General features: G+C 43.5%; 1 protein-coding gene and 1 long non-coding RNA gene across 3 annotated transcripts; one reads left to right on the top strand and one right to left on the bottom strand.

The window, feature by feature from the left end:
* Window positions 1-26,947: 26,947 nt before the first annotated feature.
* Window positions 26,948-103,442, bottom strand: LOC110537826 (sarcoplasmic/endoplasmic reticulum calcium ATPase 1). 2 transcript variants are annotated; one of them, XM_036937855.1, is made up of 24 exons: window positions 103,005-103,122; window positions 89,419-89,436; window positions 88,958-89,040; window positions 81,217-81,321; window positions 78,766-78,904; window positions 68,133-68,213; window positions 67,663-67,748; window positions 67,164-67,319; window positions 66,856-66,997; window positions 61,820-61,986; window positions 52,988-53,076; window positions 46,931-47,033; window positions 43,851-43,982; window positions 38,950-39,069; window positions 38,507-38,725; window positions 37,806-38,141; window positions 37,276-37,496; window positions 36,958-37,160; window positions 36,635-36,720; window positions 35,533-35,666; window positions 32,740-32,857; window positions 32,518-32,635; window positions 30,695-30,728; window positions 26,948-30,474 (listed from the first exon to the last, which is right to left on the bottom strand). In XM_036937855.1, the coding sequence occupies exons 1-23, from the start codon at window positions 103,120-103,122 to the stop codon at window positions 30,724-30,726; spliced, it is 2,979 nt and encodes a 992-aa protein (XP_036793750.1). In that variant the 3' UTR covers window positions 26,948-30,474; window positions 30,695-30,723. The 2 variants fall into 2 exon arrangements, with proteins under 2 accessions (XP_036793750.1, XP_036793749.1); XM_036937854.1 differs by lacking the exon at window positions 30,695-30,728 and having other exon boundaries at window positions 103,005-103,442.
* A 14,670-nt stretch (window positions 103,443-118,112) lies between these two features.
* Window positions 118,113-121,481, top strand: LOC118937889. Its single transcript, XR_005035300.1, has 2 exons — window positions 118,113-118,417; window positions 119,558-121,481. It is a non-coding gene; the product is annotated as an uncharacterized LOC118937889 (long non-coding RNA).
* Window positions 121,482-144,179: the final 22,698 nt, after the last annotated feature.

Genomic DNA, 144,179 nt, shown 5'->3' with positions numbered 1-144,179 from the left:
CCAGGCTCTGTCATAGCCGGCCGCGGCCGGGAGGTCCGTGGGGCGACGCACAATTGGCCTAGCGTCGTCCGGGTTAGGGAGGGTTTGGCCGGTAGGGATATCCTTGTCTCATCGCACACTAGCGACTCCTGTGGCGGGCCGGGCGCAGTGCGCGCTAACCAGGTCGCCAGGTGCACAGTGTTTCCTCCGACACATTGGTGCGGCTGGTTTCTGGGTTGGATGCGCGCTGTGTTAAGAAGCAGTGCGGCTTGGTTGGGTTGTGTTTCGGAGGACGCATGGCTTTCGACCTTCGTCTCTCCCGAGCCCGTACGGGAGTTGTAGCAATGAGACAAGATAGTAACTACTAACAATTGGATACCACGAAATTGGTGAGAAAAAGGGGGTAAAATTCAAACAATTTGGCTGAATGATGACATGGATAATATATACAGTTGGCTGGGTTTTCCATGCATCGGCAAGACAGAACAGCTGCCTCCGGTAAGAAAAGGGGTGGAGTCTATTTGTCAATAATAGCTGGCGCGCAAAATCTAAAATTAAATACGTCTCAAGGTTTTGCTCGGCTGAGGTAGAGTATCTCAAGATAAGCTGGAAAACCACAAAGAGTTTTCACCTATATTTTACATGGCTGTCTATTTAACACCATAAACTGGTGCTGGCACTAAAATTGCCCTCAACGCACTGTATAGGGCTATAAATAAGCAAACAAGAAAATGCTCATCCAGAGGTGGCGGTTCTAGTGGCTGGGGACTTAAATGCAGGAAAACTTACATCTGTTTTACCTAATTTCTACAATTGTATATAGTTGTTTAATTGTCTTATGTGCCCTGAATGCAATTACAAAAGTTTCAGTTCACGTTACACAGTGAAATGTAAGCTTTTGACCATGGAATGAATTCCTGACTCTGACGCTGTCACTGACAGTTTTAGGTTCAGGGGCAATTACTGTACTTTCCCTTTCCATCTTCATTCCCCGTTTATTCAGAGCACGGGGAAGAAAAGCCATCATGAAAAAGACATGAAACAAAGCACAGTCAATTAACAGCAGCGTGCCCCTCCCCACGTGTGTATATGCTCTTAAAAAACATGAGGAGATGGGTGTGGCAGGACTTGCAGCATATCAAGCGTCAAAGTTCTAATTTCTATTTTAGGGTCTGGCTACACAGACGCTCGTTCACGTGCACGAGCAGTTTGGATGAAATTATTAAATAACAAGCGATACAAGAGAATGCACATTCAGGAGCAGCGCTCTGAGTGTCTGGTGATTGTAATGCAGGGAAACTGAAATCCGTCTCACCTCATTTTTTACCAGCATGTCACCTGTGCAACTAGAGGCGATGAAGCTCTAAATCACCTTTACTCCACACACAGAAACACATACAAAGCTTTCCCTCGCCCTCCATTTGGTAAATATGGCCAGAATTCTATCCTCCCGATTCCTGCATACAAGCAAAAACTCAAACAGGAAGTACTAGTGACACGCTCAATATGGAAGTCGTCCGATGAAGTGGAGGCTAAGCTAAAGGACTGTTTCAATAGTACAGACTGGAATATGTTCCGGGATTCAACCAATAACATTCAGGACTTTATCACCAGCCACTGGCTTCATTAATAAGTGCATCGACAATGTCGTCACCACAGTGACCGCACGTACAGATCCCAACCAGAAGCCATGAATTACAGGCAACAACCGCACTGAGCTACTGGCTAGAGCTGTCACTTTCAAGGAGCGGGACACTAATCCAGACGCTTGTAAGAAATCCAGCTACGAACTCCGACGAGCCATGCAAACTATCACGGAATATAAATGGAAACCCAGTCACGAGTTGCCCAGTGACGCGAGCCTACCAAATGAGCTAAATGCCTTCTATGCTAGCTTTGAGACATGCAACACTGAACCATGCATGAGAGCACCAGCTGTTCCATCGGATGACTGTGTGATATTCCATTTAAAAAAATCTGCCGTTTCCAGCTACAATAGTCATTTACAACATTAACAATGTCTACACTGTATTTCTGATCAATTTAATGTTATTTTAACGTACAAAAAAAACAACTTTAAAAAACAAGGACATTTCTAAGTGACCCCAAATGTTTAACGGTAGTGTACATACAGTATCTACCTCAATTACCTCTGCACATCGACTCGGTACTTACCCTGTGTATATAGCCAAGTTGTCATTACTCATTGTGTATTTATTCCTTGTACCATTATTTTTCTATTTCTCAATATTTCTCACTGCATTCATTTCACTCTTAGTCTTCACCTGTTGTTTACGAAGCATGTGACAAATAAAATGTAATTTAATTGATTTGAAGAAGAAGAAAAACATTACGTCTGAGTGGAGTCCCCACATCCGCTTTTCAGGGGAAACAAAAGTTGTTGAAAATACTGTTTTCCTGACAACAGGAAACATCAGCTTTTTACCGTCTCCACGGAGAGTACTGTGGACTTGTAAACTGGCCTCCACATACAGGCCCAAGCCCTGCACAGTGGGCCTAGAAATGGCTTGTTAATTCATATCAGTCATCATATGAATCATTTACTTCAAAGCTTCCACTGTGCTGCCCAAAGAAGTAAGGGCCTCTGCAAGAGACTGGCATAATCAACTGTAGCCAACGCTACACCTTACTTTTTACATTTTTTTAAGAGTCAGGTTGAGAGAGGAGAGACCGATTTTGAAAGCAGTGGGAAAATGCCTGAGGGTACATAGTGATATGACTAGGGAAAATACCTCAATCTTGGCAGCCCCGCATGAGGCTGCTATCAACCTGGCACTAGACTAGTGCTGCACCATCCTAAAAATCTGCAATGCAGATAGGGGCAGAACACAGGACAGAATACATTTTGATCAGAATGAGTGTGTAAGTCCTTTGCATCTAAAAAAACCCAGGACAGCATCTAAAAAAAACAGGACAGCAAGGAAAAAGAGGGAGAGAGAGAGAAAATGAAGGAGAGAGTCTAGAGGGAGAGAGACAGAAAAACAGAGAGATTGTAAGAAACAGAGAAATAGAGAAAGAAAAGGCAATTATTTACGAGTGACTCAGAAGTTTTATGCTGCTATCCAGGGCTTCTGTTCTGTGTGAGCCCCAGACCCAGGAGGACAAACAGGCTGTTGTCTCTCTCATGCAGGCCTGGGGCAGTCTGGAGTCCACTGGAGCCCTGGAGTGGAACAAACTACCTCACACTGATCCTAACAAGGATGGTACCCACATCCTCCCTCCTCTAACTCCCCAGGACCAGTGATGCCGGCTGGGCTCTGGGATGGAATAGTAATACCCTTGGGTGTTGGTGTGTGTGTCGCATGCAAGCGAGCACGCAAGCACACACAAACAGTAATTTTCCACCAAAACATGATAGCACAGAGCAGGGACATCGCTAGGCCTATTTTAGGGGGGCTTTAGCCCCCCTAAAATATTCATTAGCCCCCCTAAATAAATCAATATATCAGTCAACATATTTTCTCTGTGATTTCTTTTTTTTCTTCCGTCAACTTTTCCATCGCATCTTAAACTTCTTACTGAGCGGGCACTAGGACCTGGGGGAGGCTGCTGCTGCACGTTCTAGTGACTGTTAGGCCTACCTGTAGCTAACATTTTGGTTTACGTTAGCTACTTCTGTGGCTTGAGACTGCTAGCTAACAGTAAACGGACAGGACGATGTGAATTTGTGGTAAGTTAGAACAGAGAGAGAGAGAGAGAGAATTCACTACTATAGACTTTGATCATAATCAAAGCTTTGTTAACCAACATGTTTTTATGTGAGGCTGTCTTTATGTGAGGCTGCCTCTTTTAAATTCGACATAAGTTATGTGGTGATGATATCTAGTTAACTTGCATTTAATGTAGTTTTGCCAGGCTATAAATGAGACGGATGATGCAACACCATGCACATATTTTCAATAGTTTTAATTGTTTTCTTTGCTAAAGTAGAGGTTTATTATTATTGCTAAAGGTACTGCAAAGGTGTAAACATACATTTTTTTGCAAGAGATAGTAGAAAGTAGCAGAAATGTGCAGAAAGTAGTTTTGAATGCATTTTATTGAAGGGAAACTAACAGTCTAACTTTTTTGGCAACATAGTGATATATTCTTATATACTGTGCAATGAGGAATTCAACTACAAAATACTAGTCTTCTCCCATTTGTTTAACCATTGCCCCACCCACAAGGTGTATAAACAACAATAAATACAAATAAATGAAGATAGATACAAAACAAAAAATGTGATGAACATAAATCAATCAACTCTAATTACCACATGTAAGGCAGTATGCAAGTGTGTGTGCATGGACTTTGCAGATGTATTTCTCACATGTGCAGCACATAGCATTTGTTTTACAGTCCTTCTTTTGGAGGCAGAATAGGCATCTCCTCCTCTTGCCTGCCCCAGCTGCAGCCTCAGGTGGATCAGGACAAGCCCCCTGAACAGCTTTCACATGCGCTGCAGAGGCTACTGTGCGGGGTAGGCTCTCCCTTCTTGAATATGTGGGGTTACCAGTTCCTTTCCCAGCTGCTCCAGGAACACTCCCCTCTTGTTCTGCTTATCAGGCATCCAGGTAGGGCTGATATTGTTCCATATCACAAAGGCATTGTATGAGGACACATCAATTATGTTATGGAAGATGACCAGGGGCAGGGGGCAGTCATCCTCCTGCAGCTCTAAGTTCCAATCACCTTGTCCAGGTTGTCCACGCCTCCTTTGTCGTGGTTGTAGTCCAGGATGATGGCTGGCTTCCTGTCCTCACGATCAATGATCTCAGCCATTTTGTGCAGTGTGCTTAGGAGGACCACATTCTTGTTCTTCTTTGGGAGGTAAGAAACTAGAGTGGTGGTGGGGGTGAAGGCAAACTTTTATGAGAAGGCCCAGGCTTGTAACTTTGCCAACCATGGTGATCTTCCCCTTCAGGAGCTGCTGGCTGAGTTCAGTCAGTAGTACACAATCTCAATTTCTCATTGTGTGTGTGTGTCTGTCTGTCTTTGTGGTGTGTAAATTATTTTATAACTGCCAGGTCAAAGCTGACCCTAAGACAATCTTTGTACCCTGGTTGTGTACAGCTTTCATGGAAATATGAACAAAGTCAATGTTTCACTTTTATAATGTTGGGGCCACTCTAGGAAAAGTCATCAAATTTTATGTTGAAAAAATATAATTTAGGGGGTTTTCTCTGCTGTTAAACATAGTGGTGGGTTTTACCTTTAAGACAACACAAGGATTAACTGAGTTTGCCAAGCACTATGGTATTGATGTTAAGACAGAAGTGATGTTGGTGGCCAGAAACTTTCTTGCCCAGAAAAGAGAGTCCAGATGTCCTCCCAAAAATATACTTGCTGTACATAACCTCCTGGATAATGATATGTTAACTTCTCTGAAGGAAATCATTCAGGTTGCCCTCACAATTCCTGTGAGCAACTGCTCCTGTGAAAGGTCCTTTAGTGCACTACGCTGGCTGCACTCCTGGTTGCGTATGACAATGGGTCTGAAAAGGCTTGTAAGTCTTGCAGCTATGTCCATTGAGGGTGATGTGCTAGGGCCAATAAGCCCTAGCTAATATTTGTTTGGGATCTTACTTTATCAGATTTTATTCCTAATTATTTTCCAGTGTTTTAAAATGGATTTAACTCATTAGTTGAATATAGTTTTGCCCCATTGTTGATGATACTGTTTAAGATGTTCCATGTGCCTGAATTATTGGGTTAATTTTGAGCAACAATTATCAAAAGGGTGAAACTTAAATAAATAAAAAATTCTAATGGAATGACCTGCTTGTCTTCTCATTTCTCATACTCCTGGGGGAGTATGCCCAAACCCCCCCCCCCCCCCCCAAAAAAAAGAGGCTTAGCCCCCGTATCCATGAATCTCTAGTGACGTCCCTAGCACAGAGTAAACATAAAAGACAATTGAAACCATAAGCATAAATGTACAGCATCAAAACCCTCCTTTTAATTAAGCAGCATTTAAAGTCTTGGGAACTGCAGCAGGCATGGTGTAGATGGAAAAACAAATATCTATATACAAAAATCCATCAGTCCTTGAACTTGGGAGTGTTTGTAACACTGAGGGGAAGACATGTTGCCATGGGGAGGGAGTCTCAAACATATTACATGCGAATAATTGGATCAAGAGAGTAGAGTTCACTAACAGTGATGAGAGAGGATTCACAACAATAAAATACCTGGCCACCAATAACCTACAGAGAAACAGCTCCATCTTCTTCTATACAATATCAAGCCTCAGATGGATTTTCAGTTGAAGTGTGTGTGACTGAAAAGAGGGCTAGAGCAAAAAACTAAATGTGCACACAGGGGGTGCCCCAGGACTGAGTTTGGAAAACCCTGATCTAAGGGTTGGTCCAACTCAAGGTGTCATATGGAAAAATGCACCCCCCCCTCCCCTTGTACTGTAAAATTAATTGCACACCCTCCCCCTAATAGAATGAACTCAAAATAATGTTTCCAACCACAAATAACAATTATCTGTTTTCTTAAACATGAATATCGACTTTGCCACTTCAGCATGCTTTTCTGACACATTCGATGACACGCAGGGTTACATCCCTCACTACCTTGTAGGCTTACCTAGTATCGAAGGTTTGGCTTGACAATCTCCATGTGTCATTCAACTTTTTGGTGTTTTGTAACACATTTCTCTTTCCATTCATCAAATGGCCGCTGCACAGTTTGGATTGATTGATTTTATTTGTCAGTAAAAAATATATACATATACATACATACATACATACATATATATATATATATATATACACACACACAGTACAAAGATTTTTTTAAGTGACCGGGATTGCACAATAAAGGTGGGGACGTATTTCCATTTTGGTCCCTATGTTTTACACACACACACACAGTGCCTTGCGAAAGTATTCGGCCCCCTTGAACTTTGCGACCTTTTGCCACATTTCAGGCTTCAAACATAAAGATATAAAACTGTATTTTTTTGTGAAGAATCAACAAGTGGGACACAATCATGAAGTGGAACAACATTTATTGGATATTTAAAACTTTTTTAACAAATCAAAAACTGAAAAATTGGGCGTGCAAAATTATTCAGCCCCTTTACTTTCAGTGCAGCAAACTCTCTCCAGAAGTTCAGTGAGGATCTCTGAATGATCCAATGTTGACCTAAATGACTAATGATGATAAATACAATCCACCTGTGTGTAATCAAGTCTCCGTATAAATGCACCTGCACTGTGATAGTCTCAGAGGTCCGTTAAAAGCGCAGAGAGCATCATGAAGAACAAGGAACACACCAGGCAGGTCCGAGATACTGTTGTGAAGAAGTTTAAAGCCGGATTTGGATACAAAATATTTCCCAAGCTTTAAACATCCCAAGGAGCACTGTGCAAGCGATACTATTGAAATGGAAGGAGTATCAGACCACTGCAAATCTACCAAGACCTGGCCGTCCCTCTAAACTTTCAGCTCATACAAGGAGAAGACTGATCAGAGATGCAGCCAAGAGGCCCATGATCACTCTGGATGAACTGCAGAGATCTACAGCTGAGGTGGGAGACTCTGTCCATAGGACAACAATCAGTCGTATATTGCACAAATCTGGCCTTTATGGAAGAGTGGCAAGAAGAAAGCCATTTCTTAAAGATATCCATAAAAAGTGTTGTTTAAAGTTTGCCACAAGCCACCTGGGAGACACACCAAACATGTGGAAGAAGGTGCTCTGGTCAGATGAAACCAAAATTGAACTTTTTGGCAACAATGCAAAACGTTATGTTTGGCGTAAAAGCAACACAGCTCATCACCCTGAACACACCATCCCCACTGTCAAACATGGTGGTGGCAGCATCATGGTTTGGGCCTGCTTTTCTTCAGCAGGGACAGGGAAGATGGTTAAAATTGATGGGAAGATGGATGGAGCCAAATACAGGACCATTCTGGAAGAAAACCTGATGGAGTCTGCAAAAGACCTGAGACTGGGACGGAGATTTGTCTTCCAACAAGACAATGATCCAAAACATAAAGCAAAATCTACAATGGAATGGTTCAAAAATAAACATATCCAGGTGTTAGAATGGCCAAGTCAAAGTCCAGACCTGAATCCAATCGAGAATCTGTGGAAAGAACTGAAAACTGCTGTTCACAAATGCTCTCCATCCAACCTCACTGAGCTCGAGCTGTTTTGCAAGGAGGAATGGGAAAAAAATTCAGTCTCTCGATGTGCAAAACTGATAGACATACCCCAAGCGACTTACAGCTGTAATCGCAGCAAAAGGTGGCGCTACAAAGTATTAACTTAAGGGGGCTGAATAATTTTGCACGCCCAATTTTTCAGTTTTTGATTTGTTAAAAAATTTGAAATATCCAATAAATGTCGTTCCACTTCATGATTGTGTCCCACTTGTTGTTGATTCTTCACAAAAAAATACAGTTTTATATCTTTATGCTTGAAGCCTGAAATGTGGCAAAAGGTCGCAAAGTTCAAGGGGGCCGAATACTTTCGCAAGGCACTGTACATACACAATTACAGTGATATAGACACATTACATAGATACATATGGGCGGCAGCGTAGCCTAGAGGTTAGAGCGTTGGACTAGTAACCGAAAGGTTGCAAGATCGAATCCCTGAGCTGACAAGGTACAAATCTGTCGTTCTGCCCCTGAACAAAGCAGTTAACCCACTGTTCCTAGGCTGTCATTGAAAATAAGAATTTGTTCTTAACTGACTTGCCTAAATAAAGGTAAATAAATAGATGCAGACACATTACAGAGATGCAGACACAGAGAGAGAGATACAGACAAACATTTTTTTGAGCTCCAGGTGAGTATGAGGGGGGAGTTTAAGTAATTCTTACAAGCTTGTTTTGGCTGGTCTGTAGCTTATTCTTTAGACGTTTGGGGCCATGATGTGTAGGCATAATCGAAGTGACACTGGACTAACACACTTGCCAGAGTCTTTAGGGTGTCTGTAGCTAGGTTTTAATCCAATTGGCTTCATATTTTCATGCAAATATTCTAAAATATGCATAATATGCACATTTTCCCATCAGACTTGTTTCCATCAAATTGACAACCCCCGATATCTGATCGTTTTTCTCAGCATTACATACCCACCAGTGTAATTGGCTGTAATATTTGCTTATTGATTTGTCCTGCCGAATGCGAAAGATGTTTTGACTTTGTGGCTGTGTTATTTAGTGGAAATCGGGTCAAGCAGCAAATGTACAGTAAAGGTCTCTCTGTCAAAACTGAATAATGTAGGGAACCATTGTACAATCTAAATTGCTGTGAAACATATTTTCAATAACAGAAAATATTGTTTTTACAGCTGTTTGAATCTGGTGGACCAAAACCGAAAGTAAAAGGCTCAATCTTGATTCTCCGCCATGTTACTCGGAAATGGCACGTGGGGAGAGGGATTTTATTTTGAATGCAGCCCAGTGCTGTTGCAATTCACATTGCTTTCACAAATGGGAGAAATTCTGAGAAATTATAGGTGTAGCACCTGTAAAACAATCCACAGGTAAAATATTTTTTAAAGAAGCTAATGATCCTCTGTGGCCAAATAATGCTTCTGGTGTAGTAGCCTATTTTAAATCATTCAATTTATCTGTTCACAGGAGTAGGCTAATTAAGCTATATAATTTTTAAAATTGTATTCAATTTTCTTTAGGGGAAGCTTAGTTTATGGGCTCTGTAGTGCACTTGTGATGGAGTTCAAAACAAATGGCCACTGGATTGATGCAAATAATCATGATTCTTCCAGGCTACTTTGTAGTTACCTTCTAATTACATTTTCATCTACCCAAAGACGGCTATCATTAGCATCGCTAACGGCTGCACAAAGTGGTAGACATATAGACGCTCTACGCACTGCACCCACACAGACAGGGGCATTCCTGTGCGGTTGTTTTCTCTTCAGAAAGTTGGTTGATTTTTGGCCACTCACACATTACTGTTTGAATAAATTAAGATACTATTTTTTTTTAAAAAGCAAAGTCAAGTCAAACGGTCGCAAATGCGACAGTTTTGGTCATAGTATCAAACTCTGCTCGCTTTAACAAACTGCACTAGGATTCTCTCTCACTGAGTTCAACTTGCAGTTTGAGTGCAGAGGACGTTGCTATGGCAACAATGGTCCTTTCCCAGGTTTCCCACAGACACACAGGGCGCATTGTGAGTTGGTACCTGAAGGATATACTGAGTTGAATCATTTAGTACACTGTTTAGATTGAGCAAATTTTTTGCAAAATATATACAATACTAAAAAAAATAAAGCGAACACTTAAACAACACAATGTAACTCCAAGTCAATCACACTTCTGTGAAATCAAACTGTCCACTTAGGAAGCAACACTGATTGACAATAAATTTCACATGCTGTTGTGCAAATGGAATAGACAACAGGTGGAAATTATAGGCAATTAGCAAGACACCCCCAATAAAGGAGTGGTTCTGCAGGTGGTGACCACAGACCACTTCTCAGTTCCTATGCTTCCTGGCTGATGTTTTGGTCACTTTTGAATGCTGGCGGTGCTTTCACTCTAGTAGCATGAGACGGAGTCTACAACCCACACAAGTGGCTCAGGTAGTGCAGCTCATCCAGGATGGCACATCAATGCGAGCTGTGGCAAGAAGGTTTGCTCTGTCTGTCAGCGTAGTGTCCAGAGCATGGAGGCGCTACCAGGAGACAGGCCAGTACATCAGGAGACGTGGAGGAGGCCGTAGGAGGGCAACAACCCAGCAGCAGGACCGCTACCTCCGCCTTTGTGCAAGGAGGAGCAGGAGGAGCACTGCCAGAACCCTGCAAAATGACCTCCAGCAGGCCACAAATGTGCATGTGTCTGCTCAAACGGTCAGAAACAGACTCCATGAGGGTGGTATGAGGGCCCGACGTCCACAGGTGGGGGTTGTGCTTACAGCCCAACACCATGCAGGATGTTTGGGATTTGCCAGAGAACACCAAGATTGGCAAATTCGCCACTGGTGCCCTGTGCTCTTCACAGATGAAAGCAGGTTCACACTGAGCACGTGACAGAGTCTGGAGACGCCGTGGAGAACGTTCTGCTGCCTGCAACATCCTCCAGCATGACCGGTTTGACAGTGGGTCAGTCATGGTGTGGGGTGGAATTTCTTTGGGGGGCCCTCCATGTGCTCGCCTCTCCCACCAGGAGGCTCTCAGTTTCCGTCAATACCCGGCCTTCAGTCTCTGGCACTAGTTGCAGGTTGACTTAGGTTCCTTTCCTAGAATCCTGACTTAGTAGTAGGCCCCCAGTCCTCTGCCATTCTAGGTCCACTGTTCTCTGCACTAGTAGTCCCTAGGTTTGATGCTCTGCCAGTCCCCAAGTATCCTACCCAGCTAGGATCCACATTTGCTTTACTGGCAGGTCTGCAGTCTCCTGCCCTGCTCGGATCGCAGCCCCTTGGCTTTTGGGGTATGCAGCTCCCTATCCTGCCAGGCTTAGAACCCCATGCAATGCTAAGCCCTACGTTAGCTGCCCTTCTTCCAGGTCTGCAGTTTCCTGCCGTGCACAGATCCAAGGCAGAGGGCTGAGTTGGTAGGCACTAAGCTCACTGTCCAGACAATCAGCCCACAGCTCCCTAGCCCACCAGGCCTCCTTGGCTTTTGGGATATGCAGCTCCCTATCCTGCCAGGCTTAGAACCCCATGCAATGCTAAGCCCTAAGTTAGCTGCCCTTCTTCCAGGTCTGCAGTTTCCTGCCGTGCACAGATCCAAGGCAGAGGGCTGAGTTGGTAGGCACTAAGCTCACTGTCCAGACAATCAGCCCATAGCTCCCTAGCCCACCAGGCCTTCAGCCTCCTACCCCACAAGTTACCTGTGCTAGGTTCTCAGTCCTCAGTCTCTAGCACTAGGTCCTGGGTCTGCTGTCTCTAGCCCTAGTCTGCCCTCTATACCTAGCCACAGTGGGTCATCAGCCAGTCTCTCCAGGAGGCCCAGAGCTTTCAGGCCCAGAGTCAGTTTCTCTATCAGGCCCAGAGTTAGTATTCCTGTCCGGCCCAGAGTCAGAGTCAACCTCTCCCTGACCCCGTCTGTAATACCTACATCTTTCAAGCAGACCACCATAGTCCCTGTGCACAAGAACACCAAGGTAATGTGTCTAAATGACTATCGCCCTGTAGCATTAACATCTGTAGCCATGAAATGCTTTGACAGGCCGGTCATGGTTCACATCAACATCCCAGACACCTTGGACCCACACCAAATTGCATACAGCCCCCAAAAGTTACAAATATGTCTCTCGTTCTTTTTAGAAACAATTTTAGATTTGTTTTACTTTGCTATTGTTGAGCTGTCTGTAGTTTAAGGGCAAAAAAAAATTGAATTAAAATAAATTGCCTGAACCTTCTCATTTAACTGGGCCGGACAGAATTGACAGGGTAGAAACTATGTTCAAATTAGTTCAAATTGGAAGAGTTGTGAAGGGTGATTGACAGGTGTTTGGTGTGAGAGAGAAACTAGCGTCACGTTAGGTTGAGCCTTTTTAACAATGGTTGACAAAATCCAAAATGTTTCTGAAGTTATACAGTATATGCCACTGGGATGATCAAATGAACGTAATTAATTGATCTTTGTTTTAGTAGCAGTTTGGGCCAAGTGTTTGGAGACAGTGTTGTGTTGGGAGGTCCAAGCATCTGAGTGAAACCAGCCTCCATCCAGTTGTGTATTTACGTTGTTGCTTTATCTGAACCCACAACCTTGGTGTTGCTAATGCCACACTCTTACCAACTGATCCATACAAGACCCGTATCATTTTTCTAAAATGTCAAATAGTCAGACCATCACCTGTCATTAATGTTATGGGTTTTATAAATGTAAATTGTCATAATTGTCGTGTGTCTTTGTAGGTTTCTGACATTTCTTAATACTGTTTGTAAATTGTTCAGTCTAATATTGTTGATATAGTACCATTTTTGCCTAATATATATAGATAGATCTCCATTTGTCTAGCAGAGAGAATGTTGTCGGTCCCAATCAAACTCTCTATCCTCGAGGAGGATCTAACCTTCCCCATCTGCCATGACATCTTCAGGGACTCTGTTGTGCTCTACTGCAGATCCTGCCTGGAGGAGACCTGGAGGCCAGGAGGGTCCTGGGGTTACCCCATCTGCAGACAGAGGTCCTCCTGGGCCCAGCCCCCTGCCAACCTGGCTCTGAGGAATGCAGCTGAGACAATGCTGAGGGAGAGTGCAGTATGAGTGCAGCTGTTGTACCCCTGGAAGGGGAGTTATCACATTCAGATAAATGATTGCCATATTGCTTGCTGATACACATGATGCTGTACTATTGTATTTCTTCATGATACTAAGGCACATTTAATTGTATCACACAGGGAGACCCACGGGCCAGTAGAGGGCACCAGAGAGCAGCAGACTACAGAGGGGCCGGGCTCTTGATGCACCAACGCACTGATGCCGGTTCCATGGCTCCAAGGCCACATGGTCAGGGTGTGTAGCCTCCACTCTCAGAGTATGGGGAACTTCTGCCTGGAGGCCCAGACTATACCTTCTGCTCTCTGGCAAAAGTTGCAGGTTAGAGGAGAAAGGAGCTCATAGGAACCTCACTAGAGGAGCTACGAAATCAGATGGTGTCCTTCAACAGAGGCAAAGTGAGCTGTGAATGTGAACCAACACTGACTTACCAGGGCACCGGCCCAGACAACAGGGGGACAGGTCAGAGGTGTTTGAGGAGCTGTACCGTTTCCTCCGAGAGGAGGCCAGGCTGGTTGCGCTGTTGTAGGAAGAAAGGGAGAAGATGACGAGGATGGAGGAGAGCGTGATGGAGATGAGTAAAGTGAAGTGGTTATATGTCAGACCAGATCAGAGAGTTAGAGGAGAAGCTAGCAATGGTGATGATTTGGCGTTTGTACAGGACTGCGAAGGAGAACCCCAAACTACCTCCCTTACTGGATTCAGAGCTGACCTTGGGACCAGGAGCACTGATCGATGTGGTCAAACACATGAGCAACAGTTCAATGTTTTGGGAGAAGGTGCTAAAATGACCTGTGATTCTGGACCCAAACACCACTGCTCCCACTTCATCGTGCTCCTCCCCTACAACCTACAGGCTTGGTAAATGTTTATTTATTTATTTTTATTTCACCTTTAGTTAACCAGGTAGGCAAGTTGAGAACAAGTTCTCATTTACAATTGCGACCTGGCCAAGATAAAGCAAAGCAGTTCGACAGATACAACGACACAGAGTTACACATGGAGTAAAACAAACATACAGTCAATAATACAGTATAAACAAGTCTATATACGATGTGAGCAAATGAGGTGAGAAGGGAGGTAAAGGCAAAAAAAAGGCCATGGTGGCAAAGTAAACACAATATAGCAAGTAAAACACTGGAATGGTAGATTTGCAATGGAAGAATGTGCAAAGTAGAAATAAAAATAATGGGGTGCAAAGGAGCAAAATAAATAAATAAATTAAATACAGTAGGGAAAGAGGTAGTTGTAGTAATCTGTGAGCTGCTCTGACAATTGGTGCTTAAAGTTAGTGAGGGAGATAAGTGTTTCCAGTTTCAGAGATTTTTGTAGTTCGTTCCAGTCATTGGCAGCAGAGAACTGGAAGGAGAGGCGGCCAAAGAAAGAATTGGTTTTGGGGGTGACTAGAGAGATATACCTGCTGGAGCGTGTGCTACAGGTGGGAGATGCTATGGTGACCAGCGAGCTGAGATAAGGGGGGACTTTACTGTCCTGGATCCACTGGGTTTCTACTCAGGGAATCACTACTGGGAGGTGGAGGTGGGAAAAGTGAGGACTGGAGGGTAAGGGTGACCAAAGAATCTTTGCCAAGAAAATGAGAGAAATTAGAAACTGTGGTTTGATGGTCCACAGACAGTCAAGCCAAAATTCAAGCAAGTGGACCAAAGACAGTCGAGCCAAAACCCAAGCGAGTGGACCACAGACAGTCGAGCCAAAAGCCAAGCGAGTGGACCACAGACAGTCGAGCCAAAACCCAAGCGAGTGGACCACAGACAGTCGAGCCAAAACCCAAGCGAGTTAGGGTGCTGTCCTTCTTCAATCATACTCCAGGCGCTTTCCACCATATCCGCACCTTTTGATCACATCACGTTTACAGAGAAGTTGTATCCATTTTTCTCTTGGTCCAAGCCTCAACCACTGCAGATCCTACCAAGACTGTTTTTTGTTCAAGTGGTGTGATCAATGGGTTAATTCATAAAGTTACAGTTGATGCCGACTTTAGCACAGGCTATTCAACAAGTGCGACAGTCTGAGGATGTTGCTATGCAGATTAGCTTGCAGACAGGGGAACCGCAGCACGAACTAATACAGTATGTAGCTAGCCGCAGCTCCTCTAAGACCAGTGACCTACTGGGAGAAAAAGGGTGAGAGTCAAGGTAATGGTGGTGCTAAAACAAGCCACATTGCAAGGACAAGTGTAAGTTCGAACAAAGCCAGCTTCGCTTCCTGGGGCACATCATTGCCGGAAACGGTGTCAGGCCAGACCCTGAAAAATTAACTGGGATAAGCAACTCCTCCAGCTCCAGAATGTCAGCGAGCTAAAGTGTTTTCTCAGGATGGTACAGTATCTGGGGAAATACATTCTGGAGCTCTCCACTGTCGTGCATCCGCTCTACAAGCTCCTCAAAACAAAAGGTAGAGTGGGTCTAGGAACACACACAGGATGCAGCATTCCAGAGACTTAAACATTCACTAACTACTGCTCCAGTGTTAACGTATTATAATTCCAGGAAGCCTACAACAGTGTCAGCTGATGCCAGCAGCTACGGAGTAGGATGCGTCCTACTTCAACAGCATGGTGAGGACTGGAAACCAGTCTCCTACTTCACCAGGCATCCGAGTGATGCAGAGACAAGGTATGCTCAGATTGAAAAAGAGTGTTTAGCGAGTGTGTGGACTTGTGAATGCTTTGAGAAGTACCTCTACGGATTAGACAGCTTTGGGCTGGTCACCGACCACAAACCCCTTGTGCCCCTCATTAACAGCAAGGACTTGGACAATGTTCCTATCAGGTGTCAAAGACTGTTGAGATTTATGCGTTACAGTGGAATTGCAGAGTACGTACCAGGAAAGATATTCGCCATAGCTGAGCTCTGTCCAGGGATCCACTGAGAAACCACGAGGGTGCAACGGACTCCCACAGCGACGTGACCTCGTATGTCGCATCAGTTGTAAGTAATCTACCTGCTTCCCCACAGAGAATGGAGGACATCAGACTGAACACAGAATCCGACCCACAGCTGTAGTCGGTGCTGTGGTTCATCAGAAATGGGTGGCCTGAGTACATAGAGAAAATCCATGAATCGATAAGAGACTTTTATCAGATGAAAGGGGAACTATCAGTGACATGGACTACTGATCAGGGGAAACCCCATAGTCATTCCCACATGCATGAGGAAATAAATCTTACATAGGATTCATGATGGACACCAATGTCAGATTAAGTGCAGGGAGAGCGCTTGACCAGTCAGTGTGGTGGCTTACATCTCCCAGGAGATAATCACAGAGGTGCAAATGTGTACATTTTGCTGTGAAACTAGGAGCACACAGAGAAAAGAGCCATTCATGTCTAGTGAGCTTCCCTCCAGACAATGGCAGAAAATAGCAATAGATCTGTGTGAGTACAAAAAGCAAAACTATTTAGTAGTGTCAGAGATTCCTAGAAATCCTCCACCTTCCAAACACAATCAGTAGCCAGGTCATAGCCAAGCACAAATCAACCTTTACTAGGTTTGGAATCCCTGAGATCCTAGTTAGCGATAATGGCCCCCAGTTGGTAAGTACAGAGCTAAAATAACTCAGTAAGAGTATGACTTCATACATGTGACAAGCAGCAAAGTGGATACTCAAGCAGACAGACCCTCTGCTAACTCTGATGACGTACAGAACCACTTCCTCAACATCCGCAGGTTTCAGCCCGGCTGAGCTACTGATGGCGAGAAGGTTCAGGACAACCCTTCCTTCCTTAGAAGAGAATCTGAAACCAAACTGGACCGACCAGAAGAAGGTCAGACAGGCAGACGCTGCTGAAACACTGAAGCAGGCGTTTTACTACAACCACAGTGTCATGTCTTGCAGAGTCATGACAACAGGAATGGAGTCAGAAACTTGATGGACAAAAACACTGGACGACACCAGCTGTTGTTCTAAACCCCAGGTCCACCCCACGGTCATACCGGGTCGAAACTGTCCAAGGGGGGCAGTTCAAAAGGAACAGGAATCATCTACATCTAGTGCCAAGCACAATAACACCAGACCAGGGGCCTCATTTATAAACGTTGCAGAGGCACAAAAGAAGACGCCACTTTCTAAGAAAACTTTGGGATTTTTTTTTATTTAAAACTTGACGTGAGAATGTGCGGTCCTCCATGGACACTTTGACCCATATGTACGCACATAAACTGAAAAATGAGAAACTGCGACTCCGATGGCAGAAGGTTGAAACTGATACCATTTGTATTTGTATTCGTTTTTATTATGGATCCCAATTAGCTGCTGCCAAAGCAGCATCTACTCTTCCTGGGGTCCAGCAAAAATTAAGGCAGTTTATACAATTTTAAAACATTACAATACATTCCCAGATTTCACAACACACTGTGTGCCCTCAGGCCCCTACTCCACCACTACCACATATCTACAGTACTAAATCCATGTGTCTGTGTCAATGTTTGTGTTGCTTCACAGTCCCCGCTGTTCCATAAGGTGTTTTTTTTTTATCTGTTTTTTAAAATCTAATTGTACTGCTTGTGTCAGTTACTTGATGTGGAATGGAGTTCCATGTAGTCATGGCTCTATGTAGTACTGTGTGCCTCCCATAGTCTGTTCTGAACTTGGGGACTGTGAAGAGATCTCTTGTGGCATGTCTTGTGGGGTATGCATGGGTGTCCGAACTGTGTGCCAGTCGTTTAGACAGCTCGGTGCATTCAACATGTTAATACCTCTGATAAATAAAAGTAGTGATGAAGTCAATCTCTCCTGGCTGAAAGTGGACATCCATATTATTAATATTAGCTCTCTGCGTACATCCAAGGGCCAGCCATGCTGCCCTGTTCAATTGCAATTTTCCTAAGTCCTTTTTTGTGGCACTTGACCACACGACTGAACAGTAGTCAAGGTGTGACAAAACTAGGGCCTGTAGGACCTGCCTTGTTGATAGTGTCGTTAAGAAGGCGTAGCATCGCTTTATTATAGACAGATTTCTCCCCATCTTAGCTACTACTGCATCAATATGTTTTGACAATCTAGGGTTACTCCAAGAAGTTTAATCATCTCAACTTGCTCAATTTCCACATTATTTATTACAATGTTTAGTTGAGGTTTAAGTTAGTTTTAGAAATATTTATGGCTAACTTAATCCTTGCCACCCACTCTGAAACTAACTGCAGCTCTTTGTTGAGTGTTGCAGTCATTTCAGTCGCTGTAGTAGCTGACGTGTATAGTGTTGAGTCATCCGCATACATAGACACTCTGGCTTTACTCAATCAGTGGCATGTCGTTAGTAAAAATTGAAAAAAGCAAGGGTTCTAAACAGCTACCCTGGGGAATTCCTGATTCTAACTGGATTATATTTGAAAAGCTTCCATTAAAGAACACTGTGTTCTGTTAGAAAAGTAACTCTTCATCCACATTATAGCAGGGGGTGTAAAGCCATAACAAACGTTTTACCATCAGCAGACTATCATTAATAATATCAAAAGCTGCACTGTAGTCTAACAAGACAGCCCCCACAATAATTGTATCATCAATTTCTCTCAGCCAATCATCAGTCTTTTGTGTAAGCGCTGTGCTTGTTGAGTGTCCTTCCCTATAAGCATGCTGAAATTCTGTTGTCAATTTGTTTACTGTGAAATAGCATTGTATCTGGTCAAACACATTTTTTTCCAGAAGTTTACTAAGAGTTGGTAACAGGCTGATTGGTCGGCTATTTGAGCCAGTAACGGGGGCTTTACTATTCTTGGGTAGGGGAATGACTAGCTTCCCTCCAGGCCTGAGGGCACACGCTCTCTAGTAGGCTTAAATTGAAGATGTGGCAAATAGGAGTGGCAATATCATCTGCTATTATCCTCAGTAAATTTCCAACCAGATTGTCAGACCCCGGTAGCTTGTCATTATTAACTAAAAAGCAGCATTCCCCAAGAGAGGATGGCTTTCAATTCAGCAGTGATGAATTCATGAACTTCTTTGAGGAAAAGATCATGATCATTAAAAAGCAAATTGCGGACTCTTTAAATCTGCCTATTCCTCCAGAGCTCAGTTGTCCCGAATCTGCACAACTCTGCCAGGACCTAGGATCAAGGGAGAGACTCAAGTTTTTTAATACTGTATCTCTTGACACATTGATGAAAATAATCATGGCCTCTAAACCTTCAAGCTGCATACTGGACCCTATTCCAACTAAACTTCTGAAAGAGCTGGTTCCTGTGCTTGGCCCTCCTATGTTTAACATAATAAACAGCACTCTTTCCACCGGATGTTTACCAAACTCACTAAAAGTGGCAGTAATAAAGCCTTTCTTGAAAAAGCCAAACCTTGAACAAGAAAATATATATTTTTAAATGAATCGGCCTATATCGAGTCACCCATTCCTCTCAAAAATGTTAGAAAAAGCTGTTGCGCAGCATCTCACTGCCTTCCTGAAGACAGACAATGTATACGAAATGCTTCAGTCTGGTTTTAGACCCAATCATAGCACTGAGACTGCACTTGTGAAAGTGGTAAATTACCTTTTAATGGCGTCAGACCGAGGCTCTGCATCTGTTCTCGTGCTCCTAGACTTTAGTGCTGCTTTTGATACCATCGATCATCACATTCTTTTGGAGAGATTGGAAACCAAATTGGTCCACACGGACATGTTCTGGCCTGGTTTCGATCTTATCTGTTGGAAAGAAATCAGTTTGTGTCTGTTGATGGTTTGTCCTCTGACAAATCAACTGTACATTTTGGTGCTCCGTTTTAGGACCACTATATATTTTACCTCTTGGTGATGTAATTTGGAAACATAATGTTAACTTTCACTGCTATGCGGATGACACACAGCTGTACATTTCGAGGAAACACGGTGAAGCCCCAAAATTAAGGAAGTGGATGGAAGACAGAACAGAGATGCTAGTTCTAGGTCCCAAGAAACAAAAATATCTTCTGTTTAATCTGACAATCTTGATGGTTGTACAGTCGTTTCATATAAAACTGAAGGATCTCGTTACTCTGGACCCTGATCTCTCTTTTGACTAATATATTAAGACTGTACAAGGACAGCTTTTTTACGTAACAAAAATCAGAAACTTTCTGTCCAAAAATTATGCAGAAAAATGTATCCATGCTTTTGTCACTTCTAGGTTAGACTACTGCAATGCTCTACTTTCCGGGTACCCGGATAAAGCACAAAATAAACTTCAGTTAGTGCTAAACACGGCTTCTAGAATCTTGACTAGAACCAAAAAATGTGGTCATATTACTCCAGTGCTAGCCTCTACACTGGCTTACTGTTAAGGCAAGGGCTGATTTCAAGGTTTTACTGCTAACCTACAAAGCATTACATGGGCTTGCTCCTACCTATCTTTCCGATATGGTCCTGCCGTACATACCTACACATACGCTACGGTCACCAGACGCAGGCCTCCTTACTGTCCCTAGAATTTCTAAGCAAACAGCTGGAGGCAGGGCTTTCTCCTAAAGAGCTCCAATTTTATGGAATGGTCTGCCTATCCATGTGAGAGACGCAGACTCGGTCTCAACATTTAAGTCTTTACTGAAGACTCATCTCTTCAGTGGGTCATATGATTAAGTGTAGTCTGGCCCAGGAGTGTGAAGGTAAACGGAAAGGCACTGGAGCAACGAACCACCCTTGCTGTCTCTGCCTGGCCGGATCGCCTCTCTCCACTGGGATTCTCTGCCTCAAACCCTATTACATGGGCGGAGTCACTGGCTTATTGGTGCTATTCCATGCGATCAATAGGAGGGGTGCGTCACTTGAGTCACTGACGTGATCTTCCTGTCCGGGTTGGCACCCCCCCTTAGGTTCGTGCCGTGGGCTATACTCGGCCTTGTCTCAGGATGGTAAGTTGGTGGTTGAAGATATCCCTCTAGGGTTGTGGGGGCTGTGCTTTGGAAAAGTGGGTGGGGTTGTATCCTGCCTGTTTGGCCCTGTGCGGGGGTATCGCTGGACGGGGCCACAGTGTCTCCCGACCCCTCCTGTCTCAACCTCCAGTATTTATGCTGCAATAGTTTGTGTCCGGGGGCTAGGGTCAGTCTGTTATATCTGGAGTATTTCTCCTGTCCTGCTGGTCATCTATGAACATTTGAACATCTTGGCCATGTTCTGTTATTATCTCCACCCGGCACAGCCAGAAGAGGACTGGCCACCCCTCAGAGCCTGGTTCCTCTCTGGGTTTCTTCCTAGGTTTGGACCTTTCTAGGGAGTTTTTCCTAGCCACCGTGTCTCTACACCTGCTTTGCTTGGTTTTGGGGTCTTAGGCTGGGTTTCTGTACAGCACTTTGTAACATCAGCTGATGTAAGAAGGGCTTTATAAATACTTTTGATTGATTGTTGATAGACAACAATCATTTTTCACTTCTTCCACACTGACTTTACAGAATTCAAAAGTACAATTCTTGTCTTTCCTAATTTGGTCTGATCTACTTGGATCTTGGATCTGACTGCACCAGATTTGCCAGTTTTTGCTGTGAGATGTTACCACACTCTTCCACCAAGGCAACTGCGAATCCGACCATCACCCATGGTGAGACAAAACCGCGACTCGTCAGTGAAGAGCACTTTTTGCCAGTCCTGTCTAGTCCAGCGATGGTGGGTTTGTGCCCATAGGCGACATTGTTGCCGGTGACGTCTGGTGAGGACGTACAACCGGCCTACAAGCCCTCAGTCCAGCCTCTCTCAGCCTGTCTGAGCACTGATGGAGGGATTGTGAGTCCTGGTGTAACTCGGGCAGTTGTTGCCATCTTGTACCTGTCCCTCAGGTGTGATGTTCGGACGTACCAATCCTGTGCAGGTGTTACACGTGGTCTGCCACTGCGAGGACGATCAGCTGTACATCCTGTCTCCCTGTAGATCTGTCTTAGGTGTCTCACAGTACGGACATTGCAATTTAATGCCCTGGCCACATCTGCAGTCCTCAGGCCTCCTTGCAGCATGCCTAAGGCATGTTCACACAGATGAGCAGGGACCCTGGGCATCTTTCTTTTGGTGTTTGTCAAAGTCAGTAGAAAGGACTCTTTAGTGTGCTAAGTTTTCATAACTGTAACCTTAATTGCCTACCGTCTGTAAGCTGTTAGTGTCTTAACGACCGTTCCACAGGTGCATGTTCATTAATGGTTTATGGTTCATTGAACAAGCATGGGCAACAGTGTTTAAACCCTTTACAATTAAGCTCTGAAGTTATTTGGATTTTTACGAATTATCTTTGAAAAACAGGATCCTGAAAAAGGGGCGTTTCTTTTTTTGCTGAGTTTATATAAAGAGTTCCCTGGAGTGCACAAAAAAAACATGATTTAGGATAATAAATACACATTTTCAAAAGAATCCCTCAAATATGTTGTACAGTTTAATCGGGAATCATATTTAATTGGATCTGTAATTATTAAACAATACTTGCACAATATGAAATATATTCTCATAAATAATAATATAAACAGTAGGACAAATAATGTTTAAACTGATGCCGTTTTCGATGCCTCAGCTGGGCAGATACGAGTGCACAGTTTCATATATTGTTATCACGTTCGTTGCGCAGCACTGTTAATGTGATAATGTCCCTGTCACTTTCATTCAAGGCAGAGGTGTGGACTCGAGTCACATGACTTGGACTCGAGTCAGACTCAAGTCACAAATATGATGACTTGCAACTCGTCTTTAACACCAATGACTTGTGACTTAACTTGGACTTGAGCCCTTTGACTCGAACTGACTTGATACCCTCCCTACGCCCAAATATGAAACATTATGCTATTAAAAAAGTGTGCAGCGCATCAACTCTTCATTTAACAGATTATTGTTTGAATCGGACAGCAGCCAATCAAATTGTGCCAGCTGAGGAAAAAGTCGCACGTGGCTATGCAGAAGAATGTCGGTGGGTGAATTCAGTCGTAGCCCTCGGAAAGATGATACCCAAAATTATTATTTTCGGATATGAAGACTACGCTGTAGTCAACAAAAAACGGATTGCAACTTGCAAAACATGCGGGATGAAAATTACACGGAGGCGCAACAACTTCCAACTTGGTTCGACATTTGAAGCTGCACAAAGAACTGCATGTCGTGGCTAATATAGCCGACAGCTATATATAACTTTGCTTGTGTAACCGGTGCTGTACTGCACCACTGTAACTCTGTGTTGTGTGTGTTTGATTGAGACTATAGATGTGGACTTTGGCGATCAGGTTGTTTTAATTAAGAATAATTCACTCTGCATCTGCATCCAAAAGAAAATATAACATTTGTAGAGCACATATGTTCTGCGAATCATCACTTCTTTCTACAACAGATGCACAATAAAAGGGACTGGGATCATTCAAGGAGCCATCATTCACACATACAATAGCCTGCTAATACCTTAGCTAGCTATTAACCACATTGTCACGCCCTGACCTTAGAGATCCTTTATTCTCTATTTTGGTTAGGTCGGGGTGTGACTAGGGTGGGCATTCTAGTTTCTTTATTTCTAGGTTAGCCTGGTATGGTTCCCAATCAGAGGCAGCTGTCTATCGTTGTCTCTGATTGGGGATCATACTTAGGCAGCCTTTCCCCCACCTGTTTGTTGTTGGATCTTGTTTGTGTATAGTGGCCTTGAGCACGGCATAGCTTCACGTTCGTTTGGTTCTTTGTTTTTTTGCCGGTTCACGTAATAAAGAAGATTAACCCAAACCACGCTGCATTTTGGTCCAATTCTTACAACGTTCAACATGTTGAATTCAGAATGTTAATATCATCCTAAAAAGTACAGTTACAAGTGCATCTTAACACCATCCACTTATGAGTAACCTCTAAATATCCAACGTTATTCATGAACAAAACACTGTGTATGACTTTGTGCTTAAAATAATCAAACTTTTCGGAAGACGACAGAAAAAGCGTGCCTACCTCATAGTGCATCAAAATGATTTGAGCACTGGCACGCAGGGCAAAAAGTACACACTCCCAGGATGCAGGCATGCATAATAACAAGTCAACATGCCATATTAATATATGAACCTGGTGAAATTCACACAGTACTTTAACAGCATTTACATTTGTATAGCATGTAGGCTAACGTAACATTAAGTCAATGAGTCTCCACAGTCAGTCAGTGCGGGAACGTGATCATTGCACCCAAGATTGAGCTACAACTGGCTAAGCAGTTTGTAGCCTAAATCCTGCCTGGTGTTACTGCTGTTCCTAAAACCATTGACATACGTTAGCCTACTGTAACCACACACACACACAGAGGTTGTGTGTTAAGGTTAAGCGATTGTGTACAAGCCTACATCGCTCGATTGCGGCCCATAGCGATAGTCGATCGCTATTGGAGGGAGGGGGGGGGGGCTACCCATGTATTTCCATGGAAATATGTTTATTTGGAAAGTAATAAATATATTTTTTAAAGCTTTCATGATTTGCGTAAATGTAGTATACAAACTATTACTCTTGTTAAAAATATGAAATGGTATTACACTTGGTGAAGAGCACAATATGACTTGTTTAGGACTCGAAACTCAAAGTTTAGGACTTGACTTACCTGCCTTGACTTCGAACTTGAGTGCTAAGACTTGAGACTTACGGGTGACTTGTAAAACAATGACTTGGTCCCACCTCTGAATCAGGGTAATTACAGCACCTAAAGGTGTTACCCAATTGGGTAGCTTTGACAATCAAATGGGTGGGTATATAAAGGCATTGAAATTACAATGCGTAATGATGCACAATGGCTGCTTTGGCACTGTTGGAAGATTTGGAGAATGGAAGAATTCGGAGAGAGCGAATTTTCGGAGACCAACAAGATTTACTGGCCATTGATGATGAGTGGCTTATGAGCCGGTTCCGATTACCAAGAGCTGTTCTCTTGGATTTCTGTGCTATAGTGGTTCCAGCTTTACAGAGAAGCACACGCAGCAGATGTTATTGCGGGTGTAGCTAAATGCTTGTTCCTAGCTCCAACAGTGCAGTAGTATCTAACAATTCACAACCATGGCTATTTAACAGTCTGATGACCTTGAGATAGAAGTTTTTCAGTCTCTCGGTCCCAGCTTTGATGCACCTGTACTGACCTCACCTTCTGGATGATAGCGGTGTGACCGGGCCGTGGCGGTTGTTGTCCTTGATAATCTTTTTGGCCTTCCTGCGACATTGGGTGCTGTAGGTGTCCTGGAGGGCAGGCAGTGTGCCCCGGTGATGCGTTGGGCAGACTGCCCCACCGTCTGGAGAGCCCTGCGGTTGCAGGCGGTGCATTTGCCGTACCAGGCGGTGATACAGTCCAATAGGATGCTTTCAGTTGCACACCTGTAAAAGTTTGTGAGGGTCTTAGGGGCCAGGCCAAATTTCTTCAGCCTCCTGAGGTTGAAGAGGCACTGTTGCACCTTCTTCACCACACTGTCTGTGTGGGTGGACCATTTCAGATTGTCAGTGATGTGTACGCCGAGAAACTTGAAGCTTTTCACCTTCTTCACTGCGGTCCCGTCGATGTGAATAGGGGCATGCTCTCTCTGTTTCCTGAAGTCCATGATCAGCTCCTTTGTTTTGTTGACATTAAGGGAGAGGTTATTTTCCTGGCACCACTCCGCCAGGACCCTCATCTCCTCCCTGTAGCGGTGCCATCATTGTTAGTAATCAAGCCTACTACTGTTGTGTCGTCTGCACATTTGATGATTTGATGATGTGCGTGGCCACGGAGTCATGGGTGAACAGGGAGTACAGGAGGGGGCTGAGCACGCACCCTTGTGGGGCCTCTGTTGAGGAGCAGCGTAGTTGAGGTGTTGTTTCCTACCTTCGCCACCTGTGGGCGGCCAATCAGGAAGTCCAGGACGCACGCAGTTGCAAAGGCCGGGGTTCAGACCCAGCTCCCTGAGCTTAATGATAAGCTTTGAGGGTACTATGGTGGAGGCTTAACTGTAGTCAATGAACAGCATTCTTGCATAGGTATTCCTCTTGTCCAGATGGGATAGGGCAGTGTGCAGTGCGATGGCGATTGCATCATCTGTGGATCTATTGGGGTGGTATGTAAATTGAAGTTCCCATTATATGACATGTTTTTGAGTCCATCTGTGTCCCTGAGTCTTCCACAGGCTTAATTTCACACACTTCAGTCGTGCTCACTGTAGGATAGGTGTGTTGCTACCATCTAATCTGGACCTCAGGAAGGGCTCAGGTAGTGACTCATCAACTTTATCCTCCATGTAACCCATTGAAGGTCAGAGGGGAGGGACCTCTGGCTTTCTCACCCAATGGCTTTTGAGGAGAGGACACGAGTATTCAATTTAGATTTTCCCTCATTCTCAGTCAGCATTATAACCACCTGATATGATCTGACAGTGTCCTGTCATCACTACCCATTATAATGGTTATTTTGTTTTTGTGTAGCCTACTGATGTTTTGGCCTGGCCATCGAAGGTAAATTGATAATGGTAGTCAGTCTTCAGATGGGAAAAAAAATCATACAATATTGCCCTCTGCTGGTAGGCTTCAATTTAGGCACATGCAAACATAATAGCCTAAACTTCTACCCTCCAAGATATTGTATTAATAAATAATGATATACTATTAAGTAGATGCTTTTGTCCAAAGCGACTTAGACATGTGTGCAAACAGTTATGTCAAAGGTGGCCCCAGCAGTAATCGACCCCATATTGCTTGGCATTGCAAGCACGATGCTCTACTGATTTGAGAAAGTGTACAGATCTTGTTTGTCCTTCCAGCAAATTTAACAAGCAAACCCAACTCATCTGATCCAACAATTTTAAAAAAAGAAAGCAAACCTCTGAATAAATAACAAGATAAATAATATTTATTTCCATGTCTTTGTCATATATAAAATTGTGTCCACAATTAATATTAACAACGCAATAACGAGAATCCTTTATTTCTGTGTTGCGAGATTCAGGCTCCAGCAACCTGTGAATGTTTACTATTGGTTGACAGGGAGAAAGGTCCAACAGGAGCAGAGCCACCTCTAGATTGGTGACTACCTCACTGATAATACACACATGGGTGCTTATGTTTCTACAGCACACGATGCCAAACATTAGCCTGACAGAAACAGATCTGGGACTGCGGTTTGCCAACTCCTATGGCCGTGGTCAATTGGCAAGATGGCACAAACAGATCTGGGACCAGGCTATCCAAGCGTACCATGGTTAGGACTACCTTCCTAATGGTCTGACCCAAATGGCTAACATGCGGTCTCTGGAGCCTGCAGTCACACCAAGCCCTTCAATGTACACACAACTTCATTACCCAGGATTCATCGCACTGTCTAAACCAAACAATTAATTTTGAAATTCTCAACAATAATTCTCAAAACCATATTACCATTAGTGAAATAAATTATTTCATCATTATCATAATTATTTCTCATCATAACCATGATTCTTGTTTATTTTACACATTGTAATTTCTTTCCCTAAAGTATGACACAAAACCCCAGCAACCGTGAAAACAAACAGTAACGATGAATAAACAACCTTTTTCTAGCCTACAAAACAATGTAGATCATTAGATGCCAAGATGTGCTCAAAGAAAATATGTAATGGTTTCTCGCAGTTGGTTCTCTTGCTGTTAAGTAGGTTTCATTGATGCCATGTAAGTTATCAAAAGGTCTAATATACTGTATAGAATATTAATTACAGTAACAAGGTATCCATGCAATCTTTTTTCCTTTACAGAGTTCAAGGATTCAGTAGTAAATAACAAGGTACTGTACAAACCCACATCACTGCTGGACAGCCTGAGTGCCAGCATGTTATAGGTCGCCATCATGATCTGAGGCTGAGGACCAGCTAGGAAGCACACCGGGGGTCCTGAAGCCTTCTGCCACTGTTAGGCTATAGAACAGGTATTGGCCTGGTAGTAATCTCAGAATCAAAAGTTGTGCTGGTTAGCTAACAAGAGTACCATGGTAGATATTCATTAAAGAGCAATAGAAAGACCAAGATCTCTCCTTTCTGTCAAGGTGTTAGGTCAGTGGTTCGAGATAGCTGGTCGTCCAACGTTTACCTTAAGTGCCAGTCACAACTGTTTGCATATCACAACTACAGTGTATGCAGTTCCTTGATGAAAATCAAAGTGGACTTTGGTCATACTGCTTTGGTGCTCTCACCCAAGCAGACTTAGAAAGTGGCAGAAGGCTTAACAAGCACATAACACTACTAGACCCAATCCCAAAATCGACCCCTATGCCCTACACATTTGTGGAGATCTGACTGGATGACAGGTGTAAGCAATATGGTAATAGCTCCACCTTGCCCTCTGATAGGCTAGGTGGAAGTTTCCCCACATTCCCCACATCCAATCCCTCAGATCTGTGCTTAGGGGTCCATTTGTGATTGAGCCCTAGTGTTTCTGCTTCCCTCCAGCTAATCCACTGTCCCCAGCCCGCAGAGCACAATGGCTCCACAGCAAACCCCAAAACAAGAGCTAAAGCAACAATCCAAAATTCATTCAGTCAGTCAAATACATTATTATTACTTGTTTTAAAAACAATAGCCAATAGTTAACCTGTAATGCAAAGAGCACTGGCAGTAGCGTGGAGAGCCCAGGGAGCAGCACAACAATAAGGGGAAAGAGTTTGTATTAAGCTTGTCTAACTGGACATGCACTATTGATAGTGATGGTGTGTTATTATTATTATTCAATAAGATCAAAACTAAGTAACAAGGGATGAAATGATCTTACTGCACAGAACTAAAAGGGCTAGAGAGGGTTCACGTGGTAAACCAGGGTTTGTGGGAGTGGCCTGGGAGTAGAGTGGGAAGGTATGGGAAATAGGCTGGCACAAAAATACATTCATTATTTGACCCTACTAGGTCCAAGTCGACATACAGCATGTTGGGAGTGTTAACATCTTGATTTGATTGATATGTGCGCATGTTCTTATGTGTGGGAGAGACAAAATGTCTCCGACTGATGAAGTCTGGCCAATTTAGCTGCCTTGCTTGCTAATTTTCCTCCTCACCCTCCTAAGCATCCTTTCCAAAGTATAAGTATATTTTGTGCATCTACTCTGTGGTAGTAGTACTCCGCAACTACAGTTGTGATTTAGGAACAGAGTTCTTGTGTAATGGAGATGGGTGGAGGGGAGGGATGCCCAACACTGAAGGTTGATTGTGAGGCTGGATGGGTTTATCAGAATAGTCTGGGCAAAGTGGGTGTAGTCATCATTTCACATTTAATCTTGGTTGCCATGTCTCTGGACTGACTCCGGCTCCCCAGTAAGAACTAAAGAAAGCGGCCAAGCAGCAAAAAGCTATTCACACATTCAGGACAGAGAGGCACACGCCTCTGCACACCACACTGCACCGCCCAAGCCCGGATGAGTCAGAACCCAGGGCCAACGCTGCCTACCTGCTTCCTAAACAGAGAATGAAAGAGCGAGAGAGCAAGAAGAGAAAGGCTGATGGGAGAGAGGGAAATCAGCTCAATATACAGCAAACAGAGGTCCATGTGGAGAGAAAGGGAAGGAGAGGAACGTGGTGGTATACTGTAGCCAGAGGCGCATGTAGTTGTGATGTGATGGTCTGATGGCCACTACCATGAGCCTGACAGTGGTCCAGACAACTTCCCCAACATTGTGGATCTGGATGACAGAAGCCTTGGCAAGACAGAGGGGTTCCTAAGGGGTGGGATGGACACATGGGTACTGGGCAGCACCTCAGGCCAAGCAATGTGGTTCCTCTAGCTGCCTGTTGCTAGTATCTTCACCTCCAGTTAGCATGCCAGGCTCTTTGTCTGTTGTTGGTACCATCAAGACTATGTAGTCTCTGCCAGGGTATGCCCCTCTCTCTCTATGCTGCACCAGCTCCCTCTCCCTGCAGAAACACTACAATCCCCCAGCTGATTGACCCCTCTCCTCCTAAACCTCTCCCTCTCTCCCCCCACGGTCCACCTATTGCATGTTACTGTACAGAGTCAAAAGCGATGAGCTGAAAGTTTTAAAAAGCAACAGGAGTCCTGGATGTGTTTTGCAGTTTGTCGTCACGCTTTCCTGGGCCTACGTGAACATGGGCATGCATTCGTTCATTGGTTCATATACAAACACACACTAACTCGTTCATTCACTCTCACACATGTACACCATCGCATACAAACACATGCGCACACACTCGCACAGATGTACTCTCGGTCTCATGCATGCCCTGCTCATTTTCTAGTGGAAGTTGAGCATGCAGGACTGGGGGGAATGAGGGAATGGAGGAGAGGGGCATTTCTTTAAAAAGGAAAGGTGTGTGTGTGGGGTGGGGGGGGGGGGTCTTAATATTTCAGCTGCCTCTTCCTGTACTTCTTGTCCTCGTTGTCTATTGGGGAGAAAAACAAAACGTTTTATCATTAAAGTCTACATGCATAGAGCTTAACCATGAGGCATAAAAAGTCATTCATGAGAAGGGTAAACTGAAAAGTCAAAATCTAGCACGTTTTAGCTACAATATGCAGGTTTCAAAGAGGTGCAAGGAGGAGGCAGAGGAGAGATGGGAGAAAAGGAATGAAACAATGAGAAAAACCCAAATTATAAAGTACCTTTTACAGAAGGCGAGAGGAGACAAAGTTTAGGCTGAATAAGGAATGCAGAAAAAGAGAGGAACGTCACTTTTGGGGGGTTTCCAAAGCAAGCTCTAGAAGAAATGCTATCCCTAACCCATTTTCTTACCAAAGTCAATCAGAAATCTCTAGGGAAAACCAAACAGACTCACATGTAGCGCATTTAGAAAGAATTCAGACCCCTTGACTTTTTCCACATTTTGATACGTTACAGGCTTATTCTAAAATGTATTAAAATCTTTTTTTTTTCTCCTCATCAATTTACACACAATACCCCATCGTGACAAAGCAAGAACCAGTATTTATACATTTTAGCAAATTTAAACAAAATACAAAAAACTGAAATATCACATAAGTATTCAAACCCTTTACTCAGAACTTTGTTTGAAGCACATTTGGCAGCGATTACAGCCTTGAGTCTTCTTGGGTATAACGCTTGGCACACCTGTATTTGGGGAGTTTCTCCCATTCTTCTCTGCAGATCCTCTCAAGCGCTGTTAGGTTGGGTGGGGAGCATCACTGCACAGCTATTTTCAGGTCTCTCCAGAGATGTTTGATCGGGTTCAAGTCCAGTGATCGGGTTCAAGTCCAGTGATCGGGTCCAGAGATGTTTGATCGGGTTCAAGGACATTCAGTGACTTGTCCCGAAGCCACTCCTGCGTTGCCTTGGCTATGTGCGTAGGGTCATTGTCCTGTTAGAAGGTGAAGCTTCGCCCCAGTCTGAGGTTCTGAGCGCTCTGAAGCAGGTTTTTTCATCAAGGATCTCTGTACTTTGCTCCGTTCCGCTTTCCCTTGATCCTGACCAGTCTCCCAGTCCCTGCCACTGAAAAACATCCCCACAACAGGATGCTGCCACCACCATGCTTCACCGTAGGGATGGTGCCAGGTTTCCTCCAGACGTGACACTTGGCATTCAGGCCAAAGAGTTCAATCTTGGTTTCATCTGACCAGAGAATCTTGTTTTTTCATGGTCTGAGAGTCTTTAAGTGCCTTTTGGCAAACTCCAAGCGTACTGTCAGGTGCCTTTTACTGAGGAGTGGCTTCCATCTGGCCACAATACCATAAAAGGCCTGATTGGTGGAGTGCTGCAGAGATGGGAGAACCTTCCGGAAGGACAATCATCTCCACAGAAGAACTCTGTCGGAGTGACCATCGGGTTCTTGGTCACCTCCCTGACCAAGGCTCTTCTCCCTCGATTGCTCAGCTTGGCCGGGCGGCCAGCTCTAGGAAATGTCTTGGTGGTTCCAAACTTCTTCTATTTAAGAGTGATGGAGGCCACTGTGTTCTTGGACCTTCAACACTGCAAATAAATGTTGGTACCTTTCCCCAGATCTGTGCCTCGACACAATCCCATCTCAGGCTTCTATGGACAATTCCTTCGACCTCATGGCTTGATTTTTGCTCTGACATGCACTGTCAACTGTGGAAGCTTATATAGACAGGTGTGTGCCTTTCTAAATCAAGTCCAATCAATTTACCACAGGTGGACTCCAATCAAGTTGTAGAAACATCAAGGATTATAAATGAAAACAGGATGCATCTGAGCTCAATTTCAAGTCTCGTTGCAAAGGGTCTGAATATTTTTGTAAATAATGTTTTTTATTTGCTAAAATTTATAAAAACCTGTTTTCGCTTTATCATTATAGGGTAATGTGTGTAGATTGAGGAATTTATTTGATCCATTTTAGAATAAGGCTGTAACGTAACACAATGTGGAAAAAGTCAAGGGATCGGAAAACTTTCCGAATGCACTGTATTTCCTGTTTTTGAACAGGAAGCTACTTTTAGAAACTGAGTCATACCGTCTAAGTGATTACGGGAGATGTACTTGAGGGCCTCATCCAATAGGATGACGGGGATGGAGATCTTTAGGACCACAATCCACTGGCACCAGGACAGAGGGGTCACTTGGAAGATCAGCTGGAGAGCAGAGAAAAGAGGTGGACCAGGTCAGAGAGAGGGATACACTAGAAAGCAAACTATTGCTGACGGACAGACAGAACCTATGTATATGCTGTACTCACAGGCAGGGGCTCGACGTAGAGGATGAGGAAGTGGAGGGACAGGGAGAGGACTATGGCCCCCAGCAGCCAGAAGTTCACCCAGGGAGGCATCCTGATCAGGGACTGGTTCTCAGACAGACTAGAGGCAGGAGGAGAAGCCACATTAGAAAAAAATATTAATAGACAAGACAACTACTGGACCCAAAACATGGTCTACAGGGCAATTATTATGGTGCAGATGTATGAGGTCTGGGCCCGTATCCACAAAGCATCTCAGAGTAGGTGTGCTGATTTAGGATATATTATCGTATTCATTATGATCTGAAAGGTGAAACTGATCCTAGATCAACACTCCAACTCAGAGTCTTTGTGGGTAAAGTCCCTGATTTACAGTAGTCTATACTCAAATGACTGGCCTAATAAAACTAATACAACTCTCAGAATCAGGGTGAAATAGCAGAAGGCCAAAACATGAATGGAAAGTATTCAGACCAGACTGGACTTAATCCAACATTTTGTTACGTTACAGCCTTATTCTAAGTTGTATTTTTTCTCTTAAATCTACACACAATACCCAATAATGACAAAGCGAAAACAGGTTTTTAGAATGTTTTGCACATTTATTAAAAATAACCTGACTTACATAAGTACTCAGAGACCCTTTGCTATGAGACTCGAAATTGAGCTCAGGTGCATTATGTTTCCATTGACTATCCTTGAGATGGTTCTACAACGTGATAGGAGTCCACCTGTGGTAAATTCAAATGATTGGACATGATTTGGAAAGGCGCACACACCTGTCAACACAAGGTCCCACAGTTGACAGTGCATGTCAGAGAAATAAATCAAGTCATGAAGTTGAAGGAATTGTCCGTAGTGCTACGAGACAGGATTGTGTCCAGGGCACAGATCTGGGGAAGGGTACCAAAATATTTCTGCAGCATTGAAGGTCCAAGAACACAGTGGCCTCCATCACTCTTAAATGGAAGTTTGGAACCACCAAAACATTTCCTAAAGCTGGCCGCCCGGCCAAACTGAGCAATCGAGGGAGAAGGGCCTTGGTCAGGGAAGTGACCAAGAATCCGATGTTCACTCTGACAGAGCTCTGGAGTTCCTTTGTGGAGATGGGAGAAACTTCCAGAAGGACAATCATCTCCGCAGCACTCCACCAATCAGGCCTTTATGGTAGAGTGGCCAGACGGTAGTCACTCCTCAGTAAAAGGCACATGACAGCGTGCTTGGAGTTTGCCAAAAGGTACCTAAAGGACTCTCAGACCATGGGAAACAAGATTCTCTGGTCTGACTGCCAAGCGTCACGTCTGGAGGAAACCTGCCACCATCCCTACGGTGAAGCATGGTGGTGGCAGCATCATGCTGTGGAGATGTTTTTCAGCGGCAGGGACTGGGAGACTAGTCAGGGTCGAGGGAAAGATGAACGGACTAAAGTACAGAGAGATCCTTGATGAAAACCTGCTCCAGAGCGCTCAGGACCTCAGACTGGCGTGAAGGTTCACCTTCCAACAGGACGACGACCCTAAGCACACAGCCAAAACAACGCAGGAATGGCTTCGGGACAAGTCTCTGAACATCCTTGTGTGGCCCAGCCAGAGCTCGGACTTGAACCCGATCAAACGTCTCTGCAGAGACCTGAAAATAGCTGTGCAGCGACACTCCCCATCCAACCTGACACAGATGAGAGGATCTACAGAGAAGAATGGGAGAAGCTCCCCAAATAGAGGTGTGGCAAGCTTGCAGCGTCATACCCAAGAAGTCGAGGCTGTAATCGCTGCCAAAGGTACTAAAACAAAATACTGAGTAAAAGGTCTGAATACTTTCTGAAAATCCCCAAAATGTGTTTTTGCTTTGTCATTATGTCATTATGGGGTATGGTGTATAGATTGATGAGGGGGAAAAATGTAATCCATTTTAGAATAAGGCTGTAACGTAACAAAACGTAACATTTTCTAGATTGACTGACATTCATGTCTTAAAGTAATGATGGACTGTCATTTCTCTTTGCTTATTTGCGCTGTTCTTGCCATAATATGGACTCTTTTACCAAATAGGGCTATCTTCTGTATACTACCCTTACCCTAACACAACTGATTGGCTCCAATGCATTAAGGAAAGCAATTCCACAAATTAACTTTTAACAAGGCACACCTGTTAATTGAAATGCATTCCAGGTGACTACCTCATGAAGCTGGTTGAGAGAATGCCAAGAGTGTGCAAAGCAGTCATCAAGGCAAAGGGTGAGTACTTTGAAGAATCTCAAATATAACATATATTTAGATTTTTTAAATACTTTTTTGGTTACTACATGATTCCATATGTGTTATTTCATAGTTTTGATGTCTTCACTATTACTCTACAATGTAGAAAATAGTAAAAATAAAGAAAAACCCTTGAATTAGCAAGTGTCCAAACGTTTAACTAGTACTGTATATGTAAGAGGACGATATGCTTCTTTTGAGCCTAAAATTTAGAAAATCTGCCCAACATTTTAGGCGTGGACCCATATATATATATATATATATATATATTTATTGTGTATGTGTATGTGTACATACATACATACATACATACATACATACATATCATTTAGCAGATGCTTTTATCCAAAGAGACTTACCGTCATGCGTACATACATTTAACGTACGTGTAGCCCCGGGAATTGAACCAACTATCCTGGCGCTGCAAGTGCCATGCTCTAACAACTGTGCTACAGAGGACCACCAGATATGGACCAAAATATATTCATGTATAATCATATAGTTCTGTTGCCCTCCCAAGTACAACATGCTGCTGACTGACCTGTTGAGGGAGTTGAACATCTCTATGGTGACCAGCACAGAGAGGGCCATGGTGGTAGGGTAGCGGGACTCAAACACCTCGCAGTTGATGCCCTGGAACATGGGGTTGTCCTCCGAGCACTGCATAAAGTGTCTCTGTGAAGAGAGGACAGAAGTTAGGTAAAGCAGGCTTCACAGCATATAACCAACATGGGGTTGACCTGCTGATTGACCATACACTGATTGGGTCTCTGTGGAGAGGTAGAGGAGAGTGGTGAGGTAGGCTTTACAACAGACAAAATAGCACCATGGAATGGGCTTTGTGTTGCACTATTCAACTTAAGTTGAATCTTCCATTCCATCTAGATACAGTCATTGCACATTGGAGTATTATTCCAAAGTTTCTTACACGGCATTAGATGAACAAGACTGACTTCAAGCAAGTCAACGACCAGAACACTCGAAGCACTGTGCGCACAGGAAGTGACCTAACCTTGCGACCTGCTGTGTTGGGTCCCAGATTTGATCTGATACTGCAGCAGCTGCAGGAAACCCTTGACTCAGCTCCTCCTCTGTTCCCCCTTTCCTTCTCTGACATTTTCCCTTCTGGGGACCCTTGGACTCAGTTCACTCCTCTGTTCCCGCTCTTTCTCTAACATTCCTATTTCCCTCAGACCACATGTGTCTTATTCTCCACCAGTGAACTTTCTATTTTCTCTGAATTCTATTTCTGTCTCTTTGTATGATCCCAGAGATTGTTGTCATGGCAAATAGCTGATGGGGGTAACGGGGGTTAACCATAAGAACAACCAAATATAGCCCAGAACTGTACTAAGTGATTAAGCACCATCCTCTGGGGATGGATGCTATTGAAAACACATATAAACAAGAGGTGTTTGAAAAGTTACTGGTTTTCCTGAGAAGAATATCCATTTCTAGAGGCAGCAGAGAAAAGGGGTTGACCTAGGTCCTATTTATTAGGACACACTGTAGCAAAAATGGTTTTTAACTAGCTGGACATATTCAAGCAGTCCCTCCTTGTTTCAGTCGGTTTTCTTCCACCCGGTGGCTAATGAATAGGACCCTAATGAAGTCATTGTAATGGTGTGTTTGTTTCCACTCACCAGCTGGTAGAAGGTCACATTTGGGCCTTCCTCATCAAACAGGTACCACCAGGTGGCAGCACCCACCGTGCCCAGACCAACATACCCTGCAGGAACACACAGAGACAGTCAGGCAGGAAGTCAGAATCCAAGCAACCGTGAGAGCCAGGTCGATCACGCTTTAACCCCCCATGTTAGGAATGAAAGTCACATTAGGGTAGTCTCCAACTAGCTAGCATGACACTTTGATTATGACTTGCGAGACTACATGAGAGATAAAAAGAATGAATGAGCAACTCTTGTTGTATTATAACCAGTGTCCAGTAGACCAGACAGTGTCTCACCTCCAATGGCCAGGTATCTGAAGAACAGCCATCCAGAGATGAGGGGCTCCTTGGGGTTGCGGGGTGGTTTGTCCATGATGTCCAGGTCTGGGGGGTTGAAACCCAGGGCAGTCGCAGGGAGACCATCTGTCACCAAGTTGACCCAGAGCAACTGTACCGGGATCAGAGCCTCAGGCAGACCCAAGATGGCCGTCAGGAAGATGCTTCAGACAGAGAGAGTAAACACGCATCAGAAATACAAAGAAAACAACGACAGTCAGCATTCTTGACATAGGAAAATGTGTGATTTTGTGTGCAAGTGCATGCATCCCTGCTTACCAGACGACCTCGCCGACGTTTGAGGAGATGAGGTATCGTATGAACTGTTTCATGTTGTTGTAGATGGCCCTGCCCTCCTCCACAGCCGCCACGATGGTAGAGAAGTTATCATCAGACAGAACCATCTCAGAGGCTGACTTAGCCACAGCCGTGCCCGAGCCCATGGCAATGCCAATCTCTGCCTTCTTCAGGGCTGGCGCATCATTCACCCCATCACCAGTCTGTGGAGGAAAGCAAAAGTATTTCATTATTTAATAGGGTGTTATACAGACATGCGATGATGGGAAAACTTGATAGTTCGCAGAACTCTTCATTGTCAAGCCAAGTCAGAATAGATTGGCACATAAGTGAGTAATTCAAAGAATTAGATTAGACATTTGATCTATGTATTCATTGATTTATTTGTACACAAATGAAGTAAAGTCAACATCAATCAAGATCTAGTCAAAATTATACTGAAATGAGGCACTGAGCTCCCAGGCAGTTGAATGAGACAAATGGGTGGAGCTGTGCATTATCCCTCTCCTCACCATGGCAGTGATCTCATCAAACGACTGCAGGAAGCCCACGATCTTAGACTTGTGGGCTGGCTCCACACGGGCAAAGCACCGTGCCCGCTTTACAGCTTCTCTCTGGGACTCTATGGGTAGGTCGTCAAACTCCCTGCCGGTGTAGGCCTTGCCCACCACATCCTCATCCTCGCCGAAGATACCGATGCGTCGGCAGATGGCCACAGCCGTGCCCTTGTTGTCCCCGGTGATCATGATGACACGGATGCCCGCCTCGGCGCAGAGCTGGATGGCGCCAATCACCTCCTTCCTGGGCGGGTCCAGCATGCCCACGCAGCCAACGAATGTTAGGCCCGTCTGGAGAGAGCGAGGAGAGGATGCAGAGAAAAGAGGAGAAGAGGGGTAGGAGGCAGGTAGAGGAAGAGGATGAGGGAATGTCGAGGACAGAATGTGAGCACCAGATAGATGAGCAGCACCCAGTCAGGCATCAGAATACAACCTGGATGTAGCTCAAGCTAAAAGGATAAAGGGTGTCAGAGTAGGGGGAGCGCACCACATAAATACAATGATAATAATTTGTAAGGTGGATGATCTCTCCTTACATAGGACATGTCTATAAAAACAAAACAAATAACTCTCCCTGCCCAGTTCTGTCCATGCCCGTCTCTGACATAGCACACAGAAACCTACAAACACTAAGGTTTTCCATCTCTCTCTTGTACCTCATACTCAGCGAACTTAGTGGCATTCTCCAGATCCATGTCTTCCCGTTTTGGTGGTAAATCCCGTGTGGCCATTCCCAGGCATCTCAGTGTGTCCCTGCCGGTGCCCCAGTCCCTGATCAGGGAGGTCAGCTGCTCTCTCAGGGGCATGGTCAGCGCCACCTTCCCTGTGCCAACACGCAGGTACTGGCAACGCTCCATCACGCTCTCTGGGGCACCCTGTGAGATTGGAGTGGAGAGGTGTGAGTGTGTGTGTGTGTGTGTGTGTGTGTAGGGAGAGGGGGGGGGGGGGGGGTACAGGGGTCAAAAGGACACACAAGGTTAAAAAAAATGACAGCAAAACAACTTGGACATCCAAGCTCCTAATCACTCTGGCTTACAGAGAAAATGTATTATTAAAGCATGTGAGAGATCTGTTGACTGAGGGGTGTTTGTGTGTGTACCTTGATGAACATCTTGCTCCCAGAGCCTGGTTTGCTAGTGGGGGTACAGTACACAGACATGGACTTGCGGTCGCGAGAGAACTCCAGAGTAAACTCTTTCTTCATCAGCTGCCTGATGACCTGGTGAGAGAGAGAGAGAGAGAGAGAGAGAGACACACCAAGAGAGAGAGAGAAGAAAGCAAAAGAGAAAGAGAATGAGAGAGACCGGGTGTTTATTCCAGACAGGCGTGTTTGTGGGCATCGGTCATCCTCTCAGTACCAGGTGAGGGACCGGGAGGCTTGACTCTGCCTTGGCTGTGTTGTTTTGATGGAGGGGGCTCTAATGGGCCAGGTGTGGGACTGAGACTGGGAGGCTTCTCTTTGGCTGTGATGCTAACATGATGGATGAGACACTCCAGCATCCTATCTACTCTGGACTGGGAGGCTGTGTTGTGTTTGTGATGGAAGGGGCTTTATCAGACTAAGGCCCGTATCCACACAGCCTTTCAGAGTAGACCCGCTGATCTATGATCAGTTTAGCCTTTTAGATCATAATGAATAAGATTATATGGACAGATCCTAGATTTTTGTATTTAACCTTTATTTAGATCAGCACTCCTGATTTGTGGATCTGGGCCCAGATGGGTGACAGAGGTTTGGCTGTGTTTTTGACACTGGATGGATGGTACTCTAACATCCTGTTTGGGCTCAGAGTCAGCCAAAGGCACCAGACACAACTGAGCAAGTCTGTACAGTGCCTTGCGAAAGTATTCGGCCCCCTTGAACTTTGCGACCTTTTGCCACATTTCAGGCTTCAAACATAAAGATATAAAACTGTATATTTTTGTGAAGAATCAACAACAAGTGGGACACAATCATGAAGTGGAACGACATTTATTGGATATTTCAAACTTTTTTAACAAATCAAAAACTGAAAAATTGGGAGTGCAAAATTATTCAGCCCCCTTAAGTTAATACTTTGTAGCGCCACCTTTTGCTGCGATTACAGCTGTAAGTCGCTTGGGGTATGTCTCTATCAGTTTTGCACATCGAGAGACTGACATTTTTTCCCATTCCTCCTTGCAAAACAGCTCGAGCTCAGTGAGGTTGGATGGAGAGCATTTGTGAACAGCAGTTTTCAGTTCTTTCCACAGATTCTCGATTGGATTCAGGTCTGGACTTTGACTTGGCCATTCTAACACCTGGATATGTTTATTTTTGAACCATTCCATTGTAGATTTTGCTTTATGTTTTGGATCATTGTCTTGTTGGAAGACAAATCTCCATCCCAGTCTCAGGTTTTTTGCAGCCTCCATCAGGTTTTCTTCCAGAATGGTCCTGTATTTGGCTCCATCCATCTTCCCATCAATTTTAACCATCTTCCCTGTCCCTGCTGAAGAAAAGCAGGCCCAAACCATGATGCTGCCACCACCATGTTTGACAGTGGGGATGGTGTGTTCAGCTGTGTTGCTTTTACGCCAAACATAACGTTTTGCATTGTTGCCAAAAAGTTCAATTTTGGTTTCATCTGACCAGAGGACTTTCTTCTACATGTTTGGTGTGTCTCCCAGGTGGCTTGTGGCAAACTTTAAACAACACTTTTATGGATATCTTTAAGAAATGGCTTTCTTCTTGCCACTCTTCCATAAAGGCCAGATTTGTGCAATATACGACTGATTGTTGTCCTATGGACAGAGTCTCCCACCTCAGCTGTAGATCTCTGCAGTTCATCCAGAGTGATCATGGGCCTCTTGGCTGCATCTCTGATCAGTCTTCTCCTTGTATGAGCTGAAAGTTTAGAGGGACGGCCAGGTCTTGGTAGATTTGCAGTGGTCTGATACTCCTTCCATTTCAATATTATCGCTTGCACAGTGCTCCTTGGGATGTTTAAAGCTTGGGAAATCTTTTTGTATCCAAATCCGGCTTTAAACTTCTTCACAACAGTATCTCGGACCTGCCTGGTGTGTTCCTTGTTCTTCATGATGCTCTCTGCGCTTTTAACGGACCTCTGAGACTATCACAGTGCAGGTGCATTTATACGGAGACTTGATTACACACAGGTGGATTGTATTTATCATGATTAGTCATTTAGGTCAACATTGGATCATTCAGAGATCCTCACTGAACTTCTGGAGAGCGTTTGCTGCACTGAAAGTAAAGGGGCTGAATAATTTTGCACGCCCAATTTTCCAGTTTTTGATTTGTTAAAAAAGTTTGAAATATCCAATAAATGTCGTTCCACTTCATGATTGTGTCTCACTTGTTGTTGATTCTTCACAAAAAAATACAGTTATGTTTGAAGCCTGAAATGTGGCAAAAGGTCGCAAAGTTCAAGGGGGCCGAATACTTTCGCAAGGCACTGTATATGAAAGGCCAGGATCAATCAGGGCCAGACAGGACCCTCTGTCTATGTGAGTTCTAGTGCCAAACAGGTGGTCCATGTTGATTTTACAAGGGACACAGACCATTTAGTGGGTGCAACTCAACTTGGCCTTAAGGCATAAACTTGTAATGAAGTGCAAGGTTAACATAGAACGTATACAGCCCTGCGTTCACATCCTTAAAAATCAGCAAAATGTCTGACTAACATGCATCATACTGATCAAGCTGTAAATAATCAGAAATGGTTGGTTAGATTTGCATTGTCATTCATTTGTGGATACTGAGACCCATTTCCCTCGCTTTCCATTTCCTAGTGTCTAGTTACGAAGTACCACTAGGAGTCACCCTCGTTCCAGTTCCCATGAGCTCTCGCCCTCTCTCCCCCTCCCAGCTCAGACATCTCTGACGTGGAGACATGATGCCAGGGGCCTCCATAGACACTTCACAGATGTCCTCACAGACAGAGAGCCGCTGAGCCAAAAGACCCCTCTTCCCATCATTAAGCCACTGAGACACTGAGCCCATATTAAGCCAAAATCCCTCTCTTCCTCCCGTCGTAAAACAAAAGACGAGGAACGTGAGCCGAGTCGGTCTAGTGACGGCAGAGGAGGAAGCTAAACATCGTCTTACACACTTCACCGACAACTAGTGCATTAGTAGGAAACGACATCCTATTTATTTTCTGTTCAAAGCCCTAACAGAGGGCTGGAAAGTTTAGCTAACCTCTTCATAAACTCCCTGGCTTGTCTAAATATTATCATCTCTAGCCTCTGAGGACGACTTGTGTCAGTGACAGGGTTTTTTCTTGTCGTGGGACCGTTGGGAATTTTAAAATTGAACTTTATCTGGGGTTCAGTGGAAAAACTTGGAACCGCTGGTCATTGACAAGAGCACAGGGAGTTAGACTCTCTCTCACGCCTACCTGTCACTGGTCATTCACAAAGACAGAGAGAAGAGTCAGACGAGGAAAGGCGTCATTCGCACAGATGGAAGCTCAGAGCCCATCACTGGGAATTCACCACAGGGCAGTTAGGTCAGTTCGTAGCACTTTACAATAACTCCACATAATAAAGAATTTATAGTGGATTAGTTCATTTATTAAACAATACAATTTACTAATCATTAGTTAAGACTGCATCGTCTCAAGTGTGGGCTATTTATACTTGTTACTTATACATGTTTTAAGTGACCACTATTTTCTGTGTGCGTGCGCATCTTTGTTATCATTCATGCATTCGGGACATAATGTAAAACCTAGTTTGTATACCTAGCTAAGTCTAAGAAGAAATTTGCAAGCCTGTCTTAATCACACAGCTAAATTTAAATCACGCAACCTTTAAGTTATGGGTTAACCAAGATTATAAACTGGGTGGTTTGAGCCCTGAATGCTGATTGGCTGAATGCCGTGGTATAGGACGAAACATTTATTTTTACTGTTCGAATTACATTTGTAACCAGTTTATAATAGCAATAAGGCACCTCAGCGGTTTGTGGTATATGGCCAATATACCACAGTAAGTGCTGTGTCCAGGCACTCAGTTGTGGTGTGTATAAGAACAGCCCATAGCACACCCCCTCGTGCCTTATTGCTTAATTAGACAGTCCTAAGGAGTGACTGCAATCCACACTGGTTTTTGCAGGAAATTCCTTGCCAAGAAATGCTTGTGTTCACAATATTTTCCTAAACATCCTCTGTAGTGTGTGCTTATTGTTTAACCATTGATATGTTCTAGGGGCCATTTTGAGACCTTAAGGAACATCAGGTACTGCTGGAATGTCTACTAATGGCATGTCCATCTTTTTGTGAGAAATCACACTGTTCGCTCAAAACATTTATACAGTATAAATAAAGTATAAATATCCCACACTTTAGAAGAGACCACGCAAAAATACTCAACTAATGATTAGTAAATGGTTTTAAATAACCTATTAAACATCTTATGAATGATTTTATGAAATCATAATTCAATACGTTAAAAGTGATTGATAAATGTGTGAATAACTAGGTTACTAAATGTACAAATGTGATAGTAATTATTAATTTATGAATATGCTATTCACTTAGCCATTATAAATGCTTTTTTACTTGGTGTTATTATAAAGTGCTACCCGAGAATCTGTATTCTCACACATTCTCTCTCAGGGTTTACGAATACCCTAAGTGCGGGCCAGCCAGTTACCAATGCAATTCGGACTACTGATGGAGCAATCACTGGTTTCATTAAATAATCAATTTTATGCGAGAAACCCATTTAAGTGCTAAACTAGGAGCTGAGGTGATCTTAGTGGAGATCATTGTCCCATGCGTTGAAAGCCAATAGGTACCTGCTCCCATTACCATACTTTGTTCAAACTTGTCCAAGTTCAGTTGTTTAATCACTGTGTTCATGACAATGTTAGATACATAATTAAATATGTATATGAATATGCGAGCAGTATGAAGATTGCCTAATACACACGACATGCATGGATAGAAGTGTTGTACACATTCCATCCACAATCCCTCCCCACTTCCCCCAGTGTTTTCCCTAGCTGCTTACTGCGTTGCACGCTCCGGCGCGCTCCACCTTGCTGAGGCCTGACATGTCAGTCTTGAACACATTCATCTTCTCCACCAGGGTAGTGAGGGCAGTCTCTGTCGCCTCACCCACCTTCTCATACACTCCTTTGGCCTAGGAGGGGAGAGGGGAAAGGATTGGTTAGTCAAAAGCACGGAGAAACTCTGTCCGTGTTCAAATACCCTCATTTGCGTTCTAAATTGTAGGCATTTCGGGTATGCGAAAATAGAGATTTGGGCTTTTCATCTAGTAGAATTGGCTGCACCCTATTAAGGAGGAGAATCTTTGAGACCCACATGTGCCTGACAACAGCTGATAAAATCACAAGGCGATGTGCCATACAAAAATGAATGAATGGCTGGAATCAACGCAATTGTGCATTAAAGGACACATTCTCAGTATGGATGAGTCTAGTATGTTGATATTTGTTGCTTATTGCATTAGGTGTGACTACTCTGTGCGTACTAAATAGTATACTGTATGTGGTACAATTAGTACAAAGTATGTAAGACATCTAGGCAAGACAGATTTCGGACACAGCCACTTGTCACATGTGCCGAATACAACGTGTAGACCTTACAGTGAAATGCTTCAAGAAAGAGTTAATAAAATATTTAGTAAATAAACAAGTTTTTAAAAATCAAATCATATCAAAGTAACAAGAACTGTACATAACAATAACGGTGGTATATACAGGGGGTACCGGTACCGAGTCAATGTATGGGAGTACAGGTTAATTGAGGTAATTTGTAAAGTGACTACGCATAGACAATAAACAGCGAGTAGCAGCAGTGTAAAAACAAAAAGCGGGGGTTCGTAAATAGTCTGGGTCATCATTTGATTAGTTTAGTTGTTCAGCAGTCTTATTATGGCTTGAGGGTAGAAGCTGTTAAGGAGCTTTATGGTCCTATACTTGGTGCTCCGGTACCGCTTGCCATGCGGCAGCTGAGGTAACAATCTATGACTAGGGTGACTGGAGTCGGGACAATTTTTGGGGCCTTCCTCTGACACTCATGGATGTCAGGAAGCTAGGCCCCAGTGAAGTACTGAGCCGTACGCACTACCCTCTGTAGCGCCTTCCGGTCAGATGCTGAGTAGTTGCCATACCAGGCTGTAATGCAACCAGGATGCTCTCGATGGTGCAGCTGTAGAACTTTTTGAGGATCTGGGGACCCATATCAAATCTTTTCAGCCTCCTGAGGGGGGAAAGGTGCTGTCTTGATGTGTTTGGACCATGATAGTTTGTTGGTGATGTGGACACGAAGGAACTTGAAGCTCTCGACCCGCTCCACTTCAGTCCCGTCGATGTTAATGGGGGCCTGTTCGTCCCTCCTTTTCCTATAGTCCACAATCATCTCCTTTGTCTTGCTCACATTGTTGTCCTGTCACCACACTGCCAGGTCTCTGACCTCCTCCCTATAGGCTGTCTTATCGTTGTCGGTGATCAGGCCTACCACTGTTGGGTCATCAGCAAACCCTCCAAGCCCAAATATAAAAAAATGATGCTATAAAAATAAAAAAAAAGTGTGTGTTTATTTTGAAAGTAATAAATATAGATATTTTTAAAAGCATTCATGATTTGCGTAAATGTAATATACTAACTATTACTCTTGTTTAAAATATGAAATGTTATTACACTTGGTGAAGAGCACATTATGACTTGTTTAGGACTCGAAACCTAAAGTTTAGGACTTGAGACTTGACGGTCTTGACTTGGGACTTGAGTGCTAAGACTTGACTTACTTGTGACTTACTTGTGACTTACTTGTGACTTACTTGTGACTTACTTGTGACTTACTTGTGACTTACTTGTGACTTACTTGTGACTTACTTGTGACTTACTTGTGACTTGTAAAATAATGACTTGGTCCCACCTCTGATAAGCACTGATGTGACGTCTAAAAGTCTGACTAACCAAGGTGTGTGTGTGTATGTGTGTGTGTGTGTGTGTGTGTGTGTGTGCGCACGTCAATTAGTGAGTGCATTCTCTCAGTAATTCACATCAACCTTCTCTAGTCCTCATTAGATGACTTGAGTCATAGTGAGTGGTGTGGTTTCATAGCTGGCTGACCTGACCTGCCAGGTAATGAATGTCCTCTGTAGCTCAGTTGGTAGAGCATGGCGCTTGCAATGCCAAGATAGTCGGTTTGATTCCTGTGACCAACCATACGTAAAATGTATGCAATAGCTTTCATTATTATGACGTGAGTAGGTGGAGCCCACCGTGTTTTAATAGGACACAGCCCTGCCCACACTGTACCTGTCTGCCCCACTGAACACCACATGGTCAATAAACCCCCACTGCCCTCCACCGCCATCAGGGTGCACTAATCTCACACCACTCTGTCCACACAGCTGCTCTACCTTTATAGTCCCTTCCCTCCTCCCTCCATCCATTATATCTAGTTGGGAAAGACACACTTCTACAAAATAGCATGCTAAATCAGTTCTACAACGAGTCTTTTTGGGAAACAATCACAATTTCCTCTGTTTGAATAGCTTGTAATTAAACTGCTGTGTCCTTGGCTTCATTTACACACAGCATGGTTACCATGACACCGTGGTGATGACAGAGGTGAGAAAAGCAATCAGAGAACTAGAGAAACAGAATCACACATCAGAGTAAAATTAGATCAGCTACTGTAGGAGGCTTGGATATGTGTGTGTGTGTGTGTGTGTCTTCGTTATCATTCATGCATTTGGCATAATGTAATACCTAATCTGTATACTTAGCTAAGTCTATGAAGAAATTTGCAAGCCTGTCTTATTTTCACAAAACCTTTCTCTTAGAGTGGAGTCTGCTTTGCATGGCAAACACACTCATTTGTGTATCACGGAGGTTAGTCCAACTCAACATTAATAATGACATCAGTCAAACCTAGGAGAAGGCAGCAACAGATGTGCAGCCATGTCTACGGCTCAGTGTGTGTGCCACAGCTGCTCAGAGCGAAGGCTTCTTACCACTGAGGAAAACAGGGTGAAAGGACAGGAACAGAGAGGGTCAGGCTGCAGAAGAGTGTCTTAATGACTCACAAAAACAGTGTGTGTGTGTCAGCACTGACCTCATTGTAGTCCAGTGAGGAGTCGTTGCACATGGAACACACAGTGGCCAGCTCCAGTAGTCCATCATAGTCTCCGCACTGGACCACCTTGTCCCCTTTCAACCTGGAAAAGAACGCACATATATATTTTTTTTCTATCCTTGTGGGACCAGACAATTTATTCCCATTCAAAATTATATTTACCTTAACCTCTAACCATTAAACTAACCTTAACCCTAAAATAGCCTTTTTCCTTGTGGGAACTGGCAAAAAAAGTCACAATCATATCATTATTTGTTTTTTTTAAACTATCCTTCTGGGGGACTTCTAGTCCCCACAAGGATAGTAACCCCCACCCCCCCGACATTTGTTAGATACTAGCACACCTTAATTCACTCTCATAACTAATAATTGAGTAAATGTACAATGTGATTTCTGTACACACAAGCTGTATCTAACCCATTCAGTTGTGTAACTGCCAGTGTCTTAAGATCAAGATTTCAAATACACTGAGTGTACAAAACATTAGGAACACCTTCCCAATATTGAGTTGCACCTCTCAGAACAGGCTCAATTTGTCAGGGCATAGACTGTACGAAGTGTGGAAAGCGTTCCACAGGGATGCTGGCCCATGTTGACTCCAATGCTTCCCATAGGTGTGTCAAGTTGGCGGGATGTCCCTTGGGTGGTGGAGCACTCTTGATACACATGGGGAAACTGTTGAGTGTGAAAAACCCAGGAGAATTGCAGTTCTTGACACACAAACCGGTGCGCCTGGCAGCCACTACCATACCCTTTTCAAAAAGGTGCATACATTTGTCTTGCCCATTCATTCTTTGAATGTCACACATACACAATCCATGTCCACATTTATCTCCCCTTCATCTACACTGATTGAAGTGGATAGGGTGACCACATTTAAAAACACCCAAATGTGGGGCATGATGATTTTGCAGGACATTAACGGGGCAGTGTAGCCTACATTACTTATTTTTTGTTGTTTTTGTGGGGGGTGGCTGGGCTATTGAATCTCATTATATAATATGCATTAAATGCATCCTCCAATTGCAACATCTACCTATGCCCACACATATTGTCTCAATAATATTTTCTATGTTTAATACCCTCAAATACCAAGGTGGGCATTCCTAATTTCAAAATAGGCCACCATCACTGTCAATCGTGAATTATACATCTGTATCACGTTTTACCGGTGAAACGTCCAAACTGCATCTACATGCCAGCCATTTGATCTCAATCAGTTTCATAGGAATATGCATTTAGAGCTTGAATTACTGTTCCATGAACAAATTAGAACAGGTGGTGTTATAACTATAGCCTAGCCTTGCTGTATTTTGTTTCAATCCCAGCACATTCTGCCTAGTGGCACGCAAGGTTGAGTTTGGGCCACAGGAAAAAAAGTGCGACTTCAGTTAACCATCCTAAAATGGAATGAGAAATTAGGTGGTGTTTTTCAATGCAACAGTGAAATTACTATATTTCTTACTGTTATGTAGAATACTAATTAATCATTGTGTGGTCTTCTAAGAAATTGATTCAGCTGCTTTGATCTAACTTCACTAAACAAGCACCATTGTGAGAAGTGGTTGAGCGACACTCCGGTGCACGCCAGCAGCACTAAGCCCCTGCTCCCGCTGCACCAAACGAGCTAATTGAAGCACACCTAGCCTACTCTTTTGCCAAATGCAAAATTTGGTGATGCAGAAACGAAATTTATGAAAATCTGAGAATATTTGACCAAGGAAACATTTTTGGCTGGTCTAAAACAGTTACGAAGGGAGAGTTAAAACAGGATCGAGTGAAGTAGCAGCAAATATGTTGAATGAGCAACTAATGAGCATGGAGAGCCTCAAGTTTGACGAAATTACCGTAGTTCTTTCAGTCTACTTCTGTAGCGCATCAGAAGCATGCTTTTTGTAAATAATTAGGACTAACTGTTCTCTCCAATTTTTTGCTGTAATTTAACCAGAAAGGATTTGAGAAATCTGATTGGTTGACGATAAGGCTTATGAAATTGGCCTACCTCACGTCTTGCATTGAGCAGAATATCACCAGTGCCACATCGTTATGATATACATCTTCTCATAAGTGCAACATGACCCCAAGAGATAGGTTGGAATGTCTGACTCTTTTTCTAAATTAGTGGTATTTGAATTTGTTGTTCAAATACAGTACATAATTGTTTGATTGCGGAACAAATGGCCAAAATGGGGGAATGCCCACAATCTGAGACAGGTAGTCATCCTATTAATAGGTGACATCAATAAGGGATCATTGCATTCACCTGGTCAGTCTTTGTCAAGGAAAGAGCAGGTGTTCTTAATGTTTTGTATACTCAGTGTACGTCTGCAACGACAGTAATATAAATGACACCCATAACATAGAGCTCCTAGTCAGTTTTAGAATGGGTAACTAGCAATAGGCTGGTGCTAACGCTTTATCATGGACGAAGTGTGCAAAGTGTTGAAGGTACCAAACTGTCTGTTCAAGCAGTTGGCACACAACTCGGACACTCATTGGCATAGCACAAGACATGCAACCAGAGGTCTCTTCACAGTTCCCAGGTCAAGAACAGATGCTGGGAAGCACACATAATTAAATAGAACCAAAGACTAAATGTAACTCTGCCACCCCAGGTAACTCAAGCTAGCAATAAAACCAGAAACGAAAACAAGATTAATAAAAATAAAAAAATAAATGGAAACACCTTACGGCACAACGGGGACTGTGGAGAGACATTTTTATATATTTTGTACTGTATCATTTCTTGTATTTCGTAGGTGGGTGGCCTTGTACGGGCAGGAGCTCTCTCGTTTATGAAGAGTGAGGCAGAAGCAGGAAATGATGTAGTAGTGTAGTGTTTTGTATATCATGTTATTATTTAATTTATGTATTTTTGTTTCCTGTTCGGACCCCAGGAAGAGTGCAACGACTAATTGAGATCATAATAAATAGTGCGAAATACTACAACACACTTAATTTTCATCATGAGCCAAATCTTTTGGTTTTCTACACAAAGTTTCAAAGGAAATGCTGTGATCTATTCAATAAACAAAATAGACTAGAAAAAAATGGATAAGAGTGTGGCAGTATAGCAGGAACAGTGGCATCTAGTGGGCAAAACCTAGAGAATATTGCTATTCTCTGAAAAGTGGGAGGGAAAAAACATCCCCAGGTTCACAGGGAATACAATACATAGTATGGAGAAGCAATACTCCAAGCCACAGCTTCATTCTACTTGTCAAACATTGAGAACTGATACTGTATACTGGTTGTTGGAGTAGGATTGGCATTGGGTGTTGAGGGTACGTAGGTGGCTTTTGACAATTTTTCATGTCGTACTCATTGGTAGGAAGAAGTTTGGTCCAAATCAGATGTTGGGTACTATATTTATTGAATATTATGCTATAAATAAAATTAACAAAATACTGTTTTAGGAATGCCAATCCTGTTTCAGATCAATCTGTAATGACATGGAACAACTCGTTAATGTGAGTGTTAATGTGAGTGTGTTTGTGCGTTGGGAGCAGCAGCAGTTGCTGGTTGGTTGCATGACCACATGGCCCACAGCCCACTAGAGGCAGCAACAGTTGCTAGTAGAGCAACAGCCCACACAACAACCCACGCTGTATGGCACTGCACCGCAAGGCATGCCAGCCTGAGATTTCATAACATCTCAGTAGAGAACAAGTTTCACACCCACAAACCAACCAGAACAGTGATTAGGACTTCATACATCTTTCTAAAACACAGTATCATCATGTTGCATTATATTGGATATAATCATGAGGTTTTAATCAACTTCAGTAGAGAAATTGTAACAAGGGAACAGTCTGAAGGGGAACATTTGGCATGGTAAGACATCATGAGAGCATAGTACTTAACCCTTCCCAAAATGTAAATGTTTGAACCAGAAGAACTACAAAAAGCATATGCATAACCATGGTAGCAATTGAAAAGAGAACACTGGTCTGATAATTTCCCCATAATCTCCAAAGGTGAGGAAACCAGTTCCCCTAACAAGACTGAATCCAAACATTACACGGTTGATTTTCTATTTACTGTACTTCTCAGAGCATTTGTCAATAATGAAATCTGAAAACACTCTGGATACTGTACATTCAGTAACATACGACTGACTATTCACTGAAATGTGCACAATACGAAAAAACTATTACAAGGGTTTGAGTGAGAGGTCTAAGTGTGTGTCTCAGTGGCCACACACCTCTCCAAACTGTGCGCAGTTCCCAAGTAATTTCAATACACTTTTATGACTCAAGGAAAGAGCTGTCAACTATAAAGGTGCTTTTATACTCTCTCCTAGCTTTGCCATTGAGGAACATAAGCAAGCACACTAGATTTTTGTTTGGAGCACAGCCCTGAGTCCCCAGCATCACACAATAACTGTTGTTGTTTACGCAATCCAAAAAACGTTCCATTATAAAATCGCAATCGTTGCCAGGTGGGCATCATTTGAAAGCTTATTCTATTGCCAACATGGCTGACTAAGACACTTCAGACAAACAATTGGAATTTTAGCGAATGGAGTCATGGGTGCATTCAAGTGCGTATTCCGCAGCCAATTTCCTTCACAATACAACTAACATAAGCTCATTTTGTTCAGGGTCGACCCAGGATATAAGGCACATCCTCTTTGTAACTGTGGATCAAACATGGCGATCATAAAACGTTGATACTGTAAATTACATGAGTTTTCAAATATGGACATGTGAGGTACACATTTGGACTTCCAGGTATGTGGTTTGCTTGTATGACATCAAAACTGTATTTATTATAACTCCGTCTCATCTTTCAGAACACAAACCGTTCCCGATGTACAGCATTTCCCTCACACAAACCCTTCCCGATGTACAGCATTTCCCTCACCGAGACTTCAAAAAATGTGCAAAAGAATCCCAATTAGTGGGAGGGATGGGGGCATCTTGTCGAGTGAGCTGCGAAGTGGAGAACCTGAGCTCTGACATGTATAGCATGTTACCGTACAGCCACTGTGTTCCAATTTAGCTGCTTATCAATGACAAAACTGCCATTTTCAAACCGTATACAGGATGACAGGGGCTGTGAGTGGAAAGTGTTACCAATAAATACCTCAGCATTTCAAAACCATAACAGAGGTTGATATTGAAGTCGTTATTGTAAAAGAGAATGTGCTCTCAACTTGTGACTTTCTGTATTTAATTTTCTAATGAAAAGCAGAAGGGATGAACACTGAAGAAGATCTAGTTCTGGGCCTTTGCAGGTAGTCATTTGGGGAATTAGACTAGAGTGGGCACTCCAGATAGCGAGAGAGGAGGTCGTCAATCGGGCTATACTGACATTATACAGGAAGGGAAGGACTGAGATCAAGTCTGGAACACTATGACTTTGGCCCAGCTACACCCCAATCTCGCTAGTCAGAGCTATTTGTCATCTATTCCTCTAGGTTTTCTCCACAGTGAGACCATTTTAATAGTTGTCACAGGTCGGTGTCCTTTCCTCTCTGCGCTATCTGTTCCATCATGGAAAAAGTTCACATGCTTCAGGAAAACATCATTTGCATTCTCCCTAAATTTCCCCAGAGCTGTTTGCGACAGAGGAAAACAGAGTAAACCTGGGGGTGGGAATGGGAGTTGGTATGGGGAAGGAAGGAGACTTCAAAAGAAACCCCTTTATATTAAATGGAAAAAAGGAGGTTAGGGGGCCTTTAACAGCAGGCCGGCCAGATGAAAGTGGTCGTGGTGGGACCAAGGCTTTTCCACTACCGCCTGTAAAAATAGGTGTTTGTCTGTCCAAGGACAGGGAAGGTTAACAATGGCCAGCCTTAACTTTCCTCTGGGGCTCAGTGCTTTCAGACTCTGGACCACACTCAACACACAATTTGCTGGGAAGTGTAGGAGATAAACCTCATAGTGTGTGTGTGTTTGTTAGTTTGTGTACGCATGGGTGCGTGTTTCCCACTTTGATGCCACAGTCACCACGAGTTGTAACCTGAAATCACACTTACAGTCATTTGCACTCTGTACACTAATACAAAGAAAGGTAGGAGGGGACACTCACACTTGCCCTTCAGGGGCATAGGTGGAGCCAGTTATAGAGAACTCATGGACAGCACAGCTGGAATCCTCCACCTTGTCCACCACAAACATCTGGAGAGAGAAGAGAGTTGGGATAGATAAAGCAGGTTAATGTAGGCTAGGATATCGTCAAAGAGTATACAGAAACTCTGTGCCAGGGATTCCCAGAGTTCTGTACAGGGCCATGGGAGAGGTGAAGGACATTCCCGCCCCAGGCTGCTGACGCGGAGGGAAACACACTCACACACGCTCCCACACTCCCATTCAGTTGTAGCGCCACTCAACTAAGGGCTTTCCCACCACATAATGTCACACAGCAGTTTTTGTTCTTTCCTTCTCTATTTTTCCCAGCAGGCATTGGTTCCTGTGTTTACTGATCTTGGGACCAAACTATACCCTAAGCTACCAGTCTGTAATCCTGGCATACATAGCATGGATTTCTAACCACACTGTTAGTGGAAGGCTAAGACTTGGGGGGGGGGGGGGGGACGACAGCGAGCGAGAATGAGAGAGCAAGTTGTTTCCCAGGTCAAATGTTGTTTTGATGTCTTGTCCGTCCTTCCCTGTGATCAGACTACTGTGTTGCCCAGAGCTCTGCTTTGTCTGCACTCATGTATTGATTTCCTGTGTAGAGAGCCCAGCCAAGAACAATTAGGGTTTGGCTATGCTGACAGGTCTTTTAGGCTGGCAGCCCAGTGGTGAGGGTGGGGGTTCTACTGTAGCCTTGGATCCTTGGCCTGTAGCCCCTTGGCCTGTAGCCCCTTCTCTCCTGTGTGTGTGTGTTACATGCATGCATTCGATCTGGCCCTCTCCTTTCTCTCTTGTTCTGGCTGCAGCGGTGATAACAGGTGGAATGGATCTGATGAGGTTCATTTATGGGAGTGCATCGATTGGCTTGTCACAGGGGTCTGTTGTTCCATTCACACTGGCTGGGACCCCTGAGGAGGTTACAAAACAGACACGCAGCCTTTGACTTTCCTCACATCAATATTCTCTCTCTGTAATCACAGACTTGCCATCTGGACCAGACACAACCATAGTAACCATGGAGAGAAGGGAGGAGATTGACTAGGGCGGTCAGGTCGTGCACACACACTAAGGAAAATACTCCCTCCTGTCCGGGATTTACTCAACTTTAAAGTCAATTAAATCTGGACGATTAAAGAATGAATGAAGAAAAAAAAAACGTATTTTCCCTTCACTACATCCGCTGCTACTGCTTCTAGAGGGTGTGTGTCTTCTGTTTATACCGAGAGTAGTTTACAAAACACGTGTGTGAAATCTACTCCAGATGAGAAGGTCTTTAACATTACACAGATCAGAGTCATCATGTCTGGAACTGCTCATTTAGACAATGGGAAGTCGTACTCAGGGGGTTTCAAATTAACAGTGACTATCTAATAACACTGGCTATCTATCAATTTAAAGACACTGCAAACAATGTGACCATTAGTCAGTCTAGGGTCTAACCTGACTATGATGGCTAGTTCTATGCGACGCTGGATGCTCAGGTGACATAACAGGTTCTCTAGGATAGATCGAGCATCAAGAACAACAACCCTCCTCTGCCACAGAAGCTTTATCTACTGACAATCTACCTACCGTGGGCCTCCTCAAACAGTAACTGAGTAACAAACTGAATAATGTGAATGAGAAAAATTATTAGACTGACAAATAACCGCTGTGATTGGTGCCCCAGTGTGTCTGTGGCCCAGATCATACACTGTTCTTTAGGAGATGAGATAGGAGCTGGATTCTGTGTCTTAAATCTTTTTTTCACTGATCCTGGATATGTCACCTTGGAGCCCAGGAGACGACTGCAGTAATTATTGGAAAGGGGATACCTAGCCAGTTGCACAACTAAATGCATACCCACTCAAAATGTGTCTTCCACATTTAACCCAACCCCCTCTGAATCTTAGAGGTGCAGGGGGCTGTCTTAATCGACGTCCACGTCATTGGTGCCCAGGGAGCAGTTGTTGTTGGGGTGTAACTTCCTTGCTCAAGGCCATAACGGCAGATTTTTTCCACTTTGCCGGCTCAGCAATTCAATCCAGCAACCTTTCGTTTACTGGCCCAACGCTCTTCACCGCTAGGCTACCTGCTGCCCCTTATTGTGCATAGTCCCTGATAAGTAAGCTAACAACATAAAATACATGTCAAATCAAACTGTCATATGCGCCGAAGACCACAAGTGTAGACCTTACCATGAAATGCTTACTTACAAACCCTTAACCAACAGTGCAGTTCAAGAAGAGTTAAGAAAATAGTCAATGTGCTGGGGTACAGGTTACTGATACAATGTTTTACCACATGGCCTATCAGGACTGCTATTAGCATATTTGTAATAACTGCTATTTCAGTGTTTTGGTCATGTTTGTCACTGCATATTTCTCTCACTATCAGAGATGTGGTTTCCATGGAAACAAGGCTTCATATAAGGATTCATATGAACCAATGGTGCCTGTCTGTAGAAGTTGAAACTCTCCTCAATACAATTTGACTTGCCCTATATTGTGTGTATTGTGCTGTGTTGGCAGCAGTACCAAAGTGAGAGTGTCCCTGCTCTGTGTACTGGAAATTAAATGGTATGTCGTCATAGAGGGTATTCACTCCTGTGTGTGACCGTGCCCTGGGATATCCCCTCGGCTGGGAAAGCAGGATATGACAGGGCTACGGGACACAGACGTTCTTATCAGAACCATATGGCACAGCTAGACCCAGCTTAAGGTCAAGGACACGCTTGCACACACACGGACAGACAGGCAAGCACGCAGACAAGCACGCAGGCAAGCACGCAGGCAAGCACGCAGACGCACATGCAGGCAGACACACGCAGGCAGAGGCAAGCCCGCAGACACACGCACACAGGCAGGCATAGGCATGCACACAGACACACGCACGCAGGATAAAGGCACGCAAGCAGATGCACGAAGACAGGCAGACGCAGGCAGGCTCACGCGCACGCAGGCAGGCAGACGCGCACGCAGGCTCACGCTCGCACGGACACGCAGGCAGACGCACGCTCTCAGACGCAGGCAGGCAGACGCACGCTCTCAGACGCAGGCAGGCAGGCAGACGCACGCTCGCAGACGCACGCAGGCAGGCAGGCAGGAAGACGCAGGCAGACGCACGCTCGCAGACGCACGCAGGCTCACAGGCAGACGCACGCTGGCAGACGCACGCTCTCTCGCAGGCAGGGTGACGCACGCAGACGCAGGCAGGCAGACACTCAGTCAGATGCACGCAGGAGCACGCTCGCACTCTCTCGCGGGCAGACGCTCGCTCTCTCGCGGGCAGACGCTCGCTCTCTCACGGGCAGACGCTCGCTAACTCGCGCAGGCAGACGCAGGTTCACTCGCGCAGGCAGACGCTGGTTCTCTTGCGCAGGCAGATGCTGGTTCTCTTGCGCAGGCAGACGCAGGTTCACTCGCGCAGGCAGAGGCGGGCACGCTCGCACGCAGGCACACGCAGGCGCACACGCGCAGGCACGCAGGGCACACGCGCGCGCAGGCACGCACGCGCACGCACGCACGCAGGCACGCACGCACGCACGCAGGCACGCAGGCACGCACGCACGCACGCACGCACGCACGCACGCAGGCACGCACGCACGCAGGCACGCAGGCACGCAGGCACGCACACACGCAGGCAGGCACACACGCAGGCAGGCACACACGCAGGCAGGCACACACGCAGGCAGGCACACACGCAGGCAGGCACACACGCAGGCAGGCACACACGCAGGCAGGCACACACGCAGGCAGGCACACACGCAGGCAGGCACACACGCAGGCAGGCACACACGCAGGCAGGCACACACGCAGGCAGGCACACACGCAGGCAGGCACACACGCAGGCAGGCACACACGCAGGCAGGCACACACGCAGGCAGGCACACACGCAGGCAGGCACACACGCAGGCAGGCACACACGCAGGCAGGCACACACGCAGGCAGGCACACACGCAGGCAGGCAGGCACACACGCAGGCACACACGCAGGCACACACGCAGGCACACACGCAGGCACACACGCAGGCACACACGCAGGCACACACGCAGGCACACACGCAGGCACACACGCAGGCACACACACGCAGGCACACACACGCAGGCACACACACGCAGGCACACACACGCAGGCACACACACGCAGGCACACACACGCAGGCACACACACGCAGGCACACACACGCAGGCACACACACGCAGGCACACACACGCAGGCACACACACGCAGGCACACACACGCAGGCACACACACGCAGGCACACACACGCAGGCACACACACGCAGGCACACACACGCAGGCACACACACGCAGGCACACACACGCAGGCACACACACGCAGGCACACACACGCAGGCACACACACGCAGGCACACACACGCAGGCACACACACGCAGGCACACACACGCAGGCGCACACACAGGCGCACACACAGGCGCACACACAGGCACACACACAGGCACACACACAGGCACACACGCAGGCACACACACAACTCACAAGCGAGGAAAATGTAGAGTAGGATTTTTTTTTTTTTTAAGTCAAATATATTGCAAATTAAAGCTTTACAAATCCATATCTGATCCTTGCTCCTGGACTGGCATCCTGGAAACCCTGAAATGCCCTTAAGGTTCCATCATCACTCTAAAACAAAATGGAAAAACACCACTGACCCAATGTTAGGACTGAGGAGAGAGTTGCTTTCATTTATTTTTGTTAACCTTGATTTATAGAGGTTAGTCTCAGAGACAAAATCTATAATACAAGAGAGACATGGGTTCAAAATGACAGCAGATAAGTCAGGGACCATTTCCCCTGGCGTTTCCTATCAGGTAAATTCTATCACTCAAAACTGATGGAAAAACAACGCTGCACCACGGGGAGGGAGAGCAGGTCTGTGTTTCCCTTAATCTCTCAGCTACATTAAGCTAATATACCCTGGGAACGGAGGGTAAATATTTACCAGAGAGAGCAGAGCAGTTGAGTCCCAAATGGCACCCTTTTCCCTTTATAGAGCACTACTTTTGACTAGAGACCATAGGTTTGGGAGTCAACCCAGGTCTCTTTCCAGCAGCCAGGTTCCTAGGTAGGCAAAGAGTGACCAGGGATAGCGGTTAGCTCAGCTCAGCTCAGGGAGATTACCCAGTTCTGTTATACTTCCACAGGACAGTAGGGAACTCCCGCTCTCCCTCTCTCGCGAATGCTGCCGATGGTTGGAACAATGTATACACATTTACTGACTGGGGCAAGCGGTCAGTTTCTACTAGCCACGTCATCGCAGAGAGGGTAAGGGAGAGAGAGCAAGAGATAGAGAGAAAGAGCGAAAGAGGGGCAAGAGAGAGCAGCATCCTCTCAAGCAGGAAACAACAGTTGTGCAACCCTCTAGAGCTTCTTATACACACAGATGCACTGCATGCTGAAACAAAACATACAGGAAAGGCAGCAGAGCAGCACGGAAGAGATAGCTCAAACCTCCTGAGAATATCATACAAACACAGTGAAACAGCAGGGACAAACAAATATAAAATGCAATCACAAACACAGAAAAGTTTGGGGTCACTTAGAAATGCCCTTGTTTTTTTGGAAAGAAAAGCACATTTTGTTCCATTTTAAAATAGCATAAAAAATTGATCAGAAATACAGTGTAGACATTGTTAATGTTGTAAATGACTATTGTAGCTTGAAAACAGACATTTTGAGCCTGTAATCAAACCCACAAATGCTGACGCTCCAGATACTCAACTAGTCTAACGAAGGGCAGTTTTATTGCTTCTTTAAATCAGAACAGTTTTCAGCTGTGCTAGCATCATTGCAAAAGGGTTTTCTAATGATCAATTAGCCTTTTAAAATGATAAACTTGGATTAGCTAACACAACGTGCCATGGGAACACAGGAGTGATGGTTGCTGATAATGGGCCTCTTTGCGCCTATGTAGATACTCAAATATCAGCCGTTTCCAGCTACAATAGTCATTTATAAACATTAACAATGTCTACACTGTATTTTGGACAAAAAATTAGCTTTTCTTTAAAAAAAACAAGGACATTTATATGTGACCCCAAACCTTTGAACGGTAGTCTATGTGTGAAGGGATCAGGCTACATCTCAGTCATCAAATGTTATATACACATACACACAGCCCTTTGAACCCTCAGGTCTACACATAAAACACCAACTGGTGACCTGGGTTGAGCTCTTAGTTTTCACATCAATAAGCAAATACAAATACATGGACTCCATGACAGACAGACAGAGCGAGCGAGGGTAGAGAGAGCGAGAGAGCCCAGGAAGCAACACGTCAAGTCCAGATACAACTACACTGCAGTTAAAACAAACACACACCAGACTTTTTTATAGACCATGTTCTGGATGGCCTGTATGTAAAAGCACTGCCTGGCACACTGGCTGTACAGTACTGTAACTGAACAAACAGTGTGGCAAACACCCTTTAAGGCAGGCACAGGTGGATGCTAGTTCTCCACTATCGTTTAGTCTTCATGTGCTCAGCTGGTAATACACTTGTGTCCTCCGGCAACCTCTTCCAACATAAATCATCATCCATTCAGGTTGCAAAGGCATCGGTTCCTCCTTAACTAGCTTTAATGGCGTGCCCCCCCCCCCCCAAAAAAAAACGGAATATATGCTATGCATGCAGTCTTAAAATACCACTATTTTGGAATTTTATGACAACTTCAGGATGTTGCACACCGCATTTAGCCAATCAGGTTGCAAGTGTTGTTTACCCCTGGCTGAACGCGGGGCACAACATCAGGAAGTAGCATCTAGCATGGCGGTGGGAAATTGTTTTATTATGACAGTATGCATCTTTTCCCTGTGTTTTCTGCAGCGGCTAGTTAACCCTATCAGTCCCAAGACCCCAGCAAAAATCAGCTTTCCATGTGTCGGACTTTCCTTTATCTGCATGTCCAGCCCTTATTTTTAGCCTCAATGAAGTATTTTACCATTTCCTTTTCAGGACAACCAGGGCTACAAGTACAACACAAAACAACTTGACAAATAGTTGCATTCGTGAATTATTGACAAATGGCAATAAAAGAAAAATGGTCCACCAAAGCAAAAACCTGATAAAAAATGATTTTATACGAATGATAACCGTTGTTTGCTCAGTGGGAAATGAATATCCAACTAGTCCGTGACAACTGTGTGGAGTGTGTGTCAGCAACTGTGTGAGCTTATTACAGTATTAGACACTATGTCCTGGGATATCCTATGATCTTCTAACGACTTGTAGCTTGTGAGTGTCATAGAGCAAAACAGGTGCATGTTCGTTATCCATGATAAGTCTCAGCTTTTCATGGATAGCTTTTAAATCGTTTGTAGTTCAAAACATTCGGACTCAGTTTTTTTTGTAAAAAGACGCGGCCCCGGGCCCCTTCGGGATCCGCCCTTGTCTCACAAACACCGCTCGAGCTCAGCCCCCGTTAATCATGTTTTATGTATGAACCAATCACTGCGGGACACGAGTGTATTACCAGCTGAGCATATTAAGCCTTGAAGATCGTGGAGCTCTAGCACCCACTAGCAGCTGCCTAGGCTACCTTAATGGGAACAGGCTTCATCTCAGTCATCAAATTTGATAAAAATATTGACTTATAGGCAACTTTCATATTCCAAATTGGCAAATAACATGACCACTGGCCAGCATGTACAATTTAGAGGTACAACAAATTTGAAATGCAGTTTGATCTTTCTCATAGGTGAGAGGTCAGGTGAGGGTAAGAGGAGTTAACTGTGGTTAGGCGGTGTGTGTGTGTGTGCGTGCGTGCACGCTGGGTGGGGTGAGCCAGATCCTGCTCCAGAGGCTAAATGGAAGCCAAGACAAACAGTGGCCCTGGCATTTCCTCTGTGGTAGAGCAGAGCAGGCACACACCCACCCACCCACCCGACCAAGGTGTGGAGAGGAATGGGATGGGCTGTGGGATTCCACAAGAGTGACAATATGGGTGTGTGTTTCTGACTCCTGTGCTTGCACTGTGCATGTAGCCTATTTTTCTGTACATGAAGGTCTCTAATGGTTATTTAGCAGCTGCAGGTTTGACATTTGAAAACATATCTGTGCTCTGAGCTTCCTGCCTGCTGGCTGTCTGTGCCAGCCTCTCTCAGGGTCAGTGAGAGGGCCATGTAGTACTGTGGCCTACAGTACAGTGTGCCGTTTGGTCCTGCCAGCCTGCATGCCTGCCCTGTCTAGGCTAGCTACACCAGCTCTCAAATGGCTGGCTGACGGTAAACATTACAACATCGCAGGGATTTTCCATCACTACTAACCTCACCTGTCCCCCATCCAAAACACACACACACACACACACACACACACACACACACGCCTGCGTGTCCAAACCCATTACTAACAGTATTGGAAAGAACACAGATGTGCTTTGAGATTAGGTTGTTTATGAGTTTGGCTAATCTTAACACAGAATATAATCTGATTGACTGAAGGCTTCTCAGCATGAAGGAAGTGTCAATCATTTATAAAGATGAAAGTGGATTACAATGCTTTGGTTTTTCTCTGAACTCTGAAACTAAATATCCTGGGCCGGTACAATGACAAAACATCCTCTACAACTGCAGGTAGCCTAGTGATTAGATAAGTGGGCCTGCAACCAAAAGGTTGTCAGGTAGTATCCCAAGACCAAAAAAGCACTTAACACTTTAAAAACGTGTTTTTCTTCACGTCAAAGCGTTATCACAGCGCATGTGAACAGCTGTCAATCGCACTAATATTACAGTCGCACATCAAACCATTCACACTAATATCACTTGAAAGTGTTCCCAGACTCACCCTGCAGACAGACATCTGGTTAGTGGTGAGGGTGCCAGTCTTGTCAGAGCAGATGACAGAAGTGCAGCCCAGGGTCTCCACAGAGGGCAGGCTGCGGACGATGGCGTTCTTTTTGGCCATGCGTCGGGTCCCCAGCGCCAGGCAGGTGGTGATAACAGCAGGTAGACCTGAGGGGGTAAGAGAGGCAGGATTGGATAGAGTGGAATGGACCGATACAGTACAGTAACATGGACAGTAGTGGTGCACGGGTCAGATGTTTGTTCACCAGCAGTCGCCCGCAATTTTCTAATTACCTCCCAACTATGTGACATAGTACAAATCTGAGACCTGCACCCGACTCGAACCTGCAAATATAGAAATTGCACTATAGGCTAGTCAGAGATGGCGATTTGTTTGACAGGAGGTTCGGGGTTTTTTGGTGCCTAATTTAGATATGTTTCTGCTTATCATTTCTGACATTTTGGTAGGATATTAGTTATTCAACTTAATTAGATAGGGGAAGCTTCTCTTCTGCCATTTTATGTTGCCCTAGAAGACTAAATAAACCCTTGCTCACCAGAATAATAGCATAAATGATCGAATGAATGCTCCAATCTAGACATCATCTCTGCTTCTGTTTAGGGACCTGGGAGAAAATTCTATAAAATGTCCAAAACGACATCAATTTGACCGGTAGTAAAGGAAATAGAAAGCTGTGAAAACGACCCAACGTGTTTCTGATAATATTTCAGTTTAACCTGGATGCATATTTTATGTGCTTGAAAAGATAGAGTCTGCAGAGGTCCTAACTGTGCATTCGCATTCTCCCAAGACGCTGAAAGAAATCATATTTCTCCACTCCTGTTCCTGAATCAAAATGTACATTCGGTGTATAATTTTACTGCAAGAAATGCTTAATTCTACAGGAGTTATTATTAAGGCAATGTGAGAGGTTATAGACCTGCAGTCAGTGTCCAGATTTCAGTTTCCATTTAAACCTAACAGTAGGCTACAGTTCCCTTGACATGCCATAGGCCTAGTCCCCGTCTTGTGACTGTCGAATTTGTATAGCACCTCACAATCCCACATAACATAGACACTGCAATCATCCTCTGAGCACTTCAAATCTTTCCCAAACATGACTTTTTTGGCCCTCCCTTCTCTCTTTTTTTCTCCCCAACTCTCCATTTCGCAGTTTTTTTACTGAATTAAACTTCAACATTGTCCTTTTTGCCTCCGTCGATCTACACTACATTACCAAAAGTATGGGGACATCCGCTCTAACATCTTATTCCAAAATCATGGGCATAAATATGGAGTTGGTCCCCCCTTTGCTGATATAATAGCCTCCACTCTACTGGGAAGGTGTTCCACTAGATGTGGAAACATTGCTGCGGGGACTTGTTCCATTCAGCCACAAAAGCATTATTAGTGAGGCCTGGCTCGCAGTCGGCGTTCCAATTCATCCTAAAGGTGTTCGATGGGGTTGAGATCAGGGCTCTGTGCAGGCCAGTCAAGTTCTTTCACACCGATCTTGACAAACCATTTCTGTGTGGACCTCGCTTTGTGCACGGGGGCATTGTAATGCTGAAACAAGAAAGGGCTTTCCCCAAACTGTTGCCACAAAGTTGGAAGCACAGAATCATCTAGAATGAAAATTTGCGCTGTAGCGTTAACATTTCCCTTCACTGGAACTAAGGGGCCTAGCCCGGACCAACAGCCCCAGACCACTATTGATTTTAGGATTGTGTATGGCTACTCGGCCATATTAATCCATTTCGTGAAGCTCCCAATAAAACAGTTATTGCGCTGACATTGCTTCCAGAGGGAGTTTGGAACTTGGTAGTGAGTTTTCCAACCGAGGACAGATGATTGTTACACACTTCAGCACTCCGCGGTCCCGTTCTGTGAGCTTGTGTGGCCTACCACTTCGAGGCTGAGCTCTAGCAGGGCAGACATTTGACAAACTCTCTTGCTGGAAAGGTGGCATCCTATGACGGTGTCACATTGAAAGTTACTGAGCTCTTCAGTAAGGCCATTCTACAGACAATGTTTGTCTCTGGAGGTTGCATGGCTGTGTGCTTTTACACCTATCAGCAAGGGGTGGGGGTATCCACATACCTTTGCGTATTCAGGCCTTTACTTTTTCCACATTGTTAGGTTACAGCATTATTCTAAAATGGATTAGTTTTTTTCCCCCTCATCAATCTACACACACACACACTACCCCATAATGACAAAGCAAAAAGAGTTGAAAAAAATATTTTTTGAATATGTATTTAAAAAATTTATACATTTACATAAGTATTCAGGACCTTTACTCAGTACTTTGTTGAAGCACCTTTGGCAGCGATTACAGCCTCCAGACTTCTTGGGTATGACGCTACCAGCTTGTATTTGGGGAGTTCCTCCCATTCTTGTCTGCAGATCCTCTCAAGCTCTGTCGAGTTGGATGTGGAGAGTCGCTGCACAGCTATTTTCAGGTCTCTCCAGAGATGTATGAGCGGGTGGTCGTGGCTAGGTGCTTAGGGTCATTGTCCTGTTGGAAGGTGAACCCTCGCCCCAGTCCGAGGTCCTGAGCAGGTTTTCATCAAGGAGCTCTGTACTTTGCGCCGGTCATCTTTGCCTCGATCCCAACTAGTCTCCCAGTCCTTGCCGCTGAAAAACATCCCCACAGCATGATGCTGCCACCAGCATGCGTCACCGTAGGGATGGTGCCAGGTTTCCTCCAGACGTGACACTTGGCATTCAGGCCAAATTTATCCTTCATCAGACCAGAAACAAATGTTTCTCATGGTCTTAGAGTCTATAGGTGACTTTTGGCAAACCGAAAGCGGGCTGTCATGTGCCTTTAACGGAGGAGTGGCTTCCATCTGGCCACTCTACCATAAAGGACTGATTGGTGGAGTGCTGCAGAGGTGGTTGTCCATAGGAACTCTCGAGCTCTGTCAGAATGACCATCGGGTTCTTGGTCACCTCCCTGACCAACGCCCTTCTCCACCGATTGCTCAGTTTTGCCGGGCGGTCAGCTCTAGAAAGAGTCTTGGTGGTTCCAAACTTCTTCCATTTAAGAATGATGAAGGTCACTGTGTTCTTGGGGACCTTCAATGCTGCAGATATGTTTTGGTACCGTTCCCCAGATCTGTGCCTCAACACAATCCTGTCTCTGAGCTCTACGGACAATTCCTGCGACCTCATGGCTTGGTTTTTGCTCTGACATGCATGGTCAACGGTGGGACCTTATATAGACAGGACCCCCCATGAATCGGATGTGTGCCTTTCCAAATCATGTCCAATCAATTGAATGTACCACATGTGGACTCCAATAAAGTTGTGGAAACATCAAGGATGATCAATGGAAAGAGGATGCACCTGAGCTCAATTTCAAGTCTCATAGCAAAGGGTCTTACAGTACCAGTCAAAAGTTTGGACACAACTACTCATTCAAGGGTTTTTATTTTTACAATTTTCTACATTGTAGAATAATAGCAAAGACATCAAAACTAAGAAATAACACATATGGAATCACGTAGTAACCAAAAACTGTTAAATATATTTGAGATTTGCGATTCTTCAAAGTAGCCACCCATTGACTTGATGACCGCTTTGCACACACTTGCCATTCTCTCAACCAGCTTCACCTGGAATTCTTTTCCAACAGTCTTGAAGGAGTTCCCACATATGCTGAGCACTTGTTTGCTGCTTTTCCTTCACTCTGCAGTTCAACTCATCCCAAACCATCTCAATTGGGTTGAGGTCAGGTGATTGTGGAGGCTAGGTCATCTGATGCAGCACTCCACCACTCTCCTTGAACAAATAGCCCTTAGACAGTCTGGAGTTGTGTTGGGTCATTGTCCTGTTGAAAATCAAAATTATAGTCCCACTAAGCCCAAACCAGATGGGATGACGTATCGCTGCAGAATGCTGTGGTAGCAGTGCTGGTTAAGTGTGCCTTGAATTCTAAATCACTGTGTCACCAGCAAAGCTCCCCAACACTTTCTCCATGCTACACGGTGGGAACCACACATGCGGAGATCATCCGTTCACCTACTCTGCGTCTCACAAAGACACAGCGGGTGGAACCAAAAATCTCAAATTTGGACTCAGACCAAAAGGACAGATTTCCACCGGTCTAATGTCCATTGCTCATGTTTCTCGGCCCAAGCAAGTCTCTTCTTATTATTGGTGCCCTTTAGTAGTGGTTTCTTTCCAACAATTAAATCGAAGGCCTGATTCACGCAGTCTCCTTTGAACAGTTGATGTTGAGATGCGTCTGTTACTTGACCTCTGTGAAGCATTTATTTGGGCTGCAATTTCTGAGCCTGGTAACTAATGAGCTTATCCTCTGCAGCAGAGTTAACTCTGGGTCTTCCTTTCCTGTGGCAGTCCTCATGAGAGCCAGTTTCATCATAGAGCTTGATGGTTTTTGCGACTGCACTTGAAGAAACTTCCAAAGTTCTTGAAATTTTCCACATTGACTGACCTTCATGTCTTAAAGTAATGGACTGTCGTTTCTCTTTGCTTATTTGAGCTGAGCTCTTCAGTAAGGCCTGAGTAAAAAAATGTTTTAAAATGTGTTATTTTGGGGAATTGTGTGTAGATTGCTGAGGAATTGTATTTATTTCATCCATTTTCAAATAAGCCTATAATGTAACAAAATGTGGAAAAAGGGGTTGGAATACTTTGATGGCACTGTATGCATAACTTTTTCTGCCCGTTAGCAAAAAGCATTTAGTGATTGGTATGTTGGAAATTTGGAGCATGTAAAGTTGGGCACTAAAGCTTACGCACTATTGACATAACCTAAAAATAATGAAAGAATAATCTTAATGTAGCCTATAAATATAAATTGTACAAGAATTATACCTTTATAGATTTTTTTGAATGTATTGTTCTCCTTATTCAACTCACGCATCACTAATGGAAAGCATAGGATAGTTCATTTTTGACATGGTATTTGGAAAGTGAGCGGGGAAAAAGGTGAAAGGGGGGGGGGGGGGGGGGGGGGGTCGAGAGAGAGAGAGGCAGAAGGAAGGAAATAAGCTGTTCTCACATACCCTCAGGGATGGCGGCCACAGCCAGGGCCACAGCGATCTTAAAGTAGTAGATTGCGCCCCGCATCCAGGAACCCCCATGAACCGGGTCCCCAAAATGCCCGATGTTAATGACCCAGACGGCCACGCAGATCAGGGAGATGACCTTTAAGTTCAAAATATTGTCTGTATTTTGGTGAAAATTGACATTTGTCTTGGGATTTCAAGTCACATGGCTCATACACATCACAGCAAACACAGACCGAAAACGTATAGATATGATAATATCTATATAATAAATAAACTAATACAACAACCATAGTAAAACCCACCTTGGAGAGCTGCTCTCCAAACTCATCCAGTTTCTGCTGCAGAGGAGTTTTCTCCTGCTCCGTGGCAGCCATCTGGTTCCGGATTTTACCGATCTCTGTGGACACGCCGGTGGAGACCACGATGCCGATGGCTCGCCCGGCAGCAATGTTAGTGCCCTGAGCAGGAATAGGAGGTTAGCACAGAGTTAATATGGTGGTAGAGTACACACTGATATCAAACCATGCACTACTTGCAACTAACTCCTTCAGGTACGCAGATTATCTGCGCAGATTATCTGCGCAGATTATCTGCGTACCTGAAGAAATTATGCATAGAGAACCGAGCTGCAACACTACACACACACAGCTGATTCAAAAGGGAGAATTCCTGATATGGCTGATGAATGCAGCAGAGAGAGATAGTGTGCCTGTGTGTGTGTGTGTGTGTGAGAGACATTGATTGTGTGTGTGAAAAAGAGAGGGAGTAGAGTTGGCTCCAAACAGGAAGTGTAGCTCTTACGGAAAACAGCATATTCTTCTTGTCTTGATTGACAGCTCTGGGGTCAGGGACAGGGTCGGTGTGTTTGATAACAGACACAGACTCGCCTGCAGAGACAGATAAATACACACTGTTACACATGATCCTACAAGCCATTACCAGTAAGATGTTACACAGGTTTTAGAATATTGTATTTAATCGAAAGAGGAACACCGAGGTTTAATCTTATTCTGTATTTGTTTGACAATGTTCTTGACTGTTTTAAAAGTCTATTCTACTCGGCCCATCACATTTGTAGCATGCTTTGGAATCTCACAAGATGCAGCAAGTCAGTCAGCCGTCCTGCCAGTCAACCACCCAGTCAGTCATTCATTCTGTTTGGTTAATATGGATCCCCATTAGCCATTAGTCCACACAAAAACAAACAGGACAAGTAACAAAATGCTGACAGTCAGTCAGTCAGTCAGTCAGCCAGCCAGAATGTAGCCTACCTGTGAGAATAGACTGGTCCACTCGAAGGGTGGTAGACTTGATGGAGGTGATCCTGATGTCAGCAGGGACCTTGTCACCAACTAGACAACACAACAATACAGGCTGGGTTTAGAAGAGAAGACAGATAGTCATAAACAAAGTCATTGAATGAAAGCATTAGGTTAACATTCTACAGAGGGAGAAAGCAGAAGCGAGGGGGAGGAAGAGAGATACACAAGTTGAGTGAAGAGGGGGAGGATGAAAGAAAGAAAGCAAAAAGGTGTGTTTGATTTCAAATGACATATACACACACACACACACATACATATATGTGTGTGTATATATGTATATATATACACACACATACATACATATATGTGTGTGTATATATGTGTGTGTGTATATATGTATATACACACACACACACACACACACACACACACGTGTATGTATGTATATATATACACACATACATATATACACACACATACATATATACACACACATACACACACATACATATATATACACACACACATACATATACATATATATACATATACATATACATATATATATATATATATATATATATATATACATATACATATACATATATATATATATATATGTATATATATACATATACATATACATATACATATACATATACATATACATATACACATATATATATATATATGTATATATATACATATACATATACATATACATATACATATACATATACATATACATATACATATATATACATACATACATACATACATACATACATACATATACATATATATATACATACACATATATACATACATACATACACACACACACATACATATACACACACTCTGTAGTGACCTGGGAAAGTGTGAGTCTGGCAGGCCAGGAAACGAGAAGACAGTGGCCTAGCTGTCCCCAGGTGACCACTCATTTTCAACCTATCGAATCGCAGCAGACACAAAGCCATACGCAAAAAAACGAGAGCCACGGCTTAACCTCACAAGTCAACCAACAGCAGGCACCAACACAGATCGAGTCACAACGCAATCCCAACAAATTGATTCCACACTCGCGCTCGGCATCAGAGAAATCTTTTAGTTCCCATAGCACAGCGCGATAAAGCCAGATACAAGCAGCTTGGATTAATGCATGTAATGTCTTTAATCTGTTTTCTCCTCTTTGGCTGTTGTATATGAAAGTCATATTTCAGGACAGGGTGTTTAGGTGTCATGGGCCTGTGGCACCTAACGTCTTTTGAGCCATGCACATTGCTTCCACTGCACACTTGTCACAGCTTCACAAACAATGTTGGGGCATTTTCTTGGTTACACCAGGACAGTTATGCTGGAACTGCTTTAACTCAGCTCCAGAAATGGAGTAAAATAATAATACAGAAATATTGGGGGCATACTTGCGAACAAAAGCAACCATTTAATTGTAAAAGTTTCTCAGGCTCAGTATCAGCCAATTAAAATGGTCAATTTACTTGCACGACGACAGAACGTTAAAATTGTAGCTGGGCCCATCAGATAAAATGGCACACGTTAGCCCTATGCTAACCTCACCAGGTGGCAGTGATTATATCCTTCAACAAGTTCTGCATCAGCCAATTAAAATAGTCAACGTAGTTCCAACACTTGTTCAATGGAAGCATCCTTGACATACTTCAGCCAAAGAGCACATTCTGATCATCAAAGCAGCCATCACGTATATTTGACTGACCCCCCCCCCCCATCATTTTGATTTACTAGTACTGTGTTAGTGTGTTGAAAAGAGAAGCCCACAACAAACCGCTAATAAGGAGCTACATCTTTCAGCCTTGCACACAAACACACTGCTATTGCCTAATAATTATATTGAGTAGGCTATATTACATGGACGTGTACACCTAAAATATAGGTTTACAACCATTTTTATAATATGTTTCGTCGAGGAGGATGAGAATTACAAATTGGGTGTACTCTCACCATCATCCTACAGACGGCAGTATTGCAGTTATTTTATGGCATTGTTGAATATTAGTTTCTGATTGGCTTGAAGGGCATTCGCCATTTCCCTATAACGCACGGAATAGTTCATTCTTACATGTTCTATGTTTGAGCTGCTGTTGAAAGCAAAAGGTCGAATTGAAAACGTTATTCGCTTTGTTGAGTTTGATTTTTATAATAGCAAGCTAGGACGGATGGCTTGGTTAGCTAAATTAGCAAGTCTGGTTGGATACCAAGGCAACTACTGTAGCTAGCTAGTAAACTTGTTAGCTACTTCAGTTTGATGTTGAACACATCTATCTACCTGCAATGAAACACATTTCTAAACGGCAAATGTGTTCAATTATAGCCATGGTAATAATGCAACTCTGTGGAAGGTCAGTTCCACTCCACTAGCGTGTGGTGGAAAACAGAAGGCATAGCCCCTCATTGATTATACCTTATCGCGAGTTCAGACGCTCGAATATAGTCTTAATTGCGATAGACACTAAGCAGTATCAGTATCAGATGGTGAACTAGATATATTTGACAAAGTAATCTAATTAGCCTTTTCTGTAAGCTACTATAGGAATGCCAAATCAACATAGCTATTGCCTACATTCATTCGCATCAGATCGTTTCCTCATTGTGCTATAATAACCTATTAATGCATATGGGACTTTGTATGGTACACCTCGAGTCATGATGAACCCCATTAACCTCCTTGATCGTATTCCATAAAGGCTCGGCTTGCAAGCCGGTGAGGTGGAGCCTACCCACAGAGTGATTACGCCATCCTCTGGCAAGAAGCCAGTGTAGACGATCATTAGTAGGCTACACTTACATGTAGCCAGCCACGTTTAACAGGCTTTATGACATTATTAGAAATCATCCACTTCGTCACATGCGTTTTGAATTCGAGCAAAGGACCTGCAGTGAAAAGTTTTCCCCAACAAAAGAAAAAGCTTGATGCAGGGGGGGCTCGAACCCATGATAAAAGTGCACTATCGATTTCAAGTCAACCACTTTAGCAGTGTTCCACCTAGAAGTGATGGTGATAATGTTACATGACTGCTATTTGATGAATCCACAAGGCTCTTCGTTGTTGTAAGGACTTCATTTCTCTTTCTCTTTTTTTTAAGGACATGGATGTGTGTGAAACAGATAAGACAACATTATCACATTTTTGTTTAGTAGTAGCTTAGGCAAGGACACATCAATGCAATATTGGCACACAACATTCTGTTACAGACCAACGAAACAAAAGATAACATTGAAGGTTTAAAATATCCCACTAGTGGCCAGTTGACCTATTTTAAGAAAAATGCCATTGGTTGGTGGATATAAAGTCAAAGATCTTTGATAGGCTGATGAAGAATTTGTTCCAGGATATAATCACGTAGTGAAGTTAGCTACAATTTAGTGTTGTCACGTAAATCAACGATTTCAATTGGCTGATACAGAGTTTGATAAACTGTTTACATTGAAATGATTGCTTATCTTCGTAAATATGGCCCAATCTTCTTCTATAATACAAATATATCTTCAAAGTAAGAGGTTTACAACAAGTCAGAAGGAGCCCGAAATCTTCATAACTAGCGCTGTTGCAACTGATGTTGAGCACACAATCAATATGCCATTCTGTAATGGTAAACATCTCAACACAGCCTTTTGTACAATATGTTCTCCAGAAAGGGCCAATCCTGTCCTCAGACAGCCTAATTAATTGCTGTTCAGTAAAACACTAAAACAAGGCCAATAACAGAATGCGCCAAGTACACTTTTCAAGGTGATTCCTTTGGAAAAGGCTCCATCTTGTCTTTTCCCTTGTCTGGTAGTGCAGGATGATCATTATTTGGCAAGGCAACCTGACTGATTAGTGATGTTCCATGACCTACAGGGTGTGGGAACGATATTTGGCCTCCCATCTACCTACATCAGGAAGTGAAGCACTGACCAAACCCAAGGTATTGATTAAGAACATTTCAGTACTTCATAATCACATACATGTGTGCATAATGAGTAGGACTATGGCAAACCTCTAGTTTGATGATTTCAGAAAACATCCTGTGTTTTTATAATTAAATCAGAATCCCCTATAATCATGCCATTTCCATGTGTTTTGTGCTTGGGAGTTCTCATCATCACACATTATGACAAGTTCCCAATCTCTTACATTGTATCAACACTCCATTTCACTCTTCCTCAACAACCAGAAAGAGAGATGGAAAGATAAAGAGATAGATAGATTGAGAGAGGGAGGTGTGTGTGTGTGTGGGAGCAGTAGCTCCACAGGAGGCAGGCAAGGCAGAGGGCAGCAGCAAGAGGCTTTTGAAACTCCCACTCCCAGCATCCTCCTCACTTACTGTATGTAGTCCTATCGCCTCCAACTCACCCCTCGCTCTTCTCCATTCGCCTCCCACAGACGTTCTCTCCCTCCCTCTCTTTCTCTCACTCATCTTTCTCCCTCTCTCTATTAAGATTTGCCCAGACGCAATCTAAATGCTAATACTAGGAGCATTAGAACATATTCTATTTCAGACGAAGAATACGTACTATACCATAATGCAGCCTACACCATTACTGTATGAGGCACAATACCAGGCATCAACATCAAATGGGTCTGGACGGAACCTTGCGATTCATCTAGTAAAGTGGGCTAAAAGGGATAGTTCACCCAAATTATAAAACAATATATTGGTTCTCTTACCCTGTAAGCAGTCTATGGAGAAGGTATGACAGCAATTCATGCTTTGGTTTTGTTTACCTGGCGTACCAAAATTTAATTGTGTTATTTGGGTGAACTATCCCTTTAAAGTCAGAATACGCAGTTGAAACAATAATAAAGCAGAGACCCCCACCTCCGTTTTGCTAAAAAGCAGAGGGATGAGCCTGGAGAAATGTAAGCACTCTCAAATGCATAGAAAGAGCTATGGATGCAATGACTGACCATCCATGAAATCAAAATTACTTTTAACCATGTTGAGGCTATACAGTGTTTGCTTACATTTACATCGTTTACAAACATTGGAGAAAAACAAACATATTTTGGGCTCTCGTGGAGTGTGACAGTTGAACTACGCGCATGAGGCATTTATATTCTTCAAGAATCAATGGGTATATCATTCAATTTATAAGTCCCAAAATGGATATAGCAACTAATGGTTCTAGCTTTAACTTCACTTTTATTCCTGTAACTAAGTATCGATCAGACCAAACCCTGGTTGATCTGATGGTCTTATTTGATTTAAGTATCTTGAAAGTTCCTATGTCCCTGCCTGTCGAGTATACAGACTATTTTTTTTACAGACTATGTAATAAAAAAGCTGGGAAAGAAAAGCTGGGAAAGTTCCACAATCATAACCGTGGCACTTCAGATAATGTGAAACCAGCCAGGCAAGCAGGGTGGAAACTAGTGTACATATATAGATTTTTTCCCCCCCTCTCCTCAAATGCACTGTGGTTGAGAATGTCCTTTTTCTGATCCCTCCAGATCGCTTGTTCTACCCTTCGCCTTGAGTTCCCATGGAGCCACCACTGTAACGGACACTTGCTAATCCAACATCCAAGGAAAGAAAGACAGATGAACAACATGCACATCAAGACAAGAAATGTAACTGCAAGTAATTTCTCTCAAATTCTGAACATGTTTTTAGCCAGGATCATAGTCGCTTCAAGATACTGACACTTTCTGAGAGAGAAAATACATAACCCTGAGTGTTTACTCATGTCTAATAGCACTTAATAACCAGAGAAAAGGGATGGGTAGATATCCCTCTGATCTTCATCTGCTCAGGCAATACATGCAGAACACTATACGAAGCTGAAAGCCTCTATCCTGTATGGTAGGAAATCAGCTTTAACTTATGTCTTCTCACAGCCCACTAACATATTTCATGTGAGTGCATGCGTGCGCTCGCATGAACAATATGAGGGCCCTGCCCTCTACTCAGCAGCCAGTCAGCAGTGACTGGGTGGGCAAGTCTAACTGAACGTCATCATTCATCTACTGTATATAGAGCTGCTGAGAGAGAGGAGTGATACTCTGACTAGCCATCCACAGAGGAGAGAGACCCTGGTGCCAGGGACAGACGGGGGTCACACTCCATTTCAACAGAAAATAGTTCCCTCTCCACTCCAGCTTAAAGATGCCAGATTGCCATGGAGATAAAACAGGAACGGAGTAGCTAGATCTCAGAGCCTGGAAATATCCCAATTATGTTCCGTGTGTGTGTGTGTGTGTGTGTGTGTGTGTGTGTGTGTGTGTGTGTGTACTCTGCCGGTGGTGGAACAAACTGAACCTTCATATCCATTCATAACTGACCAAATTATGAAGACAAGCATTGTAATTTAGTATTCTATAGCTTGAGTGTGGAAGAGACTGATTGGTTGTCTATCAATAATGGCAAACCACCTGGTACTGACAACTTTGATGGACAATTACAAAGGATGGTTACGGACCATTGACCCCAACATACATTCTGAGCTATATACATTTTTTTAAAAAGAGATTCAAAGCTTCAAAACAATGTACAACTTGTGTATCAATTCTCCAAATTGTTAAAGCTAATTTCCTAGAGCTTGTTATAACAGAGGTATCCCTGATCAGCTGTTCGGAGAAAATCACCCCTGAAATGTCTGTTTTCAGGGCAGGGATGTTAGCATTCTGCACATCCCAACGCAGTGCTACTGTAACATACATAATTTCTGTTATTTGGCATAACTCGAAGCTTGCTAGCTAGCTGATTAATATGTCTAAAAACAAGTTTGTGGGGGTCCTAGCAAGCTAAACAGCTAGTTAGCTAGCTTGTCAGTTGACTTTTAGCTAGCCAAGGACTCGTTTCCGAAAGTTGGATTTTTGTATCACCTGAGGCTTTAAAAGAGTGCTTACACTTTGATTTCGACATTCAAACTAATTTGGTTGGTTAGAAAACATGTTGTTCTAGTGCAGTGGTCGCCAACCGGTCGATCTTCAAGGCATGTGTAGTCGACCACCAAACATTTCTGTAGAAAAGCCAACCATAAAAGGCTGAAAGGCTTTTTTTTGTGCTGTTGGTGGTAGGTGCACTTGATTCAGAAGCCCTGCACACCAGGTAAGCAAAGTGTTCACATTTTGAACCATTTAAATTTGTCTGAAAATACTAAATGCCACCTACTTGGTGGACCAGGAGACCAGTGGCTAAAATGGAGCGCGCCTGCTGCGCTGGCCAATCGGATAGCTCAAATCATCGCGCCTACAGAGATTCCATGACCCCGGCCATAGCCAAGTTTGATACTAGCCCATGTAAGATTTCATAACTTTGAAAATCATGACAAGAGAGAGACTGTCAAATAACACAGCAAAGAGCGGCTGTTTGTTTATTCAACACTATTACAAAACATAAAATGCACTTCTCCCTACTTCTGCTTGCGCTGCAGCTGCAAGGAATGAGTAGCCAATTGTGCGCCGCCCTATGGGACTCCCAATTACGGCCGGTGGTGATACAGCCTGGAATCGAACCCGGCTCTGTAGTGATGCCTCTAGCACTGAGATGCTACGCCACTCGTGAGTCCAGTATCGATAGCCCTTTGTTTTTATTATTATTAGCAGCACGTTGTGTCTATTTTAATATCAAGGAATATTTCACTTTCTCTGGTCATAGGAACAACATGTATTTGTGCATGAGGCAGATGCGGTGCGACTCGAGTTTCGCCATCAGGTGGAAGACAGTCACCTTTCCCTCTCACCAGGGGGAAAGGAAGGAAAGAGCAGGGACCATGATTTTATTTTGGTTTTTTTCTGCGTTCCCAGTTATCTTGAAAGCACCATGACCATCAGATGTAGGTAACATTAGTCCAGTAAAATAAAAAAAAGCAAAGTATTTGCAAAAAATATTTGTGCTTAGCTGTGCCTCAAATGCTACACAGACTGATCTATTTTGTAAACAAAGCTCGAGTTTGAAATATAATATGGTCTGAGAAGAACAATATTGGCAGGACAGGCATATAGCCAATATGGTGTGATAATGTATTAGGCCTACTGCACAAACCTAATTTCTTACAGAACTGTTTTTATTAAGTTAAATGTTACATTATTATTATTTGTTTTTTTTAAATATACTTGCTTTTTGACTACAAAAAATGACTCGACTTAGAAAAGGTTGGTGACCACTGTTCTAATTCCAATAACAGACCATACCAATATTTGACTATTAAAAAAAGCTGATCAGCTAGCGCAACCTATTTTTATAGCTCATGTCACATAACACCACTCCTATTTGCCATCTCTTCAATCTAAGCCTACAGGAACTTGTGCGCCCTCAGGCCTGGAGGGAAGCAAAAGTCATTCCGTTATACAAGAAATACACCCTAGCAATACACCCTTTACTGGTTCAAACAGCCCACCAATAAGGCTGCTACCAACTGGTCAAACACAAATAATTGTGTTTGACCAGATACAATGCTATTTTACAGTAAACAAATAAACTGACTTTCAGTACACTTATAAGGAAGAGCACTCAAAATTTACAGCACTAACCCAAATGACTGATGATTGGCTTAAATAAATGGATAAGATTGTGGGAGCTGTTTCATTAGACTTCAGTGCAGCATGACATTACCGATCATTGTCTGCTGGTGAAAAAACATGTTATGGCTTTACATCCTCTGCCATATCATGGATCGAGAGTTACCCAGAACAAAGAGGGCATTCTTTAATAGAAGCCTCTAACGTAAACCAGATAGTTTGGCATACCTCAAGGTAGCAGTCTTGGCCCCTTGCTTTTAAAATATGTTTCACTATTGGCCTAACATTAGTATTGAGTAAAGCCTGTGGGTATGTTGATGATTCAACATTATACACGTCAGCTTGCATAGCGAGTGAAATCACTGCAGCACTTAGAGCTGCAGTCCATTCTAAAATAGGTGGAAAGTAATACGCTAGTCCTAAATCTATAAAAAACTACAAGCATTGTATTTAGGACAAATAATTTGCTAAAACCTAAACCTCATCTAAATATTGTAATAAATCATGTAAATAATGTGGCAATTGAGCAAGTTGAGGAGACTAAACTGCTTAGTATAACCCTTGATTGTAAACTGACATTGTCAAAACATATTGATGCAACGGTAGCTAAGATGGGGAGAGGTCTGTGAAAGCTGAATAGTGCGTTATCACAGACAATCAACAAAAGAGTTCTACAAGGACAGGTTTATCACACCTGGACTACTGCTCAGTTATATGGTCAAGTGCCACAAAGAAGAACATGGTCAACTGTAATTTGCCTAACAGAGCAGCACAGCTGGCATTTCTAAATGTACACGGAGGGCCAATAACATGCATGCCAATCTCTCCTGGCTCAAAGTAGAGGAGAGAATGACCATCACTACTCGTCTTTGTGAGAGGCATTGATGTGTTGAACGCACTAAACTGGCAATTCAAAACAGCTAAACACAAAGCTCGGACACCCATATTTACCCTACAAGACATGTCACCAGAGGTCTCCTCACAGTCTATTCTGGACTTGGGGACAATGTGACACATGCAGTACTACATAGAGCCATGACTACATGGAACTCTTCCACATAAAGTAACTCCAGCGAGCAGTGAAATCACACACGCACTCTACACACACTGATGTGGTATTGTGGATTTTATATTGTACATTTAGGATCCCAGGAAGTGTAAATGGGGATCCTAATAAATACTAAATGTGGGCCTGTCACAGCCTGGTTGACAGTCAAAACGCATACACAAGCTCAGACACACACACCTGAACAAAGAGTGTTTCCTATGGCACTGGGGCATGTCATTTACACCACCTCTCCTCCTTTCTCTCTCCTCCTCTGCCAGAAACATACACAAGATGGCAAAAAGGAAAAAGAAACAGCCTCGCATCTGAAATCCTGGTTGAATTTGTTTCATTCTCAAATCCATGCTACCTGACAATAACACGGTGGCTTCATTCAAGCTAGCACGTTACCCATTCAGAGCACGCAATCCCTTTCCCATGTTGTGAGGTGCGCAGTGCAGTGATTATGAATGAAAACTGATTCCAGTCTCAATCCCTCCATCCAACCCCTTTTTATCCCACCTCCCGAAGACATCACTCTGCTGCTGCTTCTGAGAGAGATCATTAAAGGCAAAGGCAAGGGTTACACAAAGAAACACAAATCACTTTGATTATGAGACTATGTCAGCACTGTGTGTGTGTGTGTGTGTGTGTGTGTGTGTGTGTGAGAGAGAGAGATACACAGATGTTCTGGAACCAGACAACAAGACTACTTTTAGACAGAGGGCATAGTGTGAGTGAGTGAGTGTATAGCTGACAAACAGCCAGCAGCAGTGACCAGGTGGTAAAACTGAGACCATGGAAAAGCCAAGGGAAATTCAAATAGGGCCCTAAATACAGGGACGACCGCAGCCACTTTGCAGTTTAGCGTGCGTGCACACACACAGCTGTGGTCCTGGCTGGCACCTGTGGGCCCAGAGGAAAGGCTGTTATGTAACTTAGTTTGAGCAATGTTTCCAGCACTGGAAATGGGGCCTTACACACAAGTGTGTGTGTGTGTGTGTGTGTGTTGGGTAAGGGCAAGCATGCATGGTGAGGGGGAACATCGAGAAAGACTGCCACTGAAAAGACCTTTCCCCCAACTTGTGACACCAGGGACAGCCTCTACTCACCGGCAATCTCTACAACATCCCCAGGCACTATTTCCCGGGCCTTGACCCTCTGGACTGCCTTGCGGTTCATGCGGTACACCTTGGCTATCTCTGGCTCGTACTCCTTGAGAGCCTCGATGGCGTTCTCTGCATTCCTCTCCTGGATCACAAAGAGAGCGCATGAGAAGGACAAAGCGAGTGGCAGGTTCAATACCAACACAGAGGCCAAAAGGTTGATGCTTTACTGAAGCTCCATTTTGTACCATGGTGCAGCGTTTGTATATTCCTGTCAACTTGAAATTAAATCCCAAAATGAACACCTACTAGAAAGGCGATGTCTACAAACTAAATATCCAGACTGATCTTACCCAGTGTGCTCTCGCTCACTCCCTATCAAATGGTTCCTTATAAACCCAGTTTAAAACCTCTTAACACACATCTTATTCTACCTACCCATCCCTCAAGGGTCAAAGTGCTCTATTCAGGGACCTATTCTGATTAGGCTTCGTTTCAAAGTTCTTCAATTAACACTGAACTCTGTCTGCAGATCTACAGACTGAAATGAACAACGACAAGTTTAGATTTTAGTAATTTAGCAGACACTCTTATCCAGAGCGACTTACAGTTAGTGCATTTATCTTAAGATGCTAGGTGGGACAACCACATACTGTACAGTGCATTCTGAAAGTATTCAGACCCATTCACTTTTTCCTCATTTTGTTAAATTACAGCCTTATTCTAAAATTGACAAAATTTTATTTTACATCAATCTACACACAATACATGAAAAAGCAAAACCAGGTTTAAAAAAAAAAACTGAAATATCACATTTACATACGTATTCAGACCCTTTACTCAGTACTTTGTTGAAGCACCTTTGGCAGTGATTACAGCATTGTAATCTTCTTCTTTGATATGACACTACAAGCTTGGCACACCGGTACTTTGGGAGTTCCTCCCATTTTTCTTTGCAGATCCTCTCAAGCGCTGTCAGGTTGGACGTGGAGCGTCGCTGCACAACTATTTTCAGGTCTTCCCTAGATCCGGCTGCCACCACGCGTCACTGTAGGGATGGTGCCTGGCTGGCGTCTTCCAGACGTGACGCTTGGCATTCAGACCAAAGAGTTCAATCTTGATTTCATCAGACCAGCGAATCTTGTTTCTCATGGTCTTTTAGGTGCCTTTTGGCAAACTCCAAGCGGACTGTCATGTGCCTTTTACTGAAGAGTGACCATCGGGTTCTTGGTCACCTCCCTGACCAAGGCCCTTCTCCCCCGATTGCGCAGTTTGGCTGGGCATCCATTTAAGAATGATGGAGGCCATTGTGTTCTTGGGGACCTTACATGCTGCAGAAGTTCTTTGGCACCCTTCCCCAGATCTGTGACTCGACATAATCCTGTTTTGGAGCTCTACAGAGTAGAGTGGAAGTGTTGGAGGAATTATTAGTATTATTCAATTGAGATGAGGGTGATTATTTAAGATACTCTTTGAAGAGGTAGGGTTTCAGGTGCTTTCAGAAGATGACAGGGACTCTGCTGTCCTAGATTCAGGGGGAAGCTGGTTCTACCATTGGCGTACCAGGACAGAAAAGAGCTTGGACAGCCGAGCAGAAGCTGCCCTCTCGTAGGGGTGGGAGGGCCAAAAGACCAGAGGTTGCAGACAACATGTCATCATTCACGGACTAAAAGGCCTACAGAAATGGCATTCACGTCATAAAAATGGCTTGTTTTACTGGCGCCTCTAGAAGCAGATATGTACATTGTCATACCAGTATACCAGTATCTTTCCATGGCTAAAATTTTAACACAAAGCAGACCAAACTCTTTGGTCCTTTAATTACCTGCTGTATGTCAAATATTGTGTGCTATAACTTGGAAAATAAATAAATGTGACTCTAGATGACATAATGATGTTTGTTTCCAACATTAGGGCTGTTAAATCTGCCTTGTGTTTTGCTTCATTGCCATGATACTAACAGGTATCACAATACTGTTATCGTCTCGGCACTAATGCATGACCAACAGGGCTATTTAAAAGCTTTCCAAGAGCTTGGCATTGGCTGTAGTCTTAAACTTGGGTTCCATGGTTTCGATTGATAAGTCTCTCCTGATCTACAATAAAGTACATCACTAAAGCCTTGCTGACACGCATGATGATCGAAAGCCAAACAGAGGTTATGGTTTCAGTATAGGATAAAGAACACTTTATATAATGACCTCCTCACCCTAAGTGACACCATAATACATTGTATTTTAGCACCATCTCATCTGTTATCTGCTCCAGGCAAATACCAGCTGGGTAGGAGCAATACTGTACACACACAGGTGAGCAAAGGTTACACAAATATAAATGGTCTGAAAATGCACACACGGTGACATCATACCTCACACATTGAGAACAAATACACACTCAATATGAGTCTCTTCAGGTGAACATGCATCCACACACAGACACACTAAGAGAGGGTCTCACCTGCCAGACTCCAATCACAGCATTAGCAATGAGGATGAGCAGGATGACGATGGGTTCTACGAAGGCTGTGATGGTCTCCTCTCCCTCCTCAAACAGAGCCAGCACCTGGAACACAGACAGAGAGAGAAATATGAGTCTCCTCTCCAGATAAAACAGACTCAATAGGAGTATCCTGGACACACACAGAGAGACAAAGAGAGACAGAGAGAGAGAGTAGCCTCAATATGAGTCTCCTGGACAGAGAGAGAGTAGCAGCCTCAACATGAGTCTCCTGGCTCGAGAGAACCATTATCACAGTGTACAGCAATTCCATCGCCTTTGACCCTAGTTCTGACCTAATATATTGGTCTGTATTTGTGAACATCACACTTTGTTTATGCAGCTTTAAAGACATTTACCTCTTATAGCTCTATAAAAACAGTTTGAAAAATCACAAATTATCAACAGCAAGAAATTCTTTGTAGAGGGTGTAGTCTCCTTGTGGCTTGGTCCTGTCTCCACCTCTAGTGAGTGGTAGAACGTGTAGTATATAGGAACTAAAGCCCCTTCCGACCCAAAATGGCAGCAGGGAAATGGATGACGTGTAAAGGCAGGAAGGGGTAGCATTTCTGCATAAAGGTCAGCAGTGGCCAGTCAGTTAAGAACCAATTCTTATTTACAATGACTGCCTACCGGGGAACAGTGGGTTTATCTGCCTTGTTCAGGGGCAGAACGACAGATTTCTACCTTGTCAGCCCGGGGATTCGAGCCGGCAACCTTTCAGTTACTGGCTCAACTCTAACCACTAGGCTACCTGCCGCCCCAAATGGCACCCTATTCCTGCATAACACACTACTTTTAACCAAGGCCCCATAGGGCTTTCACAGCCATTTGGGACACAGATTAACACCTGTATAACAGTTAGCTATTCCCGGTTGTTCTTTTATTTCTGTAGGTTAAATTGTGGACTTTAACAACATTAAAAGCTAGATCCTTATGTATATGTGGGAGAGAAGGTGCACAAGGTGCACCGGAATGCTGTGGATTCGAAGAGGAGACAACGAGATGCACCGTTGGTGATAATACAGAGCTTAACCAACTATCCAGTAAAAGTTATCCCCTCCACAGTGAGTAGTGAGGAAGAGCGAGCAGAACGAGGTACGGCAGATCAGTGGCTCAAGCCCCGGTCGATAACTCATCATTCACAGTCATTTGGGGCCCGCAAATATCCCCTTCCCTCCGCTCTGCTGCTCCGTGTAGAGAACATTGATGGAGGGCAACTCCTGCTGATCCGTCCTTTCATTCAGCCTACCTAGCCAGCTGAAACGCACACACGTTTCCGTTGCAATTCTGACACTTAGCGAATATTTTTTGTTTCAGCAGACAAGAGTTCGAGAGAGAAGCATGATGAGAAGGCTGAGATTTACACAGGGTTTAATTAAGGTATTAGTGCAGGAGTCCATTTCAACTTATCACAGGGGTTTCTCCACAAACCTAAACGTATGCATTAAGCGATAGACCAACTCCTACACACATTTAAAATCTCCACCTAAGTTTTGACTGAATGTCTAGATTTCCAACATTAAGTGCCAACCAAACACGGAGTCAACAAACTGAAGAGAAAAAAAAAACAATGCCAAAGACGGTTTACCAAGATGTGTAAGGAGAACAAGAGAAGAATGAGAGCCAAATTTAACCCAATTCAAAAGGCCACTGACTTTTTCCCCTCCTTTCCTGTACAACCCAAAACCTTAACCTACACTCCCTTTCTCACATAATGCCATGGAAAAATAAATAAAGGCAAGCTAACCTTTCCTTAGAATCAAATGGAGGAAGTGTACAAATGTTCACGTCAGTTTAATGGGTGAGCCTTTGTGACCTTCAACAAATACAATGAGTGGATAAAACATAAACAACATGCTCTTTCCATGACAGACTGACCAGGTGAAAGCTATGATCCCTTATTGAGGTCACTTGTTAAAAATCAGTGTAGATGAAGGGGAGGAGACAGGTTAAAGAAGGATTTTTAAGCCTTGAGACATGGAATGGGGTCCCGTGAGGTTCAGTTGGTAGAGCATGGCGCTTGCAACGCCAGGGTTGTGGGTTCGATTTCCACAGGGGACCAGTATGAAAATGTATGCACTTGGAACTGTAAGTCACTCATCTGCTAAATGACAATAAAGTAAATTATGTACGTGTGACATTGAGGGTGAATAGGCAAGACAAAATATTTAAGTGCCTTTGAATGAGATATGGTAGCAGGTACCAGGCATACCGGTCGAGTGTCAAAAACTACGAAGCTGTTTTTCAAGCGCAAAAGTTTCCCCATGTGTATCAAGAATGTCCCACTCAGCCAAAGGACATCCAGCCAACATGACAACTGTGGGAAGCATTGGCGTCAACATGGGCCAGCATCCCTGTGGAACGCTTTCAACACCTTGTTGAGCCCATGCACAGATTCATTGAGGCTGATCTGACGGCAAAAGGGGGTGCAACTCAATATTAGGAAGGTGTTCCTAAACATTTTTTACACTCTGTGTATATTTTGGGGTGTTTTAACACTTTATAAAGACAGTAATGAAATGAGGTGGGGAAACAAGCAAGCGGGAGAAGGGTGGACGCATCGATTGAACCCTGGTCTCCGGTGGGAAGTTTAAGTGAAATGTTCCGGGGAGTGTTAACACTACAACGCAGCTCTGCACAGCTTCTGTTACCTTTGAACCTGTAGTGATTGACTTGGTATGGCCCGGTCTATACTCTCTATCCTTATACATGGATAATAGTGATCAAATTGGCTCAACAACAATATCAGTAGAACAATTAGAGTAAAAATGTAGCCTTATCAGTATTTAATGTTACAAAACTATCGTAAGCATTGTGTCCAGTCCAATATAACAGCTATTGAGCCGACAATGGTAGACTTGCATTCTCCCTCTTCTGCTACTTCTCTCCATAGTAATGTACAGTATATGATTATATCATATTGGAGCCAGCTTCAAAACAACACAGCAACACTTTCTCCTCTGTTCTGCTCCTGTCGCCTGGATACAAGGCTCTTTATTCTCATGTCATGCAAAGATTCAGGGCAGGTCAATATCTCTATTAACATATTCAAATAGGCACACAAATGAGTTCCACATTGAGGTTTGGCCCTTATATAGGTTAGCCTCTCCTTCAGATACTACCGCAGGTCACTTTCTCCACCAGCACTAGCAGGCACTGCACTGGGAGCTCACGTTGAGGTTCTCTTGAGGCCTGGCAAAGTTACTGCTACTGTCCTTTCCAACAACAGTTTTAAATGACTGACTGATATGATTGATCCATAAAGAATCCATCAGCATCAAGTCTCAAAGGATGTACGGGAGTTTCAAACAGGGTGCTCTCAAATTCAGGAGGGAAATTATGGTACTCTCAGGAAACTGAGTAGTGAACCCGGCTCAGCGCTGCTTGGTATATAGTAAAGCTGTGGGAGCTGTAGTGGAACCAACCTACGCAGCTCTGCTTGGTATATAGTAAAGCTGTGGGAGCTGTAGAGAAACCAGCCTAGGTAGCTCAGTGACTGCTTGGTGTAGTACAGTATATAATAAAGCTGTAGAGAACCCAGCCTAGGCAGCTCTGCTTGGTATATAGTAAAGCTGTGGGAGTAGAGAAACTAGCCGAGGCAGCTCAGAGTCTGCTTGAAGCAAACCTAATCTCCAAAACATAAACTTCAGGAAATTGAAAAAAACAACCATATTTTACCATTAATGAACATAGTTTCGAAACCTTAGAAGCTATTTCGAATACATTTGTGGTCCTAGTCATGAAATGTTAAGGACATTGAGGAAAGCTACTGCTTCAATACATGTAAGACAATGAAAATATGCAAAAATTTAGCTACAAGGTTCAGACAGCAACGATAGTAAAGCTGTGGGAGCTGTAGTGAAAACAGCCTCGGTGGCTCAAAGTCTGCTTGGTATATAAACTCAGCAAAAAAAGGAAACGTCCCTTTTTCAGGACCCTGTCTTTCAAAGATATTTCGTAACAATCCAAATAACTTCAGAGCTTCATTGTAAAGGGTTTAAACACTGTTGCTCATGCTTGTTCAATGAAACATAAACCATTAATGAATATGCACCTGTGGAACACTAACAGCTTACAGATGGTAGGCAATTAAGGTCACAGTTATGAAAACTTAGCACACTAAAGAGACCTTTCTACTGACTCAGGGCCCAGGGTCCCTGCGTGAACATGCCTTAGGCATGCTGCAAAGAGGCATGAGGACTGCAGATGTGGCCAGGGCAATAAATTGCAATGTCTGTACTGTGAGACACCTAAGACGGCTCTACAGGGAGACAGGGCAGACAGCTGATCATCCTCGCAGTGGCAGACCATGTGTAACACCTGCACAGGATCAGTACATCTGAATATCACACCTGCAGGACAGTTACAGGATGGCAACAACAACTGCCCTAGTTACACCAGGAACGCACAATCCCTCCATCAGTGCTCAGACTGTCTGAAATAGGCTGAGAGAGGCTGGAGTGAGGGCTTGTAGGTCTGTTGTTAGGCAGGTCCTAACCGGCAACAATGTTGCCTATGGGCACAAACCCACCGTCGCTGGACCAGACAGGACTGGCAAAGAGTGCTCTTCACTGACGAGTCGCGGTTGTCTCACCATGGGTGATGGTTGGATTCACGTTTATAGTCGAAGGAATGAGCATTACACGAGGCCTGTACTCTGGAGCAGGATCAATTTGGAGGTGGAGGGTCCGTCATGCGGCTTGTCGTCATTGCAGGCAATCTCAATGCTGTGCGTTACAGTGAAGACATCCTCCTCCTTCATGTGGTACCCTTCCTGCAGGCTTATCCTGACATGACCCTCCAGTATGACAATGCCACCAGCCATACTGCTCATTCTGTGTGTGATTTCCTACAAGACAAGAATGTCAGTGTTCTGCCACGGTTAGCGAAGAGCCCGGATCTCAATTCTATTGAGCACGTCTGGGACCTGTTGGATTGGAGGGTGAGGGCTAGGGCCATTCCCCCCAGAAATGTCCGTGAACTTGCAGGTGCTTTGGTGGAAGAGTGGGGTAACATGTCACAGCAAGAACTGGCAAATCTTGTGCAGTCCATGAGGAGGAGATGCACTGCAGTACTTAATGCAGCTGGTGGCCACACCAGATACTGACTTACTTTTGACCCCCCCCCCCCCCCCCCCCCCCCCTTTGCTCAGGGACACATTATTACATTTCTGTTAGTCACGTCTGTGGAACTTGCTCTGTTTATGTATCCGTTGTTGAATCTTGTTATGTTCCTACAAATATTTACACATGTTAAGTTTGCTGAAAATAAACGCAGATGACAGTGAGAGGACGTTTCTTTTTTTGCTGAGTTTAGTAAAGCTTTGGGAGCTGTAAATCAGTTGAATGGAACAGGGGCTCTGTTCCACTGTAAACAACACATTTACATTTAAAAAGTAGTTTTTCCTAACTCTGCAGACACACAGGCAGCCGAATCCACCCCAGGCTTGTCTGGACTCACAGCCTCCCACTTAAAAACACCAGGCATCAGGATCAACACACAGGCAATTAGTGCAGATACTGTATCATATATTTTTTCCTACTTCCCAGAATTGCCCAGTAATTCCATCCTGTGGCACTGGGGCCAGTAACAGTAATAGATGGAAATAAAATAATTATACAGGCAGGTTTCCCTTGGTCGTGACACTCACCCCATCCCTCTCTACCTTACCATCTGGCCCAAAACAGGGTCACTATTTAAAAGTGGAACTGACAGCATTTTAGCAACATGAAATCTTATTAAAATCTGTTCATATACACCCCCAGGAAGAATGACACTTTCCTAAACATGTTCTGATCAGCAAGCACTTAGATATGGTTATTTTCACAGTTTCATAAATTCCTAGAATGTTTGGGAATTACATATAGTAAGGCATTTATGGAAAAAATCTATAAAAATCTAGAGTGGGAAAGCGGATTAACATTTAGACAATTAATAGACACTGCAGCAAATAAAATATACAAAAAAAACATCTGTCTCGTCCAAGACCAGAGTCTACACAGACCGTTGTGCTGTAGCCAATCAGAGCTACAGCAGGCATTATACAAACAAGCAATTTTCCCACACTGGCCAGCCATCATTCACCTTGAACTGGACTGTGTGTTTACAGGCAGTTGCAACAGCACAACTTTACATCATTAGCTAGAACGCATTCAACAAAAGCCACAAAATACGCCTGAATGGATTTGCACAAATATGTTAACACTTCGGGAGTCCTCTTACATTTGGGAACTTTACAGTCCTATTGATCAAACAACCATGAAAAAGGTAGGCTCGCTCCCTCAGTTATGAACATCAACAACTACTGCTAGCCACAGCAAGATGAACTAAAATCTCACGAAGGAACAGTAGCTAAACCCTCAGTTTTTCAGCTAGTTGACCGTAAAAATTGCACTCATAAACGATGGGGAATTGTAGCCTCCTCATCCTTCTGCCAATGCATGCTTGTCCCAACCAAGCACCTAAGCTAACTGGCTAGCTAGCTACTTCCAGACACAGATGAGGGACTACCTCTCTCTGACCATTTTACTCGCCGTAGCAGAGCTGGCTAGGCTGTTTACGTTATTACTTTTTTTGCCTACGTTTACTGACACCGGTCATATTGAGAGTTCGTAAATTCATCAGGTCTGAGTGTGCCAGAGCTCAGAAAAGAGTGCTCTGAAATCGGAGATAGCATATCTCGTGTTTGCAAATTGTCTGGCTAACTGTATAACAGTCGTTCAAGTTCTTGCTAGCTAACCAAATAACACCTGCATCTCTAGCTGTGTATAGCCACCAAAAAACGACATGAGGGGAAAGTCAGTCACTCACCCACTTCCAATGGCATGAAATGACATTCTCCTAGCAGCTAGCTAGCTATATAGCTAACATTAGGCTGTGTGTTTTTAGCTTGGTACATAAATAGATACGCTAGCCTATTAGCCACGTTATGATCATTGCCCTTGCTAGTTTCATTGTATTAGTTACGTTTGTCCGTTTCTATTCAAAATATTGAGCCATTGAAACTGAAACAGTGCATCCCAAACGGAGGCAGCAAACAATGTACTGTACCAGCTGTGATTTACAACCTGTTAGCAATATTTTTTGGACAACCAAGAAAAGTATTGGTGAATTATACGACTCATGCATTGAACGGCATCAATCTATTTTGCCAACAATGCCTTACTGTACATCATGGAAATTTTTAAAACCTCTTATAAAGTTGGTTTTGTAGCATAAACTGGGAATTTGATATTTTGATCGTCTGTGTTTCATATCTGCAAAGTAATAAAAATGCTGTCATTTCCACTTCAAGGAATTGTATGTGTCAGAGTGCAGGTTATCTAGTATTATTCTAAATACTAAAGTGATATTATGCAGTATTTAGTTATTTTATTTCACATTTATTTAAATAGGCCATGGTGGCGAAGTAATTACAATATAGCAATTAAACACTGGAATGGTAGATGTGCAAGTAGAGATACTGGGGTGCAAAGGAGCAAGATAAATAAATACAGTATGGGGATGAGGTATGGGCTATTTACAGATGAGCTATGTACAGATGCAGTGATCTGTGAGCTGCTCTGATAGCGTGTAATATGAATGAGTGGATGAATGAGATGTAATATGAATGAGTGGAGCAAACAGAGAGAGACGGTGATGAGCAGCAGTCAGCGATACATCCTGTTGATGGGTATTCTGGTCTACAGTGGTTACTTACAAAGGAGACGCAGGCAGCTAGCAATAGGATCCTGACCAGGAGGTCCTCAAACTGCTCCACCACCAGCTCCCATAGGGACTTGCCTGCAATACACACACAGAGATAGAGTCAGTCGCATGGCTGTCCGGCTATACATCATCGTGTCACACATGCCTAACAACTTAGTCAAGGCCTAAAAGTTCTGTACATATGATAATCTGAACTACAGTAAATGTAGCTCCCCATCTGTTGATGATATGGGACTTCTATAGGCATACTTGTGTTCTTCCAGTTATGGTGCCCTGTTCTACTGACAGTGTGTCTATGTATTTATATGGGTAGTGCTACAACAGTCCGTGTGTACTCTGAGGGTTTTCCCTAACTGTATCGCTCTAGTACAACAGACGATCCCTAGGCTATAGGGCTAATTGTCAGCTTATGAAGGAGGCTCCAGAATCACACTGGAAAAGGTCAATATTTACCTTCTTCAGCCGGGAGCTCTGTCAGTGTCACATCACCATATCCATGGAGGAATGGAGAGAGAGGAGAAAGAGAGTTGGAATGAGAGATAGGGAAAGAGTAAAACAGAGAGAGGGCGGGGGAACAGAACAAACAAAGACAAGTTAATACCATTTGATTAACTTAGAATAGGCTTTGAAATGCGTTTGACATGTGTATTATGGTTTCCAAAGGTGGTGGAGTGGCAATCTTTACCAAGGAACACCTTCAGTGCTCAGTTGTCGCCACCAAGTCTGTCCCCAAACAATTTGATGTGTTGGTTTTAAGCATTAAGCTTTCTACTAGCTCTTTGTTGACTGTTGCTGGGTGTTATTGTCGTCCATCAGCACCAGCCTGTACCCTACCTGCCCTAAGTCTGAATTTGTCCTGCTAGGTGACCTAAACTTGGACATACCTGACCAAGGTACCAAGTCTTAAAACAATAGGACTCCCTAAATATTTCTCAGATTATTACAAATTCCACAAGGTATGACCCCAAACAACCAGAAAAAGGCTTCTCTCCTCGATGTTATCCTCACAAATAATCCTGACAAGTATCAGTCTGGTGTTTTTTGTAATGACCTTAGTGATCACTGTATTACAGCCGGTGTTCGTAATGACTGCTCAGTGAAACATCCTGTCCTAATTTGTCAGACGCTCGGTAAAAAACTTGACCCGGTCTCTAAATTAGTATAGAATCAGCTTGTATCAGCTTCTGTCGAAGAAGCTTGGACCTTCTTTTTTTATATCTTCAGTGATATTGTTAACAAACACACCCCAATAAAGAAAATGAGAATTAAAAACATGTTCAGCCCCTGATTCGACCGTGATCTTGCAGAGTTACTCAACCTCTAAAACACCATTGGGAAAAAGGCTTGGCACACAATGTAGAAAATAGTAAAAAATAAAGAAAAACACTGGAATGAGGTGGTGTCCAAACTTTTGACTGGTACTGTAATTGATGAGGCTGGTACTGTAATTGATGAGGCTGAGCATCATGTACTGTGAAATTTGATAGACAAACTGACGACGATTAGAATTTTGAATACTGAAATTACTGTACTTATGTAGTTGTACAATTTGAGTGATGTGTAACAAATGGGTGCGTGTGTGTTGTGTAACACAAGGAGTATGTGCCATGTAACACATGGAGTGTGTATATGTGCTGTGTAACACATGGAGTGTGGGTGTTTACTGTTGTTTAGTCACTTCCCAGGCCTGAGCGTGCGGTTGTGTGTGTGTGGCAATGGACGCAAAGCAGGAAGCGTGTGGGAGGGAGACAGGCAGCAGAACACACTGCAGCTGGCCTACAATGAATGGAGATCACAACTATAGCTATGGTACAACACCCACCACAACCACCCCTTTTTACAGCACCAAGCATCCATCAATACTGTGGTCAGCACACCAACACTAACTCACATTGAGTGCTAAACATCTTACTCTAAATTAATACTGGAAATCCTGGCAGTTTAAAAGCACAATGAAAATCCTGTGTTTTGAAACAGTGTTTTGATTCTGCTACAGTAGGACTGCATCGGAGGTTTCACATGGGGATCAAACGTCACACACATGCCACGGAAATAAAAAAGAATAATACAATTTCAGGACCATTGGAATTAGAGTTAAATCAGGATCTTTCAAATTCTTCCTACCAACTTTCTGATTGACCAGAAGGAAAGGAAAAAGTAGAAGTATTTTAATCATTTAATGTTAAAATGCCCTTTAATTAAATTGCTTTGTATTGACTGAGTCCGTACAGTACATTGAGAATGTAATGGCTTGTAGCAATACAAAGGGGGGTATTGTGCTTTGAAGAACAGTCTGTCTTTCTATGTTACCACTTATTATGTTATCCGAGTAGGCAGAGTGGAGGGGTAAGATGAAGCAGAGGAGAGAAAACTGCCATTGAAAAACTGCACCATAAATATCAACTAGTGAATGCAAAAAAAAAATACGCAATTTTGAGTCATAGCCTTACAGCTTGGCATTTCTTCTTAGTTCCTAACCAATTATCTGTCAAATATTTTTGACAAAAATATTTCATCATCTTCTTTTCATCATCATTTTTGCCTCATTTTCACAGAGTAATCTGTATAGCTACGATGACTCAATGTAAATGAGTACGTATTTCGTCATATAGACTCTCAAGGTGAGTTCTCTGAGCTGGAGAACCTCTCAGTGCCAGAGGCTCCTGCAAACTAGAGGAAACTGTCCTGCTGTTTTCCTTGTACCGCCAGTCTTAATATGCCCATGTCCCTCTTACTGTGCCTCCCCACTTGTTTAAGGCTGGCTGCAGTTCCTAGAACTGCTGGCCTGGAAAGAGACAAAGGGAGGCTTGCTAGCCAGGAGCAAGGGAGGGAGGGGTTGAATGGGGTTCCCCAGCGCGCAACTGTGCCAAGGATTCCCTCCTTACTGTTGTCATCTGGGTTGTGTCAGCCTCAGCCTGCCCAGGCGCATTCCAACAGACTTCACCACGCCTCCTCCTTTTTTTCCCCTCAGTCCCTCTTGCTGGCTCTCCCTTTCTCTCTCTCACTGGCTCTCCTTTTCTGCCCCCCCCTCCCCCCAAGAAACTCTCATGCCCCCCCGCCCCCATGTGCAGAGTGCAGACAGACTGAAAACAAGAGCCAGCCTGTTTTGACACTACCAGTCCAACCAGAGGGGAACCACTTCCTGGTTACAGTAGCCAACAACAGAACAGAGGGATCCATGTCCAAGACCAGGGTTCAACTAGTATTTGAAATAATTTAAAATACTTTAGCGGGGCTTGATCAAGCTTTCCTGTTGCAATGGGCCAAATGGAATCTTTGCAAAAGTGCAAACCCTGCCCACCTGGTACTCCAGACAGGTTAAAGCAAATGTTTAAAGTAATTAAAAGATTTCAAATAGTTTTTGAACCCAGATCTGATTATCAGAGATAGTAACAGAGAGCCAGGAGAAGCAACAGGAAATGTACCATCATGACTAGGACATGGGATGTGCTGATACAGAAGCTTTCACTATAGCTTCCTAGTACACTCAGACGCACTTACACTTCCTTAATTTCTCCTTAAAAAGCATTATAGCTGTAATCACTAGGCAGACTAATAAACTACACATCATAATAATATGGAAAGCACAGCAACAGGGCTAGATTATAGAGGCCCTCAGCCTCAACTGTAAATAAGTGAAAGTTTGCCATGGCTAATTTGCTCGTGGACACTACTGGAAAACAGTGTTTCATTGGATAAGTCACCAACGTCTGACCAACAAAAAAACACCCAAAATAACTTATGGAGTGCGTACTGTAGGAACTTGATAAATCTCCACACTACACACTGCCCCAAATGGCACCCTATTCTCAATATAATGCACTGCTTTTGACCAGAGCACTATTTAGGGAATAGGACAAAAGTTGTGCACTATATAGGAAACAGGGTGTCATTTGGGACACACCGTGGCTCTCTGGGTATCTAACAGCGAGCTCACCATCGTAACCCCGTAGACTAGAGCTACAGCTCACCTCATCTTTGAAACAGAGTGAACTTTACTGCTGATGCTGGCCTTTATAAAACCCTCTTAGGCCTCACTCAACCGTATCTGAGAACTACTGCAATCCTCCACCCGTTGTCAGTCACATTCTGTTAATGTTCCCCAAAGCACACATCCCTGGATCGCTCCTCTTTTCAGTACACGGTAGCTAGCGACTGGAACGCTATATATATATATATATTTTTTACCCCTTTTTCTCCCCAATTTCGTATTTAGCTAGTAGCTACTATCTTGTCTCATCGCTACAACTCCCGTACAGGCTCGGGAGAGACGAAGGTTGAAAGTAATTTGTCCTCCGATACACAACCAAGCCGCACTGCTTCTTAACACAGCGCGGATCCAACCCGGAAGCCAGCCGCACCAATGTCTCGGAGGAAACACTGTGCACCTGGCAACCTTGGGTAGCGCGCACTGCGCCCGGTCCGCCACAGGAGCCGCTGGTGCGCGATGAGACAAGGATATCCCTACCGGCCAAGCCCCCGCTAACCCGGACGACGCTAGGCCAATTGTGCGTCGCCCCACGGACCTCCCGGTCGCGGCCGGTTACGACAGAGCCTGGGTGCGAACCCAGAGTCTCTGGTGGCACAGCTGGCGCTGCAGTACAGCGCCCTTAACCACTGCGCCACCCGGGCAGTAGTTTAAGAATGTTCTTAAACTGACTTGCCTAGCTAAATACGGGGCGGCAGGTAGCCTAGCGGTTAGAGCGTTGGGCCAGTAACCGAAAGGTTGGTGGATCGAATCCCCGAGCTGACAAGGTAAAAATCTGTCGTTCTGCCCCTGATCAAGGCAGTTATTCGACTGTTCCTAGGCCGTCATTGTAAATAATAATTTGTTCTTAACTGACTTGCCTAGTTACACAAAAAAAGGTTAAATAAAATACATTTACGGTGGGATAATAAAACGGGTGGCCAGGAGATGCCCTCGGTCAGCCCGTAGAGTTGGTCTAGTGCTGCACTCAGAAAAATAGCCTGTGTTATTCAAATAAATAGCAGAAGGTCATAGAGAGCAGAGCAGTCAGTTATAGCACTCTGTCTGAGAGAGACCCAGCCAGTCTGACACAGTGTCTATGCTGTGGGAATACAAAATCAGGTCTAGAAATGGTAGAATGGTGAACTCTTGCACCTTCCTGTGTCTGTCTCAAAGGTCTGCATGCATTAACCATATCATGTATTAGATGTGAATGATAAGGGCCATAGACTTTAACACACTATGATAGTGTGACTACGCCATGGATGTCACTCATTCATATTAATAGAAATGGAGGTTGGAGGAGGGTGCACCTTCATTCCCAGGAGAGGCAGGGGTATGTAAGCACGAGTGTGTCTGTGTGACTGCATGATGGGATAGCCCCTATCAGGTTAGTGTGAGGGCAGGGGATGAAGTTCAGTCAGTAGGTCAGTCATTACTACGCTACAATATGGAGGTACAGATGGGAGGTACAGATGGGGAGTACTCACAGTATCTGTATGGGAGAATCATAATCAGGGTGACTAAACTAATGTAGCAGGCGTAGAAAGACACCTGCGCGGAGGACCCACTTCCGTTTTTCAGGAGAAACGGAAGTTAGGTTGAAAATACTGTTTCCCTGAAAACCAGAAACAAAACACTTTGTAAACACCGCTAAGGGTGGGGTTGCTGAGAAAGATGAATCAGGGCCACCGCTGTGACAGGCCAGATGTTTATCTCTTACTTAATCAAAAGCCCAGAACCGGTTTCACACCAGGCTTATCTACCCAATCGACACGCACCTCCCAGATGAACTCATGGATACCCTTTTCATGTCTCTGCGTACAATCTGAAGGACGTTGCTAACTAGCATTTCGAGCAATTGATTAATAGCGTTAGCACAATGACTAGAAGTCCATGTAACTGCTAACATACTAGTAGAAACCATAGACTTCCAGTCATGACGCTAATGCTAGTTACCATTGGCTCGCGAAACTACCTCTACCTTCCTTCATACTAGAGGCAGAGACGTAAAAAAGGGAATCCATGAGTTCATCAGACTGAAGTAGATAAAGGGCTTCATTGCCAAAATCCTGAAGCATCCCTTTAAGTAAATAAATAAAACAAAGCCGTATTTTTGGTGATTGTCTCTCAGGAGCAATGGATGGATCACTTTGTCAATAAAATTAAGTACATTTAAAAATGTTGATGTACTGGCCCTTTAAATGGCAGTAGTTTTTACCCACAGAGATGGATAGAGATACAGTATTATCATTATAAAAATCGGTCCCATTATACAGCTGTGAACACACAGGTAGCGCCATTGAGGCAATCTCCATTTTGAAGTAGTCAATTTTCTTATTTTGTGTTTGATAAATGCATACATCTTATTTTGGTGATTTACCGCCACCTGCAGTGTTGGAGTCCTGAACCATTCATTTATTGTGGCCACTAGATGGCACTGTTAAAACCATTTAGAAACCATAGCACCCAATTTGAAGATGAAGACAATGCTGTGATCATTCACTGATTGTTCCCAACTCATAGGAATCCCCACCCTTTAAAATGGTGGAAGCCCTCAATGGCAATGGGCATGCTAAAATGGCTTACATTGAGGTTGGGTCCTCTATCCAGCTCTTATTTACCACATAAATGACAAACGTTTATGTTTACTTTAAATGTTAAAAAACAAAATGATCAAAATTGTACATCAGCTTTTTAGTACTAATGTGTATTGTGTACTTTGGAAAAAAGCTGCACATTATTTAAGGGACCATTTATATTCTTGTTTTACAGAATATGCAAATGTTCTGTAATTATGCTGTTTAGGTTATATATTTTTACAGATAACATTATTTACATGTCTAATGATGTTTTCATGATAATTAAGTTGATAATTTGGTATGATTGTTGTTTTTTCCCCCCAATAGTTCCATGGAAATCCATGTCTGTAAAATATGTTGGTAGTATGAGGGTTAATCAGTTTGACTGAATGGCTGATCAAACACATGTGGGTGCGTGTGCAGCTCAGCTCTGAGCTGCTTCTGCTTAGCTCAGTGACTCAACATATATCTCAAGAAGGTTGCAGGGAGTCTGACTGACTGCAGAGGTGGGAGGAGAGAATCAAAAAAGAGGGACAAGTTAGCACAGGATCCCTGATACTCTACAGAGTAATGCATAACAGAACAGAGCCAGACAACACCTCAAGGACTAAAGACATTCTGTTAAACTCGCCTCTCTGTTCGGATCTCCGATAGACAAGTCCAAAATGTTATATAAATCTGGTCTATTTAAAGAGGAAGGAATAATATCATTATTTGCAGTTGCATTGCAATATAATTAAAATAATAAACAGTGATAAGAAGAGTGCAAGTGTGTAAGGGGCAGGGTTAGTTTGACAGGAAGTAGTATGGCAAGAAATGGTAGATAACTGGCAACTCTCCGGCCTGGTCTCAGAGCAAAGCGTATTATGTTACTAGAATCCCTGTAACTCTGTTTAGTATGATATGTTACATTATTTGATCCATTTAGTATGACATTATGTTGGATAAGACAGTAGGTTATTTAAGGCGAAAACGAAAGTAGGGTGGTCGGTTGGGCATAAAATGCAAATGTCTAGCAACCCAAAGGTTGCATGTTCTAATCTCATCACGGGAAACTTTAGCCAACTACTTACGTAGCATGTTAGCTAACCCTTCCACTAATACCTAGCCTAGCTAAAGTTGGCGACCTATCCACCTAGCTAACGTTAACCACAACAAATTGGAATTCTAACAAAGGTATTTCAAATTCATAACATATTGCATGAATTGCAATTTGTACTCTACATCCTAGAATTCATATTATATTGTACAACCCCTATTACATTGGTAGGCTAATGTAATTAAAAATATCATACTAAATGGTATGGAACAGATTTCAGTAACATATAATATGTTTTGCTCTGAGACTAGGTTGAACTCTCCCATACGGTATACATTCTACAGTGGAAGTCAGGGTTGGACATAAACCAAAGAGCTGCGTCACAGGATATGCATCAATACTATGCTCCTTTTCCAACAAGGAAATAGTAATAAATGTGAGTAAGAGTTGTGGTTACACAGTAATATTGAGTAATGTATTGCCCAATGATATATTATCGCTACAGAATTAAAATTAAACAGGATGTTTTAACAGAAGCCAAACCCTAACACCATTTGAGGAACAAACATCAAAACATGAAGAGTTTTGTTACCGTACCAGTCAAAAGTTTGGAAACACCTACTCATTCCAGGGTTTTTCTTTATTTTCTATATTGTATAATAATAGTGAAGACATCAGAACTATGAAGTAACACATATGGAATAATGTAGTAACCAAAAGGTGTTAAACAAATCTAAATATATTTGAGATTTTTCAAAGTAGCCACATTTTGCCTTGACAGCTTTGCACATAATAATGGCTGGAATGGAGTGAATGGAATGGCAAACACAAGGAAACCATGTGTTTGATGTATTTGACACCATTCCGCTCCAGCCATAACCACGAGCCAATCCTCCCCAATTGTGACTCGTTTCAGGAAACAGGGCTTATGTCACTACTTCACAGCATTTGTGTTTTTGGGCAGAAATGCCTTCTGGAACATGTTTATTATTAAGGCACAGGAAAGTGCACGTGTATGCCATCTGTAAATACAATTGTTAAATCGGGAGCCTAGTTGGTTTAGCCACAAAAAAAGCCAGGAACCTTCCCGCTAGCCATGTTTGGCTGAGATAATGTGTGGGCTGAACATGCCAATGGAGGAGTTTGGATTGGTCTGCCATGTAGCACGTTTCTGTCTATAACATGAGCTGGTCAGTATGTGTAGGTAATCCTTTCTAACACAGCTTTTTTTTAAAGATATATAGTAGAACTGCAAAAGTGTTGCTCTCCACTTTCTGGAGGACTGAGTTTTGAGCTAAGGAAAGCTGAGAAAATTCTGGTGTTTGATTGCAAATATGCAGAGGGAGTCAAAAAGAGAACTCCCAGAAGGCTGTTGTATAAAACACCTGTCTCCGGATTACATATTCAAACTAAGGGCAACCATGGAATCTGTGACGGAGATGGAGAAATGTCCATCCATGTATAAAGGTAAAATAGTTTAGCTAGCTACATTTTCAGATTACACATTTCTAATTTAGTCAAAGTAGTTATCACATGTTAAAGCGTACTGTTAGCTAGCTAATATTAGCTGGCTCGTTAATGTTACATGTATGATCTGTGTAGTAATAGTATACGTATCTCAGAGCCATTTGCATTGCTAGTTATAGCCTAATGTTAGCTAACCAACCAGGTTCAATGTTAGCTAGCTAGCTATCTGCAGATTCATGCAGGGTTATAACATTATGAACTTGGATGATGGCTCATTGTTTAGCTATGTCTAAACAAAAGACTCCACTATGCAAGGAACCATTTCAATTGAAATGTTCATGATGTCACTGTGACAACTGTTGATAGACGTAGCTGGTAAATTCCCTCTGGCTATTTCAGAGCATTCTCGTAAGTGTGACGCTCTGTCACACTTACAGAATAACTGAGGAATTTACGAACGCTCAATACCCGTTGAATATGGCCGGTGTCAGTAAACGTATTTCAATTGTTGCCAAGCCGGTCGGTCACAATAAAGGTGCCATCAAACTCCTGCGGTTTAGGGTTTATGTTTTACACACGGTAGGGTTAGGGTCCGTTTTACACACGGTAGGGTTAGGGTCCGTTTTACACACGGTAGGGTTAGGGTCCGTTTTACACACGGTAGGGTTAGGGTCCGTTTTACACACGGTAGGGTTAGGGTCCGTTTTACACACGGTAGGGTTATGTTTTACAAACATTAAGTCAGCAGCATCAGCTTGCTGGCCCATTTCCCTTACAAACACAGGGGTACAAATGATCATTTTTAGCCACCCTCTATGGGGGTGGGCGTGCATGCTGCACACGCAAGTCACCACTCACGCTGCTGCAAGTTCTCATAGCAACAACATCCTTTCTAGCACATTCACAAGGGCGGACTTAGTGATTAATATGGGTTTTATAGTAAAGACATGTAATTTAACTGTAAATACATATTACCTTTTAATCTGCCATGAACACAACCAGTCATGTTGCCATCTGATTGTCAAACAAATCACTTTTAAAAAGGTAGAGGACCTTCGCACGTTCTTCCAAAATAATTCCAGCATCCAAACAGTACACTGTGAACCCACCAACTTTCTTTCAATTCGCACTTGGCTGAAACTCTCACTGGAGAAAGTGTGAGAGCGAGCAAAACAGCGCCTCCATCTTACAATATGTAGCCTGTGTATCTGATGTTGTCTGGCCAAAAAGAATATGACATGCCATACTCTTTTTGGTCAGACAGAATCCAATACATGGGCTACACCATACATGTTCTCTGCCTCGACAAGATTGCAGTATTATCAGCATCTCCTGTCTTTTTACTTAAGAAATGTGTTAACAATTTTTGGGGTTAAAATTAAATCTTTATTTTTCCTGCCCCATCCTGAAAACAGATTAATTTCAATGAAAGTCACGTTCGCAATCATATCGTGTGAAACAATGTACGGGGACGCGAGTGGAGCATTGGGGGGGGGGAAATGGGGGCCCTCAAGCAGAGAAAATATTTTGTAAAAATGATTACTAGTGTTAACATTTTAAAAATTATGCCCAGCTCACATGGCCCCTTGATGTGAGGCCGGAGACAATGCTAAGTCCACCACTGCACATTGAGTGGCTTCTTTTACTATGCACACACCGAGTTGCAGTCTCCACAAGTCACACCAGCAGACAAAAAGTGAGTGTCTGGCTGTGCACATGAATGCTTATGAGAGCGGCTGTGCGCGCAAGTGTGTACGGCTAGATGTGTTGCAACCTCCCACCACCTCCTCCCCCCCATGGCTTTGTAGAGAAGGTCACGGAGGCGCTGAGACCCGGCCAACTTTCCAACATCTGGGAGTGGGACCAACACAGCTAGAGCTAACTACAGTACTGCACCTAAAACATGATGCATCTGGAGCTAGGAGTTGATCTCAGTGCACCAGTAGTACACAAAAACAACAAGTACAGTACAGCTGCTGTCAATGTACCAAGTCAACACACAAAAACAAGTACAGTTTGATCAATTAAATCACTTTATTTTCAGAAAATTAATTGCTGTGAATTTTTTTTTGAGAAATCACATGAGGATGACATTTGGGAGATCGAGATCAAGGTTGCTTGAAATGCCCTTTTCAAGATAGAAGTGAAGAGACCACATCAGCTAGTGTAGAACATCCTGTTTCACAGTAAACAGTTGTTAGTGCAAATTCATTTCACTAGTTTGGCTGTTCCTCTTAACAGGAAGGAAAGAAGACAAATACTCTGCATGTTAGTGTTTGTCACTGTGTGTATATAACAAATAATGAAATCCAACTCATTAACTGACAACCAAGTTTTGACCATATTCAAGTCATCAACCTACCAAAACGTCCCAGTTCTGAGTATGAGATAAAACACATTGTTGAAACTTTTGGTCTAGTCTGACCTCAGACCAGAAAGCCATAACAAAAAGGCTTTTCCACCCCTAACAGTTTCAAAATAAAAGAGGATATGGCCTCCACAATGATAGCACAGGTTTGACTAGGGATGAGGGCCTAAAAAAAACCAGGCCTAAAATACAAGTCTGTGTGCTAAGCTCCGATAACAAAAGCCACCAACCACCACTGGTTACATCTTTAACCTCGGACAGTAATACCAACCGTGACGATCTGGATTAAAATGGGGTCTCCCCTCCATTGCCCATGGTCGTGATAATTAGGGAATACACGTGGCAAAACATTTTACAACACAAGAGCAAGACCAGATAGACCAGTCCTTTTTAGTTTCCATTAAGTGCCTAATGAACACGACCCCGGTGGTAAGACACTCCATCCAGGGGAGTTCCAGGGCCAGACATAGCGTGAAATAGGCCTCCCGTAGGAATGTTATGCCTGTGTCTACAAAACTGGCACGCCATATATCTCCCACTGGAAAGCTGCTAGTACCTACTACAGTGGAGCAGGAAACAAAGTGATCAGAGGGGGTTTCCCTAGTTCATAACCCTTTTTGGTTACTGTACCCCCCAATCTATTATTCAATAGATGTTTCTCTGCCATAAATATGCCCTTATCAGCCTTCCCCTAAGGACAGGCCAATCTGTCCAGGTACCCCCAGAGGTTAGATTACAGGACTTGTTTGTGGCCATGTCTTTGTGTAATGATTATGGCTATATAATAAGTCTACTGCACAGCTCCTGTATGGAAACAACCTGTCCTCATGTCAGAGAGAGAGAGAAGTAATCATGGAGGATTTGTAACAGAAATGCATGCCGCCCACACAGAACAGTGGCTCCCTCCCTGCAACAAAAACCAAACTCACATCAAGTCATTGCAGTCAACAACAAATGGTAGATTGTGGTCGGTTTGTCAGTAGAGGGAATGAGCCATTCAGTATTCTACACACATACTCAGCTGAGACATGTAGCTACTAAAACAGCTAATAACAACAACACAGCTGTTTAATGTGTTGTTGACTGTGTTGAGAAAGACATAGGCCACGTTCAGTAGGCAAACAGTGTGGAATGTTGCAGATAGAAATGTCATGAATAGAACTGACAAGATTGTTTGTTCTACATGTCAGATAGGCATGTTTGTTCTACTCAATATATTTATATCTGAATGTTCCACAATGTTGTGCCTTGGTGAACGTGACCCTGCTTTACAGCCAAGAAAGGAAAGGGTATTCCCTTAAGCCTTTCTCTGCACAAGCAAGAACCCACACACACACACACACACACACACACACACACAGAGAGAGAGGAAGTCAGTTCACACAGCTAAAAGTTTAAGATGCTATCTGCAACAAGACATTTTTCCATGAAGTCATCAAAGCCACAGGGTAGGTCTGTGCAACAAAGGACTGCTGTTTCACTCCTACAACACAGTGGCTCTCCTCTATGGCTTAACGACACAAGCCACCATGCAAATGAATGGCAGGGCCATAGACTCAGAAGGAAAGTAGTAACGGTGTTGACAGGTGCCAAGTTCAATACAACACAAATTAAAGAGCACCAGGTCTACATTCTAGATTAGGGCTTTAACTGGGGGATTAAATCCAATAAACTCATGGAACAAAATAAGTTAAGCATTTGGCTGCTGCAGCATCAACACCTTGTAGCCTACAAAAAAACCCTTGTGCACATTGAGCGATGGGCCCTGGAATTGTGTATGCAGATCTCACACACAGGTATTGCTTTCTCTCAGAAGTAGAGTAAGAGAGTTTCCTAATTTTATCAAATGTTCTCATTGTCATTATGGCACTAACTATGTGGGTGTGCTGTGTTAAGCATGTCGTTTTGGCCTCCCCTGGCCCTCCAATGGGGGTGTCATAGTGGAATACAGAATTATCACCTGAAATATCACTTAATGCCACGCTCTTCCCCTTGATACAGTAGCCTAACATAGCATAAACCCGAAATTGAAACTGTTACAGTATTACACAATACAATACTACTCTTAATGTGTTGACGTTAATGAACGTGACAATTATTATACCCCAAAGCCTCCCCATAAATGCACTGCAAAACAGATGTGATATACTTCCTGCCTCAATACAGGCGTTAGATTAATAGCATATCCTATTGATAATCTGGGTCTCGTTTTTACACATAGTCCGTAACCGTGATGAAAAACGTTCGGGTTCAGTGACTCGATCGTGCGTCCTTCACACACACACACACACACACACACACACAACTTTGTGCAGAGCGAGAAACGCAATGTAGCTCGGTAAAGTACGACAAAGGACTTCAAAACAGCGTTGAGTAGCCTCACGCATAAGATCTGTCTAGATATGTAGGCTGGAAGGAACAATTGCAGGCTGTAAAAGACTGATATTCGTGTTTTCAACCTGTTTGTTTTACAATAAGGCGCGGGGAAATAGTTTCACCAATTTCCCTAAACTGGGCAATGATATCCATGCCCGTGATCGAATTGCATCCAACACTCACGCAGGTAAACTGAATGACAGTGAAAATACAACATCATAAACAATGTTTGTTACTCACCGTTAGGTCCATATTTTTCTAAATTGGATTTCACTTGTTCAAGGGTGAGTCCAGTGTTTTCATTCACACTAAAGTTTTCAAAAACTTCAGATGAGGATTTAGTGTGCGCGTTATCCATCTCGGAGGGAGAACTGACTAGCTAAACAATGAAATAAAAAGTCATGTAGTTAAATATATAACATATATTACGACAATAAAGGACTAATAAACAACAGTCGTTTTCTAACGATGTGCCTTGCGTTCAGACTGCCAAGCGGAGGTGGATCTGCCTGCGTAGACGGTCACCTGCCTCCTCTTCTGCGAGCCGACGATTTGATTCCGGATTCCTGTTCGCGACGCTGCTATTTCCCAATAAATACAATTGCAGTCCGCGCTTCATCAAAATCAGAAGGTGTGCTGTGTTGGTACTGCCTCTTCCACAAGTGAGCGTGTTTGAGCACTCCCTTGCGTTCCTATTGGTTGTCATTACCTGAGTGGAGAGCGTTGCTCAACTCCCACATCCTCGACAATACATCCTTTTGGTAAGCCAAATAAGGAAGCCCTTGTCTTCTTGGTTTATAGATCTTATGCACTGCATATGAAAAGTCACAGGAGGTAATACTATATCATTCTCAAGTTACATATGTTTCATACATGTCATTAGTTAATGCTTTAAACCAAGGTTATGGATCTCTTCCCCTTTGGCACAAGAGTAGGCCTACGTGCATCATCTTCATGCTGGTACTTAAATAATCGCAAACACACTAACATTAAATTAATCTTTACTTTTCTTGTACATCTCGGAATAGTGGTGGCCTACATCTCTCTAAATAGTTTGCCAATTGAGTGTAATCAAATGTTGCCTGATCTAATACTACCAGTACCACGCAACTCCTACACAGCACTTAACGTCACACTATGAGGTAGAAGTAGGTGAGTTTAGTGTTCTTGAAAGGCCTTGCACCTGAGTCATCCTTCAATCATTCTGACCCTTTTTCTCAGTTCTGACCTCACCACTTACTGATGTAGTGAAACTGTTCATTTCAGACGTTGCGGTAGGAGTAACCTATACAAGGAAGGGGAAGGTGTAGGTCCAAGTTGTATCCACTTATGTAAGACTCATCAATGTGACGTTACTGCAGTTCAATCTCCTTATCCCTGGCTATGCAGAAGATGAGAAGGCCCCGTACTGTACTGTAGTATAGGTTTCAAGCAGTAGGTAGTGGGCTGGGAGGACTACTTTTGGAGTGAGAGGTATAAAGGGAACAAGGTGCTCTAGTTATGTCCTGTCTCACAGCTGGGCTCCTCTATCTCTCACAGCTCTCAACTTATTTATAACTTAAAGCGCTTACATAACTTTCCGAACTATACGGTATAGATCAACTCTGAGAAACAGGCCTCCCACTAGAGGTGCGGAGCTATGGTGGACAGCCTATACTTCCAATGGGGCCAAGATGACTAAATGAAAAGCAAGTCATACATCCCTCACACTGAATCAGGTCAAAGCCAGGATTGGGCCCCAGGTCTGACTCCCTCTCTGGGTGATGATGTGCCAATTAGACTTCACCTCACTGCAGCCATGCCTTGTCCTACCCATAGTCAGACACCATGCAGTGGATGCGACTGATAGATACAGTGACCACAGTTCAAGGCACCTCTCACTCACAGACAGACTCAAACTCTCCTGCAAAAGTTTTCATCTGATTCTGAAGTCAGTAATAGATGCACATGCTCTTGACATACCAGCACATAAACAACCAACATTGTTTGAATTGTATTTGTGATTGTGTCTGTGGTTGTCATAATGTGCAATATGAAAGCCATGTGTGAAACAAAAGAGAGCACTTCTGGCTCCACACATTTCTAAGGAACCCCTTGGATTCCAAGGTTCTTACGCAAGGGAAATCCTCCCCTTCTCCGTCCTCTCTCTCTCTCTCTCTCTCTCTCTCTCTCTCTCTCTCTCTCTCTCTCTCTCTCTCTCTCTCTCTCTCTCTCTCTCTCTCTCTCTCTCTCTCTCTCTCTCTCTCTCTCTCTCTCTCTCTCTCTCTCTCTCTCTCTCTCTCTCTCTCTCTCTCTCTCTCTCTCTCTCTCTCTCTCTCTCTCTCTCTCTCTCTCTCTCTCTCTCTCTCTCTCTCTCTCTCTCTCTCTCTCTCTCTCTCTCTCTCTCTCTCTCTCTCTCTCTCTCTCTCTCTCTCTCCACACAATGGCTGCCTATCCTAGCCACCACTCCAGTCACACAACATTTTCCATACAGCTCTGTCCGTCTGTAAGCCCTCCAGCAGCATTTGCCTTCTTTTTTAGTCACAGCCTGCATTTGCATTATGGAAATAAGCAGTGGCCATCCATGCGTGAAGAGATATTTACCTCCCTCTTGCATCCCTGTGTGGTATGCCACACAACTACCTTGTTCAGAGTGAGTCTCTCTGGAATGGATGTCTGTAAAAGGTCTAGTGCAGGCTGTCTTTGTACTTATATGGGCATCTCTTCTTACAACTTATTTGGATGCCTTCCGTTTTTATATCCACAGTTCAGTTTCGTCTCTGGTGCATGTGAATTTGGAATAGATGTTTGTGTGCTTGAATAGTCACGTCATGGTAACGTCAAATACAGTAGATGTCCCTTACAGTTTCTTAGAACCTCAGTCCCTCAGTTGTTTTAATCCTGACAGTGTGTTCCCTGACAGATCCACAGTGCTCTGTGTAAGGACTGACGGCTGCTGCTGCCATTGACTTTCAATCAAGGAGACTTGAAGTGAGACTCAACCACAGTCTGCACTCTGCAGCAGCTGCACCTGACAAGCACACTGAGCAGCAAGTTAGCACCCCCGTCCCCACCCGCCTCCCTCCCCTTAATAGGTCTCCCCCTCCTCTCTCAAAGCTCCCCCTCCCCCCCTTCCTGCACGGAGCTCTCAGGGACTGTTTGTGACGCAGTCTTCAATTCACAGGGTACCACAGAGGAATTCCACTCTGCCTCACAGCCCTATGAATAGGAATGTTTAATCTAGAAGCAGGGGGGCTCATTTCTACTGCATCTTAATACCAGGTTATGTATCATTTACAACTAAACCCCGTATCCCCCCTTCAACCAGCCAATAATGGTTTGGTCCAATAGCATCTCATTGATAGGAGTGTGTGCTCCGATTGGGCAAATATGACATCATTTTTATTCATAAACAAAGATAAGAAAACTGAGGGGAACACAGAGAGATGTAAAGATGGAGAGAGAAAAGAGGGAGGGAGAGAGATGAGCTATAAATCTAGCTGGGGGAATAACCGATTGCACAAAAACTTTCATTTTCTCTACTCCATTGGTTTTGATTTATCGTGATATACTCTGTATCTCTGTGTGATGGGATCAAATATTGGGCCTTTTGACCGGGCAGTTTTTCTGCACTGCCTTCCTATACTCAATTTCACTTTCAGTTCCCTCTACGTCAACACTTCAAATCAAAACTGACCCAGCACACACACACACCGTCCTCCTGTCTGCCCAGTCCAAGCACGACTCTATTTGTCACCTAATCATTTTTTGGTGAGGATGAGTCATCACTGCGACGCCTGGCCAATCTCAAACTGTCACTCAGTCATTAATGGAATCAAACATTGTAAAGGAGGCAATTACACCATCCAGATGATGTCTGTTAAATGGCACTGTGTGTGTGTGTGTGTGTGTGTGTGTGTGTGTGTGTGTGTGTGTGTGTGTGTGTGTGTGTGTGTGTGTGTGTGTGTGTGTGTGTGTGTGTGTGTGTGTGAGGGCTGTGTGACTTGATGTCCCAGACAAATTGATAGGAGGACCTTGTAAATACAGAAGACAGATGGAGAAAAACTAGCTGAATCATCTCTGGATGATGAACCATAGAGATAGACAGTTTTATCTCCATGGGATGAACAGCCAGGCTCACATCACTCATCATTCACACAGGCTATTATTTAATAAATGTCCCCACATCTCTAGATCACATTGTCTTTAATCTTTCTTTTTCTTCCAAAAGGTATGTCATGTTGTCATCTCTTTTGCAAGCAATCTTGGAAAAAATCCGGTGAGGAATCCCGCTCCTCCATTATGTGCCTACTGTTGCCATCTGCATCTGTTTATAGTTCTGAATATATTTCAACGATAACTTTTCTTGTCAAAGTTTGAGACGTTATAAAGTAAAGTTCATTGTTTATTGCCCCTATTAAGAAGTTGCCACCACACACATTAATCAAGGTGGACAGAAACCCTATCATTGCACACAAACACAAACTGCACCAAACCCCTGTGTCCCTCAGTGTCTGATGAGAACTCTGTACTATTATCTCCCCACAGGCAAATCAGTGGGCTCCTACACGGCATCCTGCACCATTCTAATGCACCTCACATACACTCATGTTCCCTATTCAATAGAGGTCACATATAAATAACACACACACATGCACACACACACAAGGAGCCAGAACCACACACACTTTCAATGTCAAGGACCAAGACCATGATGAAGGAAAGCGCTTATTTTCTAACTGAGATCAATGATTTTCAAATGCAGGATCTGTGCTGCTCGACCTGCCCATTGGTCAGATCAGCATGAAGTTTCTCTTTTTTTGTCAGCTAGTTCTTTTACAATGTGTGTATGCTCCACAGAGAGCTAATCGAGAAAGAAAAGCATACAGCTAGAACAGAGAGGGACAGAGGAGGACAGAGGAGGACTAAAGAAGACGGATGAAAACAGAGAGGACTAGAAAGAGAGAGAGAGAGATAAAGAGAGAGAGAGACTTTAAGTGACTGACACCTGGGTGCTGTGATAAAACAGGGCTGGAGTAAAGATTGATTCACAGAAACATCCATTCTTGATTTACAATAGACAGTCAGCAGGCTCAGGCAGCATCACTGTGGTTTTTATTCACAGCACAGCCCTCTCTGAGGAGGATAATACCAGACTGGGTTATTACTGAGCCCATGTGTGTTTGTCTAAGGCTTCACTTCCAACACTGCCCTCAATCCTTCTTCACAGACTGCTTTTTGATGTTCCTCTTCTTTTACCAGAGATTTCTACGAGAATGCAGATCGGCCCAATCGTACAAACAAATCAAGACATAGCTTTCATTACAAACTTGGTTCAAAACTAAATTATGATTGATGAAGAGAATCCTGAGACACAGGTTCCTGTGAACCTCTGGTCCTCTCGCCCATCACCTCTCCTTTACCCAGTGGCATAGTCCTAGAGCATGGCAGGCTGCAGGTCTTCTCTTCCAGACCAATTATTGTGAGCATGACAAGCTGCCAACATGACGGGCAGCCCAGACCCCAGAATTGACAGATCGACACTGCTGCCTTCTCACAGCATTTACTTGGCTTGCACTGCTGCAGTACCTACCCCCTGCCAAAATAGAGGGGTCTTTTCTGGGATATAACATAACACATAACTTGATGACTGCTGGGTTGGTTTGCAGATTCAAGTATTCAACATTCTGTGTTTCTGTGGAAGATAGTTTTTAAAGACATATCAGTCAGAATATCAATAGAATATCAGAATATCAATAGCCTTTTCCAGAGAAAAAAAAAACGTTATTTAATTTGTATTCTAATAGGCCTAAAGATTTCTCGTATGCATATATGAGCTTAATTCAGATGGAAGTCAATGTTTTTCAATGTAAGGTAATCCACCATTTCGGCTGTGGATGGGTAAGGGAAACGTACAGATGATTGCATGGAACAAAGTAGTAATTTCCTGTCATATTAAAACAAATAAGGAGTTGATCCTGTAAGGCTGTAGGAGCTTAGCAGTGGACCCTCATAACTAATCCACTCATGTTCCAAGCCTGAGGAGTCACATACACATGCATGCACACACATACACACACTGAGGAGGGGATAGACACACACACACATAACACACAATACAGACACACACACAAACAAACAGAGGAGGTGAACGACAGAGCCATTAAAGATGATCAAATGTTGAGTCTCATTTCCCAGGAGGCTTTGTGCTAATTATCCACTGAAGACGCTGGTTGGCATCAACAACACACACACACACACACACACACATAAACATCAACACACACAGAGCGAGGAAAACAGTCATAGGAAAGGAAAGGATTCAGAGCTGTGTGTGTGTGTGTGTGCAGGTGCGTTAGACAGCAGACCCTTGAGCAGAGGGACAGACTAGCTGTCTGTGACAGAGCATTAGGCACAAATCTGCCTTCCACATGTGCTGTCACCCTGCTGACTAGACTCGTCTTGTTTTGGTTTTACACATACAGGTAACTGACAAAATAAAGGAAACACTTGAGTAAATGAGGGAAACAAAGTACATTGAAGGTGTGGTTTCTAAGTTAATTAAGCAATTAACGTCCAATCATGCTTAGGGTCATGCATAAAAATGCCCAGTTACCCATTATTTTGGCTACAATGGCTAGAAGAGATCTCAGTGACTTAAGAGGGGTATCTCAGGAGCATATTTTGTGTGTCACCAGATCTCAACCCAATTGAACACTTATGGGAGATTCTGGAGCGGCGCCTGAGACAGCGTTTTCCACCACCATTAACAAAATACCAAATGATTGAATTTCTCATGGAAGAATGGTGTCATATCCCTGCCATAGAGTTCCAGACACTTGTAGAATCTATATGCCAAGGCGCACTGAAGCTGTTCAGGTGGCTTGTGGTGGCCCAAGGCCCTCTTAAGACACTTTGTTGGCGTTTCCTTTATTTTGGCAGTTACCTGTACACAAACACGGGGCGGCAGATAGCCTAGTGGTTAGAGCGTTGGGCCAGTAACCAAAAGTTTGCTAGATCAAATCCCCGAGCTGACAAGGTAAAAATTTTATTCTGCCCCTGATCAAGGCAGTTAACCCACTGTTCCTAGGCCGTCATTGTAAATAAGAATTTGTTCTTAACTGACTTGCCTCGTTAAAGAAAAAAAAAGTGGTAAACAAGAACCTGCATTGCTGTCACTGATTGGTAATTGGAGCTGTCATTCAGTGACCTGAGGAGATGGGTCGTTAATGACAATGCCCATCAAACCTTTTTAGCAAATTGCTTTATTAGAAAAACTAAACTGGATCAATAACCTTTTGATTACATCACTGATTATGTGTCCAGGAACATAATGAGGTATTTTTATCCAATGTTGAAATGTTATCGTGACAAGCCCTTATTAGGCAAGGTGATGTTTGTTATTGCCAACTCACTGATACCGATTAATTATTGACACGATTTAGAGAACTAAAATACTTCCTAAAATGTTTGGTTTTCCATGGGGGTTAATGGCAATGACCCATCCTATTACATGGTACTCTGTTTAACAGGGTAGCTAAGTCCTGAAGAAATACACTCCATCGACCTAGCACACCGCATCATTTACCTTTGGCCAGTCGAATAGTGTGTGCCATTTTCCCCTCTCACTGAATTAAGTGTCCCTGCTCTCTAATGCTCAGAGAAGAGCAGGCAGAGTTCTCTGCTTTTTGTCCTAGCAGGTGACCGGTCAGACTAAAGCTGCGGTTTCAGAAGGACTAACGTAACGTAGTGGCGTTTCTTTCTTTCTGGTCCTGTTGGGGGAGGTTCTCTTCTGCACTGTTCAACCAATCCGGTAAATGTGGAGGTGGTAAGATGGAGTGTCATCTTGTTATCACCCAAAAGCTTTAGTCCGGTCACAGATCTCTTTCAATTTCCCCTGAAAACCAGATCTCTCCATACCTAACAACCCCGCTGAGGGTGCAGAAGGACTTGACAGAGCTTGGCATTGGATTGGCTCCCTGGTGAATAAAGAAGGTTGCACCAGATGGAACGGACAGAGGTGGTTAACGGGATTGTAGTACTGCCGGAGCGCAGGGCAGCAGAACACCCTCACTTTTTTCAATTTGAGAATACACCAGGCTGGTAAAACTAATTCTGGAAGATATATTCTAATAAATTCCAAATAAATATTTAGTTACCACTAAAATTCCATGAAAAAACAAATAAATACTGTGTGTGTATAGCAGCCTAGCGGTAGGTAAATGGTGGTTTCTTCTCTGTCTTCTCTCTGGCAGTGTAGGCTACTTGTGTGCACTGCGGAGGCCCATCTGAGGCTTGGCCACTTTGGCCAATTAAAAACTTGGCAGTGTCACGCCCTGATCTGTTTCACCTGTCCTTGTGATTGTCTCTACCCCCTCCAGGTGTCGCTTATTTTCCCTGGTGTATTTATCCCTGTGTTTCCTGTCTCTCTGTGCTAGTTTGTCTTGTATGTTCAAGTCAACCAGTGTGGTTTTCCCTGTGCGCCCGCTTTTCTATTCTCTTTTACTAGTCCTCCAGGTTTTGACCTTTGCCTGTTTTTCTGGACTCCATTCCTACCTACCTGCCTGACCTTAAGCCTGCTTGCCATTCTTTACCTCTGGAACTCTGAACTGGTTTTAACCTTTTTCCGGTCCATGACTATTCTCTTGCCTACCCCTTTTAGATTGTAAATAAACATATTGGACTCTAACCATCTGCCTCCTGTGTCTGCATCTGGGTCTCGCCTTGTGCCCTTAGGCAAAATGTGAGAGTGGGTTTAGCCACATTAACCTTAACACACCAATGAGATCAAGGATCCATATTCACCGTGTGTCTGCCTTGGTGTTCATAAAACTCTTGCACTGCACAGTGGAACCCAGAACGATATATAACCACTTGGTTACAGCGACACCATTCTACCGAGGACACCCAAACCAGAGTAGTCACTGCAAGGCCCAAGGAGCCTCGGGTAGATTGGCCATATGGCAATTCGGACAAATGCCAGATGGAATGGACCATTGTTTAGTTGGGTGGGCTTTTTCATATAGAAAAATGAAAGGTGACATGGCCGGTGGCCTAGTTGAAAAAAAATATATATAAAATATTTTTTTAATTAAATATTTTTGCACAATTTCTCTTATACTAATCTAAAATGAGCCTTTGGCTGATAAGTGGGCAACGGCCACTAAGATAGGCCGGCTCGGTTTTCTGATAGGCTGTGGTCACGCAAACTTAGATTCAAAGTCTAACACGACATCAGCAAAGAGACCTGCTCTGACATCAGTTAGACAGTCAAAATCATGGATTGTAAAAAACAGAAAGGGTTCCTATAAACTTATAAAGACCACATTCTACATTGTCACCTTATTCAAAATGTCCTATTTTGGACAGCTAAACCCCTTATTTGGCAAACAGTAAAGTGCATTATCATATTATTCCTGTAATGAAAGTGTGCACTATTTCACTGGGCCCTGCTGCTGTAATGAGCGAGCCCCTCTCCCCCATGCGCTTGTGACATGCGCAAGTGAGAACATTATTCTGATTGTATAACATTTCAAAATGTAACTGTGGGAAATACAGCTTTGGAAGCTTTGTTTCTATAACGTTTCAAGTAAGACCCAAGTGCTGACTGTTGAAGTATCAATGTTTATTTCAGCAACAGGGGCAGGAAAACGACAGGTCAAGGCAGGCAGGGGTCCATAATCCAGAGTGGTGGGGCAACGGTACAGGACGGCAGGCAGGGCCAGGTCAGGCAGAGTGTTCAGGCAGGGGGGCGCCTACCTTGGGCGCCTACCTGGGTGCATACCTGGTTGAGCGGGGTGTCGGCTTTGGAATTCAGAGATGAGGCCTGGGTCCAGGATGTCCCTAGTGGAGACCCAGCACCTCTCCTCCGGGGCATAACCCTCCCAGTCAACCAGGTACTGGAATGGAAACCCCTTCCCCGAAGTCGAACCTTCAGGAGACGTGTCACCCTGTACGCTGGTTGGCCGTCGATGAGAGGGGTGGGCCTGGAAACAGGAGACATGGCTGTGAGACATTTTCATCTAGACACATGAAAAGTAGGAAGTATATGGAGGGTACGGGGCAACAGAGGATGAACAGCAGATAGTCTAATGATCTTGGAGCAGGGAGGAAGGTCTCGTTTTCCGGGGGTGTAGCCGCTGGGCTAAGGTGGTGTGCCAGCGCATCCGGCTTAACATTATTGGGTACCAGTCAGTGTTGTGGAAGCGAAGTGGCCCGGGCCTTACTGAACCCCCCCCCCGGAGGTCCTGGTACTCCGTGGGAATAGCAGAGAGGTCCGGGGCAGGCAGAGCTGATTTCAGGAAATGAGTACGGCAGAACGGGCTCCAGCCTACAATGGCACAAGTAGACCAGTCAATTGAGGGATTGTGTTGCTGGAGCCAAGATAATCCCAATACCACAGAAACCTGCAGAGACTCAACTAGCAGGAATTGGATTGTCTCGATGTGGTTCCCCGAAACTTGTAGGTTGATGGGGGTGGTATGGTGGGTGACCTGGCCTATAGAACGCCCGTTCAGCGCTCTAACATTCATGGGAAAGGAGAGGGGTTGAGTGGGGATGCCCAGCTTGGACGCAAGGGTAACGTCCATAAGTCTCATATCAACCCCTGAGTCGACGAGTATCTGGAGAGACTTTGACTGATCGCCCCACAGCAGGGTGGCATGAAGAGGAAGAAGCTAAATTGTCCTTAGGACCCACCAGAGTACTCATTCCTACCAATGAGTTAGGTCTCTTGAAGGGACAGGTAGACACGACAGTACCGCAATACAACTCTGGGTGTTAAGTCTGTGTAAGCGTTTGGCTGGAGACAGCCTAGCCCTGACGAGCGGCATCGGCATGGGAAGAGGTAAATCAGCAGTCTTTGAAGGCTCTTGGAGGAACTCTGGTAAGCTCGGATCCTCTCGGGGACATAGACGCTGGGGACATCTGGAGTCCATAAGATGCAAGATGGGATCTTTGAGTGAGCGTTTGGAACCGCAATCAGACCTCTTTTCCCTCCTAAGTTCCCGTAGCCGTTCATCGATCCGAATGGTTAAAGAGATGAGTGAGTCGAGATCCGTCTGTAGTTCCCGGGCTGCAAGTTCGTCCTTTACTTCCTCCGATACTCCGTGCAGGAACGTGTCGAACAGCGCTTCCGGGTTCCAGGCACCCTCTGTGACTACCGCATAGTCTGCCACACTGAGGGAGTCCTGCACCGCCATGGCCCAGGCGAGTGCCCTCCCGGACATCAGCGTAATGATGTACGCTATCCTCGAGCGGTCTGAGGGGAACGAAGAAGGCTGCAGCTAGAAAATGAGGGAGCACTGGGAGGGAAAGGCCCTACAGGTTCTGGAATCTCCATTGTAGTCTCCATTGAAATTGTAATCTCCATTGAAACCTGGGTGACGGCGCTGCTACCAACCGGGTTACTGAGGGGCTGGGATGTTATCGTCGTGGTAGGCTGCCTAGTAGGCAACCCACGGAATTGCTCCCGCAATGCATCCAAAGCTAGGTCATGACGTTCGGCCACGGCCTGGAACCCTTCCATCAGACCGCGAAGCAACTCCTCGTGCCTACCAATGGTGGCTCCTTGGGAGGAAATGGCGTTGCGGAGCTGGTCTAAGTCTGCTGGGTCAGTCATGGCCAGTTCCTACTATAACATTTCAGGTAAGACCCAAGTGCAGACTGTGTTGAAGTAACAATGTTTATTACAGCAACAAGGTCAAGGCAGGCAGGGGTCGATAATCCAGAGTGGTGGGGCAAAGGTACAGGACGGCAGGCAGGCTCAGGGTCCGGCAGAGTGGTCAGGCAGGCGGGCTCAGAGTCCGGACAGGTAAGGGTCAAAACCAAGAGGGCGAGAAAAAGAGAGACTGGGGAAAAGCAGGAGCTGAGAAAAACACTGGTTGACTTGACAAACAAGACAAACTGGCAACAGACAAACAAAGAACACAGGTATAAATGCACAGGGGATAATGGGGAAGATGTGCGACACCTGGAAGGGGGGTGGAGACAATCACAAGGACAGGTGAAACAGAGCAGGGCGTGACAGTCTCCTTGTCCTTGTCAATGAGAGGAGGGCCTCAGCTTTCGGTAGGTATAATGTTTTTCTTCTCAACAATTAATATTCAGCTCATTAGCAACTATTCTTCTCAACTCCCAACCGAAATGTGCACCGGCCATTGCAAGGGCATAGGTCTCATGGGTAGTAGCCGACAACTGCAAAGTAATTTTTTGGGACATAACATTTACTGTTTGATGAATACATGGCTACTATCAACGGGTAGTATATTTAGAGTTAGTGTGTTTTGCGTTTGCACTTTCTCAGCTGTTGAATCCCAAATTAATTAGCCTCTGATATTAGTTAGTGCACAGAAAGACGTATGCAGTTCATCTTTATTGAACAAAAAAAGGAAATTATGGAGTCCTATTTTGACCATTAGAAAGTAGCAATTAGATGAAACAAGTTATTTATTGAATACCTCAGTAGCGGAGAGTGGGGTAAGTTGAGCCAAAGAGTTAATTGAGACACCCTTTGTTTCTAGGAAACCATATACAAAATGAATCATGTGACCAAATATTTAGGAAGAGGTCATCACTTCATGAAGTCTGTGAAGGAAGTGGTAAGCAAATTGGGACCAAAAAACAGATTTTCACCATGTCCAGTTAATTTATTGTGTGATAGGTTTTATGATTATACGTATCTAAATCAAAGTAGACCCTTTTAAGATAGTTTTTTTTAACATCAATTGGGGTCTCTATAAGCTACAATATGAGGTCCAAAACCTAGCATGAAAGTGCATGCTTGTAGCTGTGTGGGATAATATAGTCAAAACGTTTTTCTTGGGGTAAGTTGAGCTAATGGCCACCATGCCCCCATACAAATGAAGATGATTTTTTCAGGTTTAGCGGCGTGTGCAGTGATGTGGGCTGGTGTGGATAAAATGCCAGGGACTAATTCTTGTCCCAGGCTGCCCCTGCCCTCTCTGGAGTTGCTGTAGCCCTGTTTGGGATATTTAGCCGATATTGGCTATTGGTTGAAACGCAGTGACCATTCTATTCTTGGTATGTTAGCGTGGGCAATTGGAAATGTGAATTGGGCCAAGTTGGAGGTAATACATTCTATGTAGTAATGATTAATGTTCACTACTTGGTCAATTGATTTGATAGCATGTTCAATCTTGCAAATACATTTTGTGAATTGATACTTCACCTGGAAGCTGGTTCCCACATATGCTTAGGAGTTCCCACATATTCTGAGCACTTGTTGGCTGCTTTTCCTTCACTCTGCGGTCCAACTCATCCCAAACCATCTCAATTGGGTTGAGGTTGGGTGATTGTAGAGGCCAGGTCATCTGATGCAGCACTCCATCACTCTTCATCTCGGTCAAATAGCCCTTACACAGTCTTGAGGTGTGTTTGGTCATTGCCCTGTTAAAAAACAAATGATAGTCCCACTAAGCGCAAACCAGATGGGATGGCGTATCGCTTCAGAATGCTGTGGTAGCCATGCTGGTTAGCTGTGTCTTGAATTCTAAATAAATCACTGACTTTGTCTCCAGCAAAGCACCCCCACACTATCAACCCTCCTCCATGCTTCACGGTGGGAACCACACATGCAGAGACCATCCGTTCACCTACTCTGCGTCTCACAAAGACACGCCGGTTGAAATAAAAAATCTGGACTCATCAGACGAAAGAACAGATTTCCACCGGTCTAATGTCCATTGCTTGTGTTTCTTGGCCCAAGTAAGTCTATTCTTATTATTGGTGTCCTTTAGTAGTGGTTTCTTTGCAGCAATTTGACCATGAAGGGCTGATTCACGCAGTCTCCTCTGAACAGTTGATGTTGAGATGTGTCTGTTACTTGAAGCATTTATTTGGGCTGCAATTTCTGAGGCTGGTAACTCTAATGAACTTATCCTCTGCAGCGAAGGTAACTCTGGGTCTTCCTTTCCTGTGGCGGTCCTCATGACAGCCAGTTTCATCATAGTGCTTGATGGTTTTTGCGACTGCACCTGAAGAAACCTTCAAAGTTCTTGAGATTTTCCGTATTGACTGACTTTCATGTCTTAAAGTAATGTCGTTTCTCTTTGCCTATTTGAGGTGTTCTTGCCAACTGCATTCCAGTATATCGTAGCTCTAACAGAGAAGGCCGACTGGACGATTTTACTGTGTCGAAAAGGGACAACGCAATCCCCTCTAGTTACTGCCCTTGTTATCCCGCAGGTGCTTTCCTTTTTGTATGATATGCGGGCTTAGGGGTGGAGGGGCAAGACCATGCAGGATCTTAAAGACAAGGCTTGCATCTACATACTGATTAAAGCTATACAGACTAAATAAATTATGCTTGTAAATTATATGACAATGGTGGTAACTGTTTGGTTTGTTATCAAAAATCTTAAGTGTTTGTTTGTAGAGTGATTCAATTGGTTTCAGAATAGTAGCTCCTTCTTGTGACCAGCATGTGATGCAAAGTCTCAAATGTGATAAGCTCATAGCATGCATATATAGTTTGTCGGCCTCCAGGGGAAGGAAAGGTCTTTATAAGCCTAAAGTTGGATAATCCAAACTTAACCCTGTTAACCACCTTTTTCACATGTTTCTTAAATGTCAAGTTGGTGTCCAAAATGACACCATGATACCTGAAGTTAAACACAACTTTCAGATTCTCCCCATTAACAAGAACAGCTCATTGGGAAAAATCTATGGATTTCTTAGAGAAGTACATACAAACAGTCTTGTCGATATTTAAATGCAGGCAAGAATTAGTCATCCATTTAGAAACATGTACCATAGCTTCAGTTAACTTGTTAACAACCAATTGTCTATTTTGTTTGTGTACACACAGAACTGTATCGTCTGCATATGTACATCTGCATGTTAACTTGTGGACAAGCAAGTGGGAGATCATTTATATAGATGGTAAACAGAAAGGGGGATAATGACCCCAATGTTATAGTAAAGAGATTCCGACCCCAAACGAACCCTTTGACTTCTGTTTGCCAGATAGGAATACATCCAACTAATGACTTCAGTGGACACATTAAGGGAGGATAGCTTGGATAGGAGGACCTCATGATTCCCTGTCACAATTGTGTGTATAGGTGGCAGGGAAGTCAGGTGCAGGATAATTAAACTTGGTAAAATGGAGTAATTTAATAAAACAACTCCAAAAACCATAAACACAAATGAAACAAATTGGGTACTAGGACCCCGTCGCGCACCAAATACAAACAACACGAAACCGAACATAAAACAATCTCTGACAAAGACATGATGGGAAACAGAGGGTTAAATACACAACAGGTAATGGATGGGATTGAAACCAGGTGTGTAGGAAGACAAGACAAAACCAATGGAAAATGAAAAATGGATCAATGATGGCTAGAAGACCGGTGACGTCGACAGCCGAGCACCACCCGAACAAGGAGAGGCATCGACTTCGGCAGAAGTCATGACATTCACAGTATCAAAGGCCTTTTTAAGATCCAAAAAGACTGTTCTGACGTCACCACCTATGTCCAGTTTAGATTTAATGCACTCCCGAAAATAGCAATTTGGTGTTTCGGTAGAAGGGTTAGTTCTGAATCCAAATTGCATTTGATGAATGGAGTTGCCCTGAATGAGGTGATCAGTCAGAGGATCAGCCAACCATCTTTCAGCTACTTTTGATAGCATTGGAAGAATGCTTACAGGTCAGTAATTTTCCGCCAGTGTTGGGTCATCAGATCTTAAAACAGGTATCATTGCAGCAGACTTCCAAGCATTGGGGAAGAAACCATATTTGATGGACAGATTAACTAGATGTACAATAGGGGCAATCAGAGAATATTTGTCTCTTCAGGAATAAAGTGTCGAGACCAAGTACATATTTTGATCTAGAGCTCCTGAAGTAGCTAACAATACTGTCCACTGCTGACGCTGAGATTTCAGGAATTCTGAATATTAGTTTATTACTGTGGTCTTGGTTGAAAGTCTTTGAGCCAGTTCCCTGACAGTCAACAAAAACATTGTTAAAGGTGGTGGATATGAAATTGGAGTCTTGAATTAGAATCCCATTAACCTATAATTCATGATGTTTTTGGGGCTTTTCAGCTCCTCTCCCTGTTTAGTTTGTTGAGATTTTCACAAATCATTTTGCTTTGTCATTTCCTTTTGCTTCATTGATCACTTCATTGCTTTTTTTATGTTCCTAACCACCTTATTATGCTAAATTAGCTAGCCCTATTCCCTGCCTCTGAGTTAATTTAACATGGTTGTAGCTAACTCCTACTGTTATGGTGGTTCAGTTACTGTAGGTTTTTATAGCCTAATTGTTTCTGAGTTAGCTAGCTAGCTGGATAGCTAGTCTCAGTCTGGATGCGCACAGTTACTTGGCTCTCCACTTAAACTGTGTGAACTTTGTCCCCCAAAGCCCAGATTCTAGAGGCTGCATGGCCATTACAGTGCTTCTCCACACCATATTGAAATGAAAGTAGTTTATCAAATGTTCATCCATTTCGTCTGTCCTCAACTCAGTCCAGGGTAGCCTAGTGGTTAGAGTGTTGGGCTAGTAACCGAAAGGTTGCAAGTTCAAATCCCCGAGCTGACAAGGTACAAATCTGTCGTTCTGCCCCTGAACAGGCAGTTAACCCACTAGGCTGTCATTGAAAATAAGAATTTGTTCTTAAATGACTTGCCTAGTTAAATAAAGGTAAAAAAAAAATAACATCTGGCTAACAGCAATGGACTGTATTGCATGTTCTGAACAATGGGAAAGTCCACCACATTGTGTGAGTATGATGAGTGTCTTTATTATTGTTCAACATTTTATAATCATATTCTTTAATCCCCAGGCTGGAACCACTTTGGCTGAATATCTACACTAGGCGAACAAAGAACAAGAGACTCGAACCCTTTGTTCTGAGTCTCGGGGACAATCACTTCTTCTCCCTGGCATTCATGAATGGGCAGGCTCTGGAGCAGAAGATATCATGTTTCGTTGTTGTTTTACATATATTCCTATTGAAAATTGATACCTGGTCGGGGTTGAGGGAGTAGAGGGTAAAGTGTTTACTTTTCTTCAGCCCCTTTCCTCAGCTTTAATTGGTAGGGCTGCTTTGATTTTTACATTTTGGATTGTGCTTCTAAAGGAGTTGTTTGTTTGTGTGTTCCTTATTTGTTTATCTTTTGTAGCTGAAATTAATATCTGAAATAAACGTTTTGTATTTTATCGACAATTTGTCAAGATTGGCCATACAGTGTGTCAGTGTTTTAAGAATTTCATAGACTATGTAGTAACATTGATTGTTATTGTTAGAAGTATTTGTACCTTTAGAAAATGTATAGATTCTGTAATAGAGTGCCTTGACTTTTATTTTTACCAAAAGGTCAATTAATATTTCAGAACAGTGTATGGATTCTTTAGACATTCAGAATAGTTGAAAAAAATGCAAATTATTACTAACCCAAACACACTGAGGAGCAATTACTATCTGCAAAGTAGTTCAAATGGTGTCAGTTCCTGTTTAAACTTTAGGTCACCGGTTACTTGCTAAACGTGAAATGTTTTTTGCAACGGGAAGTAATAGTTGTACATTTCGATTGGGAAATGCTTAATGGTTGTGTTTTTGTATTCTTATAATTGGGACCTACTGGTTTATTTTGTCAGAGTTTATGGACTATGTATCCTTTAACATCATGCTATGTGTGACTGCTGTCTTCCCATCTGCCCTATGCAGCGGTGTAGTGGTGCCTGGAGAAGTGGGTATACTATCATTTGGACAAAAAGTTCCCAAACAGCCCTCCCAGCAAAAGCTACCCTGTGTGAAAAATCCTTTTTTAATAGCTGGTTTGCATACCCATTGTTGTCTTAGTTAGCATTTACTGGTAGATATCACAAGTTGAAACGTCTTTCCTACCCTACCGGCTACCGTGCATGATTTCTCGATTGTCCTACATAATTGATAAATCATTTTCCTCCACTACACTACTTTGATACACATCAGTGGGGATTAAGAAGTACGTAATGCCTACTGAATACGGTTTATATACAGTATTTGGTTTATATATTTGGTTTATATATTTGGCCTGGCGAAGCGATTTTATGCTCTGACTGAATGGAAGCTGATAATTATGAGTTATTTTACTCTGCGGGTCTCGGGCCGGTCTCGGGAAGAAATTATGAGTCCTCACTGTCAGAGACTGGGTCAAGACCAAGCACAAATGTATCCAACACAGAGACAAGACCGAGACACTCAATATGTGGTCTCAAAACCGGACTCGAGACCGGTCTCGAGTACTACAACACTGGGTGGCCGTACTCATTTTGGGTGCTGGTATAGGTGTCAGTACTCATTTTGGGTGCTGGTATAGGTGTCAGTACTCATTTTGACAGTGGTGGAAAAAGTACCCAATTGTCATACTTCAGTAAAAATAAACATACCTTAATAGAAAATGACTCAGTCACCCAGCAAAATACTACTTGGATAAAAGTCTAAAAGTATTTGGTTTTAAATATATTTAAGTATCAAAAGTAAATGTAATTGCTAAAATATACTTAGGTATCAAAAGTACAAGTATACAGTGAGGGAAAAAAGTATTTGATCCCCTGCTGATTTTGTACGTTTGCCCACTGACAAAGAAATGATCAGTCTATAATTTTAATGGTAGGTTTATTTGAACAGTGAGAGACAGAATAAGAACATCCAGAAAAACGCATGTCAAAAATGTTATAAATTGATTTGCATTTTAAGGTGCTGAATAAGTATTTGACCCCCTCTCAATCAGAAAGATTTCTGGCTCCCAGGTGTCTTTTATACAGGTAACGAGCTGAGATTAGGAGCACACAAGGGAGTGCTCCTAATCTCAGTTTGAAGCAATCAATCAATCAGATTCCAAACTCTCCACCATGGCCAAGACCAAAGAGCTCTCCAAGGATGTCAGGGACAAGATTGTAGACCTACACAAGGCTGGAATGGGCTACAAGACCATCGCCAAGCAGCTTGGTGAGAAGGTGACAACAGTTGGTGCGAATATTCGCAAATGGAAGAAACTGTCAATCTCCCTCGGCCTGGGGATCCATGCAAAACCTCACCTTGTGGAGTTACAAGGATCATGAGAACGGTGAGGAATCAGCCCAGAACTACTATCTTGTCAATGATCTCAAGGCAGCTGGGACCATAGACACCAAGAAAACAATTGGTAACACACTATGCCGTGAAGGACTGAAATCCTGCAGCGCCCTCAAGGTCCCCCTGCTCAAGAAAGCACATATACATGCCCGTCTGAAGTTTGCCAATGAACATCTGAATGATTCAGAGGACAACTGGGTGAAAGTGTGGTGGTCAAATGAGACCAAAAGGGAGCTCTTTGGCATCAACTCAACTCGCCGTTTTTGGAGGAGGAGGAATGCTGCCTATGACCCCAAGAACACCATCCCCACCGTCAATAATGGAGGTGGAAACATGCTTTGGGGGTGTTTTTCTGCTAAGGGGACAGGACAACTTCACCGCATCAAAGGGACGATGGACAGGGCCATGTACCCTCAAATCTTGGGTGAGAACCTCCTTCCCTCATCCAGTGCATTGAAAATTGGTCGTGGATGGGTATTCCAGCATGACAATGACCCAAAACACACAACCAAGGCAACAAAGGAGTGGCTCAAGAAGAAGCACATTAAGGTCCTGGAGTGGCCTAGCCAGTCTCCAGACCTTAATCCCATAGAAAATCTGTGGAGGGAGCTGAAGGTTCGAGTTGCCAAACGTCAGCCTCGAAACCTTAATGACTTGGAGAAGATCTACAAAAAGGAGTGGGACAAAATCCTTCCTGAGATGTGTGCAAACCTGGTGGCCAACTACAAGAAAGTCTGACCTCTGTGATTGCCAACAAGGGTTTTGCCACCAAGTACTAAATCATGTTTTGCAGAGGGGTCAAATACTTATTTCCCTCATTAAAATGCAAATAAATATATAACATTTTTGACATGCATTCTGGATTTTTTGTTGTTGTTATTCTGTCTCTCACTGTTCAAATAAACCTACCATTAAAATGATAGACTGATAATTTCTTTGTCAGTGGGCAAACGTACAAAATCAGCAGGGGATCAAATACTTTTTTCCCTCACCGTAAATAATTTCACATTCTTTATATTAGGCAAACCAGACGGCACAATTTAGGAATGCAGTGGAGTAAAAGTAAAAGTTGTCAAAAATATAAATAGTAATGTCAAGTACAGATACCCAGAAAAACGAGTATTTCTACTTTTACTTTGTACTTTACACCACTGCATTTTGGGTGCTGGTATAGGTGTCGGTACTCGTCATATTTTGGATCCAACAGTAGGTGCTGTTACTCTGTACTCCAGTGAGCAATAGCCCAACTCAAGCACTGCAGCCTAACTCTACAGTTAGTTACATAGTGTTTTTATTGACCGAGTCACTGGTTCTTCCCGCTTTAGTTTTTGCTTGTAAGCAGGAATCAGGAGGATAGAATTATGGTCAGATTTACCAAACGGAGGGCGAGGGAGAGCTTTGTACGAGTCTCTGTGTGTTGAGTAAGGTGGTCTTGAGTTTTTTCCCCCCACTGGTTGCACATTTAACCTTCTGGTATAAATGAGGTAAAACGATGAGTGTTTTCCTGTTTACTTATGGCCGTATACAGCTCATTGAGTGTGGTCTTAGTGCCAGCATCAGTTTGTGGTGGTAAATAGACAGCTACAAAGAATATAGATGAAAACTCTCTTGGTAAATTGTGTAATCTACAGTTTATCATGAGATACTCTACCTCAGGCGAGCAAAACCTTGCGACTTCCTTAGATTTCATGCACCAGCTGTTGTTTATAATTATACATAGACCGCCACCCCTTGTCTTACCAGAGGCCGCTGTTCCATCCTGCAGAAAAAGTGTAAAATCCGCCAGCTGTATGTTATTCATGTCGTCATTCAGCCACGACTTGGTGAAACATAAGATATTACAGTTTTTAATGTCCCGTCGGTAGGATACACGTACGTGGTCGTAGTTTGTCTATTTTATTATCCATTGATTGTGTGTAGGCTAATAGTACAGATGGTAAAGGGAGATTACCCACTCGCTGTCGGGTTATTGCAAGGCACCCAGTCCTTTGTCCCTGATATCTCTGTCTCTTCCTCCTGCGAATGACAGGGATGTGGGCCTTGTCGGGCATCTGAAGTAAATCCTTCCTGTCCGACTCGTTAAATAAAAAGTATTTCTCCAGTACGGGCTGAGTAATCGCTGTCCTGATATCTAGAAGGTATTTTCGGCCATAAGACACGACACGTTACAAATAACGTGAAAAAACACACTATCACAATTGGTTAGGGGATCGTAAAACGGCAGCACCATAAAGCAATCACTATTTAGCTTGCCCTGCCTGCTATTCGGTGGAGAGGGTGTGTGTTCTGGGTTTAAGGGTCTCTTTTCCAAGCTTTAAAGGATAAACATTCACACGCAACACGATGGGCAAGAAAAGGTTGAATACATTGGCCATGCTGTCAATCCAGCATGACTTCAGTGAGTTCAAGACAAATGGGAACTCGGATAAAAATGAGCTCCGACAGTGAAAATATGTTTTGAATGGTTATCCAACTCGGAATTCCAAGTCGGGAACTTAGGTCTCTTTCTAGGGCTCCGACCTGAAGTTCACTGACGTCATGATTCTACTTAGTTTTTTTCAGAGTTCCCAGTTGTCTTCAAAACACCATAAATCCAGAGAATGCCAGACTTTGATGACAAAGTCTCATGACAAAATTTGCCCACAAGAAGAACCGCCGTGCCACCTCCCTGTTCAAGTGAGCACAGCGCAACGGTGAGTCCAAAAATGTCTCGTATGCTGCTGCATAAATGATGTAATATGCCAGGGAGATAGGATTACTTTCATAGCTACAGTGTATGTTGTGTAGTAAGCTGTTAGTAGTCCATGTGCCTCACGCTAATACTTTGTTGCCTTCCCCCCTCATAACTTAGCCTACTGTTCTGACTTGGTGGTGCACATGTTGCCTATAACCTGTTTTAGAGAAATGTCATCATTGAATATTGTAAGAGCTTTCATTGTCTGCTTATATGAACCTTTTATTTATCCTGTGGTGTATAGGGAGAACACCGTAAGAACGGTCCATCTTCTGAATACTGTCACTGTACATTTCAAAAGTGCTGAACAAATAGTTATTTTGACTACATATGTCTTAGCTCGGTCATTAATGTCTTAATCGAAATTACGGCTGGCCTCTTATCCGCTCATCGTTCCCTTATGCCATAGTTTGTGCATCTCAATTGTCAGTAGAAACCACATTTGTTTAATAAAGTCAGCCATATCAGCTATGTTTTTTCAAAAGGCAGCAAATGAGGCTGTATGAACTGTTTCGCTGCCAGACAAGGCTCCGCTGATAGCCAGGTATAGCAGTGGTAAGGATTCACTCGATGGTGCTGAAATAATAACTCTGCTGTTGCGACAGCTTTATGGACAGTAGGCCCTAAACGATTGTGGGCACTGTTTGTCAGCGTTATGGTGCAATAAATGTATTGTTTAGTGTTGTGGCTTTGCTGGCATGCATAAAAATAAAAATAAAGTTTGCCCCACCAAGATGTACATGCTAAAATTGCCACTGTCTGTGAGGCCATTAATGCCTCACACAGCAGCACATGAGGAGGCGGATGGGTAAACTAATATTTTTGAATACCTTTGTTTTTGTGTATGGAGCACTTCCTCTTTTTGAACCAATAGAGACAGACTTCCCCTTTGTCTAAAGGAAATGTTGCTTATCAACAGCACTGCAGAGAATCATACTGTACTCCTGTGTTGTACACTTTAAGGAGTATTTATTCACATTCACCTAGCCAATTGCAGTACACTGCCAAACTGCTCTCCCAGAGGACATATAGCAGGTCTATTTTTTGTGTGATTGGATCTGTTCAAGCACCCCAGAGTTGTTTGTTATAACACAGCTATGGGAGGGTTGGGTACTGTAACTCTAAGTTGTACAGGCAGTCGACCGTAGCGGAAACAACGGAAAGAGGAGGAGACTCGCTCATACTCATCTTGGGATGTGTGAGTTTCAATCAGAGAGTGAAATAGGTGAATAGGTAAGGTAAGTAGGTAAGGTCAGAGACATACACTGAGTATACAACTGATGTGCTCTTTCAATGACAGGCTGACCAGGTGAATCCAGGTGAAAGCTATGATCCCCTTCATGTTCACTTGATGGTCTTCAAACAGCAGTGTTACCTTGCAGCAAGTGTCAATAGCAACAGTAGATAGCAGGGTAGGGGTGGAGGGGTTCCGCTTGAGAGATGCACAATAAACATAGCCTATGTTTTTTTTCACCCAGCTGTCATTTCTGTCTTCAGATTGGGGAAATTGCACCATTGCACCTGGTACAACAGAAAGTTAACAAACCCAACAATAAAAAAAACACATCAGTGATTCTTTCTTTTCTATTATATTCTAACAGCGTGAGGATCGTCTTAGGGAATAGAGTATCATTTGGGACGCAACCATGATGTCTGGGGGATCAAGAGGGAAATAACAGCCTCTGGCCAGACCTCTCAGGGAGGGAGGGATGTTTTGAAGAAACAGAAATGAACACAGGCTGCAAAAGGACAACCTGTGATGTGGGAGCGATAGGAAGACCCTTTCTGGTGCCTGAGTCTGTCTGAACACAGCAGAGCAGCAGAGCACACCCACTCAGACCTGAAGTCAACATCATCTCTGCATGGTTATGTCTGGGGCAAAACACCCCAAAGAAAGACCTGAATGCAAGAGTTATGTCTGAAAACCAGGCAACTGCCCTTTCTGTCTCTGCCTTTCTCTACATCTTGTAGCTGAGAGAAAGTATTTTGAAAGGAAATTCAAGAGGTAATTTCTATTCTGAAATCCAGCCTATTCTGTCTCTGAGATTGATGGTTCTGCTGCTGCCTTATCGTGCTGTAGTGTTTTACTGTCTGATTTCTTATGTCCTGCTTGTGATGGTTTCTCTGCACTCTGATTTGATTTATTAGGATCCCCAATAGCCGACATGTAACAAAGAATACATTACAGACAAAATACTTTGGACAGATGCCATACACCACACAGAGCCGGAGAGTGAACAGGAGAGAGAGAGAGAGAGCACTATTTACTCTGACAATGTGACATAGGACTAATAATAAGTCATAATGATCATATACAGTACCAGTCAAAAGTTTGGACACACCTACTCATTCAAGGGCTTTTCTTTATTTTTACTATTTTCTACACAAGGCCTGATTCACGCAGTCTCCTTCTGAATACCAATCCTACCTTGCCACAACACAACTGATTGGCTAAAACGCATTAAGAAGGAAATAAATTCCATTAATTAAGCATTCCAGGTGACTACCTCGTGAAGCTGGTTGAGAGAATACCAAGAGTGTGCAAAGGGTGGCTACTTTGAAGAATCTCAAATATAAAATATATTTTGATTTGTTTAAAACTTTTTTGGTTACTACATGATTCCATATGTGTTATTTCATAGTTTTGATGTATTCACTATTATTCTACAGTGTAGAAAATAGTAAAAATAAAGAAAAACCCTTGAATGAGTAGGTGTGTCCAAACGTTTGACTGGTACTGTATATTTTGGTTGCCTGACGGCAAGGGTAATTAGGCAAGTTGTACTGTAATCAAAGTAAAGTAGAATTAGTCCTCATTTGTGGAGATACAGAGCCTTTAAAACAATCTCGCAAGCTTTTATACATCTGATGCTTCACCTCTTTCCTGCTAAAGTTCATATAATGTAACCTGTGAATATACTGGATGAAGGAACCGGGGATTGTGTCATGAGAGAGGGAAAATAAATACTGATTAAGGTCAGAGATGAGATCAGCAGATGTGGATTCTTAAGAGAGTGTTCAGTTGTCTTCTGGAATGTGTCACGTTGTGACACACTGTTTCTAGTCCTTAGGTCTGTTTTTAGTTCCACGGCTGCTTTGGGCTGGATTCAATCCGTATCGCAGAAGTATCGCAGAAGATTCGCGTAAAAATGTTAAAGTAATTTCCTATTGAGCCGACATATGCAGTGTTCACCATATGCAGTGTTCACCATTTTTGTACCTGGTCCCAGATCTGTTTGTGCTGTCTTGCCAACTCATATATATTAAAAGATTATAGTATAAGAGTTGGCAAAACAGTACAAACAGATCTGGGAGCAGGTTATGTCCGGACCGGTGCCCCCTTCATCCTTGTGTCATAAACACCTATGGATCTCCATCTAGACTAAAGAGATCAGTGTTAAGGAGTGTAGTACAGTCTGACGTTAATTCATGTTTGTGTCAGAAAGCAGGCAGGGTTCTGAATCATTGCTCTCTCAGTGGTTGACATAGTGTGTATGTTAGGGAGAGGACAAGTAAAATAAACACATCTGTACCTGACCGATGCACCAACCCTCTGTCATACAGTACCATTAGTGCACTCTGTTCCCCTGCCAGACAACAGCTTACTGGTGTAAGAAATAAACAGTCTTTATTGCACTGCACTTGAGAGGGCAATTGTTGAAACCCTTGAGAGATTGTATACAAGAAGAACAGTGGAATGGTCGTTGGTTATGTAAGGATTGTCTTTTCAAAAAATGAAAATGAATGTCTTTTTACAAAATATTGTACATCTAAAAAACGGGCAAACTTGAGGGCATTGAAACAGTCATCTAGTCTACACTCATGAATACAAATAGGACACACACAAAAAGTCACACATCTAACACACACACACAACTACACAAAAACATCCCCCAGAGCACAGTCCACCACACACACTACAGATGTAGGATCTTTATTTGAGCCAGTTTGCTACAGCAGGAAAAAAATCCTGCCACGAGAGGAAATGTGAATTATTATGTGGACAATAATGAATGGAAATTTCAAAGTGGGAATTACAAACTTCGGAAGCCTTTTAAAATCTCAAATACACTACAAGTTCTCCTGCAACAGGGTGATCAAATTAAGATCCTACGTCTGTACAGGAACAGCCCACATCTTGCTTGTGGGTGGGTCCAGATGAGTGAGCAGAGCTGAGATGGGTTTAGGTTTGGCTCACGGCTCTCTGGTAGCACTGTTCGATGGAACAGCTAGACAGGTGACTCCTTTCCTCTTTTCTCGTTGTTTCTCATCTCTTTCTTTTCCATGTTCTTCTCCCAGCTCTAATACAGCTCACACTTACCTCCAGAGTTATGCAGAATGAGCTCTGTGAGAGAGAGAGAGGGAAAATAAAGAGAAACAGTAATGCCGTCTTTTTGTAGGCACTAACTCCGCAATGGTTCATTGGACAAACCCTATGGGGAAATGAATAGCATTAACTGACTGATATCTCATAGAACAAAATGTATACGATCTCCTAAGCCTGTGTTAACCTCAGACCTTATTTTAGTCTTTTATCCCAAAAACTTCCGGGTTTTTAGGACTACAAACTGGTGAGCTCTATAACCCTGCGTTGTTTCCTTGATCTCAGCTACACAGAGATCATCAGAAAGTAACTGTCATGAGAGAGTCTGAATGACATTTATAGACACAGTTGAGGGCCTGCATACAGTACCAACACGCAGCAGCCCTCAAAGATAAAGGCTTTATAATACTCCAGCTATCTTGTGTCTCTTAATGACATTATGCGTGCCATTCTTCTTCTGGTTCATTGTGCTTGATTTACGGCACAGTTTGTGGCAGAGCATTGCATTGAACTGTGTATTTATGGAATCGACAGTGCCTTCGGAAAGTATTCAGACCCCTTCCCTTTTTCCACATTTTGTTACGTCACAGCCTTATTCTCAATCTACAAACAATACCCCATAATGACGAAGTGAAAACAGGTTTTCAGAAAATTTTGCAAATATATAAAAATTAAAAACAGAAATACCTTATTTACATAATTGTTCAAGCCCCTTTGCTATAACAGGTGCATCCTGTTTCCATTGATCATCGTTGCGATGTTTCTACAACTTGGAGTCCACCTGTGGTAAATTCAATTGATTGGACATGATTTGGAAAGGCACACACCTGTCTATTTAAGCTCCCACATTTGACAGTGCATGTCAGAGCAAAACCCAAGCCATGAGGCCGAAGGAATTGTCCATAGAGCTCAAGAACAGAGCGGCCTCCATCATTCTTACATGGAGGAAGTTTCAGGGGAGAAGGGCCTTGGAAGAAGAACCCGATGGTCACTCTGATAGAGCTCTGGAGTTCCTCTGTGGAGATGGGAGAACCTTCCAGAAAGACAACCATCTCTGCAGCACTCCACCAATCAGGCCTTTATGGTAGAGTGGCCAGACTGAAACATCTCCTCAGTAAAGGAAAAAGGCACCTAAAGGACTCTCAGACCATAAGAAACAAGATTATCTGGTCTGATAACACCTAGATTGAACTCTTTGGCCTGAATGCCAAACGGCATGTCTGGAGGAAACCTGGCACCATCCCTATGGTTAATGCTATGGGGATGTTTTTCAGCGGCAGGGACTGGGAGACTAGTCAGGACCGAGGGAAAGATGAACGGAGCAAGGTACAGAGAGATCCTTGATGAAAACCTGCTCCAGTGCGCTCAGGACCTCATGCTGGGGCGAAGGTTCACCTTCCAATAGGACAACGACCCTACGCACACAGCCAAGACAACGCAGGAGTGGCTTCGGGACAAGTCTCTGAATGTCCCCGAGTTGCCCAGCCAGAGCTCGGACTTGAAGCCAATTGAGCATCTCTGGAGAGACCTGAAAATAGCTGTGCAGCGACGCTCCCCATCCAACCTGACCGATCTTGAGAGGTTCTGCAGAGAGGAATGGGAGTAATTGCTGCCAAAGGTGCTTCAACAAAGTACTGAGTACAGTGGCTTGCAACAGTATTTACCCCTTTGGCATTTTTTCCATTTGGTTGCATTACAACCTGGAATGAAAATATATTTTTGAGGGGGTTTGTATCATTTCATTTACACAACACTTTGAAGATGCAAAATATTTTTTATTGTGAAACAAACACAAAATATGACAAAAAAACAGGAAACTTGAGTGTGCATAACTACTCACCCCCCTCCCCCAAAGTCAATACTTTGTAGAGCCACCTTTTGCATCATTTACAGCTGCAAGTCTCTTGGCGTATTTCTCTATAAGCTTGGCACATCTAGCCACTGAGATTTTTGCCCATTCTTCAAGGCAAAACTGCTCCAGCTCCTTCAAGATGGATGGGTTCCGCTGATGTACAGCGGATCCTCAATTGGATTGAGGTCTGGGCTTTGACTAGGCCATTCCGAGACATGTAAATGTTTCCCCTTAAACCACTTGAGTGTTGCTTTAGCAGTATGCTTAGGGTCATTGTCCTGCTGGAAGGTGAACCTCCGTTCCAGTCTCAAATCTCTGGAAGACTGAAACAGATTTCCTTCAAGAATTTTCCTGTATTTAGCTCCATCCATCATTCCTTCGATTCTGAGTTTCCCAATCCCTGTGGGAATGGTGTTCTCAGGGTGATGAGAGGTGTTTGGTTTGAGCCAGACATGGCGTTCTCCTTGATGGCCAAAAAGCTCAATTTTAGTCTCATCTGACCAGAGTAACTTCTTCCATATGTTTCGGGAGCCTCCCACATGCCTTTTGGCGAACACCAAACGTGTTCGCTTACTTTTTTCTTTAACCTCTCTGAACCACCCATACCGGATCCAGGATAACTGTCATCAGCAACGCTGAATAGCATAGCGCCACAGTCAAATAATATTACTAGAAAATATTCATATTCATGAAATCACAAGTGCAATATTGCAAAACACATCTTAGCCTTTTGTTAATCCACCTGTCGTCTCATCTCATTTTGAAATGATACTTTACAGCGAAAGCAGTACAAGCGTTTGTATAAGTTTATCGATCGCTCAACAAAACAATAAGTACACTTAGCATCAGGTAACTTGGTCACGAAAATCAGAAAAGCAATCAAATCAACACCTTTGATGATCTTCGGATGTTTTCACTCACGAGACTCCCAGTTAGACAACAAATGTTCCTTTTGTTCCATAAAGATATTTTTTATATCCAAATACCTCCGTTAATTTGGTGCATTATGCCCAGGAATCCACCGGAAAGAGCGGTCACGACAACGCAGACAAAAATTCTAAATTATATCCATAATGTCAACAGAAACATGTCAGATATTTTTTATAATCAATCCTCAGGGTGTTTTTCAAATATCTATTAGATAATATATCAACCGGGACAGTTGGCTTTTCACTAGGACCGGGAGTAACAATGGCCGCCTTTCTCTTTTGCGCACAATTCACTCTGAGAGCCCCCACCTATCCAGTTATGCAATGTGGTCGTTCACGCTCATTCTTCAAAATAAAATCCTGAAACTATGTCTGAAGACTGCTGACACCTTGAGGAAGCGATAGATAACGGAATCTGGTTGATATCCCTTTAAATGGAGCAATGGGAGGCTATGGAACATGGAGTTTTCAAAATGGAAGCCACTTCCAGACAATATTTTGACAGTTTTGGAAACTTTAGAGTGATTTCTATCCTAATCTGTCAATTATATGCTTATTCTAGCATCTGGTCCTGAGAAATAGGCTGTTTACTTTGGGAACGTTATTTTTCCAAACATAAAAATAGTGCCCCCTAGCTTCAAGAGGTTATTAAGCAATGTCTTTTTTCTGGCCACTCTTCCGTAAAGCCCAGCTCTGTGAAGTGTATGGCTTAAAGTGGTCCTATGGACAGATACTCCAATCTCCGCTGTGGAGCTTTGCAGCTCCTTCAGGGTTATCTTTGGTCTCTTTGTTGCCTCTCTGATTAATGCCCTCCTTGCCTGGTCCGTGTGTTTTGCTGGGTGGCCCTCTCTTGGCAGGTTTGTTGTGGTGCCATATTCTTTTAATAATGGATTTAATGGTGCTCCGTGGGATGTTCAAAGTTTACGATATTTTTTTATAATCCAACCCTAATCTGTACTTCTCCACAACTTTGTCCCTGACCTGTTTGGAGAGCTCCATGGTCTTCATGGTGCTGCTTGCTTGGTGGTGCCCCTTGCTTAGTGGTGTTGCAGACTCTTTCAGAACAAGTGTATATATACTGAGATCATGTGAAAGATCATGTGACACTTAGATTGCACACAGGTGGACTTTATTGAACTAATTATGTGACTTCTGAAGGTAATTGGTTGCACCAGATCTTATTTAGGGGCTTCATAGCAGAGGCAGGGAATACATATGCACGCACCACTTTTCCTTTTTTAGAATTTTTTTTAACAATTTTTTTTTTCATTTCAATTCACTAATTTGGACTAGTTTGTGTATGTCATTACATGAAATCCAAATAGAAATGACAGGTTGTAATGCAACTAAATAGGAAAACGCCAAGGGGTGAATACTTTTGCAAGGCACTGTAAAGGGTATGAATACTTATGTAAATGTGATATTTCAGTTTTTTATTTTTAATACATTTGCAAAAATGTCAAAAAAACAATTTTTGCTTTGTTATTATGGGATATTGTGTGTAGATTGATGAGCAGGGAAAAAACAATTTAAATCCATTTCGGAATAAGGCTGTAACAAAATGTGGAAAAAGTCAAGGGGACTATATACTTCCCGAATGCCCTGTATGTGTATATATGGTAACAGTCTCTTTTTGTGTATTCTACAGGGTATGGGTGGATAGGTACCTTACTGTTTCTGTTGTAATGCAAAGCACACAAGTATATATTTTTTAAAGAAAATTATAGACGTTATGTATGGGAATGGAAGGGACTAGATTCTAGATAAAAAGCTAGAAACAGTGGCACGTTTCTGACACAGTACATCACAACTTTTCAAGACAGCAGAGAGAAAAATTGAATTTGAACATTAGTCTTGGAGAATACAAGTATGTTCGCCAGAGGCGAGCAAGTCGTTTAGGCACACCTAACACAGTCCAAGTGGATATCATGTTCAATACAAGAGCTCAGTCAATTATACAACGCAGTCTCACGCGCACAAACCCTCCCTCGCTGCCCATGAGGATGTCTCCCTACACAAACAGGATTCTTTATGGAAAGGCAAACAAAACACAGCATGCAAAGTAGCCTAGCCGCATGTGGCCTACATAACCTGTGCACTTGGGTATCTTTCTGTCACCAGGCTCATATTTTTTGCACGCACGCACAAACACACATTCACACATACACACACACAAACACACACACACACACGCAAACACACACACACACAAACACACACACACACACACACACACACACACACACACACACACACACACACACACACACACACACACACACACACACACACACACACACACACACACACACACACACACACACACACACACACACACACACACACACACACACACACACACACACACACACACACACACACACACACACTCCCAGTTGGCAAAATTGTCTGCAATGCCTTTATTTTGGTCATGAGGTCATAGTCAGGTTGCAAAACTATGTAATTGCATGAGAAAAATAATTTGTGAGTTGCTGTACACAAATGCTTGCCTTGTCTTGCCCCTTCTTCAATGATACAGGTTGTAAAATTATTTGAATATTTATTTTTAATAACCTGAAGCACATATGCACAGCATATGCTGCCATGCAGAGGGAGGAATTTGCAGCAATGTTCAAGCAAGGTCTTATCCAATGCCAACATTTATGCAGCAGTTCACGAATGACCAAGAAGAGGAATATGTTCCTGGAATTTCTCCAAAGGCGGTTGGTTGATTGGTCTGTAAAAAGCCAGTCCGAGGGAGGGAGGCTGCTGACACTGTTGACATGTTGGCTGGTTCTCTGTTGATGTGTTGGAGAGCAGAGGCTGGTTCTGTGGTTCTAACTGTGATATATGTCTTTTTGCAAAAGCATAAAAAAGTTAGACATAAACTGACACCAGGCTGGCTCTGGAGAGTTATAGAGAGTTAGTTGGCTGTTGACACTCTCGAGGGGAAGTACAGCAGGAAGCAGTCATGTGTCTGATTAACTGGAGCTCAGTGATACTCAGGGTAGATCTACTCATCAGAGCTCCTCAGGGTTCCTGACAGTCCGCTGGTCCCCCACTGAACTGAACATGGTACAGAACAGATATTATGGAGACTACTGAACATAGTACAGGCCAATGCCAGTTATTAACCTACAATTTGACCACTGCATTTACATCCAACTAACTCATTACTGATCATGAAGCTTTCACATCAGATCATCTTTCAAGTCCAAAGTCCAACACCCACTGGGTGGCTGGGGTGGTTGTGATCGCTGATGATTAGGTAGGACCATTAGTTGAACTATTGATTGGATCAATGGAAAGACTAAAAAGCAGAAACCCAAGGAACTCGTCCTTTTCCACCACAATGTGTAGTAAGTACACTGAGACAAAGACATTATAAATGTGATGGAACAGAGTGCTGGCTGGAGGCAATCCCATCTCAGAGAAGTGGATTATGAGACAAATGAATGTTCTCCATCTCTTCATGATGCGTCTCACAGTTATCAAGACACTACCTCCTTCAGGCTCCTTCTGTTGTGTGAAGGCAGGGCCTGTAACTTACAACACACAAACACATACAGTTGCAAAACCCGCCTAAAATGCCAATCTATCTCCATTATCAAATAATCCTGCCAGAGCCCCTATTCTAAGCATGGGTCACTACAGACATAGGCTCATTGTTTTTTTGTCCAGTCCTCCCTCACACATCCCTCCTTGCTCCATCCCTCCCTCCCTCCATTCCGCCATCCCTCGCTCAAAAACTCTCTAACACATCCCTCCCTCCCTCCTCCTGCACATAGTGTCTGGCGGTCATTTCTGGGGTGTTTTGTGTTGTTGTTGTTTTACAGTGACTAGGTGGGTGGGCCTTCCCTCTCTCCTGGAGGGTCCATTATCGATTAGGGGCCAGTGATTCACAGAGCTGCCAGCATCACACAGATAGCACACACACACATGCACACACACACACACACACACACACACACACACACACACACGCACACGCACACGCAAACGCACACACACACAAACGTGCATGTATGCACAACTGCATGAGCACACATCCATACTCACACACATTCACACTCACACACATTCACACATACCCACAAGCTATGAGCACATGAGCAAATAAAGTCACTGACTCTGTACACACCCACACATATTTACTCCAACACGTTTTCATAACTGCATTTATATGCAAACATAGACAAAGTACAGTAGATTTCTTTCTCTTTATTCAAGCCCCATCACAGCTACTGCTCAGGCCAGGATAGCAGCTCACTGCTCTTTCCCTCTCTTCCTTTCTCTTTCCTTCTCTCTTTTTCACTCAGACACACACACACACACACACACACACACACACACACACACACACACACACACACACACACACACACACACACACACACACACACACACACACACACACACACACACACACACACACACACACACAGTCATCTGACAGTGGCCAGAGTGGGTTTTGCAGTAACAGTTAGTAATCGTACAGCATGTTTTAGGTTTTTATCCAAGAGTCGGCCAAATGACAGCTTGGGAGAGGACAGGCTGTTTACCTACGTGCTGCTGAGATATTTATGTATGTAGTGGTTATGAAACCAATATCCAATATATGTATGAGATCTGGATCATAACTGATCTTGCCATGTAACTATACTAAAGGGGTAAGAGTGAAGGGCGTTGAATGTTTTGATGAAACAGGAAAAGAGATCGCAAACTATGATCATTCTGTGGTAGAGAAATAAAGATGCAGAAACACTGTAGAGCAAAGAAACGCAAATCCAAGCCCTGAAAACAACAGCACTGATTACATCAGGCCAAAAGTTAGCAGAGAGAAAAGGGCTGAGGTGGTGAAAGTGCTCAGTGAGTTTTAAGGTCTCTGTCGTCACCTCTATAAGGGCTGTGCAGTGAAACTGTGAAGCCCCAAAGGACTGCCGCCCACGATAACAGACTTGAAATAAAGCACTGTCCTGATTACAGTCTTACAGAAACACGCACACACCAGCACACACAGGCACTACAGGCAGGCTGGCCTAAATTCATCACAGCCCAGCTAACCACAGGTGCTCTAGCTAGCACAACGCGGAGAGGGAGACAGAGAGAGAGGGTAATAGAGAGGTTATGGGGGTGGTAATTGTTGTTCATGTGGGCTGGGGGTGGGTTATGGGGGTGGTAATGGTCGTTCATGTAGGCTGGGGTTTGTGGTGGGAAGAGGGTGGCTGGTATTGTTATAATCATGTTATATACAGTACCAGTCAAAAGTTTGGACACACCTACTCCAGGGTTACTCTTTATTTTTACTATTTTCTACATTGTAGAATAATAGTGAAGACATCAAAACTATGAAATAACACATGGAGTCATGTAGTAACCAAAAAAGTGTTAAACAAATAATAAAATATTTTATATTTGAGATGCTTCAAAGTAGCCACCCTTTGCCTTGATGACAGCTTTGCACACTCTTGGCATTTTCTCAACCAGCTTCATGAGGAATGCTTATCCAACAGTCTTGAAGGAGTTCCCACACTTGTTGGCTGCTTTTCCATCACTCTGTGGTCCAACCTATCCCAAACTATCTCAATTGGGTTGTGGTTGGGTGATTGCTGAGGCCAGGTCATCTTATGCAGCACTCCATCGCTCCCCTTTTTGGTGAAATAGCCATTACACAGCCTGGAGGTGTGTTGGGTCATTGTCCTGTTGAAAAACAAATGATAGTCCCATTATGCACAAACCAGCGTATCGCTGCAGAATGCTGTGGTAGCCATGCTGGTTAAGTGTGCCTTGAATTCTAAATAAATCACTGACAGTGTCACCAGCAAAGCACCCCCACACCATCACACCTCCTCCTCCATGCTTCACGGTGGGAACCACACATGCGGAAATCATCCGTTCACCTACTCTGCGTTTCACAAAGACACGGTGGTTGGAACCAACAATCTCAAATTTGGACTCATCAGACCAAACGACAGATTTCCACCGGTCTAATGTCCATCGCTCGTGTTTCTTGGCCAAAGCAAGTCTCTTATTATTATTGGTGTCCTAGTAGTGTTTTCTTTGCAGCAATTCGACCATGAAGGCCTGATTCATAGTCTCCTTTGAACAGATGATGTTGAGATGTGTGTTACTTGAACTCTGTGAAGCATTTATTTGGGCTGCATTCTGAGGTGCAGTTACCTCTAATGAGCTTATCCTCTGCAGCAGAGTTAACTCTGGGTCTTCCTTTCCTGTGGCAGTCCTCATGAGAGACAGTTTCATCATAGCGCTTGATGTTTTTGCAACTGCACTTGAAGAAACTTGAAATGTTCTTGAAATTTTCCGGATTGACTGACATTCATGTCTTATTTTAATAAACTCTGAGACTCGTACTATCCACCTCCTGTGTCGTCGTCTAGGTCTTAGCCTGAGCCGTGATAGTGCAAACTGGCCATGACTAACCCAGCAGACTCGGACAAGCTCCGCAAAGCTGTCTCCTCCTAAGGAGCCACCATTGGAAGACATGAGGAGTTACTGCAACGCCTTATGGGGGAACTCCATACCCTGTCAGAACGCAATGACCATGTGTTCAATACATTGCTGGAGTAATTCCGCGGATTCCTGACTAGGCAGCAAGCCACAACAGTAATCCCCCAGACTCTCATCAACCCCGCCACCAGCGACACTTCCTCCCAGCAAACCTCGATGTCACGAGAACCTTGCTTACCTCCTCCAGAGAACTTCGCTGGAGACTCCTAGTGCTCCCTCATCTTTGAGCTGCAGCCTTCTTTGTTCCCTTCGGACCGCTCGAAGATGGGGTACTTGATAACGCTGATGTCCAGGAGGGCGCTCGCCTGTTTGGGAGCAACAGTCAACCGTTTGCCTCAGTCTGGAGGAGTTTGTGGCAGTGCTCTGTTGTTCGGGAGAAAGGCTGCTCGTAAGCTGCTCCAACTATGTCAAGACTCCCATAGTGTGGTAGCTTACGCTGTGGATTTTTGCATGATGGCGGCTGAGAATGCCTGGAAGGCCTGTTTAACACATTCCTTCACGGATTATTGGAGGTGATTAAAGACGAGTTTGCAGCCCAGGAGCTGCCATTTGACTTCGACTCCCTCATAGCCTTGACCATCCGGATCAATGGGCGGCTAAGGGAACGCCCTCGCTCGTCCTCGAATTCCACCTCACCTCTGAGGAATCCCGGGAAATCCCCGAAGTCTACATTTATGAGAGAATCCAGTGTCACCCGAGTTCCCTTGGAAATCACAAGGGCTGTCGACTCTCCTCCTCTGGAGCCCATGCAACTGGGCAGGGCTAGAATGACTCCTCCTGAGCGATTACGTAGACTGAATGCCGAGAGCTGTCTGTTTTGTGGAGCTACAGGACATTTCTTATCTACCTACCTATTGGTCCCGAGTGGTGCAACAGTCTAAGGCACTGCATCTCATCACCACAGTCCCTGGTTCGAATCCAGGCTGTATCACATCCAGCCATGACTGGGAGTCCCATAGGGCGACACACAATTGGCCCAGCGTCGTCTGGGTTTGGCCGGGGTAGGCCGTCATTGTAAATACTATTTTTTTCTTTATTGACTTGCCTAGATAAATAAGGCTCATCAGTAGTTACGAGTACACAGGTGAGCTGTACGGGGAGTTTCCAATCTCTCACTACTCGTAACCCCCTCTACGCTACTCTGTTGTGGGGAGACCAGTCCAAATCCATCCGGGTGCTTGTTGACTCTGGGGCCAATGAGAGCTTTATGAACACTACCCTGGTGTCGGAGCCTTTCCATCCCGATGGATGTCAGAATGCTGGATGGGAGCTCTATTGGCAGAGCCATTCACAATATGGTTCCTATTAACCTGCGAGTGTCAGGCACCCACAGTGAGGTTATGCAGTTTCTGCTCCTGGAGTCTCCTCATGTACCCATGGTTTTGGGGTTTTCATGGCTCCATAGGCACAACCCCCTTATCGACTAGGCGATGGGTTCCATCATAGGTTGGAGTCCGTTTTGTCATGCACATTGTCTGAAGTCGGCACTGCTTTCCCCAGGTGGGCTCCCGGGGGGCTTGGCTCTCTCTGCTGTTTCCATGGAGTACCAGGACTTACAGGAGGTTTTCAACTCTGCCCGCGCCACATCTCGTCCTCCACATCAGCCTTACGACTGTGAAATCGACCTTCTCCATGGCACCATGCCACCTCGGCGACTTCATTCCCTGTCGGATCCGGAGACCAAAGCGAAGGATGGGTACATTGAGCACTCTCTCTCTGCAGGGATTATCTGCCTCCCCCGCCGGCACCAGCTTCCTCTTTTGTTGAGAAGAAGGACAAGACCCTCCGTTTGTGCATTGACTACCGGGGCCTTAAAGTAATGATGGACTGTAATTTCTCTTTGCTTATTTGAGCTGTTCTTGCCATGATATGGACTTGGTCTTTTACCAAGTAGGGCTATCTTCTGTATACCACCCCTACCTTGTCACAACACATCTGATTGGCTCAAATGCATTAAGAAATAAAGAAATTCCAGAAAATAACTTTTAACAAGGCACACCTGTTAATTGAAATGCATTCTAGGTGATTACCTCATGAAGCTGGTTGAGAGAATGCCAAGATTGTGCAAGCTGTCATTAAGGCAAAGGATGGCTACTTTAAAGAATCTCAAATCTCAAATATATTTAGATTTGTTTAAAAACTTTTTATTTTAAGAAAAACCCTTGAATGAGTAGGTGTGTCAAAACTTTTGACTGGTACTGTATAATCAGGGTAAGAAGGACCAAAGCCTCACCTTTGTTTGTTGAACAGACTCTTGTAGCTCTACATCAACAATTGACCTTTCTATGACCTTGCTTGGTTGGTGGTTAAAAAACAAGAACAACATTGACAGCCAACCTGTGAGAATAAGAGCAAACAACCTGGTCTCAGAACATTTTGTATTATTCTGTACATTCCATTTAGTATGATATGTTACGTTTCGTATGGTATGTATTAATTTGTGGATGTCCGTCACCAATTTCTTATGATATGTAACGAATTAAAATTCGTATTATATGTTACGAATTTTCAAAGCGTACAATATCTTACACATTTTCAAAACTTACTATATGTTACAAATTTGCATGACGTATGATATCTTATGGATTCTAGCTAGGTGGCTAACGTTAGCTAGGCTAGGGGTTAGGGTTAAGGTTAGGTTTAAGTTTAGGTGTTATGTTAAATGGTTAGGGGAAGGGTTAGCTAAAACGGTTAAGGTTAGGGGAAGGGTTAAGGTTAGAGGAAGTGTTAGCTAACATGCTAACTCTTTGTAAAGTAGCTAAAAAGTAGTAAGTAGTTAAAAAGTTGCTAAATAGCTCAAATGCGGAACTTGCACGTGATGAGATTCGAACTCGCAACCTTTGAGGTTGCCTTAAGTAACCATCTGTCTTATGTAACCATACCAAACATAACATATCATACTCATTTGAGTGTCCGGGATTTACATTTACTATGTTACGTCTAGTCTATGAGACCAGGCTAGGGTGAATCATCATTCTAGAGCAGACTGACTGCCTGTGTAACAGGGGGTGAGGGGAAGGTTGACTGGTCAGATCGATGCATAATATTTGCCTGGCAAACGATGGCAGACTGGGAGAGCCATGCAAAAGAGTAGAGGGTTGAGATGAGAGTGGTTTATGAAAGGTTGCCTGGAATCCAAAGTGAATATTGCTCCATTTCACTAATGTGTGCTAGGACCAACCTCTCCCTGCCAGAGATATGAGAGAGACATGAGAGAATATGAGAGATACATTTGAGAGAGAGAGATAGAGAGAGAGAGATGTTTCCCATGCCAATAAAGCCCTTGAATTGAGAGAGAGAAAGGTCAAGTAGGTTAACTCATTTAACAGCTAACTGTACATCTTTGTTGTCTCAATACAGACAAGCCGAACAAGCACACCCTCAGATCCTACATTGAGGAAAAGCAGTACCAAATGTTACTGAGTGGACTAACTAACATAAAAATAAATAAAACAAATAATATATAACATAAAAAAGGCTATGTGTCTTGTATTCAAGAGCATGCCAGGTTAATGCCGTACAGTAACTAATTGCTTTGATTATGTGATTAGCACCCAATTGTGAGGCAGCGGTATTGACATTTGGCCACTTGCTATTGTCTGTTTGAACGATAATTCTTCTTGGCAAAAGACCACTAGAGAGAGAGAGAGAGAGAAAGTGTGTGTGTGTGTGTGTGTGTGTGTATGTGTGAGAGAGAGAGAGACAGCAGACCCTTGAGCAGAGGGATAGACTAGCTGTCTGTGACAGAGTATTAGCCTGAAAAGTTCTGTCATACTTTCCAGGTCTATGCCCAAAGAGTTCGTTCTGTTAGGTGACCTAAACTGGGAGGGAGCACCCCCCTATCCACATCGACAGGACAGTAGTGGAGAGGGTAGTAAGTTTTAAGTTCCTCGGCGTACACATCATGGACAAACTGAATTGGTCCACCCACACAGACAGCATCGTGAAGAAGGCGCAGCAGCGCCTCTTCAACCTCAGGAGGCTGAAGAAATTCGGCTTGTCACCAAAAGCACTCACAAACTTCTACAAACTTCTACAATCGAGAGCATCCTGTCGGGCTGTATCACCGCTTGGTACGGCAACTGCTCCGCCCACAACCGTAAGGCTCTCCAGAGGATAGTGAGGTCGGCACAACGCATCACCGGGGGCAAACTACCTGCCCTCCAGGACACCTACACCACCCAATGTCACAGGAAGGCCATAAAGATCATCAAGGACACCAACCACCCGAGCCACTACCTGTTCACCCAGCTATCATCCAGAAGGCGAGGTCAGTACAGGTGCATCAAAGCAGGGACCGAGAGACTGAAAAACAGCTTCTATCTCAAGGCCATCAGGCTGTTAAACAGCCACCACTAACATTGAGTGGCTGCTGCCAACACACTGACTCAACTCAATAGATAGAAATTGATGGAAAAATATATCACGAGCCACTTTAAACAATGCTACTTAACATAATGTTTACATATCCTACATTACTCATCTCATATGTATATACTGTACTCTATATCATCTACTGCATCTTTATGTAATACATTTATCACTAGCCACTTCAAACTATGCCAATTTGTTTACATACCCTACATTACTCATCTCATATGTACAGTGCCTTGCGAAAGTTTTAGGCCCCCTTGAACTTTGCGACCTTTTGCCACATTTCAGGCTTCAAACATAAAGATATAAAACTGTATTTTTTTGTGAAGAATCAACAACAAGTGGGACACAATCATGAAGTGGAACGACATTTATTGGATATTTCAAACTTTTTTAACAAATCAAAAACTGAAAAATTGGGCGTGCAAAATTATTCAGCCCCCTTAAGTTAATACTTTGTAGCGCCACCTTTTGCTGCGATTACAGCTGTAAGTCGCTTGGGGTATGTCTCTATCAGTTTTGCACATCGAGATTTTTTATTTTTGAACCATTCCATTGTTGATTTTGCTTTATGTTTTGGATCATTGTCTTGTTGGAAGACAAATCTCCGTCCCAGTCTCAGGTCTTTTGCAGACTCCATCAGGTTTTCTTCCAGAATGGTCCTGTATTTGACTCCATCCATCTTCCCATCAATTTTAACCATCTTCCCTGTCCCTGCTGAAGAAAAGCAGGCCCAAACCATGATGCTGCCACCACCATGTTTGACAGTGGGCATGGTGTGTTCAGGGTGATGAGCTGTGTTGCTTTTACGCCAAACATAACGTTTTGCATTGTTGCCAAAAAGTTCAATTTTGGTTTCATCTGGCCAGAACACCTTCTTCCACATGTCTGGTGTGTCTCCCAGGTGGCGTGTGGCAAACTTTAAACAACACTTTTTATGGATATCTTTAAGAAATGGCTTTCTTCTTGCCACTCTTCCATAAAGGCCAGATTTGTGCAATATACGACTGATTGTTGTCCTATGGACAGAGTCTCCCACCTCAGCTGTAGATCTCTGCAGTTCATCCAGAGTGATCATGGGCCTCTTGGCTGCATCTCTGATCAGTCTTCTCCTTGTATGAGCTGAAAGTTTAGAGGGACGGCCAGGTCTTGGTAGATTTGCAGTGGTCTGATACTCCTTCCATTTCAATATTATCGCTTGCACAGTGCTCCTTGGGATGTTTAAAGCTTGGGAAATCTTTTTGTATCCAAATCCGGCTTTAAACTTCTTCACAACAGTATCTCGGACCTGCCTGGTGTGTTCCTTGTTCTTCATGATGCTCTCTGCGCTTTTAACGGACCTCTGAGACTATCACAGTGCAGGTGCATTTATACGGAGACTTGATTACACACAGGTGGATTGTATTTATCATCATTAGTCATTTAGGTCAACATTGGATCATTCAGAGATCCTCACTGAACTTCTGGAGAGAGTTTGCTGCACTGAAAGTAAAGGGGCTGAATAATTTTGCACGCCCAATTTTTCAGTTTTTGATTTGTTTAAAAAAGTTTGAAATATCCAATAAATGTCGTTCCACTTCATGATTGTGTCCCACTTGTTGTTG

The sequence above is a fragment of the Oncorhynchus mykiss genome, chromosome 12 (genome assembly GCF_013265735.2).
Source record: "Oncorhynchus mykiss isolate Arlee chromosome 12, USDA_OmykA_1.1, whole genome shotgun sequence".
Lineage (NCBI taxonomy): Eukaryota > Metazoa > Chordata > Actinopteri > Salmoniformes > Salmonidae > Oncorhynchus > Oncorhynchus mykiss.
The sequence above is the reverse complement of the archived record's forward strand: the minus strand, read 5'-3'. Positions and strand labels throughout refer to the sequence as shown.

Bases quoted from the DNA above. Each gene is read 5' to 3' on its own strand.
- LOC110537826 (XM_036937854.1), bottom strand. From the start codon at position 103,122: ATGGATAACGCGCACACTAAATCCTCATCTGAAGTTTTTGAAAACTTT. The intron at 61,987-66,855 runs GTATGTGAGAAC...TTACCCCCTCAG, and splicing joins TGTGGCCGCCATCCCTGAGG to GTCTACCTGCTGTTATCACC. The intron at 32,636-32,739 runs GTGAGTACAGCA...TCTGCTCTCCAG, and splicing joins TCTACGTCGAGCCCCTGCCT to CTGATCTTCCAAGTGACCCC.